The sequence below is a fragment of the Gambusia affinis genome, linkage group LG02 (genome assembly GCF_019740435.1).
Source record: "Gambusia affinis linkage group LG02, SWU_Gaff_1.0, whole genome shotgun sequence".
Classification (NCBI taxonomy): Eukaryota; Metazoa; Chordata; class Actinopteri; order Cyprinodontiformes; family Poeciliidae; genus Gambusia; species Gambusia affinis.
The window spans coordinates 25,660,517-25,804,695 of NC_057869.1; the positions used below are offsets into that span (position 1 = coordinate 25,660,517).

At 39.7% G+C, this 144,179-nt stretch overlaps 3 protein-coding genes across 7 annotated transcripts; 1 reads left to right on the forward strand and 2 right to left on the reverse strand.

The window, feature by feature from the left end:
• Window positions 1-400: 400 nt before the first annotated feature.
• On the reverse strand, window positions 401-4,029 carry psma4 (proteasome 20S subunit alpha 4). Its single transcript, XM_044134012.1, has 9 exons — window positions 3,879-4,029; window positions 3,427-3,452; window positions 3,285-3,327; window positions 2,856-3,018; window positions 2,663-2,740; window positions 2,463-2,551; window positions 2,235-2,365; window positions 793-916; window positions 401-637 (listed from the first exon to the last, which is right to left on the reverse strand). Exons 2-9 carry the CDS (start codon window positions 3,427-3,429, stop codon window positions 483-485), a joined length of 786 nt encoding a protein of 261 aa, XP_043989947.1. The 5' UTR covers window positions 3,430-3,452; window positions 3,879-4,029; the 3' UTR covers window positions 401-482.
• Window positions 4,030-4,890: 861 nt separating this feature from the next.
• Window positions 4,891-105,833, forward strand: cd276 (CD276 molecule). Of its 5 annotated transcripts, none has more exons than XM_044133992.1 (10): window positions 4,891-5,032; window positions 13,539-13,689; window positions 13,769-13,830; window positions 22,931-23,026; window positions 37,548-37,898; window positions 41,565-41,861; window positions 72,282-72,419; window positions 78,521-78,562; window positions 85,471-85,509; window positions 101,081-104,966. In XM_044133992.1, exons 4-9 carry the CDS (start codon window positions 22,981-22,983, stop codon window positions 85,491-85,493), a joined length of 897 nt encoding a protein of 298 aa, XP_043989927.1. In that variant the 5' UTR covers window positions 4,891-5,032; window positions 13,539-13,689; window positions 13,769-13,830; window positions 22,931-22,980; the 3' UTR covers window positions 85,494-85,509; window positions 101,081-104,966. The 5 variants fall into 5 exon arrangements, with proteins under 5 accessions (XP_043989927.1, XP_043989912.1, XP_043989934.1 ...); XM_044133977.1 differs by having other exon boundaries at window positions 13,769-13,834; window positions 101,081-104,963; XM_044133999.1 differs by having other exon boundaries at window positions 13,539-13,834; window positions 37,548-37,832; window positions 101,081-105,833.
• LOC122841029 (ubiquitin-like protein 7) lies at window positions 7,588-12,674 on the reverse strand. Its single transcript, XM_044133954.1, has 11 exons — window positions 12,588-12,674; window positions 12,020-12,211; window positions 11,779-11,898; window positions 10,477-10,562; window positions 9,995-10,079; window positions 9,855-9,912; window positions 9,629-9,762; window positions 8,615-8,664; window positions 8,358-8,534; window positions 8,127-8,240; window positions 7,588-7,988 (listed from the first exon to the last, which is right to left on the reverse strand). The coding sequence occupies exons 2-11, from the start codon at window positions 12,192-12,194 to the stop codon at window positions 7,848-7,850; spliced, it is 1,140 nt and encodes a 379-aa protein (XP_043989889.1). The 5' UTR covers window positions 12,195-12,211; window positions 12,588-12,674; the 3' UTR covers window positions 7,588-7,847.
• Window positions 105,834-144,179: the final 38,346 nt, after the last annotated feature.

Below are 144,179 nucleotides of genomic sequence, written 5' to 3' on the forward strand. Positions count from 1 at the left end.
GACATTCTCCCTAGGTGTGTGTGTGTGTGCATGGTTGTTTGTCCTGTCTCCCAACCAAATGCTCAGAGATGATGTTGATGGTTGGCGTCAAGAACTTTGGAATATTAAGTCATTTTAAAATAAAAATCTGTCAGAAAACTTAAAATTACTCATTTTGCTTCAACAGCTCACAACATATCAGAATAAAAATGCACTCTGAAATGTTGGCTTTTCATAAAATAAAAGAAAAAGAAGAAAAATCAGTGCATGATAATGCTTTTGGTAACATTTCATGTATTACAAGCCCCAATCAGGGGAGCCAGTAAGTGTGATGAGTGTAGTGTATATATTATAGTTTTCCCCACACTTCAACCGTCAGATTTCTGGGTTTCAGCTAACAGCTCAAATATAAACACATCTATTAATTTCCAAGCATTTATTGTAAAAGACAAAAACAATATAGGATGTGATGAGACAATGGAGGAACATTCTTTGCTTTCTTCTTATTTATCTTTCTCTTTCTGCTCCTTCTCCTTTTTGTCCTTTTCGGCTTTGGCCTCTTCTGCCTCGTGCTTTTTGATGAGTACCTCCACTTCCTTTTGTTTCAACACCTTGATTTTTGTTTTGCCATCTTCTCGCGTCAGGGTGGCGATCTCCACTGCAAGAGTCGGGGCGACAAAGAGCTATGTCACGGCGTTCACAGGATTGCCCGCATCATTTCGGTTTTCTATTCATGAATTCCAGTTTATCGGATTCTATTCCAATTTTAAATAAATCTGTTATAAGTAGCGAGTTAGATTCTCTGGATCTCACCTTTCTCTGCTGAGAGCTTGCTGACGTCCATTGTTTTGTTGAGGACTTTGACAGCCAAAGCCAGGGCAGAGGACAGAGTCATCTCTCCTTCTTTGTAGTCCTGCTTCAGCATAGAAACAGCAGCCTGAAACCAAGATAAACACAAGTAAGTAGCATCCAAGGAAAAAATAATCAGATGAAAGGCTTAACCCCTTTTTTAGGGGTGCCAATCAATCAAGCTTATTTGTGTAGCACATTTCAGGAATGAGGCAGCTCAAAGTGCTTCACATCATAAAAACACAAAAATACAAAGTCACAAAAACACCACACAGATAATAATTCAGAATGCCAGCAAACATTTTGATGAGTGCCACCATCGAAATCATCAATACACATCAAATGAATAATGTTCCACTTATTGACTTTATATTGGTTTAATAGATTATAATTAGTTCAGACCTGGACTAACTCATAACATTTGCTTAAACTTTCTTGTAGTAGTTTTGCCGCCATCCAGCAGATGGCACCACCTTAAGCGCAATCCTTAAGCAGAACCAGTTGATACAGAATTAAAGACAAAACAGAAACAGTCCAAATGGAGTCTGGTGTAGGATGGAAAACGCACTTTATGCGGTTCTGTTTCTATAAATATATACACTCTCTGAGCTCCTTAAGTTTCAACAGAGCTTATTCAGCCGAGGTGCTGCATGACAGAGCAGCGTCAGCAGAGTATAAAACATTAAGCCATATATGTTATGGAAAGATGTCGGCCTGCTTGATAAAAACGAAAAAACACGTTTATTTTTTATATAATAGTTCATAATAGTTAGTCGATCAATAAAAATCAAAGTAAGACTAACTCATTAATCGATGACTTGGATCCCTAGCTGAAACCTTGACTTTATAACGGAAATCCGTAGGAATTTAATCAGCAACAATTAAAATACATCTAGTGCACTAACACTGATGGCTATAACTGAGGTTGTGCTGCCTCTCATTGACGTTCAGCAGAAATTTCAGACTTAGAGTAGACTTGTCAATAAATTTTACTGGACAATAAATTGCCCTAGAAGTTATTGCGATAAATACTAACACTGTGGTTTTGTATCCATTTTCAAGTAACGTAATTGTAGTGGAAAAATAATGCAAGTACGCCCTCTCAAAGACAAATAAGCTTTAAATTCTAGTGAAGATTTAACACTGGAACTGGAAGAAATGTTAAATATCCAAAATAAACAAACAAAACAACAGATAAAAGGAATTATGAAGTCTCTGAAAATAAAATTGTACATCAAATAAGGTGTTAGTTGAGACCAATGAACCAGACCGAAGACTTTTGTCATCCAGTTTTTGGTAGAAAGAGAAAAGAAAAAAAAAATCGATAAACTATGCAAGTGGAAATTACTGAGCTTGTTTAAATTTATCATTAGATTAATTGATTTATTGTAACAGGCTTAACTTACAGCACTGTTGTTGCCGATACAGGTCGCCTTCCAGCCTCCGTAGTTACCGCTGGGGTCGCTCTGGTATAACTGGAAGCCGTAGTGTTTGTCCCAGCCCATGTACAGCAAAGAGACGCCAAACGGTCTCTTACCTGTCGAGACACCAAGCGCCGGTGAGCCAATAGTTCACTAAACTCAACTTTATACTGGGTCAGGTCCACATCTCCTTCAGTAACCTGAATATCTCACCTCCAAATTGTGTGTAGGCTTGCTTTATGTCACACAGAGCTGTGACCAGCTGTTCGCAAGGAATCGGCTCCTGGTACTGCAATAAATATCTGGAGAGAATTCAAACAGGTTAGGTATGGTTAAGAAGCAGCTTGTTCAGTATTTAGCTTCGTGAAACAATCACTGGCAGCTTTGCAACATTTTTTATGGCCGATGCTGACCTCTGTGCAATAAGTCGCAGCTCATTTGTGAGTACGTTAGCATCTGATGTGATCCCTGCAACGCTGCAAGCCATATCCCTGAAAGGATAAACACATAATTAGCTTTCCTCCAACAAAACCATTGAAAAAAACAGAGTTAACAGTTTTTTGGGGTTTTTTTTTGTGAGAATGGGAGTCAGTGTGTTTTTCTTACTCGTTGAGCTTGTAGATCTTCTCGGAGAAGAAAACCTCATCAAGCAGTTTGTGGATGTTGCGTCTCTCAGCTGCTAACAGCACTCCGTCATTTGCGAGAATCCCGAGGCACGTTCCGGCGTGACCGATTGCTTCCATGGCATACTCCACCTGGTACAGACGCCCTGCAAATTGTAGGATAAATTACATTAAAATACTGCAATAAAGCTACTCCATAGCTGACTTTCTAGGGCATTTGGCTAACAATAAGGAGTGGACTGATCAGTAGATCAATCAATCGGTAGGAGATTGGGGTTGCCAATTTTTCTCTGATTGGCGATTGATGGAAAAGCCACACTACTAGGTCTAAAACTCATCAACCAACACAATAATTATCAAAAATTGCAATAAATCTAATCTAAACCCTTTACAAAAAAGGAACACAACTTGCCTTCAGGTGAAAAGATGGTTGTCCGGGAGTCATATCTGCGTGACTAAACCCCAACAACCATTAATTAAATAAGTAAAGACTCGTTAAATATGCTTTACATATACATGACATTTTGAATGTAAAAAGCAACGTAGCTACAAACCATTTTCCCTGGTTACTGGAAATATCCTGAAAATAAAACAGGACAGAGAACAGGAGAGGTTTTAAGCAGCAGAGATCAGGGACAAACAATGATGGCGAACGCTAAAACATCCCTCAACATTAATCTAATATTGCAGATATTGCGCATGTAGGAAGTAAAAGCACATAATGTTTTAATATTTTTAAACAAAAACGTGCACTTGTGACTCTTTAGTACGCTAATTACGCTTAAAACTAAACCGTCTTATAACATCCACTGGCAGCTAGCGAGTAGCTAACGAGTGCAACAGAATGAATCTGCATTATCGCAGCATGCTAAGGTCTTAGCCAGCTAACTGGCTGTTTTAAATGTGTAAACGTCTACAGTATAAACCTAATTTACAGAAAAACTATGCTGGCGGTTGTCAAAATTAACATATTGAGACGCAAAGGCAGGCGTCGACTTATTATTACCTTTAGTGAAATCCTCAAAGTTGGCGTACTTTTGGTTAGGCTTGGAAACACTTTCAGTTTGCAGTTTCCTCCTTCTGACACCGGCGTTCTGCGGTAGGGATGTCGCGGCTCTGCAGCGCCACCTGTCAGCAGGAGGACCGATCAATCGCCGGCTCTGCATCATTGCACCGGGAGTGATGCAGAACTCTAGTGGCTGCAATGTCCACTCTAAATAAATAAATAAATAAATAAATAAATAAATAAATAAATAAATAAATAAATAAATAAATAAATAAATAAATAAACAAACAAACTTTTCAGCGTTATGATAACGTTAGGTGATTCCAACATTCCATGATATGGTGACCTGCTCGCTAACGAGGCAACGAAGCCTTCTGCTGTTGTTGTATCAACCTGCCAGACCTCTCAGGTCTTCCGGTTCTGGTCTGCTCGGCATTCCCAGAACCAGAACCAAACGAGGAAAAGCAGCATTCAGCGCACCACAAAGTTGGAACAAGCTTCCAGAAAACTGTAAAACAGCTGAAACACTGACTTCCTTTAAATCTCGACTAAAAACCCACTTGTTTAGGATTGTATTTGAAACGCAATCACTTACAAATTTAATGATGGGACTACTAAAATTATTATTATTATTATTATTATTATTACTACTTAATTTCATGTTTTGATTGTTTATTCTATGCTGCATTGTGTTTCTGTGTTTGATATGATGTAAAGCACTTCAAAATGCCTTGCTGCTGAAATGTGCTATACAAATAAAATTTGATTTGATTTGATTTTGATTTCAAACTGCTTCGCCATGTAGAGACCAAGCACCCTGTGCATGAGCAACACTTCGGGTATTATTGTCTCTCATCACTCCCAGATGGGACCGTCTCGTTGCAGAGAAACAAGCTCAGGCCTTTAGTCGTTATCGTGAGTTAACATTTTCACTAAAGTAAAATGTTCGTTTTTGAGGCGCATCTGTATCTTATTTTGAAGGGGTATGTAAACGTTACCATAGCGACCAGAGTCGGAGAGCGTTAGCAGTGGTCGAGACGAGACGAGAGGAGTAGAGCTTGTGAGTTTTAGGTCAGGTTCACACGGCACGATTTAAGGATTGACGGCTGATTTTCCGAACTTCTGTGACCACGGAGCCGATAAAAGTCCAACAGGTTCGATCGGTTCGTGAGTCCAGCAACATGGCAGGAGCAACACACCACACACAAACTGATTCCACTCACGAACATCCCTATTCCAGAAGAGAATGCAGTAAAATATCCAACATGCCATACGTGAATTTAGAATAATCAAACACAGTTTGTGGACTCATTTTAAGCAATAAAAAAAGAACAGGCGTTTGATAAAAGACGGCGGGAGCAGCCGCTCTATTTGCTGCACTATGATTTGCAGGTGAGTTATGTTTTTTCGTAGTTAATATCTTTAACTGAATAAACATAACCACATATAATAAACAGATATAAAAATGACCCTTACATATAGTAATAAACATTTCCACTTATCACCTCCGATGTCCAGCGGACTCTCAGTTGCGCAATGTCAACTGTTTGGGATTCCCTCCGTTATTACGTCACCGCGCTTTCTGATTGGCTTTCTGACGTTAAATATTCTGGATATTAAGAAGAATTTATCTGCGTACATTGGCAAGGAGTTGGTAATTATTCTATGGCTCTATGTCCGATTGCTATTTAAATTGTCATTATTACTATTTTGTTTCCATAGATTTTTCTTGTCTTATGAGTTAGTTTGTAACCATTTTGTCCATGTAATATAGTTTATTTGTTGGCTCATTAGCACAGTGTATCGAACAGGAACATGAATATTATAACATGGTTTCAGTTACAAATTTTGGATAATTAGGACATTGTAAGTAAGTCATTAAATTGAAATAAGGAATTTAATTAAATAAGTGTTTCTCCTACTCCTTTTCAAACAGGAAAGGGGTGGTAAGCCAAATATTTTGTTTACGTATACATGATTTTTTAAGCGGAAGAAGATGGATGGATGGACGGATGTTTTGCTCACCGAAGGGCTAAGTTATGTATTATTTCCCAACATGACTTATCAGAGTCAATGAATTAGTTTATTGTAATATCACTTCTGATGTTGCTCCTAATTTCGGAGACGAAGACTGACCTGGTTGAGTAGAGCACTATACTGCCATCTAGTGGACATATTGGAGGACAACATGAGCGAATCCATTCAAAGGGCTCAAGTCAAGTTGCGCTCGATATGCCGTAAGTGTAAGACGTTTACAAAAATCTTTTAAACCACAACGAAATGCACATTACATCTTATTATAAAGGCAATGTTAGATAAGCAAGTTGCTCGGATTTATTTACTTCTGTTGAATCACAAAAGAATTTACGATAAATGATCTACTACACAAATATTCAGTTCAGTGTTCCCAGCAGGGGTCCAGAATTTGGTTTAGCTGCCTATTTCTTTTGTAATCTACAGTGAAGTCCGAAATTATTGCAAGATGTGTCTTTTATTAGTGAATTAGACCTCGACACAGATAATACAAGAATGAAAAAAGCAGTGTTTTTGGTTGGTGGGCGCGGGGGAGGAATCAACTTTTATATATTTTTAAAGTTAAATGGCACATTGAACGTTATCTACAAGCATCTGATTAATCAGTATGATTTTTTTTTTTAAATTGTCAATACAGTAATCAAATCCTTATTAGCTAGAGTAACTTCCTAGCTAATAAGGGTGAGCTGGATTGTTATCCAGCAGCTTTTTAGCTGCTGGATGTTAAAATGAAATAATATAATAAAATGAAAAGAAAAAAATACAAACATACTTGCTGCTGCACCAAACATTTTCCATTTAAGAAAACATATGTTTATTATTAAAGCAAGTAACATCTTATAAAAAAAAGTATTCTGTGCTTTGGCCCAGAAACATAACATTACTTGGTTGAATGAAAATAAATCTCAATCTGCCAGGAGTATCTATCATTTTGGCCTTAACTGGACATGAACAGGTCATGTTTTTTTTTTTTTTTTGCTATATGTTGAATAATGAAACATTTTTGTAAAGAAATGCTTTATACTGGCTGTAATTTGCTTTTCAAAACTTTAAGGCCACACAAAGAGAAAGTCTCAAGGATATTTAAAGGGGTGCTTGGTTGTATTATGTGTTTTCCAGGCACACAGTGCAATTTTACAGCACATTCAAATTACCATATTATCTTCAGTTGTTATAAAAATGATGTATGTATTAGAACAGAAGTCATTTGACTGCAGTGTCTCTTTAAGAAGCTCCTACCCTCTCTGACATCATGGCAACGCTCCTCTAATGTGCTGTTTATAACCATTTGTAGGAGTGTTGGATTAAGAAGCAGAAGTGCTGTTCAGCAGATGTGCAGTTCCACCAGGTGTTTGCTCATTGCTGCAGCTGCTAGTCTGGAGGAGCTGAGAGGGGAGGGCTCAGGGGGGAAGGCAGATGTGTGGGGCTGAAGCTTGATTTGGAGACTGCAGCACTAAGAAGGACCTTTGTGGAAATAGTTAGGGCTTTGTGAGAGCTAGCATTTAGGCATCCCTGAATGGTTGCCATGGGAGATTCAAAGATTCTTCAAAAATGCAAGAAAGAACAAATGCAACACTCCAAGTATGTTCTTGATGACAGAATAACATAAAAACACGATACGAAGCTTAAAAAAAATTAATGTACATAAAATCCTTTAAATATGATAAGGCATAGATAGTTTTAAATAGTTTTTTATTATAGCTCACTCACATTTGTAGAAATGATCAATCAAATCAACACGAACATCAGTTTATACAATCTGTGGAGCGTAATTTGAACCGCTAATTAAAACCAAATGGTGCAACAGCAACAACAACCACACAGTGCAAGTTGGAAATGTCCTCATTTGCTGGCAGTCAGGTGAGCCAGATGTTTTCCTGCTCTCTCCTCTACTGTGGGTTCTGTCCATAGGGGGCCCGGGTGGGAGGTAAGGGCTTAGAGTCCAGGGCCTCCAGCAAATATGAGCTCCAGGGCAGCCTGGATATCGCCATCTGTGGCCTGCAGCGCCCTCAGCATCAGCTCCTCGTCCTGGATCCCCATGTCCCTGAGCTGCTGCAGCTGGGACTGCCAACGGCCCTGGCAAAGCAAGAGGAGAAAAAAAAAACAAAAAAAAAAGTGTTCAGAAAGACTAACCTTTTATCCAAACGCCACCTGGTTAACATTTTGTTTCTCATTATCCCCTAGAAGAAATGAGCGCACTGTGGGTTAGCTCACCTGTAGAGCAGACATGTTGGTGGCCTGCAGAGCTTGCTGCAGAGCCTGGCTGAAGAGATCATTACTGACTGGTGTGCCAGCTGGCATCGGGGCTGTGCCACTGGAGGGGTCCATCTTAATCAAAGAAAAGGATAGAACAGAGTCGCAACGCTGCCAGGTTTTTGCAGGAACGAGTATTCTCCTCTTGATAAATACGAGGCAGTAAATCCAGGTCGGTTTTCGCTGTCTAACCTGACTCGCCGATGTCGGGGTAACGGCGCTGCTGTCGGGTGTGCTGGCCAGGGCCAGAGCCGTCGCGAGCTCGCTTTGCGTTATCGGCCGAGGCCCCGTCGCTCCGCTGTGGCCCAGAGAGACGGGGCGCATTCCTGCTGCGAGCCCGGCTCGGCTGGAGGGACCTGCCGAACTCCCCTGTTGAAACACGCTCGAATAATCAGCCCAGACTGCATTACAACATCTTGTCTTTATATGAGGTGTGAGAAATGACTTACCGAGTGGAAATCCTCCTCATCATCTGACATGCCTTCGAACATGAAGCCGCCTGCCAGAAAAGAGGTCCGACTCATTAATCGGATTATTTGTGACGAGTTGATTACTGAAATAATCGTTGACTAATTTAGCAGGACATCTGCGAGTTTCAGAGAGTCCAATTTAAGACCTTTTTAATGCTATCTTGAATGAAATTTAAGAATGAAAAAACTGTAAACATAAGGGAAGGTTGTGGGATCCTGCTTGATCATAATCAAGCAATAATAAATACTGGGAAATTTCTAGTGTTCAGCTAACTGACAGTATATTTGTACTCATCCATAATAACTGGCAGGGTATGTTGGCATACAATTGAAGGTTTGAGTGACAGAACGTAATACTTTTGCTAAAGCGAAAAGTCCCATGAGAAAAACAAACTACAGATACAAAATTAAATTGTCCTGCCATGATCAAATTTAAGACCCTTGAATAATGTTTTTAATATCAACTTAGATTTTGAGACATTTCAAGGCTTAATATAAGTCACATCAATTTAAGACTTTTTAAGGACTTACGGACACCCTGTTTAATAATCGATTAATCATTAACTGGAGAATACCGACACAAAGACACGTCAGAAGTATTTTTTAACTGCAGATGTGTCCCTTGCTAAAAAATTATTAAGTGTACTTGATCACGCTGCGTTATTGGATTTTGGGCAATAAAATGTTTATTTTCTAAATTTAAAAAATGGATTGAATTTTATTTTTATTTTTATTTAAATCTTTCAAAGTAGTTTTAATATTATATGAAGATGAATGAAGTGGTTAAATGAAAAACCAGCAGAATGCGCCAATTTTTCAACCCAAATAATCGATTAATCATTACTAAAATAATCGTTAGCTGCAGCCTTGCCAATTCAAGACTATTTCAACATACACGACAATTACTAGCTTTCAGTGAAAACGTGACTGCATTCATTAAAAAAAACAAACAAGATATATATTTTTTTTACACATATCAATCTCTTGGCTCACCTGGCATATCACTGTAAGAATTGGCAGAAACATTTCGGGAGGAGCTGGCACTGGACTGGGCCGGCATACTGCCGGCCACCGAATGCAGGACCAGGATGATGGCGTTGACCAGGGCCGGATGTGAACTGATTAATCTGCAGGAGAAATAGCACTTCGAGTGTCATATTATTTGTCACATGACACCTGGAAAAAAATAAAATAAAATAAAGCTAAGAGTCATACTCACATGTCCAGCATGTTGGGGTCCGTGAACTGTACAAAGAGATCTTTGTCTTGAAGCACTCCTGAATGTTTAAAGGGGACATGTCACAAGTTGCGATAAGATGCAGAGCTCTTAATGTCTCATGGAGTTCTGCTGAGTCTTACCTAGACCAACCGGGTCCGACCTGAGCCCAGGAGTGGCTACGATGATCTGATCCAGAGACTCTTTGTTTGTCAGCATTTTATAAACCTCAGAGCAGAAGAAAAGAAACAGACATCAATATCAGCTAATATTCAACATTTAATATAAGGATGTTTTGTGATAGATTAGCAAAAAGCATGGGAGTTTTTCCCCATTCTTCTTCACCAAATAGCTTCGTAATTTAGATCAAATTACGAACACGTAACACGCTTAATTAAAGGGTACTGGAGTAAATGGCGCTAAATGCAAAGTTAAACCACAATTGCTTTTTGTTTTGTTTGTGGAATATTTAAAAATATAGCATTGTATTCATGTTTTTCTTTCATTTTGCAATTATGCGCTCCTTTTTGTTACTCCATTACATGAAACCTCAATAGAAAAACCAAAATGAAATATCGGGACAAAAAACATGTAGCTGATGCAGTATTTGTGGAAATCTACTCACCGAGTCTCTATAGGCAGAGTTGAGTGAATGAAGTGCAGCGTGAAACACTCTAAACTCTCTGGCTGCTGTTGCTCTGTTAACAGGCTCTGTAGAAGAGATCACACACACACACACACAGTAACGCGTTAATTTGTAACGCGTTACTGACGTCGGACCACTTTTTTCAGTAACGAGTAATATAACGCGTTGCTGTTTCAAATCGAGTAGTCAGACTACAGTTACTTATCAAAATCACTGTGCGTTACTATCTTCTTTTGTTATTTACCGTAATCGTATTTCCTCTACTCGTCTTGTCGAGTGACCGACGTCTCTATGCGACAGAAATGTAAACAATGGAGGGAGATGCGCATTTTGTTGATGGAAAAACTTGAACTATTTTGAGTTTCTGTCGCCAAGTCCGATTATTATAAACGGCTTTGGGCTTCCTTTTTTTTTTTAAGTCGTTTGCAGATTTAATGAGTGGCGGGTTGCGCCTTTTTTGGCTCGTTTTTGAACGTGAAGTTGCTCATTTGGGTTTGGAAATAAGCAGACTCATAATAAATCCCAGAATTTGTCCGTCATTAAGGGAGTTTTACTCAGTCTCTCCTTGTCCATCATTTCCCGGAAGATCCGTCCCGCTGTGTCTTTGTTAATGTCAAGTTAATGTATTACCTCTGAATGACGTCGAGCTTCGCGTTGCGCTCCAGAAAACTGCAAACATCGAGACCAATATGAACAGCGCAATAAACGTGAAAACAGCCACGAACAAACGTGTCCGTAGTTGCCAATGATTATAATGGCAACTTAACGCCATTCTAATTATTAATATTAAGATAAGTGTCACAAATCTGTGCAGCCATCTGAGCTGTGGAGCTGCAGGAGGAGCTCTGTGCGCTGCTACATCAAACTCAGGGCCGTAACGCAGAACCTGAAGGTGGGGGTTGGGGGGCTTTACAATCCTTCTTAGAGTTTTCCAGACAACAGTGGACCACACAAATCACTCAGGTTTTTTATTTTTTTGTACTGTTTTTTCTACAATCTCCTCTTCAGTTCAACCTTATCAGTGGAGACACATTGTTGATGTTACCATTATAAAATAGCTTACAATTAAGAATTGGCAAAGCTCAATGTGATTTTCACAGGAGGCGGAGCGTTGTTGTTAACAGCTGCTGAAAGTAACTAAAAAGTTACTTTTAGTGTAACTTAGTTACTTTCCAAATCAAGTAGTCAGTAATATTAAAGTTACTTTTTCAAAGTAACTATGCCAACACTGTTTACAATAGGGATTAGGCACTGTTCATTATCAAAGCAACATCCACGGACCTGGATTGCCCTCTGGCTCCGGCCACGTCTTCTTGAGAATGTGTAAGGTGGAACCTGGCTGAACTCCACAGGCATCCAGTGTAAGATCATCCTTCAGTTTCCTCCCACAATGAACCAGCTCTGGACAGACGGGACACTTTAGGTGTAATTTACACATGCGATAGTGTTGTGAACCATACTGGTCAGTGAAGCCCAGAAAACGAAGATATTCACAGTTTATTTATTCATACTACTGACAGACCTATTAGCTCAGGATCTGGGACCGAGTCTGGAAGCTGGGCTGCTACGAGCTGCTTTAACGTGGCCACTCTGTATCCTCCTGGTGGGACGTCCCCGGGCATCATCTCCGGAAAGTGGAAGGTGGATTTGGGCTGATCTACCAGTTTTAACGATAGGTGCCAATCTGAAGATGTCATCTTTTTGAACTGCACAGCTGTAACACAAAATACAACCACAACGCAGATTAGCAGATGACAAGCTCTGAAGACACACCAGATAATCCTATATTTAACCATTCAGGTTGCCAGAGCAACCTGAATGGCTGTCAGAGCAAAGTAATTTCGCATTGCTTTTGACTAAATTGTTCATTTATAAATGACAAGTTGTGCTAGCAAAACAGCTGAACCACTGTTAGCTGATGCACAGGCGTTACATAAAGAAACGATTTTAAGAAGTACAAATGAAGGTTTCGTAAGGTATGATTTGTTTTTTTTGTTGCTTTTTTCTGTTTATAACAGATAAACACAAGTCCTGCACAGCGGCTTTTAAATCTACATCTGTGAGCTACAGTGAAACAAATGCACACTCACCCGTTTTCTTGTTTACAGACACTTACTTCCGGGTTTCTGCCACGTGATCTATGCTACGTTCACTTCGGCCACGTGAACAAAGGAAAGTCTACTTACGTCGTTGTAAACGCAAAAATCTATCTATCTATCTATCTATCTATCTATCTATCTATCTATCTATCTATCTATCTATCTATCTATCTATCTATCTATCTATCTATCTATCTATCTATCTATCTATCTATCTATCTATCTATCTATCTATCTATCTATCTATCTATCTATCTAAAATTATTCTTTTTACGTGGTGTTATAAATCTAATTTTGTTTGTATTATTTTAAAATACAGGAGCACCAATTCACAACAAACCCCGTTTCAAAGTACTTTAGAAGAACAAGTATTTCTTTATTTTCAGTCACACAGAATTGAATTATATTTGTATTATGGTAATTGTATCAAAATTGTATTATTTAAAGTAATATCATAAAGTAATATTACAAAAAGGAATATTGTAAAGATTATTTCAGATGACAACTAAAAAAACACAGACAATGATATTTAACTAAGTGGGTCTTGTAGTTATTATTCAGTAATAAAGTAATATTTTTATTATATCTGAGCTGGTATTGTTATAAAATAAATCAGTGAGAGATTATTTGAACACATGCAATGGGGGAATGGTTACATTAGGACATAAACGTGCATTTTATAATTGCAAATTAATAATTCATTACACTGTACTGTACTTGAGAGAAACATCCTGCCATTTCAATAAAACTGGAATACATATTTATTTATTTATTTTTAAAGTTTACAAATGTTGCTGCATTCCGCATCTCACACATGGTTTGAGATAGCTTATTAGTGAATTTATTAGCGAAGGTTGTGTTTATTATGATGATTTTGCATGGCTTTATCTGTCGGTAATCGTCGTTAATTTTAATGAATGTTTACATGTCTTGTTTCTTTAGACCTATTGCCTTCCAGGCTGTGTTCACTAAACGGTTAAAGAGCTAAGGGGGTCGGTACAGCGGAGCCTCCGCATGACATCACCGCTGGACAAAGCAGCAAGGAGTGGTTTCATCCAAGAGAAGCCCCCAAATCAATGAAACAACCCAACAGGTAAAAATCCCTGTAATTTTATCTGCCGTCTGAATCAAAGTGCGTGGGCTGCGTTTCTAGCGGTGCTTTGTTGTGAAAGGAAAGAACTGCTCTGGAAAATAACATCGTTTGGGCAGAAGAGAGAGCCAGCACCGCTGGACGGTCGGTGAGTTTTAACTTTCGTCTTTCTAAAACACTAGGCATGAAATGTGTGTGAGCTCAATAAAAACAAACGAACAGGGAGCGTATCCCCTGTATGCCTAAGACACATAATAAATAACCGTAAACTTTGGTTATTTTGGAAGTAAACCCAGCACCAGCTGTGGAGCAAACTGTGAAAACTTGAAGAAAGACAGAGCCTCTCATAACCTCAGTAGCTCTATTCACAGCCAGGCTTAGTCCGGGGTTTTCACTGCAAAGAAGTTCAAAGCACAGGATACTGTTTAAAAAGAGCTAATAAGCTAACGTTAAATAGAACACGCTGCGCCCCCGTTCGGCAAAAACTATCCACTACATTTATCAACAAAAAGGTTGTTTAAGGCAACAACAGAAAAAGATTTTCTTAAAAAGCAAGACGCAATAAAAACAAAACGAAAACTGTTTATTCATGAACAAGCAAACACATGAAGAAAGGGATACAAACGATAAAAAGAGACATGAAACCTAGAGGATAAATGAAAAGATAAGGAAGGTAGTTCAAAGAAATGCTGAGCAAAACCATTGATGAAGAGAAATAGTAGTTACTATATCCTCGTGTCTTCAGGCTGAGTCCCATTTTTCTTTACCCTTTAACTCACTCATACGACCAGCATTCTCTTCTCTACCAATTCCTTAATTCCCCATTTAATTCAGGCAGTGGTTAGAACATTCCAGACACTCCCTCAACAAGTATTTTCACTTGTTACTAATATGTATAACAGAAAAACATGTGACTTAAACACCCCCCCCTCTTCACCCCCCCCCCCCATGTGCTGTGTAAGCAATTATCAGTCTTGCAACACCAAATGTTTACATACTTGTTAAGGAAGAACAAAAATGTGTTGTGAGTAGTTCCACAGATCTATCAACCAGACTGTTTTCTTAATAGAACTATTAGAACAAATGTTGATTTTTATTTTGATGTTGTACATAAAAAACGCATATACTGCGTCTTTATGTGTATATAGACAGATACACATGAAAGAGTTAGCAGAGGTCAAGAACTTTCATGCTACCCTCATTTTAAAACAGTGCACTAGCAGGGGTGCACCGATTGTAGTTTTCTGGTCGATCTTTAAAATCCTGACCTGCCGACTCCGATTTAGACTGGTTCTGAAATGTTGCTAAATATATCGACAAAGTCACTGGGTTGACAACATTGAGGTGACTATTGTTAAACAGGCATGCAGTCGTGACCTGGGGGGCAGTTCTGTCATTGGGAAAGATGTATCGACTGGCCGATTTATTGGTGAACTCCTGCTAATTAGTTGCTGCTCTGCTGCCTGTCTCTGCTGGGTCTCCCTTGGGAAATATGTTTTTTTAATTTTAATGAAACATACCTAATAATAGGTCAAATAAAAAGAAAGCAGTAACACCTGCTTATGGTATGATCTCTTTGGTTAATAATCAGCATGCTGTTAAAGTTGAACCCATTTTTTAAATAGTTATTCAAGTATTTATTTTCAATCTTTGCTGTGATTCTATGTAAATTAAGAAGTAAGGCTCTTGGCTACAGTATAACACTACCTCATCCAAAACAGGCACATACACAGCATGTACTTGTGTATATATATTGATCAAAACCAGTGGTTCTTATACTTTTCATAACCTTGCTAATTACTAAATTATTCAGTTTCCTACAGTCAAGAGGATATTCAATAACTTTGATCTCAAAATTCAATATGGGGGCGTGCTGTGGTGGCGTAGGGGATAGCGCGACCCACATATGGAAGCCTTCAGTCCTCGACGTGGCCATCGCAGGCTCGATTCCCAGACCCGGCGACATTTACCGCATGTCTTCCCCCCTGTCCATCCCCCTTTTCTGTCAGCCTACTGTCATATAAGGGACACTAGAGCCCACAAAAAGACCCCCTGGTGGGAAAAAATTAAAATAAAAAATTCAATATGGCTGCCAAGTGTTTAAAACGTTGGGAAAGGAGTGATAACAAGCATTTATTTGAACTTCTGGGAGTTTGTACCTCAGGGGCTCTTTCACACAAATAAATAGATGCAACCTGTGTAATTAGTCTGGTCATTGTGTTAGGTCATCGGGGAATCTTTGTGATTTCTGGCAACTAGGACATGGTTAAAATATTTTTGGTGCTGTTGCCACTTATACTGACCCTTATTCCTGCTTCTAATCGTCTCTTCTTAACATATTCTCCACTGTACTTTATTTGTGTGTGAAGTAAAGATCATTGGGCTTCGATTATTTACCTATTTTCTGTTTCATGGCTTATAAGCTTGAAATTAAATATTTGATACCAAGATATACACTAAAAGTCACCAGTGGTAAGTGTACCTCTGTTTGAGAACCATGTATCTAAACCATTCCTATAGCTTTACATTTAGGTTCATTGTCTCAGGTCTTTTTCCCTTTACTACCTTTGTCCATTATCCATCCAACTTTGACCACTTTCGGTGTCCCCGCTGAAGAAAAACTACCATAGATATAATCTTTTTCATGTTTAACAAGAAGTTAACTTTCCCCTTTCTTTAGATTTTCTCTGTGGCTTGTGGCTTCTGTCTTTCTTTCAATGGCTTGTTGATTGCACAGCTGATATTTCCCACCTGAGCAGTGGATCTGAGCCACTCCTCTAGAGCTTCCAAAGCTGTCTTGTCTGTTTCTTAAAAAAATTCTCATTCTCCTTAGCCTGGCAGTTTAATTAGATGATGATACTCCGCTTTATGAAATGTCAAAGTTTGGGTTGCTGTTTTATGAGCCTATCCTGCTTTGGTTATTGTTAATTTTTCATCCTTGAGCCATCCCTGAAGCTTTTAAGCACCATCTCTTCACTATTTCTGTGATTTCTGAAGGCAGTTCATCTGACTAGATTTCATTTAGGGGTATGACATTAGAAGAGGGTCAATAGATGAATAATTTTTTTACTAGGGTTGCACCAATTGCAGTTTTCTGTCCTCTTGCCAATCACCAATCTTTAAAATGCCTGATCTGTTGATTCCAGATTTGATCAATGCAGGTTTTTTTGTCTAAAATGTTGCTAAATTTGCTGATTTTCATACCTGTGCGGAGGTAGAAAAGACCGGGGCATAAGATTGGTTTCACATGTAAATATTGTAAAATTAAGGAAATTGGTACTTATCGATTTTCACCGATACTACCTACTTTGTTTTGCTCTGTTACATACAGAAGAAGATTTTATCTCTAACTTGACAAATTGTGCACATTTCCAATGATATATTATGTATGTATGATTACTTCTTAAGGCAAAAATAATATATTTATGCACACACATATGAAAATAATGCGTTTTACAGCATGAAACCAACAAAACACAAGAAAGGCCTCAGTCCATGTGCTCTTAAAATCACTGCAGCAATGGCTCTCAAATTGTATTTTGGGGAAAAAAAACACAGTGTGAAAATTACAATGTTTCAGTCTGTGATCAACCAATTAGCTCCGTGATAGACTCGATCAGCAGTAATCCATTTGTGCTAAATATAAACTCCCATCCTTTGTGTAGCTTTATTTAAAGTTTTCTTTGTTACGCAACTCTTCCGATTAGATACTCCTTTCAAATTTATGGAGCTCTTCCTTTCATTTTTATGGCCTAATGTATATTTTGACAAAGTAATATACCAAATGACCTGAGTCATCCTGAGGGCTCATTAAATTTTGGTGCCAGTTTAAAGTGCTCGTTTTGCGGGTTAGAAGTGTCCGTGTCTTCACAGGGTCAATAGTTTTGAACACTTTAAGGAGCTTGGCTGTTGAAGCAACTCATATGCCACTGCTCTGAACGCAAGCCATATTCATTATGTCTGTATTGAGGAAAAAAAAAAGGAGTGGACTAAAGAGAAGCATAGATACCAAACTGTTGGAAGATACCTAGCCCTCAGTGAAATTTCCCTAAAGCCTACTGGGGTGATACAGCATTACTTTAAATCTTAATGATCTGTGTAAACTCCCCCAAAAAAGCGTTTTTCTTTTTTTGACCTCCATGTAAAGTTTAATAGTCCTTTACATTGTGACAAAATGAAGTGCATGGATGATTATGACTCATGCGCTGATAGCCATTCTCGGAAAGGAAGCCACACTTTCAGGATGTCACAGTCTTTCAGCGACGTCTTTCCTCTCAGACGTAATGGGCTTTAAATGGCACCATTATAAGCTACCGCCACTAACATCCCTGCAAGCTGGTCATGGTTTTGACACGTCGGCGTACAGCAGCGATAGCGACTATTTTCCCTGATCCTAAATACTGACCTGATTTTCTTCGAGTTTTCCACTCGTGTGAGTTGATTCAGCTTTTTTTTAATCACTTCCACTGAGGTGAGTGGTGAAATGAAAGGGGGGATAGAGGACGCATGCTGGCAAGGTGGCGGCAAAGTGCTTGACTCATTCAGTGAAAACCCCTTTGTTGGCTTCCTGCTGTCTGGCCAGCCTGAGTCAGACTCTGTAGTCTGCGCTCCTGGCAGATTTCTGCTCAGGATAATTGTGGTATGCATCTGCCCTTTTCTGTCATTGACTGTTTATTCCCTCTTCTGAACCTCAGCTCAATAAACCTTTTTCCGCCCTCTCTCTGTGGTGGAGTTTTTTTTTTTTTTTTTTTTAAATAATCTTACAAACATTTCTACTTGTCCTTTTGTCTGGGCCTTTGTTGCACAAACGGCAAGCAAAGCTGTGATGGAAACTGAATGCAGAGCCCAAATTTCAGCCCACATCCTTTCTGCTGAAGCTATAAAAAGAGACGCATGGAAAATCCTTTGGGTGAACCATGGGGTGGAGCTACAGAGCTGAAATGATTCATAGCACCAAGCCATAATAGCTGATAAGCGGAATATCCACCAGGCAGCGCGTTGGGCACCATCCCAAGCAGACAGTGGTTATAGCAGCTGTTGGGTGGCTCTCATCTTATAAGAAACAAGCCTCTGACGTTGCTGACATGTAAAAAGAAATGTATTTGTGTTATTGATGCAAGTTTTTTTTGGTGCTTTATGTTGCTTTTTATTTTTTGTCTTTCGAGAGATTCCTGTATTTTTTACTTACTCAAAAATAGTCTAGTTAAGCTATGCTGATATTTAATTTTGCCTGGCCTTAATATTGAATACTCAATTTTTTTTTTGTCTTGATCAGAGTTTCTTTTCTGTTTAATAGTCCTCATGTTGTATGATTATACAATAACTAACAAACATCAGGTAGGTGTATAAGTTTTAATGTAATGTGGATTTTCCCCATTACCCAAAATTAAACTTTGTACATACACATGCACAATAATAGTTGGTTCATGGTTGCTAAGCAGGTAAGAAAGCAAACCGAATGCTTTTTGTTCCCACTAACAATGTCCTCGTGTGATTCTGCCCAAGTATTTCATTTGATTTCTTTCCTGACACACTCAGTTTTCAGGTGAAATCCAAAACCTTTTAATAAAGTTGGGGTCTAGAAGTTTAATGTTAGCTCGTTTTATCTATTTCTAAACTTTCTTCTATGACATTTTGTGATCTCTTCTGTGCTGGCACACCCTGTTCTGTCCAAGTTAAAACTTCTTGGAGATAGTGTCAAACGATTTGCATTTAGTCTTCTTTTTTATTAAGCTGTCCTACAGCTGTCTAAGGTGTTCCATTCTCTTTTAGTTTGTAGTAAATTGCCCAACATGTTATCCAGTGAGTTTTACTTTAGAACAGACTTTTGTGGATTCCAGTGTGCTTTTAATTAATTTATTAAACCTGGCTGAATACAGCAAGCATTTTCAAAGAAAGTAAACGAAATCCTGTTCTTATAGCTGAGAATAGACATTTCTTTCACTTCCTTTTTAAATTGAGCCTAAAAGAAAAAACAGACTGGATTGCCCTTATTTTAATTAGGCAAACATGCAAAATTCTTTTTAAGTTTTGGATCTACAATAATTTTCACATCCCCCTTTAAAATGCTTCATTAAAAGTTCAAAATCAATCTTGCATGCATGCCAAGGATGAGTGTATTTACACCGTGTTCCAAATTATTATGCAAATTGGATTAAAGTGTCATAAAGATAAAATTTTTTTGTTGTGCTATTAAATTTATAGATGGTATTGTGTGTCAGGGCTCTTTGAAGCAGTATAATTAATTTCAGAGAGCTGGTTGATTAGTTTGTCTGGTGAGCTCAATTAAAGGAAATCTACTTAAGAAGGATGTTCCACATTATTAAGCATGCCACAGGTTTTAAGAAACATGGGAAAGAGAAAGGATCTCTGCTGTCGAAAATGATCAGATAGTGTAGTGCCGTATGACAATGTATGAACACATTTGATATTTAACTAAAACTGAAGCATTATTGTCGTACTGTGAAGAGATTTGTGGCTGATTCAGAAGAAAGATGGTTTGTACAGATAAAGACAAAATGAGGAAGGTTTCTGTTAGACAAATTCATCGGATTAAGAGAGCAGCTGTTAAAATGCCCTTAAAGCAGCAAACAGTGATTTGAAGCTGCTGGTGCCTCTGGAACCTCAAGGTGGAGGATCCTCCAGAGGCTTGTGGTGCATGAACCTACTATTGGGCCCCTAACCAGAGCTCACAAGCAGAACCGGTCCCAGTGGGTCCAGCCTTACATGGAGATTAATTTTCAAACAGACTTGTTCACTGATGACTGCTGTGCAACCCTGGATGGTCCAGATGGACAGAGTAGTGGATTGGTGGTGGACGGCCACCACGTCCCAACACGGCTGTGACATCAGCAAGGAAGTGGTGGAGTAATGCTTTGGGCTGAAATCATGGGGAGAGAATAATTGGTCGACCCTTCAGAGTCCATGAAGGTGTGAAAATGACCTCAGCAAAATATATAAACTTTCTGACTGATCACTTTCTTTCATGGTGCAAAAAGAAGAGCTGAACCTTCAGTAGCAAAACCATCTTCATGCATCACAATGAATGCTGCAAGGAAAACCACTGTATCATTGGCAGCTATGGGCATATAAGGGGAGAAACTCATGGTGTGGTCACCATTCTCCTCTGACCTCTGACCTCAACCCTATTGAGAACCTCTGGAGTTTCCTCAAGCAGAAGATCTGAGGGTGAAATTCAGTTCATATAAAACAGCAGCTCTGGGAAGATATTCTGACATCCTGCAAAGAAATTCAAGCAGAAACTTTCCACAAACTCACAAGTTCAATGGATCAAGAATTGTGCTGTGATACCAAAGAAGGTTCTATGTTAACATGTAACTCTGTCTGTTAAGATGTTTTTGATTGAAATAGCTTTTGATTTTAGTGCATCTGACCACTTAATGCTGCACATTCAAAGAATGACCGTTTGCAGTTCTTTATAATCTGAGAAAATATCACTTGTAACATATAACATAACAAATATCACAAATAACACGGTGTATATTCTTTCCAATTTTACAAAAGATTAAAAAAAAACATCTATGGTAATTGTAACATGTTGACATTTAGATAAGAAATTTTATTCCTGACCCATTGTCTAAAGGAAGAGGAGCGAGGTCAGGTCACTATCAAAGCAGCTGGGACTTCCTGAACACCTCAGCACAGTCAGGGTGATCTCCTCCTTTGTAATTCATGCAAACCATGCAGGAATTATTTGGCTCAACCAAATACTAAGTACATAAAAATGAAAATACTTTTCAGAAGCCTAAAATGTCCTTTTTATTGATGTTGGGGAAGATTCTAATTTTCTGAGACACTGATTTTTGGGTTTTCATTATCTGAGAGCCATAATCATAAAAATTACAAGAAATAAAGTCTGCAAATATTTCACTCCATGTGTAATGAAGCTATGTAATTTACGAGTTTTAATATCTGCAAGGAGTGACAGAAAAAAATGGAGTTTTTCACAATTTCCCCATTTTATTTTAGATGTATCTGTACAATGTAATGCACTTCAGAAAGAAGGATCAACTGAGATATCCCAAGTGTTTTTGCTCTCTGTTTGTTAAATGATGACTTCTTATCTCAGGGAGAAAAAAAAATCACAGTGAAAATTTTCTCTTAGTAATTTATAGACAAACAGTGACCTCTACCAGTGTAGCAGAGATGGATATCACATAAATATTGAATACATTTGAGGGCGGAGAAGAGGGAAGATAGCCTTTTCTATCTCTGTTTCCTCCTAAAGTAGTGTTTTTTTTTTTTTTACTTGTGAAGCAGAGAGTATGACTTGGCTGTTTCCACTCAACTTTGGAAGTCCCCATTTGTCATTACAGCTTTTTTTTCTACTGAAAGAAAAAGGAAAAGCCTAAAGGAAGCCGGAGAAAAACAAGCTGAGGTAGTCACCTTCAGAGAAACCTTCAGTTCTTTTTCTTTAGAAAAACAATTTCAGTCTTCAAAGATGTTCATACTCGGTGGTACAGCACCACAGGCTTTCCACATCCTCCACGGACTAACGATGCATCCAATTTTTTGTATGACAAAATCTTAGTATATTTTGTGGGAAATAAACAAATTTGATTTTAGGCTTCAGAAGTCGGTGTAGTCTATGTTTCACTATTATGTTTGTGTTATCAGTGCTTGTGTAATTCTGAGGTGGCCCATTTTTGTGTATAAGCAGAGTAAGGTTTTTTAATCTAAATTTCATCTTTAAATACTTAACGTTCAGTTTTGAGCAGTTTTTAGGCTTTTAACTTAAATAATTAATTACAGGTCAGAGTCTTTGAAACAGTGATAAAGCCCCTTTGTTCAGCACCAATGGGAATTTAGCCGCTAGCTTTAGCTCTGTTAGCGGCTAATGATAATCATGTTCTCGCAGTGCTTGCTTGTCTTTTAGAAAGTGCCTAATATGCCACTAGATAAATCATTTCGAAGCAGTATAGAGACTTCTTCATGTAACCAAGTGTTTCAGCAAGATAGGTGATGAGACTATCTGGGAAAAAGCTCAAGGACTTCCCTTTATCCTTCAAAATAAAAGTCTCAAACATAAATACATGTCAAAATTAAAGTTCTCCCTTTCCTTTAAGGGCTTGTTGTCATAGCTCATAGTACCTATAGATGTTTCTTTGCAAAATCTTGCCCTGGATCACACTTTGCACCACACTTCTTACCATATTGCCATGTTACTGTATTGTCCTAATTATTTCAACATATTGAATCTCAGTTTTTTCCCCCCCCTCTGCAGTGCTGTGTCTGAAGACGTGAGCCCGCTGTTTGAATCCATCCTGAAGCACCATGCTAGGCCTCCTGCTGCTTGCAATGCTGGCTGTCCACGCACTGGGTGGGTGTCTCCACTTCTCCTATCCTTTCATTACCATTGAGGGAATTTCTACCGTCTGTCACCAAACTGTAGGCTTGTAATTTTTTTTTCTCAACAAAGGCTTCATTAGGCCAAACAGCAGTTCAAATGAGGGCACTCCTCAATATGACATGCTTGTAGTCTGGGAGTCATAAACCTCCCTGTTTAAACTCTGTCGGTCTACCCAGACAGGTCTACAGAGAATGTTTTTCTAGTCATACAGATGCTCTCGCTGTATAAGCAGTGGCCTAGTTTGAAGTAATTTGAGTTTAGTTTTTACAGTGTTTTAAACCTTTGACATTGAGATGGTTTCTTTTCATGACTTTTATGATTTCATAAAGCAAAGACACTTTGACCTTTTCCGTGAGGTGCAGTGGGGAGAGCTTGATGCCCTCGACGAGAAATGCTGGAAGTGCAGTTTTTCTGCTGCGACTAAGAAAGTGCAATGAGGAAGTTATCTTCTCGTATTTCAAAATACAAAATAGTGGCATGGCTGAAACTTATGTTGCAACTGAGAATTAATTCCTCACGCACTCAAAGATTTTACTCCAGGAAAAGAGCTTGTGTCGTCATAAAAAACAAGAAACAAATGGCCTGGATTGGTTTGATAGCATTGCCTGACATGGTGAATAAAAAGAGAGTGAGTATGTCATCACAGGGACGAAGAAGGCATATTTTTGTAACCGTAAAGTTTTTCCCAGCTGGTCTGTGGCTGACACATCATCAGTCTTTGGCGTACATGCAAAATCTACAAAGAAAGTTTTATCTTCCAAATTCATGTCATTTTTTCCCCCCTTTTTTCTGGTGGAATTGGCACAAGCTCCTATTGGCCATCAGCTGCACATTTCAGTCCTGACTCAGTGGACCTAAGTGTCTTCAGTGGTTCATTAGGGACCTATTCTCTCCCAGCACAAATGGGCTTGCGGCCTACTCATTACTTGCTGTCTGGCATTCAGTGCCTAACTCGTTCTCCACACTGGGGGGGAGATGGGGAGGAGGTGTGGTGGACTGATGGAGCTCTTTAACTCACAGGTAATGGGCTATTGTAGCTCACACAATGATTCACTTTCTCTCTGCTAACTGGAGCACTAAGTGAATTAGTTGAAGTCAGGTTTGATACTATAGACTTCCCTTGTATCACAGTACAATGAAACAAAAGGTACATGCAGAGTGAACCTTGTTTGGGTTATTAGAAGCTGAAAAGATATCCCACCACACATTGTCAAATAACACAGATGAATTCAGATGTTCATGGTTGTGGTATATAAAATAATATTACAATCACTGAAAGAGTGAATAAATGGTGGATAACGCCTATTATCTCTTATTATGGCACCTTTTAGCGGGTGGGGTGTATTGGGGAGCTAGAGAACATTTTGTCTTCAAAGCCAATAGTTAAAAGCACACAAAAGGATTTGAGATGGTTTGACAAAGGCAGGATTGTAATGGCTAGATGACTATGTCAAAACATCTACAAATCTGTAGCTTGTGAGGCTTGTCCTCTGTCTACAGTGGTACTATCTATCAAAAGGGATCTAAGAAAGGATAATTGGCAAAATGACTACAAGTTCATGCGTAGCCTTGGGTGAAGTGAGGTTGATTTTATGAGAAAATATATATTGCACTTTGTTGCATATGGGGCTATATAGCTTCAGACCGGTCAGGGACCCATGTCCACAACCCAAAGCATCAATGATTGGCTCATGATCATCAGAACTAGTCCAGGTTATAAAGGGTTGACCTGGTCTGATAAATCACATTTCATTTTACATCACACAGTGTCTGGGTAAGTGTGGTAGATTAACCACAAGCCTAACCCTACCCTCATGAACACCCGGGTGAGCCATCACAACGTTAGTTTGAACAAAGTTCTACTACGAGTTTTTGAATCCTTCCATTCATGTGGATATCAAATTAACATCCATGATCTAGCTAAGTGTGGTTGTAAACCATGTACATTCTTTCAAGCAATTAATTGATTGATTGATGGCGTTAGCATGTTTCAACACATAATGCACCATGCCACAAAGCAAAAAAGAGTCACAGAGAGGCACAGCAACTTGACTTGACCCAGATCTCTGTCCAATAAAGCATCGGTGGGCCGTGCTGGACAAGCAATTTTCATTCATTGAGATCACACCTTGCAACTTATAGGACTTAACGGCATCTGCTGCAAGTATCTTGGTGCCAGATACCAGAGCACACTTTCAGAGGACTTGTGGAGTCCATATGTAAACAGATAAGGTGTGTCTTGGCACCAAAACAGAGTCTAAAAACAGTTAACGATTGGGTAGGTATTGAATTGCAATGTGAATGTGCATTTCTTTGTTTTTCTGTTTTCAGTCAAACCCAACAGTCATTATCTAGAGGGATAACTAATAAAGGTCAAATTGATTACTTATTTGTTCCTTGCAAGTCAGAAAACTGTGTTCATATTTTTATGTGGGTGACCGTGTCTTGGTTACGGAGATCCCATCAAGGGATTACCAGCTGTAACCTTCTCTGTATTCCACTGTGTCATCATAGCCCAATAACTCCAGCGCGTTCTCATATCACTAGATATGATTTCACTTTGCGGGCTTTGCCAATAGTCACATTGTAAGAACAATACTTGGGGGAGAAGAACACATAGCAACACATGAGTAGGATGTCATACAGTAAGCCTCAATCTTATCTTGCTTTAGAAATCAGCCTATTAAATCTCCCTCAGTAAAACTCTGTCCAGTACTTACCTAGTACTGCACACAGGCATACCAGGGAGGAATTGTTGGTTTTTGTTTAAACTAATGCCAAAAAATAAGGGCTCATTTAGTGTTGCATTGACCTCTGACCCTTCTCAACTTTTAAAAGCCTAAGAGTGTTTTCATCAAACATCTCCCTATTTGTTGTTGTGAGTGTCAGCAAAATGGACAAAATGTCATTGTGTTACAGCAACGAGTGAGCCACAACAAATAGCTGAGTAAAGTGATATCCTTGGCTCACGTCAGCATAACACACGGCGGTGTCAGCCAGTGGCGCGGCTAACAAGAGGCTGTCTGGCTAATTGCTTGTTGTTGTCATAGTGTGTGTTCACTTAGCACAGACGCAAGGCTGCCAGAGCATGCTGTGTTGCGACTCGTGGTACCAAAAACAGTCAAATTCATGCAAATGTAGTAATGGAAGCCTCACACAGAAAAACGAGGGGAGTTCGAAGGTAATTCAAACCAGCTAGCATAATTGGAGAGACTGCATCTGGTGTGGTAGTGGGCAAGCAGACGGGCAGGCCCCGGAGCGTGAAAATAGCCCTCTCATGCCTTCAACTCTGGTGTGCTTTTTAAAGGTCTGCTAACTATGAATACCTTCTCCCTGCCCTCCTTTTCTTTTCACAGCAATTGATTCTGCAAAAGGGGGGACACTTTAGCCTGTGCAGAAATTCAATTTAGAGTTATTACCCTGTATCAGTGATGTTCTTGCTAATTTGATTGCGTCCAGTAAAGTATCCTTTAAAAACAATTGAGGACAGGCTCAACAAAGATTGGTTTTGCTGTAGTGCATACATAATGAGCTGTCTCTGTTGGCTTGCCTCTGTCTCGTTGGTTTTCAGCTATTTTTTATTTTCACACCACTTACTCATTGAAGCAAAGTGCATTACCCAACAAGCATCTCATGATTATTTCAACAAGTTCTAAAAAGGCTGCCTCATGGGATTGTTAAAATATTGATATGGATTATATGCTGTGATTGTTGCTCTGACGGGGGAGTAGGGGCCTACAGCCATATGTTGATCTTTTTGTGTGTAGTGGGCTGTGATGAAAGGTGTTGAATGGATTCTAATCTGTGCTTGGAAAGTATCACAGCTTCCCTCTCGCTGCTGGAGCGTACCAGCTGCATCCACAGGTAGATTCCTACTAGTTGGGTAAAGTGGTGACGCTACCATAATTAGGGTTCTGTGATTGAGACAGAGCCTTGACTACAACTAGATTGTTTATTTTGCATCTCTCAGTGCATGAACAGATCAGTAACAAAAGATTTCTACGTAAAAACAATTATGGGAGCAGACACACATTACTTTCTCAAGCCTATTCAGTTTTAGGAATTTTGAAGCTGTTGAAGCAGGTAATATACAGTTTTCATACGACTCATAAAACAATATGAAATGTTAAGGATTACACATGTAATCAAGTTATATTTAAAAAATAAGGCAATGAAATAAAAGGTCTGCATTGGCATAGCACTTCATCAAGTCCAAGGGCTTCTAAGTAATTTACACAAGTTGTTTTTTCTTTGCATATTGTGAACTCATACTCGCACTTTGGAAAGACACTAGGAGATTCCAAAGTCATTTACACTTTCTAATTAATTACCTTCTATTCTTTGTCATATTTTAGTTCATAAAGTATGATTAAAGAACTTTCACATCATTGTTACCTTATAAACCCTTGGGAAAGCTCTTTGGCTCTTTTTATTAGCCAAATCTTGCGTTGATCTCAACTCAGGCATGTTCATTTTTTGAGAATTATTCTGGTCCATCCTTCACAAACTCAAGCAATGAAATGACAAATTCAAATGCGATTCTGGGTTTGAAGAAAATCAAGACCTAGGCATATTTCAGTTTGCTAAATCAAACTTTTGCACACACCACAGTTAATTTAAATTATGTATGGCATGTCATTGTTAGAAATTAGCCGCCCCCAGCTCTGACTGACTCCATGACTCTGCTACTATATTTGGGTGCTCCAGTGTTCGTCACCCTTCTTTTCTGTCCTCAGCCTGTCCTCATCAAAGGCTCTCCGTCCCTCAGGCTTGTATGCCAGAGGCTTGCCTTTATCTGCCTACTTTTCTTCTGCAGACACTTGTACCTGAATGCTAGAGTCCATTAACAGCTTATTGACGGGATATGAGCTGGCGGGTATCCATGAAGAATGGAAGACGGGAGGGAGCAGCATAAGGGAGCGAGAACTAAAGAAAAAAATACAACAACAAAAAAAAATTGAAAATGGAGAAGTAGCTAGTTCTTTTTATGAGCCATCACCTGTATTTCCCTTTGAGTGGGGAAACTCGCATTTCACAACGGGTTTTTTGGGAGCAAAAATGGAGGAGATTATCTTCTGTTCTTAATGTTGAGTTTCACTTTTCACACTGCAGAGGGCTCCTCATCACTGAGGAGGCATTTCTGCCTAGCATGCAGAAAATATTCACTGTCTAATTTTGATCCACATTATACTAGCTAAGCACACACATTCTTAATGATCTCCAGAAACTGCTTCTCTCTCTCCCTTTCTAGTGTTGGCATTATCTAGAAGTCCGCTTTGTACAACATGAAATCAAAAACCAGCTTTCCCTTTAGACCTATACAGCCATTGGATATATCATAAGAATTATCAGTATGAAAGGACTCGCAGTTCTTTTGAGCACACTCCTTTGAAGTGTAGCTGGTGCAAAATGCCCAGAATGACAGTGCGCTTCCCTGCAGTCCCGCTGCTCTACAGATGGGGGCAGTGTCGTAAAAGCATTTTTCTTTTTGCCCTTGCTCTTCTTCTGGCTTAACTTAAACATACGTCCATTGCAGTCTCAGTGTTTCACCTTACATATCCGTTTGCTCTGCTTTGTCAATATTGCCTCTCTAATTTGCCCTCCAATGCTAATGTTTGATTTCCTTCATGTATAAAATGCTTGTGTTTCCGTCTCTGCTGCTTGCTCTGATGGAGAATGTACATCCATATATGTGTACTCGCTGTAATAGACAAATGGCTTCACTAACTGTCCAAATGGAGCCACTCAGCAATTAAATGGCTCCAATTATTTTATTTATGAAGAAAGACTTGAAGGTAACGTCCTTTGTCTGGTTCAATGTTATTGAACTGATATTGAGGCTGAAGTGGGGTTGCGTCTGAAGCTGGCAGATCTTCGTATTGAATAGCCAACTAAAAGATGAATGGATGCAATGTTTACATATATCGAACATACCTGCTGAAAAAATCTAAGAGCTGTCAAAGTAATTACATGCTCATACGCATTGCTAACTTAAACAGCGTGGCGAGCTTTCCTGTGCTGTGTTTGTTTTTGTTTGTCAAGGACAGTGCAAGGGCCCCAGCACCTGTGCACCTCTGTGTATACGTGTGTGTGTGTGTGTGTGTGTGTGTATGGGGCTGTTGCTCGTTGTGATTATGGAAGCTCCCTGCTCCAGAGCAGCTTTGTAACAGCATCTCCATTGTAGTGTCAGAATACCTCGTGTCCAATTCCTCAGACAGTGTGATGCTGTGGAGCTGTCAGCAGTAATACAAGTGTGGAATATCAATGTGCTCCCTGGCCTTTGGGTGTCTGTTTCTGCATGAAATTGGGTGTCTGTGTGAGTGTGTGCCATTGTGTCCAAAGTGGAATTTTGTTTGCATTTTCTTGATACCAGTGCAATTTCTGCTTTATGAAGATAAATACCTAAAGTTGTATGTGTTTTTTTTCTTTTTTGATAATGACAGTGGTAAAGTGGAGATGTGTCCTGGTGTCCAGGAAGTACTCATTACTTCTTTTGGTATGCAAATTTTTTTTTGTAAATAGAATAACCTTATTTAAACCTAAATTTGTACATTTTATATATATAAATTCACTTTTTTTAAACAGCTTGTTAATCCTTTCTTTGTTTTGTCCCCACATACCAGGTGGACACTTTTTAATATATAACTCTGCTTCCTTTACCTGCTTAAATCTTTACATTTTGCTCATTTACTCCACTATTTATAATAAAAATACAAGCTTTTAAATTGTAAAAATCAATACTATACTATATAATTATACTATATAATTACATATATAATTATACTTATTTTCTTAAATGAGCCAAACATGTTAATAATGTAGTTTTGTTTTAATTTAATTAGTGGGTTTCCCCCAGAAAACCTTCCAAGCTTGGTGGTATTCATCCAGTGGCCCACTGTGTCTTTGAGTTAAAAAGTGTTTAAAGTTGACAGGAAATTTTAAAATGTCACTAGGTAGTTATGTGTTATTGGGATACATTATTAACAATACCTAAACACCAACTATACAGTCTTAAAAAAGGCAAACATGAAAAGTTCCCTCAAATCTCTTAGCCTGGTGGAGATGCAAGTAAAGCCTGGTGACCCGCCAGGCTTATAATACGCCGAGGGAAACCCTGACTTTTCACCAATATTTATTCACTCACCAAACACCAAAGTAGACACAATGTTAAGTTAGATGTTTAAAACATGGGAGAAACGATGGAACAATGTTTCATTCATTAAAATGGTTTGTGTTACACACGAGAATAGGTGTTGGTAAGAGACAAAATGGCAACAAGTTGGAACAAAATTGGTGTATAAATTGCAGAAGTGGAGTCCTTACCCACATTTTGCCTCTTTGTCATTATGTACTTTTGCAATTTTGGCTGGGTTTGAAACGTTGGTATCTACTTCAAGATATTTTGTACTGACCAATCAAGGAGCACACACCAAGGAGAGGTTTTGTTCACACTTTAAAAAAAAATCTGACTAAAAATTATTTTTTTCTGCAGTACTTAAAGGGGGGTGGTTTTATGACTCCAGTGTGGAGACACTTCTCTTAATGGAGATCAAAATTATTAAACTGTAAAATACAAAAATAGAATAAAACAGTATTAAAAAAATAAATTCTTTACATTGTAAATACATTTGTCACTCTAGCTTGTTTTGTGTCATATTTAGTGGAAGTGATCGAATCTCTTTAAAGCCAACTAAAAGCACCTTTTAAGACATTCACACTTTGGCTCAGGTGGGATGTACTTATAATTACTTTCTTGTAAATAAGTTATCTTTTGTAGATTCTTATTAAATATTACTGGTTTTGTTAACATTCCAATGTCCCAGTATGTTATGCAGCTACACCGGTGTCCTTAAACTAGCTCACTAAAAGAGGATGTGGCCATTATTAAACTTACTAATTGCACCTTTACACTGCATGTTATTAAATGTGAAGTGTGCTTGCTGTGAAGCTTTTGAAATGTGTCTTGGTTCATGCAGTGGCGAAAGCTGTTTAGATAATTCAAACATCTGTAATCCTTTGAGAATCCCTCTGTGTGTGTATGCTATGCAAGTATTCAAGGCCCCTTAAGTTATTATTTCTTTACTGTACACATTAGAACCACCAATTTTCATGTTGTTTTTACTTAGGAATCATTAAAAAAAGACATGACATGCCTTCATATTCAGCTGCCCTCTCCAAGACAATGTTTTGTTGAACCATATTTTACCGCAGTTAAAGCTGAACATTTTGTTTACTAACGAACTGCATCATGAGAATGAATTTCTATGAATTAGAAAGGGGAGGGATAAATGTCACCTTCCAAAGGGATCCTGAACATACAGCTATAATGGGGTGGTTTTGAGCATGACATTTGTGTGTTAAAATGGTCCAATCAAAGTCCTGAAACTAAATGCTTTTGAGAATCAAGGACTAGATCGTAAAATATGCTCTTCATCTAATCTGATTGAGATTGAGCTATTTTGCAAAGAACTGCCAACATTTCAGTTTCCAGATCTGCAAAAATGGTGGAAAAATGACCCTAAAGACAGGCTGCTGCCGTCCCAGCAAGGTGGCTCTTAAAAGTATCAATTCAAGGGAGCTGAACTTCCACACCTGCCATAATTTTTATACTGTTTGTACAAAAAAAATAATCTTTGTAATGTGCCAAAATGTAAAAATGTTAAATTGGCACTCTAGTAACTCCAAGTAAATATAAAGGCCTTGACTTCAGAAACAATTTGCTCATCATAAACCACATAGCAATAGGGCTGGATTGATTGTCAACAGAATCTCTAATAAAATAACAACTGAAACGGTCGAACCACTTACAATCCCGCTTCCAGTAATCTGATGTGCGTTCTCATACTGTAAACAGAAATGCACGAGGGAGCACGCGTGTGCACTTGCATGTCTACATCTCCAAGGTTAATGCCAGGTCATTTACTGAGCAAATAGCCTTGTCCATTACCTTGCATGCATTCTTTCTTTAATAGCTCAGATGCACATAAGTGCTGCCTTGCTTGAAACCCCGCTGTCTCTCAATCTTACAGTCAGCCTTCACACTCGTCTCATGGAAAGAGAGCAGAATGGAAAAGTCCCGTGTAGAGGCAGATCCGGCAGCAGCCATGTCTTGCATATCTGAGGCTGTCAGGATGGCAAGAGCAGCTGATATTGACAAGGTGGTGGGTAGCCCTGAAAGTACGAGCGGAGCGCAGTGTGAAGATTACTTGCAGCCTTATTCTAGCCGGGCCCGTGTCTGGCTGGTGAGCGGGGCCCATTGCCAACACTCACAAAGGCTGTAATGAGTTTATTTCATGTCGGCTGTGAAAGTGCTCGTCCCCTTTTCGCAGGCACTCAGACAGAGTTGAGGCCCATAAACACAAAGTGCAGCGTGTAAATCCCCACCACCTGACGTCTCCCAGCCCGCCCTCTATGGCTTCTGAGCATCTCTTTATTGGGGTGAGGGAAAGAGACGTAAGATCCTCACCTGCCCTCCTGAGAAGACTCCACGGGCCTCCCTACAAGCCCCCCGCTAAAGACCACCTGTGTTGTAATCTTTAATCTCTCTGGCTCTCGCTTGTATCCTTGGAGAGAACATGTTTTTTTTTTGTTTTTTTTTCCCCCCTGGCTTACCAGAGCAGAGCTGATCGCTCAGCGTCTGTACACGACGTGCTTGTTGTAAACATTGGCAGATCAAAAACAGCACACTGTGATTTGCTTTGGATCGTGGTGTTTCACCTCTGACGAGTGCATTTTCCATGACGTCTATGATCTCTGCTTGTGCGTCTGTGCTGTCCAGTCTCTTGCCCCTCCATGCAATGCAGTCTGCTCCATTCTGTTCGCTGTAAGACGCCGTTAATGTGGACCTGTCATTTTAATTTAGTGATAGGATTTTGAGAAAATACACTATAGTTTATAGTTGTTGCCATTTTTGTTTTTATCAGTTCTAGTGGTAAGATGTGTTTTTAGCTAAAAGTGGTGGTCTGTTATTTTCCCCATGTGAACAACTAAAACTGTTGTTGAAGGCCATTGGCTAAGCACAATATTATGTGTGTATTTGATTATGCATCTGTAAAAAATATTTTTAATCTTATTCTGGTAACATAGCATTTTCTCTATACCTTAGATATAAAATACCATAAAAATAATCTGCATTTGCATATTTTATCCCATTTGTATGAACAGCATTATTAAAGTCAACACTTAACTTATAATAAATGAGGCCTGGGGTCCATAAAATGTCCCGAACTTTGTTAGAGGAATACTTTTTAAGGCCTCTACCTTTTTAAAGGACAATCAATTCTTTATAGTCTGCTGAGTTATTTAAATTAGGATGGAATAGCAGTAAAGTAAATATACCTTTCTATTATAAAGAGACAGATGTAAATAGATTTCTCAAAAAAAAAAAAAAATCAGATTTGGTTTTTCAATAGAGCAAAAACAAAACATCCAAACCACTGATAATAGTAGACAGTTATAAATCCACTATCTCCATTTATTGTTGTAAAATCTCTTAAATTTGAAATATTTCTGTCTTCCATCCAGGTGTTAATATTTTTCCTCACATCGGTCCAAGTGATTTTGCAGGAGAATCTCCACCACTTACCCTAATTTTCAAATAATATTTTCCATCTTGTTTTGGCTTTCCACTTTATTGAAACAAGGTATGATTACATTTCACCTCCCACCATATTTAATTTTTTTAAATAAAGGTATTTGTCAAGAATAAACAGATAAAAAGCCACGCTCGAGTTTGGGCACATGAAGATATTACATAATGGTTAAAATGTTCATACAAAACTGAGTAAAAGAGCTCTACTATCCATCCATCCATTTTCTGTGCACTCTTGTCCCTAATGGGGTCGGGAGGGTTGCTGGTTCCTCTCCAGTTACGTTCCGGGCGAGAGGCGGTTTCACCCTGGACAGGTCGCCAGTCTGTCACAGGGCAACACAGAGACAAACAGGACAAACAACCATTCACACACACTCACACCTAGGGAGAATTTAGAGAGACCAATTAACCTGACAGTCATGTTTTTGGACTGTGGGAGGAAGCTGGAGAACCCGGAGAGAACCCACCATGCACAGGGAGAACATGCAAACTCCATGCAGAAAGACCCCGGGCCGGGAATCGAACCCAGGACCTTCTTGCTGCAAGGCAACAGCTCTACCAACTGCACCACTGTGCAGCCTTATACTATACTAGCATAGAAAAATAAACTAAATTCAATGAAACTTTCAAAGTTTATAATCAATTACCACAAGATTTAGTTTTCCATAATTTGCCTTTTTTTTTTGCTTAAATCATTATTGATAGACAAAGATCAAGAAAACAAGTTGATAGAGCATTAACCTTTAACATGAGATATGACTTTTCATGCAGCAAAAGGCTCCAATTACACAGACAGATGTACCGTTTTTAAAAGCCACTTATAAAACTGTGTCATCAGCATACATGCGTAGTCTAACTGTATGATCTAGTTTTATTCCAGTTTTGGGTTAAGAAAAACGGGTTGTTCATCCAATAAATTTGCTGCTTTGCCAGTGCAGGCCAGGTTATTTGCTAAAGATCCATTGGTAAAGGTGCTTCCTCTCAGGTCCACATAGTCAAGATGGGGTCACCGGTTCGAGGAGCAGGGAGGAAAACGCAGAGGAGACTGCAATATGTTTGCCAAAAAAGACGCGTTTCTAATGCTGCCTCTCTCTGACTTTGGTCCTAATTGAGGAATTAGACTGTGAGCTTCCATCACACTCTTTGTTGGTTTGTTTCCAGATATTATCTTTAAGTGTGAGCTCAGCGCCAATCTTCTCTTTTCTATTTCCCTCTCCCATCCCCCTCCCACCTCTCCTTTTGTGTATGAAGTCAGTGGTGTGAGTCATCCCAGGCTGCTCGGGGAGTGATTTAATTGCTCTCTCCTCTCCTCCTTTCAACATGCGTGCCTCGAAGAGGGCTGTCACTGACCCTTCCTCTCCTGTTAAAAAAAGAACAAAAAACACAACAAAAAAACACTTGCACAGCAAATGTTGGGCCACCCTGAAAACACATTGGAAATACCAACTCGGCCTGCCCAGGCGATGCCGAAACTAATGCTGCGTCTGCTTTGCTTTGCTGCGATAACTTTTTGGTATTGTGCAGCCCTGCTGAGTGAGTGTGAGCACAATATGGGGAGATAACCCCCACAGCAGCAGAGGAGCTTTTGTAATTGCAGTTTAGAAGTGGGGGGAAGCCTTATGTCGCTTCTACTTTGGAAGTCAAAAGAATTGTTTTTTAAGTTGGCGCTTTGCTCTTATACACACTGTGATTTAAGCTTAAATCAAGTCATTTTAGCCCCTTCAGAGATTTACTTTTTAATTTGTTTTCTTATTTAAACCTTCTGATTTCATGTTTAGATGGAAAGAAATCCTTTTCTCAGACTAAGAGGCTTCCCATGAAATCGTAGCACCCATGCTGCGAGCTTCACACACTTCATCGTACCTAACATCTGTGCGTTTTTTCCATTCTCCTCTCTGCACTTGTGAGGTGAGACATGAGGTGGCACTGTTCTCGCAGACGAACGGGTTGGTGTCAGTGGGGGTGTGATTCAGAGAAAGAGAGAGAGAGCAAGAGAGAGTTGCTTCCTTGTAGGGAATGGCAGAATGTGATTAAATATAGGGGTTTGCCTTGACTTGGCAATACCCATTTGTATGAAACCCTTTCAGATGAAAGAGCTGTTTGTTGTTAATGGCAGAAGTAATTCTCACACCTCTGCTGCAGCTGAATCTCCTTTATGGTGACGTGGTCCACCGCCAACATTGGCGCCAAGATAGACGGAGCTCAAAATGGGATGGGGAGGCTAAAATGCCACCGTGATTATATCAATTAGAGAGGCTGAGCAGGAAGTAGAGCGCGTTGCTCCGAGGGGGCCGCCCCAAGTGGAATTTTTCTCCCCTGTGATGCTGATGAGTGTCTCCAAGTTATATAACAGCAGACAGGGATCAATGGAGAATGCTGACTCTTGAGAATACCATGAATGTACTCTAGCCTCCCTGAGATGGCTACTAATTCAGAATGATTATGCAGTGTGGACTTTGCTCTCGGCCCAGTCTAGACAAACAGTACACACAAGGGCGCAAAAAAAAATCAAGTCAGGAAGCACAACAATCACACATTTAATGCTTTTGCTTCACATATCTCCCTGCACCATCACTACTTTCCCAGATTTTTTTATTTTTTTTTGCTAGATTTAACTAAAGATTAAACCAAAGCCAAACAGATGTTGCCTCCGTTGCTGAGTTTTACAGCACTGAGCCATCACCAGGAGGCAAAGCTTTCAGGAACGCGAGAAAAGTCCTGATGCTTACTTTCAGATCCCCTCGCTCCTTCCCTCTCACGCTCATTTCAGCTTACCCTCTTCATGCTACTGTGCTGCACACCCAGATGGCGCATTTCTGAAGGAGCCACAGCATTAGTCTCCCAATGCTGCTCTGATTGTGTGTTCAAAGGCTTCCAGATATGTGTAGGTGTCAGTCAGTTACATCTGAACAGCGCACACCAAATTAAAGCTGTGATTCAATGAATACTGTATGTTTACACTCTGCCTGGGCCACGAAGTATTTGCTAATGTTATTTATTTTATATTTTTGAATTCTTAAAGCTGCAATATGTTACTTTTATTTTAAAAAAGTATTTGTTAAAGCTGTCGCTATGTCGTGACAGTATAATATGAGACAGATAATCTGCGAAAATATTGAGCTCTTCTTCCTCCTCCCTGAGCTGCTATTGCCATATGAATGAATGCAACCCGAGTCAGGAAGAAAGTCTTAGAAACAACTTACTGTCCCAGGAAAACTGTCACTGCTCTCAGGAAGATGCTGTAGGAAGCAAAGGCGACGAGGGGTATGAATGACGTGTACACAAGCCTGATTGTCAGCACCAAGATCCTCCTTTTGGCTCTGATTGGTTGTTTCTGGTTGGCACCGGGAGGAGGCAGAGGAGATCAATTTCTTTTCACAGGTTATCTGTTTCACATCATACTATCACAACATAGTGACAGTTTCAACAAAAATGTAAGAAAATACTTTTTCTTACATTTTTATGAATATAAATTTTTATATACATTTATATGTATATAAAAGTTACATACTTCAGCTTTAACTTCCAAAAAGATGATCTAAGGTATTAAGTGATAGTAAAGACCTTTAAGCACCAATGAACTTGTAAATGAAAATGCATTGATGATTTTGTACATGAAATGATTGTCTGTGTGATTGATTTTATTTTTTTTACCCCTCCAGGGGTTTTTTTGTGGGCTCTAGTGTCCCTTATATGACAGTAGGCTGACAGGAAAAGGGGTAGGAGAGGGGAGAAGACATGCTGTAAATATCGTCGGGTCCGGGAGTCGAACCCGCAACAGCCGCGTCAAAGACTCAAGGCCTCCAAACATGGGTCACGCTATCCCCTTCGCCACCACGGCACGCCTATGATTGATTTTATTGATTAAATCTCATGTATGTCTCACGTCTTCTCTTGTAGCTAAGCTGGAATTGCAAGTCCCAGACCTACCAGTGGTGGCGTTGCATGGCAAAGATGTCGCCCTCAACTGCTCCTTCAGCCACACAAGTCCCTTCAATCTATCCGACGTGACTGTGTTCTGGCAGCTGACTGACACCAAGCGCAGCGTCCATGGGTTCTCCATGGGGCAGGACCAGCTGACGGAGCAGGCAGAGAGCTATGCCAACCGAACCAGCCTCTTCCCTTCCCAGCTGACCATGGGCAACGCTTCACTCCTACTACAAAGGGTGGCGGTTGCTGACGAAGGTAGCTATACCTGCTTTGTCAGAGTGCAAGAGCACAACAGCGCTGCCTTGCTGCTGCAGGTCGCAGGTGAGTTGAGTTGTGACAGATGGGGTTATGGGTGCTGCATTTCTGGGAGCAGTATGATCATAAATATACTGGTGATCAAAGTTAGGAACAGTTCTTGAACACTTGACAATATAAGAGAAAAAATATGGAAATTGTAGGCCTGGACAATAAATCAATTACAACATATACTGCTATAGATATGTGTTCAATATAAATAGCTAATATATCTGATAGAAAATTCAATAATTTCACTGAACTCCAATCCAAAACTGCACAGCATTCTGGGGAACGTAGGCAGAAGAAAGGCTCAACCTCTCTATGCAAGGTTGGTGGCTCGTTCTTTGGTTACCTAGCAACAACCTGTCGAGTAACTTTTGCAGCAGCAGTTTAAAGTTTTGCCACCATGCTTCAAAACTGCTTAAAAGTAAGAAAGAACAGCATGGAGTGAAAACTGGATAAAACAGAAAAAGCCAGGCCACCAATTTGGCAGTATGTTTAAAGCAAAATAACTAATCAATATTTATTGACATCATCGACCAATATGAAACACTTGTATTGTGATACGTTTTTCATCCATTTTCAACCTAATTAGATTGGCCATCCGGGGTTCGATTCACGAGCCTGGGGTTTTTGCCTCATGTCTTCTGCCCCTCTCTCTCACTGGCCAATTTCTGTCTGATTACTGTGAATAAAGGCTACTAGAGCCTCACAAGGTCTTTATTTCTAAACAGCATCTTCATTTTGCAGCAATGACTGTAGCATGGAGAACAGTTACAACTAAACTTCCTGATGGATACAACAGTCAACAATTAGTTGAAAGTGTATAGGTGCTTACCTAACCTCAGTGCATCTCTAGTCTTGGTTGTCTGTCTTATTATTTAAGTGTTTTCAGTTCCAAGGGACTGCTTCGTCTGTTTTGCTGTGTGACAAACTGTTTTTCTCTGCCATGTAGATAAGAGACCCAATTCCTTTTGCACAAAACATTCTTGAAACAATAACCCTTCTACCTCCACCTTTCATTTATTTCTTTAGACTTTGTGCTCTGTCTTTTTTTGTTCCATAAACAGAATATTACATTTGTGACCCAAAAACCATTACCTTGGATCACTTCTCTTTTCAGCAATAATTTTCAACCATGCTAACAAACCAAGCACCAACATGCTTTCTGTTTCAGCTGAAGTGACTTGGCCAACTCCCCGCCAACAATGCATGATTTATTATTAATTTTCTATAAATGCCAGGGATGTCAGGTGTGCTACTGTGCTTTATTTTAATCAGTTCTCTTTCTTTGATGTTTTTTGTTTTTACATGGTGCCTCAGAGCATGTGCAATTTAACAAATATGTTTTGTTCGTTTCTCATATTTTGATACTTTGGAATATGACTACAAAGTGATCTTGACATTTGGGAAATTCTAGGTTGTTAATTTTGATCTCCAGTGTACGTGGCAGGCATTCACAAAAACCTGCAATATGAACCGGTGTTGTACCTCTGTATAAAATACCCAAATAACTAATTAAATCTCAGGATCCAAGAATAACTCAGGTAATGAACTTTACAAATGCCACTAAGGATGATTGTGTTTACAAAAGCAAAACATATTTTTAATGAATTAAAACTAGAAACATATATTAAATTAAATTAATTTTAACTTTTTAATCAAATATTGGAAGCACCTCGAGATGTTTTCATCCCATAAAGCACAGCCACAGTTTCTAAGACTAAAAAAACAAAATAATACATTTATAAGAGATCACTGCTTACTGTGCCTTCTCAGACACATACACACTTATGGCGCAGTTGATTTAGGATAATTTCTTCCCACACAATGTAAACAGGTAATAAACAACTTCCTCTGGGCTGCCGAGGATTGTTTTTTTTTGTCAATACGTGCTGATTGTGGTCCTTGTCATGGTCAATATGTGCTGACTTTGATTATTAGCTGTTGTCACGGTCAATCAACCATCACTAACATCTTCCGTGCTGTGAGACCACACTGCCCCTCTTCACAGCTGAGAGCCTTTTATTTATTTATAATGATATTGTGTGCCTTCCCTTTCTTCTCGCATTTCTTTATCTGTTGTGAGATTGCTTCAGATTCTCCCAGGAAGGATGTGTATTGGGAGGTGTTGATAGCTAGCATTTTTTGATCTGTCAGTGTGTCCTGCAGTGACAAATTGGTTTGATTTTATGGTGCGCATTATTAGATGTTCTATTTTTGGGCCGCATTTGCGCTTAGTACTGCAAAGTTTCTTCATGCTGTGCTGAAAGAAAATGAAAGCGGGCCTTGATGGAAATCTGTAAGTCAAATGCACAGCTGGAGTCGGTGCTCATTCTGTCTCAGTGTTGAGAGCCCCACTTTTTAAAAAGCAGTAAAGACAAACTTATTTAATCTCAACTTCAGCTACTTCAGCTTTTGGTTTGCTGTGCCATGATTGTCTCTTTCTTTCTTCCATTTTACTTGGGTTTTACCTTTCGGGTTTGTAAAAAGGTGTTACTCTCCAAGTCTGATAAAGGATCTTTCACCTCCTTCCTTTTACATTTGTGGTAGCATGGGCTGTGCAGTCTCAGATTCCAGATGAGCTATCCATTTAGTGTTCTCCCAGGGACTTCCAGCCCTATTTTTTGCTTCTGCTATGTGTCACCTCCTCTAGAGGGCCAAATCCCTCTCAGGGAGTTGGCTTGGTTCTCTAGAGGGAGCATCTTCAAAGTAGAGCAGCATGGCATTACTGCTACCTGTAGAGGACGTCTCTGTCTGTAGGATCTGAGGTTTTCTGATACACTAAGCTCCTTAAATATAATTTGGAACTTAATTGGAATCATGTCAGGCAATTTTGAGAGTGAAACTCGCTGCAGACAACTTGAAAAGAAGAACAATGAGTAGGCATTTCTGCTGTCCTTTTGTCTCAATAGACTGTTTCATAAAACCAATACATTACAGGTCTGCAAAAAGAAACCCTTCTCTAAGCTGCCTCAAGCAATTCTGTTCCACAAACATAAACTTTCACAGTTGAACCACAACAGAAGGAGTTGGGGCGCAGCACTCAGCAGGGTCAACATTGTTTTCCCTACACCTCTAGTAGAATTGTATGCATAATATTCTGTTTTTGGATACATTGTGATGTAAACATGGCTGATAATCATTTTACAACTGTCACGTAAGTGTGGCACCCAGACACATAAAGACACGCAGCACGATTAAGAAGCACATCCAGTACTTGCTAAGGAGAAGATGACCACACTATATGCAGACACGGTACAACTAAAATGAAAATGTCTCATACAGCACACAGGAGAAACTATTTTACATGTTTTTATCTATAGGTGGAAGAAATCAAGCTGGTTGTTCCTTGCCAATGTCAAAGAGAGGACAAGTGCTAGTGAAGTTTAGATGAAGGTACTGATGAAAAAAATCTGGGGTCACATTGCATCAATAATTGATTTCTAATCACAAGAGCGACAACTCTTTCGGTAGTTGTCACCAGTACCAATAGAGCTGTCACATACTGTCTAGGTGCACTTAACTAAGGACAAATTCAGTGGCTGTTTATGGCAAGAAATGATGCTCATGACACACCTCCGGAGTCCTGATATGTTTTCATCTCAGATAAACCTGTCACCAGATCCTACTTACCATATATCATTAGCCGGCTAACTGTTAGCTATTGTTTGTGCTCTCCTCCTTCAGCTCCTTACACAAAGCCTGAGGTCACGTTGGAGCCTGAATCCAACCTGCGGCCTGGGGACGAGGTGGCCCTGACCTGTGTGGCCTATGGCGGGTATCCTAAGGCTGATGTCATATGGCAGGATGGGAGCGGACGCAACCTGACAGACAATATCACAACTTCAGTGGTGGCCAATGAACAAGGGCTGTTCACCATGACTAGTGTGCTAACCGCCGTGCTGGAGCCCAACAGCTCCTTCAGCTGCAGACTGATCAACCCTCTGCTTAGTGAAGAACGCTCAATCTTTGTCACAGTCACAGGTGGGTAAGGGTTTTCTCAGCTACTCTGTACTGGTTGGTGTGCATGTTTGAATTTCGTCACTGCAGAATATAAAGACCAGTCTTGTTACCAGTGGAGCATTTCCAGAGTTTCTCATTAAAATGTTGCATACTGGGCGTGCTGTGGTGGGATAGGAGATAGCGCGACCCACATTTGGAGGCCTTCAGTCCTCGACACGGCCGTCGCGGGTTCGATTCCCGGACCCGACAACATTTGCCGCATGTCTTCCCCCCTCTCCTTCCCCCTTTCCTGTCAGCCTACTGTCATATAAGGGACACTAGAGCCCACAAAAAGACCCCCTGGTGGGGAACAAAAAAAAAAGTCGTATACTTTTAGTGAACCAGTCTGTCTGCTGAGGTTTCCTGCTGTGGAGTTTTAACACTGTGGAGTGTTTTTTGAAGCTCCAATGAAACCACTGGGAAATAAAGAACATTTTTCTTGCACTCCAGTAAGCTTTACCTGTCAGTTCTTTCGCATGGTTAAGTTAGATCAGTGGGGGATATTTTCTCTAAGCGTAGTCAAGTTGCTGTTTATCAAAAACTTCAAAAAGAATTAGCGGTATAATGAACTCATGCAAAAAGGAAGTGACTGGTTCTCTAGATCTTCTCTACATACAGGAAGTACCCCGTCAACTGTAGATTGGTTTCACATGTTTACCTTTCTCAAATCATTTAAACTCTACTTGTGACAGCAGCAATGTGATGATTTTAATGGTCTTTTCAGCCTCACCTCAAGGCACCACCTAGCCGTGTCTCCCTGGCCCTGCTGGTGTATTCTCTGTGCTAAATGTGACGAGAATGCCATGTAAGGGTGGGCTAGGGCTGGGTCTCTAATGGGAGCAGCACTGTGTGAAATGGCTCATATATGAGAAGAGGTGGCCCAAGCTGGCTCTCTGGACTGTCGCTGGTGCTGGTGTTGGTGCTCGGCCTGTTGAGACGAAGGTCAAGGCAGAGGTCAGGGAGTGCTGCTCCACTGGGCTGGGAAATGACTGTGCTGTCTGGAAACAGGACGGCCGATTGGCAGGACTGGACGGCTGAGTGAAGGTGGCCTTTCTAACAGTGTACTTGCCCTCAAAACAGGACAGATAACCAGTCAGAAGGACCAATATGGAGGTGGGGGAGTATGAAGCACACATTGACAATGCAAATATAAGTAGAGAAACTGTTTTGGTAGTGTGTTGCTGTGGCTACCTTTGGTTTCTCCATTTTATTAGATTAATTCTCTTCTGTAGGTGTGGTTGTGATCTATTGTTTAGTACCACTGCCGTGCCTCTCATTCATTTAGATGGCTCATTTGTAAAATTATTGAGTAAGCCACGTAAATAAATTAGTGATGGGACTCCATTTGAAAATTATAATCAACTTAATCTCTGGGTGTGCAACTAATTAATCTCAGTTAATTGAATTTTATTCAAAAACTATATATCGGCAACATTTTCAATTGAAAGGCCAGCTAAATTGTTGCATAAATTGACACCACAAAGATATTTATTGTTTTTAATATGTTATTCACCCATCAGATAGATGCAAAGTGCTATAATACCCATTTCTATTATACCACTGATTATTCATGAAATTTATTAAAAAAATACTTATTTAGAAATGTGAAGTATGGTTCTGAAAATAGCGTTGGGGACGTCTGTGCTTGCTGCAATATAATTGGCACTGAGATGGTATTTCAGGCTAGAATCGCTTCAGTGATAGGTCAACTCCTTTCAGCACATCTTGCACACAACAGTCTTTTCCAGCATCCCCTCAGGTTGCCTTTTCTAAAAAGCAAAAATGAATTCCCTGTGGGCAAGGAGAAGCAGCTTTGTTGTCCATTGTTGTTGTTTGTGGATGTCGTCTGTGCATCAGATTTACAGGCCTACCAAAAATGCACAAATACAAAGGCTCTGTCCAGAACAGAAATGTCAGTAATTGCATTAAAATTCTTAGCTGCCTAATTAATTAATTGAAATGAACGCGTTAAAGTTCCTGCCATAACATAAATGATTTATTTATGTAACTTTGCATTTGTGCTGGTTTTCATTGCAATGGTCAGCACAGAGATGGTAAGCATGTCAAGCTAAACATTTTCCCTGTCCAAGTTTGGTTCCTGGGCATGGATGTAGAAGACACCAGTGGTGAACAGAGATACGATTCAGGGTTTTAAAATACTACAAACAATCATGGCATAAGCATAAAAGAGTCTAAAATGGTCAGCAAGAACGTTGCTCGGTTTTTTGGAATGACAGCCAAGGGACACGCTGGAGTGGCATCAGAGGACAATCAAATAAATTACTGCTGCGGCTCAGGAAATTAATGCCATTACCTTTAGCCTGAGTGTCACGGACCTCTTATTCCTCTGACTGATTTATTCTTGAGATAAAAAAAAAAAATTAAACATCACAAATCATATCCTAAGAGTGATTGGGTTTTACTTATTTCTTAGGATATGGGTAAAACCAATCTTAAGATAGGTTTTACTATCTTAAAACCTAAGATAGGTTTTAAGATATTTTAAAATATTAAGATATTAACACCCACACCAGAAGCAGTAGGTGTTAATATTTTATGTAGTTGTAATTTGACAGACACCGGTTCTTTCAATTTGGCAGACTGATTCCAATTTTGACTGGTTCAGATTTTTTTAATCCAAGGAATATAATAAATACAAGAGAAATATGCTGCATGTTCCTTAATAGAGTTTGTGTTGTTGAATTCAACCCCCCACCCCCAAAAAACCCAAAAAACAAGGATTTAAATTTTATCCCTATTCATGTATAAAAGGATGTGCTCATAATCATTATCTGAGAGTCACTGAGCTACAAACCAGTGCATAAAATATTATGCACGCTGTTGACTGTTGTGTTCATAGAAATCTGTTCACAAAATGGTGCAAATTCTTAGTTGGATGCATTTTTAGAGGGAAAAATCTGATTGCAGTGTTTCTAATCACAAATCAGAGCTGATTGCAAGAAGATTTGCTGAGCCTAATCTTCAGCTGATTGACTGATGCATTACTAGCTGTTGTGTCTGTTTGGTAGCTTAATTTCAGTGTGGTATCACAAAATTTCAGAAAACAATCCAGCAAAAGCCTTATTCACAAAATAAAATATATTATTTTGAAAATAAGTGTTTGATTCCCAAAGAAAACATGTCTTAGAACTGGGCAGACAACTTTTTGTCTGACTGATAAGCAGACGTTTTACAGGCCTTTTGATCAACTCATCTTTTCAGAAACTTTAGGCGTATTGTTGCTTATTGACATGACTTCCACAACCCTAATTTATTTCTTCTTTAGCCATTGCTTTGTTACCTTGTCTTACAATGTTCTTGTAAGGCTGAAAGGACGAAATCATAACCCATCTTTAGTCTTTCATATGAGGGAAGAACATTCTCGACCAAGAGATTTTTAAAACAGTGTGTTGAGTTCACTCTGTCACCTCTAGGGATTGGTGATATAAACTTAAGTGTTCATCATGATATTTTGTGTTATCTATTGCAAAAATGAGAAATAGGGATGATAAAAAATAGTAGATTGTATAGTAATAGATTGTACGTCTATGACCAACTTACAGATGATTATAGCGACTACTTCAGGACAACACAAGCATAGAAAAACTCAAAATTTTATATTTTTACATTAATTAATAGCTATTAATAATTTTATAGCTATTATGTAGGTTCCACTCTGATGGAACCTACATAAAATAAATGAATATATAATAACTAACAATCCCAACGATACATTTAGTTCTTTGGAGGTTTCTGTACGTCATAGTTCTCCTGATAATTCAAGATTCTCATGATGACAAAAATTATTCACTGTAATAATAATTTTGCACCCTTGGTTGTAACCACTTCTGTTTGGTTTCCAGGAAGATGCTGTCTGGGACAAACTCATTATTTCTCCTCCTACAAACGGACGGGTCAGATTGAGCTCAGTATTGGTATCATTCAGCCACATCACATTTCCTCAAGCCTTTGCTGAATCATTGAAAAAGATTGAAAAAGAAAAAAATTTGAAAAGTTTTAGACAGACATGCATGTGTGTTCTATACCCGAAGGATGCAAGGTGGCAACACATTACAGTGCAGTTTCTTACCAGCTGTGTTTTGGTGATTGCCTTCGTGGTAATTACGAAGCTCCTCCAGTTTGGTTTTGGATTTTAAAATCTCGCATGGATTTCCAGGTTTTAATAAGCTACAGCTTTCAAGCCTTTGGCAGATCTACTATCTTGTCCCCGACATCCTTGGCCCATTGTGCTGGAGAGGTTGGAGTGGAAGAAATCGATCCAGTCAAGAGGTGTACTTTAGTCACATAAAGAGTTGGGATCAGGCGTATCTGTAATTGATTTGAATTATTGATCTTTGTGCTACATGACGACATTCTGTCTTGTCGGTAGGGGGTCAAATACTTGTTTCACTTTCATTCATACCACTTTAAGGAATGGCTTTCTTCTGTTTCCTTTGTTGATGTTCTCTCTCTTGCCATTAAAATGAAACTATTGGAAAACATTGAAACTTTTCCTTTGAATGAGAGCAAATTGACAAAAAAAAAAAAAAAAAAACAAACAAACAAAGACACCAAGGAGTTTTCCCTCTCAAGAAATCGGTTCTTATAAAACTGACAGGTCTAGTTGTACATGAAATGATAAATGAAATCAGACTAAATCAACAGACCCCACTGAAGAAAAGAACCAAGACCAAAGTGAAAGTCTGAAGAGAACTGAAGCTGCTTAAATGTTATGCAGCAAAGACTCTTTAAAGGGACGGCAAAGGGAACAAATCCACAAGTAAACCTTGGGAAAACCTGTAATTAAAGCGTCGTTGACTGTGGTTTTCTGCAACTGGGTGCACATGAATAAGAGTCATTTCTCAGCTGGAGTCCTACAGCGCAGCTTGATGATGGCCCAAGCTGTTTGTAAATACACAGAAGATTTATGGTATAGCGCGTGGCAAGATACAAGGGGGGGCTTGTTTGAAATAAACCCACGTTTGCGTTTGTTTACAACAGCTGGTGTGTGCTTAACAGTTTCTGTAATTAATTTTGACCGAGCAAAACTCTTCTGCTGGAATTGCTTGGTTGGTAAAAACAAAATTGTCTGCGGTATGCACTATAAAATGAACACACAAACACACTTCCCCAACCTCTCAGGCAGTGGTGAATCCAAATATGCGCGTTGATGAAATCTGCTTAACATTCTGAAGGGTCCATGAAAGAAGGAGGAAAAACTGAGAGAAACTGGAGAGTTGAAGAAAAATAGAGAGAGTGAGGGTGAGGCTGGGGCTGGTGGAGAGGGAGCAAGCATGTTAAAAATTTCACACTCTTCCCAATCTCTGATTGAAAAATTACAATTCTAATACCAATCTCCCCCAGGCAGAACAGGAGTTTGACAAGGTTAATTCTGAGAAAATGAACCCTTTACCCATACCGAGCAGAGAACTGTGTGGTCTTCGAGTTGAGTCAATGGCAAGTCAACCAAGTTAATGTCACCCTTTTTTTTTTTTTTCCAGAAGTACCACAAGTTAAACTGGTTGGCTCTATAGTCACGGCACATGCACTCAAAAGTTTCCAGACGGATTTGTGAAAACACGCCGCAGAGTGCTGCTCAGGTTTTCATCAGCGGCTTGGAATGGGAAGCGTTTGTGTGTTGGGGATATTGATAGATTTGCAGAAGGAAGCGAGGCTCGGATGCGGGGAGACCCACAGGAACAGCTGATATTAATGAAGAGTCGAGTGATGGAAAGGAGCTGCTTCGGTCTTCAAATGAGCTGCGGCTTGTCTGCATGCATGGACAATGTGTCTGAGCGCCTATTCCCTCCCTTCCCTACACCCTCCGGTCTCGTGCTCCGACCCCGTTCTGAACATTTTCCTCTGCTTTAAAAGAAAGAGAGAGGAAAAAAAGGCCAATGGGAGCCTTTAAAGAGCCAGGTCTGCACTCTATGGGTTGTGGACGGTTTTCTAAATGCGAATTTTTAATGCGTTTCATCTACAGCTGCAATGTGAATGCTGCAGTGAGCTGTCTGATGGCTTGGGTTTCAGGGCCTGTCACTGAATCCCCCCCACCCCATTTCAAACCCCCGCATCAACCCTCTCCACTTCGTCTGCTTCTTCTCTGAATGAGGATGGCGCCATTTCCCCAGCATCGCTCTGCTGGCACAGCATTTACAGTGAAAAGTGTGTGGACGGAGATAGAGTGGGGAAGGGAAGTAGATACAGAGATGAGCCGGGGCGATAGAGAGAGGGAGCTACAGAGTGGGGTTTAGAAGAAGGAGAAGTGGATGACAGAAAGCAAGATGGAGACAACGACATTTGCTGAGCTCAGAGCGGTGATATGATGGCCTGATGGGCTTCAGATAGACTCACTGATGAGCAGCAAGACCACCCTGCCCTCCCTGGAAGAATTGTTACTGAATCCCACTTTGTGGTTTGCTACATTCCCGCTATAAGTTGGCCACATTTGTACAATGCATTTAGCAGCAGAGCAGATGTTTCTATGTTACATTTTTCAAGGATATTAGTCATTCCAGTTTACAACTTGGTGTACTATTTTGGGCGACTGTGGCTCTGTGGGTAGAGTAGTGGTGTTGTGATCAGAAGATTGCAGGTTCGATTTCAGCTTCTTTCCTGTCACAAGTCAATGTCCTCCTGGGCAAGGCACTTAACCCCAAGTTGCCTACTGATCTGCGTATTGGTGTATAAATGTGTGTGCCAATGGGTAAATGTGGCTCTCATGTAAAGCTCTTTGAGTGGTCAAAATGACTGGAAAAGTGCTATATAAATTCAGTCCATTTATCCTGTATTGTGAGATTCCCAAGAATGTGAATGGGTTGAAGCTAATTTGATAGATTTACACAAATATTTTAAATAAAATGTGCAACATGATCTAATCACTTCAGTTAAGAATAAAATAATATATACTGCTGCCAACATATTATAACATTGCTAGATATTATATAGCTGTTCTTAGCTTGATTCACAAATTTGAGCAACAAACTGATTAAATACCAATCATTTTAGTTTTTGAATGCCTTTTACTTTGACTGTTCAATCATTTTTTCCATTCTGCTAACACAAGAAACACCAAGCCGATATTAGCAGGCTAGTTAGTTGGGTTAGCTTCCCAGCTAACTATTTAGCTAAGAAACTAGTACCTGGCTTGTACTAGCAAGCTAGTAATAGCTGCCCAACTAATTAGCTAAGCTAGTAATACCTTGCTGGCTAGGCCAATTAACTATCCTGCTACATTTAGCTAGTGTACCAGAAGCAGGTACCATATATACAAAATCTATTAGTCCTTGACACAGACTGCTGCATGTCTTCCCATCTTTCTCACTGTCCCTGTTTCCTGGCTGATTACTGTGAATAAAAGCTAGTTTTGCCAAAAAGTCTCATAAAAATACAAAACCCCCAACATTAACTTAACAGGAATGAGGGGTGGCATCCCTTTCCACTGCAAAATTATGTTTTTCTCATGACTGCAAATATTTCCAGACAGTGTAATTTGTGTTTCTTATTAGTGCTTTAGCCTTCTTTTTCCCAGCTCGTCAGCAGTAAGCAGCAACTGGTCAGGGTGGGGCAGCTCTGCTTTACTCCTTGCCCCACACAGCCCCAAACAAACTCCTGTCAGTCCAGCACTTTCTCCGGTATCTTATGTTGTTGAAATGTTGTCTTTAAATAAAGATTTTAGTTCATACGGGAAACTGGCCTATGCTTTGCAGTAAGTAAATGTATAGAAAATTGAATTAGGGGCACCTTGTGGCTCACTTGTTCAGTCCTCAACGGAGCTATTCTGAGTTTGATTCCCAGACAAGGCCATTTACCGCACGCCTTCCCTTTCTCTCGCTTCCCCTTTTCCTTCCAGGTATGAATGATTGAATATATACCACTAGTAACACAAGACTCCCTTAAAATGAAAATTAAAGTCTCAAAAATGTTATTGCAACATCAGTGTATATAATAATTAGGTTGCTAAGGTCTGCGTGGAATCCAGTAATTCTAAGTGTATTTTACACGTGTAACATTGTGTAGGAATAATTCTGTGCTAAACAAAATCTCACACTGATGCATTTTTTTTAATTCTTTTAAATTTTTACACATAATATATTTCCCAAAATGCCAAAGGAAATATTTACCAGTATTATCCCCAGATTTTCTAATATCATACAACTCTATTGAAGTCTATAAATATATTTAATAAATCAAGAGTTCAAACACATGGCTATTTTTTTTCCCCAATCTTTGTGGCACTCATTTCTTTTTTCTGTGAAAGTAAATCAAACCTGTCTGTACAAGGAATTGATTGCACTAACTAGTTCAAACTTGCAGAGCCTAAGCTGGATTTTGGATTTTGTAGGAAGTATCAGCTTTTGCTGCAGTTCTATGTGGTTTAATTTAAAAATAAACACCAAGAAGATAGAAAGATCCAAACAGATCCAAAATTAAAGCTAGCCCTAACCCTTAAACATTGTTTTTGCAATATTTTTAGAGCGCGTGTCGAACGCTCTTCATTCCTCTGGTGCAGCAAAAGTATTATACCGATTTAACACTCAAACCCAGTCGGACGCTCCCCGTCCCTTTGTGAGCTCCTACCAATGAGCCAGAATGTGCATATGCTGGTGTAGTCATCCCAGAGTTAATTACTTTATTTTTAGAATTTCACCTTTCAAGCCCCCTTTTTAATAGATATTTCCATACAACACATACATTTTAAACAAGCCTTCACTCGATAAATCAAAGTAAAAATATGCGCTTTAATTGCCGCAGAAACATTGACCTTTGTCTTGCAGATTCATTTCAATGGTGTGTAATAATATTTTTTCTCTCTCTCCAGTATCAGAGGATTTCTAACTTCTTATTATGTTGTCAGAGTTTAAGTCTGATGTGACTTTACTTTCTAAATAGCTGCTGTCATGTTATAAAAACCTTGTATTTATGTGTTAAGCCAGCTGATTCTTCTCCAGGTAGTTTATTCAAAGCAGATGAAGACGTGGGAACATAGTAAGAAGAAGTAGATAAAGAGTAGATACTCTAGCGATGGGTGACATTATCGGCTAAGATTGTGCAGACACTGTCCTGAGAAACGTGTGTCCACCCGTAGAGTGTCCGTACCTCAACAACTGTCTTTGGTTCGTCGGCCGACAAACTCTCCAACCTCAGTCAGACCTCAGTTCCACAAAGTCTTCTAATAACATTTTTAGCACACATTATTCTTTTCTCCTTGACACTGCAGATATTGGAGGAGGGTTTTAAACATTTATATGTCTTAAAAACATTGCTGTAGCAGCACAGTGTTGCCAAAGGGCCAAACAGAACAATGCTGAGCAACTATTTGGCAGAGCTCTCTGCTGTTCTGTTTGCCCACTGAGATTTACACATTCAATATTTTACAAGCATATTTGTGCCTTCTATCAACTCGGAGGCTCTTCAGTTGCACAGCCTTAGATACAAAGTTTATTTATTTATTTTTTTCCCCTTCTCGTTACCGTGCCGGTCCATGTTCTCCCTGAACAAAGACTAATTTAAATGCAATTAACAGAGCCTTCAGAGAAACAGAAAGCAGCAATATAAATGGATCTGTTGTCAGTAGAGCAGCGAGCGGGCAACTTTCTCAACTAAGCACTGTATTAATTAGGGCCTGGTGAACAAATAGGTCTTCTTTCTCTTGCTGAATGCAGCCTCTGTCTTATCAGGAGGCCAGCTAGGAAAACAACCAAATAGGCAGATGAAGTAATGTGGAGCATCTAAAACAAACCCAAGCAGGCAGCGATGGCTGCATTGTAAGCACATTAATTCCCATCAGGATTAATAAGTGAGGGTACTTGTAGGTGTCACTGGTGTTAAAACGTTTTGAGTGGCTTTTCCTGAGCTTCCATTACAATAAAGTTTTATCTTTGTATTACGGCCACAACAATGCCGTTTATCACGTTCCCAGTTTTTTTTTTTTTTTTTTTTTTTCCCCCTGTAATTTTCGCCAGCAGCTCTGAGGGACTGCTGGGTTTGATTCAGTCGTGTTCAGTTTGTGGTCTGCAAGGCTCTTTTAGAGCAGAACAGTCAAAAACATGAAGAGCTTCCTCTCTCTTAGGCCCGGATTTACTCTCTCTGATCTTTCCACAACCATTTGTCCATCTCTACATCGAGTCTAAAAGCCTTTTGGCAATGTCTCCCTGTCAAAGTCATTTCCTTGGCACTGCTCAAAGCTGAGTTAAGATTAAGAATGTTTTTTTTTTGGAGATTTAGGGACATATTTGCAAAGGAATTTGCATTTGTTTCAAACTGAGATCCAAGAGCAGATCTGCTGCAACAAAGACCTCTCTCTGCACTCAAATATTACATGAGGCAATATGTGTTCATGCATTTTGGTCAAACTCTGGCTATTGTTATGTTTAAGCCAAATTAAATTGATTCAGATTCTTAAACATTCAGTCATATGTGACAAATATTGGGACAAAAATATCCTGGACAAAAATATGCTGGATGCGGATGGCGGCCTGTTTTGCAACTTTGCAAAGAACTTGTCCGGGATCTCTCCTTGTGAGGTCTGCCTGATATTTTAAATTTGATTTCATCTCAGTTCAGATAACTTATGTGGCACCAGTTCACAACAATTGTCATCTCAAGGCAGACATTTACAAAGAATAAATGCTGAAATACAAATCTTATGATTTTGGAAAGACGTCAAACATGCTGAAGACAGGGAACTCAAATAACTTCAGAGTCAGAGAAAACGTTTTTATTGTTATGAATGCTATGATATCTTGTTCTTTTTGTGTAGACTGCATCCATCAATCTTGCAACTTGATGCATTTTAACGTCAGACAAAGCTCTTTATCTCCAAATTAGATAAACAGTTTCACCATGTAGGATAACTTTCTGATATAGAAATTCCTTTATGATGCACGTCTCCATTTATGAGATGTTGCTCATAAAGTTTTCAAAAAGACAATGTCAAATTGGTCCCTCCAGTTCTCTTGTAATAAAATTAATATATGCATATGTAATGATCACTTGAGATCAATCATAGCACATTTCAGCAGCAAGGCATTTCAAAGTGCTTTGCATCATTAAAGACACAAAAACACACAGTCATGCAACATAGAATCAACAACCAAAACATTACATTAAGTCAAATATCATCATTAAACTCGTAATTGATTACGTTTCAAACAAACTTAACAGGTGGCTTTTTAGTCGAGATTTAAAGGAAGTCAGTGTGTCAGCTGTTTAACAGTTTTAAATATTCTTACGCTATATTTTTGGTTTCTTTTGCATGGGTTATGTTTTTGGCTGAGGAACTGCAGCCAGAGGGTAAAATAAAAAGTTGGAAATTGCCCCCGTCTGCTGGATTCGATGGGCGTGTTTGTGTTGGCTTGTATTTTGTGCATTCTGCACTGCGGATTCATCTGTACAAGTTCATCTAGGCGTACCTTCTTCTCATTTTGGGTCATCATCTCCTGAGTACAAGGTCTAAAAGAGAATCCATATTCTCGAAGCAGTGAGGTTTCACCCTGCCTGGTTCCTCACACCGCTCTGTGACATCTTTATGTCTGTCCCTGGACTAATGGAAAACTGCCTCTCTTTGTCCTCCCTGGCTTGCCTTTTCAGGAAACTGTATTTATGATGCCAGTAAACACACAAAAGCCTTCTTTTTGTCGCCGATCAGGCTCATTTTTTTTGATCTGGACTCGCAGCAAGGACTATCACTAGGACCAGCAGGGTCCTGCAGCATGCATTTCACATGGCTACCTCTAAATCCTGTAAGAGGGATTGGTTTCAGGAGGCCTGGCATCAGTCTTGGTTTCCCAATATGAAATCATATTAGCTGCAGCTTCCTCCGTTTACGGTGAGGATAGCCTCAAACGAACCTCTAGGCACACCTTCAAAGTTTGGTTGTTTAATTATTCAGCCCATTCATTTGATGTTTAAACTACCCCAGATAGCACTATGAATTATTGTCCTGCGAAGGATGTTTGCACACTCGGTAAATTGCTTTGTTCTGTGCATGCAAACAGTTCAGATTAGAGCTTGGTTCTACAAAGAGACCATTGCTCAATGCTTTAATGTGGTTTTAATTAGGAGGTGTTGAGACATTTACCTCATTCGCAGCATAGGTGACTCTTTTTGTAATAGCCACAGAAACCAGTAATTGATTGCCAAGCGGGAAACAGAGGTCTGGAGTTGAGTTTTTTTTTGTCTTCCTGGGCCGGAGGAGTTTTGAGGAGGTTTAGCGATTAGCTGGCTCTCCTCCTTTTACCTGACAACTTAATACATAAATACCTGCAGAGATGTGACGTAAGAAACTCGCCCACCATAACAGCCCTTAGTTTTAAGCCCTGTTGTCAAATATCACAGTAGCGACTCTGGTTAAGCTGAGCTGCGGTTGTGCTCCTTGTGATACCAGTTTGAATGCATCGCAGCCTGTTTTAATCTTCAGGAGGGATTAATATCTTCCCACTGGTGTGGACTTTATAGCTACGCCTGTCCTCGCTTCTCCCCCGCCCCTTCCCCTGCGACATAGACACACACCTCCAGAGTCTGACAAAGTAGTGCTCATTACAGACAAACTGCTCCACTTACCTTTAATAAAATAGTCACCTGTGTTTAATTTCATCACCAGCCTTTTGCATGAGTGTTGCAGCTGTAAGAGCAATTCCCCTTTCAATGGCAGACAGCTCAGTGACCCACACCACGAGAGTGTGTCATATCCATAATGCGTCTGTCTCGGCGCTTCCACCCACTTACTCCACCAGATGAGGAGCGACACTGGCTGTGGATGTGAGGTTGTTTGTCCGATTGTTATGGTTAAATAGGGGCGTAGTCTTGTGAGTGTCTCAGACTTGCATTGTGTTGGGGGGATTGCTGTCCCTTTGTCTAAGTGTAAGAAATCAACCTGCAGGCAACTCTAAACACCATGCTGTAAAACATCAGGCTAAAAAAGAACAATAGGTGTTAAGGGATGATTTTTATTTTTTATTTTTTTCACCTGCTTTTGTGCCCACTTACAGATATTGTATGTCAATTCTGGCAGACTGACGGCATGATTTGAGTCTTGGCTGCACATCAGAAGGCGCACAAAATGTAGAAGGGGATTTTTTTCCCTTCTTTTTAACTGGCTCCATAAAAACACAGCAATGAGTCATTTTGCTTTTCACATCATTACGTCACTTTCACGGTCAATCAATCCTAATTTCAAAGACTGCTCAAAGAATCTTGTGACACCTTAACATACTATGCAAATGCAGCCGTCTTGTGTGGAAACACATGAAATAAACAAAATACCTATATTCCAGAACAGGAACTAACAATTAATAAAGCAAAAATAAATGTTAAAGATCACAATATTTCTGATGGAATGTAATAAAAACAATACAGGACAAGAATAAAAATCATTTCCAAGTTTCTACACCAAGAAAACGATACAAATAGATAATTACTACCTTGGAAGAATATCTGGGAGCCAGACTGCAGAGATGCTTTTAGTTTGTTTTTAATAACATCAACCCCCATCAGCTGCTCTCGGGTCATTAGGAAGGGTTCAAAGGTCAGTGGTGTAATAAGATAAGCTGTTTTAGCTCTTACTTTAGTTACAATAGACCCCAGGAAACCTGAGGGGTTTAGGAAACTACAAGATTAAATAAAATCTTGGACCAACAATAATAACACAAAAACTCTAAAACATCTTAACATTAATCACAGCAATTTTTGGAATAAATTCTACAGAATCAGATTAAATCTCTGTGTTGGAGTGAGCGAGAAAAGGAAAACTTTAGCAATATTATTGGCCTGAAATTTTGTGATGACTCAGCTTGTCTTGAGTCACGGCAACATAGAGCTGCAAATCAACATAGTTGTTAAAATGAATGGCGTGTCCTCTGACAGACATGTATCTCTATAAATCAAAGTGAGTGGGACCTGAAATTGAACCCTGGGTTGCTCCTTAGCTTAATTTATAATATCCCAATAAACAAATGTGAACTTGACAGAGTTTTTTTCAGTACTTAAGTTTAAATGGGTCCCCTCAAATCAGAAGATGAACAAGTAGATTTTCTGTTTGATTTTTTTAAACTTTTTTTTATTTTTTTTGCAGTAGTTCTCCAAATATCTGATGTTGTAGATAAGAAGCACTTTGTTAAAGTCATGGCCACAGTGGAAGACTCACATTTACTTTGATTTTATTTAGAAAATGCTTACCAAGCTTCAAGGTTGGCTGTGGACTGGCTACACCTGAGATCATCCCACTGCAGTTACTGAACAACGTTCAGGTTTTTTGCCTTGATCAAGGACAGCCAAACTCCACCTGTACTTAATCCACCTTCTGATTTGTTTTATCATGTCAAATCACCCACCCCCCCAAAAAAGGCTTTTTTTTTTTTTTTTTTTTTAAAAATACTTTTTTTGAAAAAGCCTTCACTATTCTTTGTTGCCTTTCGTATCTCTTTTCTATTTGTTGTCATTTCTTCTTGTTGTCTTTTCAAGGTTTATGTGGAAAAAAATAGGCAGTGAAAGCAAATAATTTTAACAGATCTAGGTCTCAGTTTCATCAGCTCTCATTATTAGATAATAAATAGAAGTGTCTTAATCTGTGCATAAACTAATATGTTTGTCATCGCCCTTCTTTTTCTTTTGAGAAATTTGCAACCCATGTGGAACATTGGTGGGAACATGTTGTCTTCGATTCCTTTCCCAGCCCGAGGCTGAGCGTTTTCTCAAGCTAAATAACTTAGCTACACACAAGTTGTAAGTCTGCGATTAGCTTTGTTCCACTAAGGGAGATTTACAGAGCCATTCTCAGTCTGTCCAAGGCATCATATTTTAAAAGTGCTTGAAGGAAACAAAGTATATTTAAGCAAGAACCCACAAACAGCTGTATTTGACAGTGAGTTTCAGAACAGCTTCGAGGCATTGTTAGATTCATACGAAGGAACCGAAATGCAACGACTGCAAGGGGCTTTTTGCTTCTGTCAAATGAGTCCAATAAAAGCAATAATGTAAATGTTCCATAAATGTCCTATGGTAACTTAATCGCTTTGATAGATTGCCATACTGTCACTAAGAGGGAAAAGGACTTCTGGTTAAAACGAGTATTTTTTATTTAATTTCTTTTACAAGAATGGAATTATTAGTCTATTAGAAATATTTGACCAGATCCGTGAAACAGGAATGAAGCCCCTCTTTAACGATTAAACTCAAGGGAAATGTAGCAGATAGAAATCATTCTGGTAATCCCTACTGACCCAACTAAGAATAAAAGTTTAATTTCATCTAACATTAGGCAGTAACAAAAAAGGTTAGTTGTAAAATAACTAAATATCTAGTATTTATTTACAGAGGCAGTAGTATCAGAGACAATTTTTGATAAATGGCTCCTGAAATGTTGAATGTGGGAGTGGCTGGCTAAGGGTGCATTCACACCAGTCCTGTTCAGTCCGCTTTAATTGAACTGTAGTTCGTTTGTCTAGAAAGTCTGGTTTGCTTGGGGAGGTGTGAATGCGTAATCAAACTCTAATATGCACCAAAAAAGAGGGGTCTGGTTTGCTTAAAATCCCAGCTCTCAGTCCATTTGATGTGAACTCTGGTGCGGTTTGAATGAATATGTGGATGCCAGCGGGCCGGAGATCGCTCCAAAAGCAGGAAGCAGACTGTAGCGCAAGGCATTCTGGGTAAATACAACCAAAACAAATGGGCTAGTCTAGTAAACCGCACCAGGTGAAAATGTAACAAATGTTGCAACTTTGGTCTTCAATCGAACACAGTCTATCGCACTATCAGGTGTGATTAAGTTTTGTGAAGCTAATGCTCAGGTGAGCTATAACTGCAGATGTCATGAATGTAAAACAGCTGCACATGGAGATCAATTGGAAGAAAGTTTAAACCATTTCCAGTCTTTGGCATCATAAATGTTTGAAGTACTGCTAAGGGCTATCTATATATATATATCTATATCTATCTATCTATCTATCTATCTATCTATCTATCTATCTATCTATCTATCTATCTATCTATCTATCTATCTATCTATCTATCTATCTATCTATCTATCTATCTATCTATCTATCTATCTATCTATCTATCTATCTATCTATCTATATCTATCTATCTATCTATATATATATATATATATATATATATATCTATATCTATCTATATCTCTATATATATCTCTATATATATATATATATATATATATATATATATATATATATATATATATATATAAATATAGATATAGATATATCTATATCTATATATAGATATAGGGTTAGCAGCAAATATATATATATATATAGATATATATATCTATATATATATATATATAGATATATATATATATATATATATATATTTATATATTTTTTTTTTTACCAAAGAACATATTCCAGACTTCTGCTTCTCTCACTTGTTTTCACACTGAACCGGCAGACAGATCCTGCAGACAGGGCAGTGGTAGGAAAGTAGGCGTACTTGTTAACAAGTGGGTTAACAATAGACATGTTACCCTGGGAGGCCTCTCTGCACTGCAGATATTTAAGAGCTAGCAGCAAGTTTCTGTCCAGGCAAGTGACTCAGATAAGCTAGCTGTGTTACATGCATGTAACATAAGTCAGCTGTTGACACGATGCCCTGACAGAACCACGGTAATCTCTGGATATTTCAACTACTCTTGAGTCCTCACTGTCACTGCTGCAGCCTATGCTTTCCAACAGCGTGTCAGGAAATGATGTCTTTATTTTGTTTTTAGTCAATAATTTATACTGCAAAGCAACAACACGTCTCCCTATAGGAATCATTGAGGTGTGTTTCGGTAAAGTACAACTCCTTTCTGCATTGTTTTGTCATACGCCTGCTAGAGGACACGTATAGGGTTAACTGTGAGACTATTAGAACTGGATTCTATTATAGATAAATCCATGCTCACACCATGTAGTCGTCGGATACCTGGACAAACATTTATTTGTGCTTCGGGAGGCATTATCTCTTCAAAAAAGGAGCATATGGACTTTACTGTGCAAATGTATTGAGCCACATCACATTTGTCTATCTATAAATATGTATGTATGTTTGTTACATTAGAGTATGTATATTGCCATATGCAGGCAATATATTAAGGACTTTATTTTGTTGTTTTTTTCCCCAGAATTTAAATGCTGTACTGACTCTTTGGGTCTTACATTGGATTCATATTCTTTCAGTTGTGTAGAATGACAACAAAGACAGAAGATAGTCAAAATGATAAACATTTTTCACTTTTACAACCCAAGCAATACTATTTGATTAGGTGATTATTTTGTATGGTATTGTAATCCATAGAGAAAGTCTAACTACATAGATCAAATTATTCTTACGCTCAATTTATTGATGTGTTTATAAACACAACTAAACGCAACTTTGGGAGCAAGATTCATCAACACCATACGAGATGGTATTAAAAGACTGAAAGGGTGAAAGAACTGAATCAGAAATTGTGTTTGTGGATTCAGTGAAGCTTAGCCGTGACCTACTGAACTTCTGTGATCGTGATTTCAAAATAAACTTCAGGAAGATAAGACAATCGAATTGTGTTATTCTGGTGCTGACTTGACATCTTATTATTGCTTTAGCACTGAGTTGTTACTGTGTTTTTGTTTGGAAACAAATCAAAACACCATCGTTCCCCATGAACCAATGTTTGTCTCCTTATAAAAGCGATTCTTTCCTCTGGACCTGCAACAGAGCCATGCTAGGTCAGCTCCAGGTTCTTGGGATCAGAGCAAGAGTTTAGGAGATGGAAACACAAAGAACTGCTTTTAAGAAAGCTCTGGTTCCAGTTAGAGGCTGGGTTTGGTTTCTTGGCAAAGACTTTATAGAGAATCTGTGGGGGGAACTAAAGATTAAGGTAATGGCAAGTAGGCTTTCCAGTCTCAGAGAGTTGTAGCTCATCTAAGATACATTGCTAACAATGACAAGGAAAACATGCAAGAAGCTGGTAAAAAAAAAAATTCAATGGAATTTGACTAGTGTAATTGCAGCATAACTGTTATTGCATATTGAGGACGGTGATAATAATTTTCAATGTGACATTGGTCTGAATAAAACAAAAGCAATGTTTTTTTAATCTGTTTCTACTTTTCCAAACGTTGTTAAGATTTGTGAATTAACTAATTCAAGCAAAGTTCTCGATAAAATGCAAGTAATTTGACTAGTCAAAATCTGCACGGGGTATGGACATCTTTGGTCCAAAGTGTAACTTAATCTTAATGTACCACAGATTCCCCATGAATGCACTTAAAATTGCTAGATTTGAACTTCATCCTGCTGGTTTTGTCATTATAAACCGCGCTGCTGGTGGTGAGCCGAACTGGTTTAACTGGTTGACGGTTGTGGCAGACGATGCAGCAGTTTTTGTCGACTTTAGGTGGTGTTCTCATTTACAACTCACAATGCAGCCATGATTGGCAGTGAAACATCAAAGCAAAAAACTATCTGTACGCATTGTGTTAAATAGAGGCTGAATTATATGTGGCATGGATCTGATTGACTGTAAAGCACTGACTGTCATTAAGTTGAAACCTTAACCATGCCTCATTTCAGACAGATTTTGGCTCTGGACTCAAAATTATTCATCTAAATGTATCTGACTGTGTTTTATTCCCATCCGAGCAACACAATAAACAGTGTGCAAGTTTGGTTGTGTTCATAAGATGAACGGCTAACAAGTCTGATTTGACCTGCAACAGAGTCTGAGCGTGGCCTAACTTGAGTGCTTTGAGGATATTCATCTGTCTCTCCTATATCCACCAAAGACTGCAGCTGAGGAAAATGAGAAATGCTGTCTTATAATGAGAGCCTTAGGCAAAGACATGTCTTTTTAAAAAAGCTGTCATTATATATTCTCCCAGTAATACCGCAGTGAGGGAAGCATACTAAGAACTTGGGCTCTTTGAAGAGGATTGTGTGGTTCTTTAATGTTATGTATCGGTAGACCTTATGCTTTGTTTGTGATACAGGGTTTAGCTGACATCCTTGCTATTTTGTATTCCGAGATTTTGTCATGCGGGCACTCCTCCTTTCAGCTACGTCCCTGTTTTATCAGATACAACAATCAGTCCTCAAATGCATCATTTCAAAGTTCGAAATTGGTTTCAAACGTTTTACATAAATTTAGGGAAATTTGGGACAGAAAAATGGCCCAACAGTTGTTATACTGCTGGGTAATTACAGCTTCGTAGCATAATGAAGACAACCCTAATTCAACTACTGGTTGATATTCCAACCTAAACTAACATGGATGCTTCAACAAGTATTATTTTAAAGTTCAAATTCAGGATGATATTTGACAACCTTTTTACACTTCTCTGATGCAACACAGGGGTTGTTTCAGCAATAAGGTGCACACATAACGGCGTCTGCAGAGTAGAAAGGACCATTTTAATACGCTCAGTGGAGTTGTGGCTCATTCACAGTCTGAGTGACGTTTTAGTTGCTTAACTCTGAATAATTAAAAAAAGTCAATTTCTAATATTTTATTATTGGACGTGTAGTGTATGAGAGTGTTGTATATATAGGTGAGGCAGGCTGGTGTTTATAGCACTATTTATACACGTTGTAATTCAAGGGTCTTAATCAATAAAAAAATAAAACAGCGGAAAAGAAATTTTCATTTAAGAAAATAAAGTATATTGAAAAACGTAAAGTAAAATTTACTTATCATGTTTGGGGGTGGGGGGGGTAAAATGCATTGAAAAAATAGCTTATAAAATGAGTTTTGTAGAAAAGCTGCAACAGATAAAAATTGTGTCCATCCGAGCTTGAAGGAGTCAGATTTCTGCAGATCTCAGGTTTCCACATCAAGGAAATAGAGGGAGGGAGAAAATAGACATACTGCAGCTGATTTCATCATTGCAATATTTACCGATGCTATCACCATCAGAGGACTTTCTGACATTGGGCAGCCATAGATATGATCTCATTTCCTGGTGTTGGTCAGAACTGGAGCTCCCCGATTCACTTTTCAACCACCAACACAATAATGTGACTTACTAAAATTAAAATAATTTTAGTGGGTTTTGGCAGGAAACACATTTCTCTAGCAACTTTTTCAAAAATAATGGTGGTACCTTTATAGAGTCTAATCAAGTGCTTTTTGGTACCAAAAACAATGATTTCTCTCTTTTTTGTAAGAGCAGCTTCTCAGAGTGCTGAGCTGATCCTACTGAAAAATATATATTTTTTAAAAAATCTATACAGCCGAAGAGTTTTCACACATTTCAAAATGTGCCAATTTAGATAAGCACAACAATAAACTATCAGCACAAAACCACTATAGGATCATGCTGTATCACAATTAACCATCTCTTCTAAAGTGGTTGTATGATGCTTCTGTAAGAGGAACTAAATGGGTCTCGGGTGTTGCTTCAATCCTTTTATACCTTTTTGTCTTTGACACTTCAGTGTCGGATCCTCTAATTGGCAGCATCAACCAGCCAGATAGGCTGTTTTGGCTCAGAAAGCTGTCACTAATTGTCTCCTCCTCGTCGTCCGCAGCACCCCTTACGGGCATCTCTTATTTTCAAAATTTTTTACAACACTACATTGTAAAGAGATTATTACACCAATGTCTGACCTGCCTTGCAAATCTGGCTCGGTAATAGAAATTGAGCAACCCAAAAAAGGAAGAAGAAGAAGAAGAAGGAGGAGAAAAAAAAGGATCAATAGTCCACTCTGCCTCCAACATCTTAATGCCACTCTCGGCGGAGAAGGATGTGCAAAAGTGATGGACTCTCTGTCAGTTACTTGACATCAGAAGAGTTTTTAATTGAGGCCCCAGCGGGGCACAATGTGACGAGAGGGAGGCTGGGAGACAGTTAGCTTGGCTGGTGTTTGATGAGGTGGGCGGGGGTGTTTGCGAGAGTATAAAGTCATCCACCGACAGCTCAGTACAAAATTCATACAGAAGAGTATTTTCCAAACTGATGGTAACGGCATATGTCACGTTGTGTTTTTCTCATTTCAGTTGCTTGCGCGTGTTAAAAGGCGAAACAAACTCTGCCGCAAGACTAATTGTATAATTACCTAAAGTTATAATCGCTTATGATCTGCCGTTGCAGTTTACAACAAATGTAGAGGAGCGATAGCTCGCCTGAAAGCTTATCACACTGTGCAGCTGACACAGTATGGGTGTCGTTTGCTGCTTTTTCTCACCCTTAGTTCGCTACACATGTGGAATTTCTTTTTTGGGTTAAATGCTTGAAAGTCTTTTTCAAGTACCACAAATCAATATTTTTATTTATTTATTTTTTTTGCCATACTGCCTTCGACAGCTGACTTGTCCTATCATTTGGACGGGTCCGCCTGCTTTCTGCTGCTTGTGGCACATTTTCAAATATTCTTTTCACTTCCTGACAGGTTTCCTCATGGCTTGTTTCTCTCAATTGAGCCGTCTGACTCAATTTCTTCACTTGGCCTTTTTTGTTTTTTGTTATTTTTAGCAGGCAAATCCTTGTTTGTTTTAGAAGGAAACCGAGCCTTATGCTTATTGGGTAACTCCCAGGGAGTTGATGCTCATGGTGCTCTTTTACGTGACATTTAAAATCCATTCCGCATCAAAACAAACGGTGTTTTCATATCCAGATCAGGGCCTGCATCTGAACCAGTGTGAGGTTTATTTTGGTCCTTCTGCCCACTTCCACCTCAGGCTAATGTTTAGATACTCCACAGCAGAGCCATTACACATTTTCACAACCCTTTCCCTGTAATGCACTCTCTGCCCCGCTAACACAACAGCCCTGTAGTTGTCTTGGAGCGTTATGTTCAGGTAATTATCTAGTCTTATTTGGTTTGTGCTTCACTTCAGCCGTTGAGAAAATTGACCTCAGCCATGAATATGACACATCTCTCTTACCTTCACATTATTTGTACCTGTCTCCCAGCTGCTGGCACAATTTCAATTAGACGTATCGGTCATTCTTTTGGTGTTTGTATTTACTTAAGTAATAGAGATCTCCAGCATAGGTCGAAAAATCTCTCCACAGAACAACTACCCATTCCAAATCTGACCTTTACAGAAAAGTAACAAGTGTTTTTTTTTTTTTTTTTTTAACCCTCAAGTGGTCTTAGTGCGATGCTCACGAGGAGTATGGAAAATTTCAAGGTCGTACAGGGCTAATGGGATTTGTCCCATCAGACCGTCAATTTCCATAACCACACACACACACACGCACACGCACACACACACACACACACCAAAATACTCATAAAAGTGCACACGGGGTCAGTGTGCGGGTCAGTGTGCAGTTAATTAAAGATTTTACATAAGCATTGTAGGAGATACAGCAAACATGTAGAAAAGGCGAAAGAAACATGACATAATCTTTCTTTACCACCATCAAATTTGTTCCATTGATCGGGTTGGATCAATCTGACCGATGAACCAGAGCAAATTTCTCTGCAGATGTGACCAGGAGGAATTTGTGAGACTGTGCGTTGATCATAACCCAGCGGGTGAAGTGCTGGTAATTAAAGTGGAGTCATTTAATTTAATTTATTCTAAGTTATTGGAGCCACAGTGATTTTTGTCAGTACACATAAAAAAGTTAGATGCATTAATCTGCTTTATGTGTGACGGGATCTGGTTTCGGTTCAACTAGGTGAATATTAACTAAACCGCATAAAAATGCGGCTAAGTATAGCCTATGTTAGTATGATTAGAATTTGACGGGTGAAAATAGAACATGACCGATATCTTTTTAATACTGTCGGTCAAAAACGTCTAGCGCGACCTCTGACCCTGGCGTACCTTTTGTACCATGTTACTGTCCGACAAAACTTCTTAAGTCTGTTTAAAGACACCAGTTACCTTCATTTGTATGTTTGTTGAAATGTGGGGGGGAGACGCCTGACCTTAAACACTCAAACTCAACACAACCTGAAAATCTGCCAGGCGACAGTACTCACTTCGCCACCTCTTAATTTCCCGCCGCCACATTGTCTTGTTTTGGATGCACACACTGCAGTCCTCTAATTCACGTCTGGGCGAACTTGCCAATCGGACCTCAAGTTCATTCGATCTCCAGGTGTCCATTTAGGCATCTGTCAGTGCCACGGCACCCTTGAATAGCAGAAAATATTCACCTGTTGATCAGCCAGATTAAAGGCTGCCTCTCTTTATTGCTGCGGCAGCCTTCCCACATCCACTCATCATTCTAAATCTATAACCCTGCACTTAAAAAGCGCACTGCTTTTGGAGTGCGAGCCAGACTTCTTGCAGAGAAAGATCAGCTAAATGAGCCTCAGACACAGCCTCCAAGTTTAGAGTCACACCAAAAATGACTTTCTTCATCGAGACACATTCCAGCATCCAGGCAGTCAGTCGCCTTGCTAAGTGCCACGCGGAAACACAGTTCTACTTTTGTTTTCATCTGCTGGGGTCACTCGGTCATTCACCCCCTTATCCTGTCCCTTCAACCTTCATGGAATCACTAACTCATCCTCCTTACTCCCTGGTGTACCCTCCATCACTTGCCCCACCACCAGCAGATGGCTTTTATAGTTCTCCCGCTGAGAAAAAAGTGGGCTGTTAGGAACTTTATTCCTATAAATGCAGAGCCATTACTCTGTTTTAATGTGCAAGTCGGCACATCACACACTCTTGTTTGCCTCAAGCCCAAAGCTTCAAGGGAAGGGCAATAATGTCAAACAAATTGTGTAAGTAAATGGGCGGTGGGTTGTCCTAGAGATGAGCACATTACCTCTTCGCATGCCAATAAGACACCGAGGTAGCATTTCGCTGAAAAGCTATTTACTGAAATGCAAAAAAAGAGCGAAGGCTCGAAGCAAAGATGCTGACAGGACAGAAACCTGTCGTCATTAATCTTAGTTTGCCAAGTTTTCCCCTGTACAAGTCACTTCCTTGTCCTCTCCGCACAAGGAGAGGTGTTCCAGACATTACGTGAACAGCTGGTGTGCGTGGCCACAAGGTTTCCACATTGCGCCTCAGTGGGGAGGATTCCAGGGTTTTGACGGACACTTCTGAGGTTGATAATACAAGTTCATGACTAAAACTGAAGCTATTCAATGTCTGTTGACACTAAGGTTATTTTTTCTAAACCTTCTGAATGTTTGTGACCATATTTCCTGTTACTATTACACAGAAATATCTGAGAAACTGCCATTTGACTGATGCCAATTTACAGCACTAGTCTTCCAGGAAGCATGAGCCCTTTAATGGGATAATGGCCTTGTTTAACTTCTGGACTAGCCCCTGGTAGAGCTTGCTTTTCTCTGATCAGCTTATCTCCATTTTGGATCCACCTTTTCTTTTCCTCAACTTTAAAACAGAGAAAGGCTAAGATCAGGTTGTTCATCCTGGCAGTGAAAGAAAAACCTAATTGACTCTTCTTTCCTCCTTCCTCATCTTTTCAGCTTGTCTGCAATGAGCCCTGAGGCCTTTCTCAGCCTGAAGCCATCCTTCTGTCAAGGGACATTATTCTCCTTTGGTCCCAGCTTTAGAGGCGAGGTTTCTTGTAGGCAGGTAAAACTGGGGTGACAGAGCGAAAACAGCTTTGATCTCGCCCGTCTTCACATCGCCGAACCAAGATGACAGGCAAGGGAGTCTTAGAAACACTTTATTCCACCAAAAGTGCTGGAGAGAAAACACTCAGGCTTGTAAAAATGCCTGCAAACTTTGGCTCTTACATTCACCGAAGCCCAAACAATACCTGAGCTGGTCCCTCCTCTGTCCCCTGTAGTGTCTTCCAGAGACTAAGGGAGCTTCATATCGGGCTTTGTTTCCTGTGTTAGAGGCTCCATAAGGAAGTGGCGTTTTATCATTCTCATGCTTGGCCCCCCCAGTAAATATCTTTTTTTTTTTTTTACCATCTCAGTCTTTTGTGGGCTGCTATAGAACACAAAAACTACCCTGCCTTGTATAAGACATAATCGTCAAGGACATGCTCCAGGTGGTTAATACAGCACATAAAGGAGGCTCCAAGTATTGACTTGTAATAATAACCCATTAAATCTTTTTGCTATTTTTAAAACAAAATTGACAGTGCTCGATAAAAAGCGTCAAGGGATGGACACGACGCTTCACATTTTATGCCGAGTGGAGGAAAAAATAAATAAATAAATAACACAGCCACGCCATTACGTATGTTTGGAAACTGCTGCCCCCTCTCTGTTTCAGACACAGTTCTTGTAAAACTGAAGTGCGCCGCAAAACCTCAGAGCCTTCGAAATCCAAGGAATCTGGATTACTTCCATGAGCATTAAACGCCCAGTCTTCTGTTTTTGTTTTCCGAGGAAAGCTGAACTTCATCTCTAGGTTCTCCGGCTTGTATCTCGTCCTTTTAGTCACACGAACATAAAACTCTAAGCAGAATATTGTGATGGGGTGAACAACATTATATATTCTTTGATTAGACACACAATTATGACCAGCTGCATAACAACGCTTCGGTCCTGTAAGTCAATGTGTAAGACATGTGGGAAATCCCCAAATGACCTAGTTTATGTTAATCCAACACATCTAGGCCTCACACAGTAAATTGTCCCTGAAGTTATTGTGGGAAATGACAAGTATTGTTGTTTTGAGACCATTTTCAAGTAATATAATGGGAATGGCATTAATGATAATATGGCAAAAACACATTCTCAAGGATCAATAAACTTTAAATAAGAATGAAAATTTGACACTGAATCTGGAAGACAGTTTAAATATCCAAAATAAATAAGCAAAACAACAGAGATAAGAAATGAAAAAAAAAAATTCAAAGTGTTTGTAAACAAATTTGCCCTTCAAAAAAAAGAAAAAAAAGAAAAAAAAAAGGCTAGTTGAGACCAAAGCAAAAAAGCTGAAGACTTTTTATCCTCCACTTTTGGTAGAAAAATAGAGAAAAGAGAAAAATCAGAAAACATGCAAAAGGAAATTATCGAGTTAATTTTATTTTCTCATGCGATTAATTGATGTATTGCTTATTGCGACAGGCCTAAACACATCATTGTCCAATGAAAAGCTTTAGGGAAAACTAAATCTCTGAATGGAAAGCTGTGGTTCTACAGAGGTAAAGATAGTGCGACTAACTGGGGGTACTGGACTGTGAGGTCCAAATGTCTCACTGACATGGATGTGGAGCGGTACGTCCAGGCATTAACGCATCAACTTAGAGGACTCAATGTTCACTTGGTGTTTAGTATATCGCACGCACTAATAAATACAACGATGAAGTAACCCTTCATCAGTGTCACTCGCTTCACCTGTCAGTCATAATGTTATGCCTGATTGGTGTGTAATGTAATTAATATCAGTGCAGCTCCTACTGGTTTAACATTTAGTCATATTTGTGTATTTTGTACAGACACAGTGAGAACTTGCACACAGCCACGTACCGTTGACAGGCATGTAGACGGTGTGATGTTAGCAAAAACCTTCAGGAGCGCGCTGCTGCACAAGCTAAGCAGTTACCGCTCTGTGTTTTTCTTTCTCTTTAATTTGCAGTTTCTTTTTCAGGCGGTGCTATGACATCTTCGAGCTTTTTCTCTCCTCTCCCGGTGACAGAGTAATTTCCCCTCAATCACACAAATATCTGTTGCAGTTGTTGTACTCGTATGCTTCGCCTGATCTTACTGCCCGCTTGTCTTGGACCGTAGCTAATATTGACTGTATTTTATTTGATTCGCCCTGTCTGCTTTGTTAGCAAATATAAAAATAGGGGACACTTTTTTGGGACTGTTTTATTTCCACTGTATATACAGCAGATCCTTGGTATCTGCAGAGGTTCAGAACCACATCTGTCTGTAAAGAACTAAAATTCGTGGATACCTGAGGCCTCCTAAAAAAAAAATGCTTATAAGTACCTAAAGCAGTACAAACAGCAAATATACCTTAATATGGATTTATACTCACAGTGGAAACAGTCTTAGAGCTGTGAAATAAGTTAACATCTATAGTCTTCATTATCTCCATTTTTAGGTTCAGGTAATCAGCGCCAAAGCAAACGGATGTTGCTCTTAGATCGGCTTGAAACGCCAGCCAATGCCATGTCAAGTAGCATTTTCTCTTGAATATTTCCGAAAATATCCACAAGTAGTCACGGTTTTTAGTGAATAATGAAAAAACCACAAATAATGAGTACACAGTTGGTGGATATTGTGAGTTTTGGTTATACTTTTTGTTGTCCATTACATATGGACCCTTTGGAACGATTTGCCCGTCGGCATGTTGCCCATGTGGTTCATACGGTACATCTGGACTAAAACTAACCACAAGTCCTGTCGCTGAACACAAGTTTTATGACAGAATACATAATGCTTCAATTAACATCCAAACCTACAGACAAGTGTAGAAATGTGTCAATTGCGACACTTTGCCCAGTCATCACCGTGTCGTTTGAATCTTTTCATTAGGTGTCTCTGATCGATGAATGAAAAAAGTGAAGTTATATCTGTTTGGAGCAGCTCCTTAAGTCTGAAGTCTGGATAATGTCACGTTAGAGCCCAAAGGACTCCATTCTTCTCCTGGCATAGAGGGAATAGGAAAAAGAAGGGAGAAAAGGATAGGTAAACAGAGCCATTAGAGACAAATCTATTTCTGAAGAAAACAAAATCACATCATCAAACAAGAGAGAAAGAAAAATATGACCCTGCAGCCCTTCGGGCCTAGGCATTGCAATGATAGCGGACTATGGCATTTGTCTTTATCAGTCTGCCTTGAGGGAGGGAGAGGGCGGTGGGAAGGTGTGAGAGAGAAGAACAGAGGATGAGAGAGACTGTGAAAACAAGAAGCTCTGCACCTTCTTTACTCATCACAAAGTCGCAGACACATCTGTTACATTTTCGACTTCCAGTGACATGATCAGCGTGGGTATGACGATTGCTCTTTCATACATGTTTTGTGGCTTCGCTGCTTGTGGGGCTTTCAGATGGTCATTCTTTAAATATAGCATAGTGAAGCACTCACTGGACAGAGAGCCACAGCCTCATCAGTCATGGCTCGCCTCGGGAGTCTTGCACAGTTTCATCAAAATGACAGGATTGACTTTCCAGATTTTCTCTTCCCTCTCTGACATTTGGTTGTTTATCCTGGTTTGCAAGAGCAGCACCACAAAACACTTCATTGGATCATGTACGCACCTTAAAGGAACTCTGACTCAGCTGACACAGGCCAGAAAGACCTTAAAATACATAAGGTGGTGTATATATTGTTTTTTCCACCTGTGAGCTAATAATTTTTAAGCTGTCATTATTCTGTCTCTGCAAATACTCCTATTTACAGACATACTGACTAGCAGTATGTCAGACATACTGACAGACCGACATGTCTGACATACTGTTAGACGATTTTGGCTCCTTTTGGTTCCCAAATTGCTAAAAGTTGATTTGTTTTACTTCTTTTAAATTCATGTGGACTTAAGTGTGAGTGCGACCTCTCTGCTTACTTTTTCTTTTAGAGTTAATTTCTATCATTTGCTCCTTTTACATTGAAATACATCTGCCTCTGGATAGATTGGGAACATTGTATCCAATTTTTTTTTTAAATTAAGAAACATGAGAGATTCCAAATGAATCTTTTCTCCTCCCCTCTTCTCTGTTATCTTAAAAAGCTTTCATCAAATAATCAGAGCGCTTCTTTGTCACGTTTTTGTGGCATCCCACGAGAATAACAGGACTTTCAATGGAATATTAATAACTGCTATTTTTATTTTTTTATTTTTAACCCCTTTACCACCAGAAATCAAGCAACAGATATACCTAATAAACTGGGTACAAATTACAAACAATGAAATACATTTTCACAGTGAATATCCTGTTCTTAAGGAGTAATAATAACGACTATATTCTCCCATTATAAAGCTAACAGTTGCAGTTTTGCAAGTATGTATGAAACCCACCACAGTTGCACAAGTTGAAAATTTGATCCAATGTTGGCATTTGAGGGAAAGTTAAAAGGAATTAATACGGTGAATTTCATAGCCTTCCACTCAATAGGTTCCGAGAAAAGTCAGGGGCAATCCACCGACTCCCCAAAGTCATTAGGATTCATAGCAGGGAATCAGAAATGTCAGGGCAGTCCATCTAATAGTTTCTGAAAAGAAGACCAAAGGGCTGAACAAATGATATTGCCATCCCCAAAAGGTATTTGCATCTTTCCTTTTATTTCGCATCAGGTACGTTTACGTTATAACAAAATGCACTGTGGAGATTTATTATTATTATTATTATTATTATTATTATTATTATTATTATTATTATTATTATTATTATTATTATTATTATGCATGTTGCATTGAAGTCTGTCCCAAATCAGAGCTGATTCCATGGTCTGGCAAACGCCTCATCATTATGTCTCTCCAATGTCATTCATTTTTTAGACTTTTTTCCCCCCTTTCTGCCTGGAGCGGAGTAACTCAGAGAGACTGTATGCATCGCATCCCGACCCACAGCTATTTAGTTGCTCTGCTGTTTTCTGCCTTTCTTCTCCCTCTGTTCGGTTTGAATACCCCTGGGAAATTGGGGTTGAAAATTGGGGTCTGAAATCTTTTTAGTCTTGCTGACCGGGTTTTATTTCCCCTCACCAGTTTGCAGTTTGCCAGGGCGCTCCAACTAACTTGGACAGCTAATTGTCTGCAAAAGGAATGCTAGCATAACTCCATATTGCTGAGTATTATCTTAATGTTGTATGGTTGAAAACACACGTGTGAAGATGTTTTGCATTGTTTTGATTTGTTTGGTTTTTTTGTTAGTAATTTGAGGTGCCTCCTTGAAATAATCTACTACACATAAACGAACTAGACAACATTTTAGTCAACCTATTTGGAGGGCTGGGGGAAGAGAATGCAATTACAAGCACCTTTGCTTTTTCACAAAATGGCCAGGTTGTGCTTTCCACAACTGTCATGGGGCTATTAAGAAACGGGAGGATATTAAAGCAGCAACATCAGAACTTACATCTGACATCTGAGCAATGTGTAGCAGAAGGCAGGGGGTATGATAGTGCCAACATCATCTGAAAGCTCTGCCAGTGCTTTTTGAGTGAAAGGACAACACAGCCTTGTGCGACTGGTGAGCTATGTGCCATCTGGACACAGTTGCACGACTCAGAAATCTTAATTAGAAACTCTTTCTCTGTTCACATTAAACAAAGGTACCCATGGCTTTGTACTTTTTGTCGTTTCTTGCCTCTCGGGTGTTCTCAAAAATGAATGCAACACGGATGTGGACGCGTTCACCAAAAGCCATAAGTCATATCCTAAAGGCCCTGCAAGCTTTGCAGGATGGATTATTTATACATTTCTCACAATTTCAGCTTTGAAAAACTGCCAAGTAGCGGACTAATGGTGATGGATGTTGTCATAGGTCCACTCTTATTTTAGCTCTGCAAGACTGAATAGAAAGGTTGTAATTTCTCTGCCTATTTCTCACCCTCTGCCCTCTTTGCTTCAGGTCAGAACATTGCTTTCCCTCCGGTGGCTCTGTGGGTTACTGTAGGCCTGGCCGTGTGTCTGCTGGGCCTGCTCATCGCTCTGGCTGCCGTCTGCCGAAGGAAGATCAAGGAAAGCTGTGAGGAGGCCAGAAGAGAAGGTAGGAGAAAAAAAAGAGCAGGTGCAGGTTTAAGCCCTTCATATTTTTTTTTCTGTTTACTGTCGATGATACAGTTGAGCTTTAGTATTGAAATCATTATCTGGGGGGCCGGCTTGCTACGTTCACACAGCAGGCGAATGCAACCTAAATCAAATGTTTTTCATAGCAGCCTAAACGGCACCATTCCCACCATTTCACCACTCCCCTCACCCCCCAAAAAAATCTGAATTGTGGTACTAAGTCGGAAATGTATCTGATAGTTTTCAAAACGTCTAGACCACAGGTCTCAAACTCCAGTCCTCAAGAGTCACTGTCCTGCAGTTTTTTAGATGTGCCACAGATACAAAACACTGGAATGAAATGTCTTAATTTCCTCCTCCTTGTGCAGATCAGTTCTCCAGAGCCTTAATGACCTAATTATTCTATTCAGGTGTGCTGCAGCAGAGGCTCATCTAGAAGTTGCAGGAAACCGGCCCTTGAGGACTGGAGTTTGACACCTGTGGTCTAGAGTCTGAATAGCCATCTTGCATTTTATCCGACTTTGATGACGTTGACCGGAGACGTGTCTCAATCTTGTGCGAGCAGGTAGTTGCAGTAAATTTAGACGTAAACAATGGCTGAAAATAATAATTAGGACACCAGCCTGTGTCAGTGAAGCGCATCGCACACCATTCAAAAAACTCCTGATCTAAAACTGCGGATCCAAACAGACTTCTCATCAGAGGTTGCAGTCAGTTTTCCACAAAACACCATTGCCTTTAGTTGTGCTTTCTCTTTATTAGCTTCCTTCGTCTTGTCATGATCTTGTGACGACACTTTTGGCTCTTTTGCTGAGTAATTTTAAAATCTATCCACAGATGGCGACGTCCATCAACACCGCAACATTACACTGCAGCGTGACATTAGTGTTCTTCTTCTGCACCTTGGAGTCATAAACCGTTCACACAGAAGTTCAATTATGTTCACAACATTCGGTAGAATTAACAAACAAAGAAAAATAAAACAGATTTCAGCACAAAGTCAAAATTGAACATCAAGACATGCTGTGATAACGTAGCCTTAGGTTAAAGTCGTACTTAAGTTGGAACAATTACAATAAGTCAAGTTTCAACTTGAACTATTAGAGTTGATTATTAGATTAATGTTGAAGATGTTCCATTAAAAACGTCTATGTCATTTAGTTGAGTGAAAGTGTCCCAGTAAGTGAGCAGTAGACAGCAACCCAGCCAGGAGACAGAAATGCCCTTTCAACTCTTCTAGAGCCATCGATTAAGTTGAACATTCTGCGGCGGAAACGATTTATCGGCTTAATTATGATGAACCCATCACTGAAATAATCGTCAATTAATTTAGTAATCGATTACTGGCTAACTGGAGTATAGAGACTCAAAAAATTTAACATATTCAGATCTGTAATTAAGTCCAAACTGTACAAAAAAAATATATGCATTTTGCATTTGAAAAACATTTGTCTGTAAATACATTCTACCTCAAGTCACATAGTTTTATGTTCACCTGGTTCAAATTCTGTCAAATAAGTTGCTCAATTGTTGATCAATTGTTCACTAAAGTAATGCTATCTTACTGCATTTTAGGCAATAAAATCCTTATTTTTTATTTTAAAGAGAAAGTGAATTGTTTATTTACAACTTTTAAAGTATTTCTAATATTGTAAAAAGAAAAAAGAGGCTTAAATAAAAAAATCAGCAGAATGGGATTTAAAACACTAATTCCGATTAGCAGATAAATCCATAGATTAATCAATAACTAAAAAAGAAAAAACAGAATCGTGTGTTGAAGCCATTCAACATTTGTTCAAGCCCTCCAGTAATGTGTCAACAGTGCTTACACGTGTTGTGGCGTCGGGCGAGGGGAGGCACAAGAGGAGCAGTAAGCAGTGATGAGATGTTAGCCGCTCAAGGAACTTTGAGAATCCAGAGGGAGTTTTGCTTAATGCACATAGCAGGATTTCGAATGGCGGGACACGTATCTGTGACAGGGAGGAACATCATTACTCGGGCCCAGTAATTAGCATCGCAGAATAGCCGAGTGTCCCCGCAAGTGCAGAAGGAAAAAGTTGTGAAATGAGATAGATACTGCAAAGCCACCAGCTCTGCCGTAATGAGTTCTGCTCAGAGTGCAGGAGACATTTAAATAAAGGTCAGCCAGAGTCTGCACCAGGGCCCAGAGGTTTAAAAATAAATATGGAAGTGACACAGACTCAGAGGAAAGAGTAAATAGCTGCACGGAACATATGAAATCAAATGAAATGGAAAGAGGGAAATATAATGCAGTTCCTCCCACTGGCGAGGCCCTCTGAGGGTTGTGGGGCCCCCTTTTCTTCAGCTGGACTGGATGAGGTGCTGATTCCCTCGCCTGCAGCTCGGACACTGAAGGCGGGATTCATTTTGTGGTCACCCACTGTCTGCCTTATTGAAATGTTAAATCTTTTCTTTTTTGTGTGTGTTCCCTGCCAGCCGTGCATCTGGAGCCTTATGGGTTTTTCCAGTCACAGACCTGAACACGTTCTTTACAATCGTGCAGACTATTATAATCCTGATGGGAGGAATTGCGTATGACTATGGAAGGGAAGAATGGGCTCAAAAACACACATCTAGCGCTGCGGCGGCGCAGCAAAACGCAGACGTGCAAACTAATTGTGGTTGTCTCATCTTTTAATGGTATTCTCTGGCCTAACCAGATTGAAGTTGACTCTCTCTTCACTGTGACTGGATAGGGAGGGCGGGAAAGGTCAGTAAACGTAGAGAAGCGGGTAAGTCATTTTTCTTCCCTGTCATAATCAATGTGGCGCACCAGAATGGGTATCATAACAGAGCAGAGCAGCTTGTGGTATTGCAGTTTTTCCCCGAGTCAGTGTCAGTGTGTGTCTGAGCGCCAGCGTGGCTCTGCTCTCTTAGATATTCTATTACCTCCTTGGACATCTTTATATAATGACTGTGTAAAGGAGGCTGCGCATGCCTCCGCTGGCCCTAACCGAAGTCAGTCATCCATCACTCTTAAGCTCTTTTTACATTCAGACAAGCATGTGATCTAATCAAACCTTCTCTTGGGATCATGCAGAATTGACATGGGACAGATCCTCCCGCCCCGTGTGAGAAAAATAGCTCAAATCGTGGGCTGTGTTTCCTCCCCTCCCCGCTCCCTGCTGTGGGCTTTTAACAATGGGACACACATATTTCACAGAGGTTAACCTTTTGGTAAATAAGCTTTGCTTCGGGCCAAATGCGATCATTGATCAGCTGCGTGTGCATGTGACTCAACTGGAATAACTTTTGTGTCATTTCCAACCAAAGCACTGGCTAGTAAAAGCTTTTTAGGAAAGAAACACATGATTATGTCTTTGTTTACGGAGAGCTGGTTTTGAAACGTATATAATTATTCAGACCTGCTGCTCAATTGCAGGATTCATAAAGCTTTGTGTCCTAATGCGCATTTATGTGTGTCTGTGGTGCAAGAAATAATTAACCGAACCTCAAATTGGTGTACGAGGCCTTGTAAAAGCATTCCTGCTCATTTTTCATCGTTTCTACGTCTTCCATGTTTTTTCCACCTTTGTTATTGTGTTAAGATTTATTTATAAATTACAATCTGAAATTTATATCTAGGCCTGTCACTGTAAGCAATAAATCAATAATATTTGCGTGATAGATTAAAATTAGCTCAATAATTTTTATTTTCATGATTTTGTTGTTTGTTTCTTTTCTCTCTCTTTCTATCATAAACTGGATGATAAAAGTCTTCAGCCTGGTGTTTTGGTCTAAATTGGCCCTCTTTGTTTACAGAGAGTTCATAAATTCATTGTATTTGTTGTTTCTGTTGTTTTGTTTGGACATCTAAAATACCTTCCAGTTCATATTGATCAGAATTTAAAGTTTAATGATATTTGAGAATATATTCTTGCACTAATATGCCATTACCATCATAGTACTTGGGAATGATGTCAAAACAACAACATTGTCATTTATCGCAATGTCTTCTGGAACAATTTATCGACTAACGCAGTTTGTTATTGTGACAGGCCTCTCCGTGTCTGTACTTCATAGAACCATATGTTGCTGCAATTACAGCTCAAAGTCTTTGGGAGTATCTCTCTTCCAGCTTTCCCATGTGTAGAGAGTGACATTTCTGCCTAATTTGCTCTGTGAAGTAGTTCAAACTCAGTTAGACTTGAAGGAGAGCATCTGTAGACGACTTTTAAAGTCTTGTCCCAAACGATCAATTTGATCCAGGTCTGGATTTTGATGTATTTAAACTACAGATCAGCAACCTTCACCTTTAAGAGCCATTTCTGCCTTGTCTTACCAAATACATCATGTTCAGCACCACAAATTCACAGCACAATTTGTTCTACTTACCAAAGAAAAATGTATTGTTCTATGACTAAATCAAGGAAGAGCAGTTTCACTTCTATTTTTAGATATTAGATTTCATTTATTTATTTTTTTTACAAAAGGAGAAGAAATGCATTATCTTGAGTTCTATAATCATGATAAATAAAAGAGTAGTTTGTGACTTAAACCAATGTTAAATGGCCACTAGTTTAAACCATTGATATAGTGTGTTTAGAAATGCATTATTCTACCGGAACTTGGATCTCAAACCTTTTCAACATCTAACAAGTTTTATTTTACGATTACCTCGTATTCGCTCCATTCCATATCCCCATTAAATCTGAGCTGCTCCCGTGTCTCTGATGAAGAAAAGCAGTCCCACAGCATGATGAGACCACCGCCATGTTTAACTGTTGAGACGATGTGTTCAGGGCGCGGTGTGTTTCCCACCATATTTAGTATCTCCGAGTGTTGAACTTGAACTCCGATTTAGAAAGCTGCATTTATTAACTAGTGTCAATATTTAATCAAATAAAAATCATATGCAGAACGAAGGACGACACAAAACATTTACATTCTTCTGGCTTTGGCTAGCTGCTGTTTTCCTTCCTTCTGACTCTCTGTTCGTTTATGCATTTCGTCCGTCTTTCCCACTCGAGCAGTCGCTGCCCTCTACCTCGCCGCCACATGCTGTAAATGCAGCCAGCTGAGGTTTGAAGTTGTTTCACTCCGTGTACGACGGAGGCAGCTCTCAGTCACTTCTCTCTGGCTGCCCTCATATTCACCCTGACCTTAAGGTGCCTTTAAATGAGCGTCACTCTCCTGTCGAAGCGTCTTCCCCTGAGGTACTTCTGCCACTGTCACACTGCTAAGATGGTCGGTGGAGCGGAAACGGCTTCATGCATCTTGCGGTAATTTTACACTGCAATTCCGAGTTTGTGAAGCAGTGCGTGCGGGGGCACTTTTGCATTTATTTTTTCTTTTTGCTTCCTTTTTGCATTGAAGTTGCAAACACAATATTGTTGATATTTTTCCAGAGAGCTGCACAGCTCCACATTAGAATCCATACACCTGTAATATTAACATTGCGAGGTATCGATTTCATACGGAGCACACAGTGGAAGGCGCTTTAAATATATACATGCGCAGGCTGTTTGAATCTCGAAATGCAACACTTTGTGTGCTGCCGCTTCCATAACAAGATTTCTTTGATTAATTTCCCAAGAGGACGCCAGTCTCGGCAGTCGAAGTTCGAGGAAAATTGCGCTAAAATGCGTCGATGTTGAAACACATAAGTTTTGTTGCTCTGGCCTTTAGTTTTGCTCTGTAAAGAGTTAATTCTGAAGCTACAGAGAATGCAGATCCATGTCTCGAACACACGCAGGCGGATATTTTTAGCCCGTATCCACATGCATGTCCTGTGACAGCCATCGCTTACCCCCTCTCCCCCCGCCTTACTGTGTTGACAGTGGGTTTTCTGAAAGCCAGCAGCTAAAGTCTAATGTGATTAGAGTCTTTGTGAAAGTGCATGATAGGAGGTTAGAGGCTGGACGTGACTCAGCGTGTGTGTATGATGTGATGGGGAAGCATTGTGTGGCAGCATCATGGTCGTATAGCTCTTTTTATCACGGCTTGTCCTTCGAGCTGTGAAGGATCCGCTCGCTGTTGACTTGCAATGAAATGACGCCAGGGTGCGCCCGGCTTTGTGCTGTGGCTCCCGCTGATAATGGAACCTCTGTCTCCCCACAGCCGAAGAGGCCAAGGAGCTGGAAGAAGAGGACTCAAAGACAGGTCAGTCCACCCCTACCTGGCCAAGTCTTATTTTCTCTTTTGTCCACTTATTCACGCACCTACATTTACGCAACTCACACTCTGCGTGGTGTGAGATGGGGCAAACAGAAACAAACAAAAGCATTTAAGATTCATATTTATTGTCGGCCACTTTGCTCGACTTCTTTCCATCGTAAGAACCAATGAAGCACTTATCTTCTGGTTCTGGTCCACACTGAGTTCCTTTAAATCAAGACTAAAAAACTCACTTTTTTGAACCATAGTTAATGGAACAATGATCAACATATATGATTTTTACTGAAGTTTTTGATCATGGAACAAAATGTAATATTTGTTCTCAGATTGGTGACTGTATGATGTTTTTGTCACTTCTTGTTTGTGTTTTTATGATGTAAAGCACTTTGAACTGATTGATGTTGAAATGTACTTTACAAACAAGCTCGATTGATTGATTATCCAGATTATATGGTTGATTTAGTGAAAAAATGATTCAGAGGATAAAAACACAACAAGGTAAGTGATTCGATCTACTGTTTCCAGCCCTGTCATCTGGAAAGGCTGAGCTTGGAAAAACAAATTAATAGACGCGGAAAAACATCCCATGTAATATGTGAAATCATGCGAGTAGAGAAGAAAAAAAAAAACAGACTGTTGACTCTTTCAATTTGTACATGTGAATTCTATTTAAATTAACATTTCCAAGAAACTAGTTAATGAACAATAAAGAATCAGAGAGAATAAAACTCTGCCTTTTCTGTATAGTTAATGGTAATAACTTGAACGTTTGAGATGCAGTTCACAAATCAAATATTTTGTCATTCTGGCTGCAGTGTGCGGGCTGCACAGTGGTAGAGCTGTTGCCTTGCAGCAAGAAGGTCCTGGGTTCGATTTCCGGCCCGGTGTCTTTCTGCATGGAGTTTGCATGTTCTCCCTGTGCATGGTGGGTTCTCTCCGGGTTCTCCGGCTTCCTCCCACAGTCCAAAAACATGACTGTCAGGTTAATTGGTCTCTCTAAATTCTCCCTAGGTGTGAGTGTGTTTGAATGGTTGTGTGTCTTGTATGTCTCTGTGTTGCCCTGCGACAGACTGGCAACCTGTCCAGGGTGAACCCGCCTCTCACCCGGGACGTTAGCTGGGGAGGAACCAGCAACCCTCCTGACCCCATTAGGGACAAAGGGTGTAAAGAAAATGGATGGATGGATGGCTGCAATGTTTCCAACATGTTTTAGCTGTTTTTGTCTTTTATTATGACTGACTGACCTGATTGAACATACAAAGATGGCTCCTGCAAAGCTTCTGACTGCTGCTTTACTTTAATATTCAGTACACAAAGCGTTGGAGGAAGACCTTTATGGACAGTTCAATAATCTGTTGCTTGGTTAAATAAATTAACAGCTTTATGAAAGAAATGATTAGACACTAAATATTACTTTGGCAAAGTTAAGTAAATGGTGACAATAGCATTTCATCATCTTATGTAAGATAAGAAAGCTAGTGCTAATTGTCTTGTTGAAGTATTAGGTATTGTAGATACATGTTGGAAACGGGTGTGGTGATGTACGGAGGTCACCATGGAAACAGGGACACACAAAACTATTCAGACTCACACTTCCTTTGATTAAGCACTTAGTTTGCAAAATCTCTGGGGTGAACTGACGACCCCACGACACAGCTGGGCTACTTCAGTACTGATAATCACAGCACAATTGCACCCAAATAAATTACAAATAGTTTATTTTATTTTTGAAAATGCTACACAAACACTTAATTAACCCCCAATCACAAACCAAAGATGAGTTTCCAGTGTTTAAGGCTAGGTAAGCTGACTATTAATTCGATTAGGTAGATCTGTCTTGTGACCATTTAAATACAATAAAATACTTGCAAAACGATTCCAAAAAGATGTAGATTAAACACTAAAAGGCCAAAACATTAAGACTGGACATGCATATAATACAACGAATAAATGAAGGTAAGTACTTCCAGAACCGAAGAACAAATGAGAAAATGCAATGCAAATGAATATGTGCTGTTGGGGGGGGGAATAAAAAATAAAAAATTCAACAATGTGATTCAAGGAAACAGGCTGCTGTAAAAGGTAACCAGTTTTACCCACAATTGATGCTCAGTTCAAACAGAATCCATCTGTCTTTTTGGATTAATCTGTCGATAGAAAAGCCAAATCAGACGGGGAAAAGCCAAACCACTGACCAGAAAGCCCAACCAGGGGCTGAGGAGCTCAAGCAGGGATTTATCTGCAAATTAGCCAGTGGCTAGAAGAGTTGTGTATTTTAACACTGACTGTGTGCTGCCCCTGACCACATAAACATGGCTGGAAGAATAACCCATAATCGTGTTGCCTTAAGATAGCCGCCTTTGTTCTAGTGGGTTTTTTTTAAAGCTAAGTGAATAAAACAACACCTAAAAAAAATAACATTTCCACTTGCATACAACTTACTTGACCCAGACATTTCCTCCAGCAGTAGCATCTCCCGAGAAAAGCAGAGGCTGAGAACAGAGTTCATCCTTTCTGAAAAACGACCAACAAAATCCCAAGTCAATGAACTTTTTTAACAGCACATATCTTCTAATAGGACAGCTGTCTTTAAAGTAAAAAGTAAAGTTCATGACAATTTGACATCCTTCTCATGATATCGTTTGCACCTCTTAGTATCTGTTAGCAACTCCTCCAAAAATCGCCACTTCACCAGTTAGGACTGATTGGACCAGTGGCGCAACAACCCACCGACTGAAAATGAAAATATGATTGACTGACCAAACCATTGTCACGTTATTTAGTTTGGAAGTTATTTTAGATTAAGGCTGAACGTTTTCAGACAAGTATAGTATTTATCTGAAATCCTACCTATATAGAGAATAACTGTAAAGTGCACCTTTCCAGCAGAAAACCCAATTCAAGCTCATTTCATATCATTATATGGGGCTTTCTTTGAGTTTTTTGAACGTCCTGCTAATTTGCCACTGATCAATATTGACACAAATATTTTCACAATACTATACTTAAGATCTATTTGCCCAGTATGGCTAATTGTGACAATTTCTACACCAGGTGTCCCACGTTATTGGATTGTTCTTTAAATTCAATTTTATGACCAGGGTTAGAAGAGCTGTAGCCTTACAGATGCAGATTTTACAGAAATGCAGCAGCTTCTTCAAATGAAAATAAAAAGGCAGCAGGAAAATGAAGGTGAACTCTTTTTTTTGTCTTCATCTGGTAGTGATTTTGTGTGAGCCTCCAAAAGTTTTGGCATATGATTACTTGTTTTTTTGTTTTGTTTTTTTTTTGCTTGAAAAGAGCTTTAATATGTCCAATGTGACACATAAAAAAATTCAGGGAGATGACTTCCAGCCTCTAAAATATTTTCCCAGTTCTTTCATTAGAGCTGTGCAAAGTAACAAAAAAGTCCAGTAAAAATTTTAATATGGGATTAGTGGATAATTTTGATGTCAACATTGTCATGAAAAACAAATCTTAACCAGCTGTCTGACAATTTCCCTGAAAGGAGAAAAGTTTACTGTACTTCACTAAAGGTAACTCAATAATTGCGTCTTCTTTCACTCTTTTTGACTCTCCATCCCAGAATCCGACTCCCTTTTTCTTTTTTCTCCCTTGTGGGATTTTGCCTCTGCCAGCAGTTTACCTTGTAGCCAAAAGAAGAAGAACATCTAATTTAAACTCTCATCATGAAAACAGAATCCTCCTTTCAAATCTCTGATTTGCTGAGTATTTACATTTGGTCTCTTAGGAGCGCTGCTGGACCGAGACAGGAAACTGCTTTGTGTGCTTCTTTTTGCATGATTAGGGTGATTGTGATATTTTGCTTGGCAGAAATATGACCTTATGAGTCTTGAATTAATTTTTCCATTAGCACTCAGGGCGAGCCTCTTCTGCATTACTAGCTTCAGTGACCAACCCTCGCGGTCTTGGAACAGTCCTCCCTCAAGTATTAATGTCATTAGAGTTATTCATTTGACTTTCTTTCTTTTTTTAAAAATTCTGATTGAATTATTTAGCCTTTTGGTGAACGCCAAAGTTAATACCATGTGATTTTAATAAGCCGATAGGTGAAGGAGAGTCTGTGAGTGAAGGGGGACAATGGCTTTTATTCTCTGCTCTCTCTCTCTCTCTCTCTCTCTCGTGAATGTTTCAGAGGGGAAATCTGTGCAGCCAGGAGCAGGGTCAGCCATCCCACAACTAGTAAGACTTAATATAGTTCAGCTGCAGCTAAAGGCGTCCGCACGCCGCTGACGGGACGCAACGCCGTTGCCACGCTTGACCCCCCCACCCCCAAACCCTTCCCCGCGCTCCTTCTCGTCGCCGCGCACGCACCTGCTGGAACCAGGTGGACACTGTGGGCGGTGAGCTTGTGAAGTCAAGCTAATGGCTCTGTCTTCTGAGATCACTCTCTAAGCGATTCGGACAGGCAGCTTTGTTTCGCCATCTGGCTTCAATTGCGCTGACAAAGCCAGAGGTTCCTGCGCGAGACAAAGGAGCTAAAATGAGCCTCACTTTAATAAACCCTGGATGATGGGGAGCCACGTTTGTGTGTTATCTTAATGAGCTGTCCAAAGGAGAGTGCGCTTTCCCCTTTCAAAGCCGGCCTGATTGGAACAATAACCAGTGATAACTAGGGACCTGTGCTCATCCATTTGCCACGGGATGAGATCCCTTTGTTGCATTTACAGCAGAGGCAAGTAATGTTTACCAAACACTGTAGCTCACATTCCCATCTATATTTTCAGGCAGAGTGCTTCACAATCCCACAACCGCACAGTTGATTGTAGGAAGGGCGCTCAGGACGTGCGGCCAGAAAGAGACTCCTATTGCTCATTTTCATGCAGATGAAAAGACATGCGCCAAACGCCTCTCGTTTCCAACACTCCCCCAACCCGCAACTTCATCCAGACATGCGTCCAACAACCTGAGCGTGTCACGCTGTTGGGGAAACGGCTGCAGTCGTTGCGAGCGAGGCTCCTATCAGAATCTGAATTCAGTTTGTGTGCACTTCCCCGTGGAAGGGAGCGCGAGTGACCCAGTTCTTTCACAGACGCAGAATCATCGGTAAAAGAGCAATTTAACATGCCCTCTGAAAAGGAGAGCAGAGCGGTAAAACCCGTTTTATTAACCCTTCTTAACTGAGGCAAGGCCCCGAGTAGGTGGAAGGTTATGGACTATCAAGCCTCACACAGCTTATAGCATTAGCAGTCCCGGCCGGCGCTCGTTTCTGACTCCTTAACGCCAAGGCCACCGCTGGAAGGCAGACAGCAAAGGCTCAAATAAAGCCCGAGGTCTGGCAGGCAATCAGGACAAATGTTGTAGATTTTTAGATAACAAAAGAAACAAACAAGAAATAATAACTGAGGGGAAGAACAGCTGTGCCTAAGTTACATCTGGGCTCATTTGTTTCACCTGTTTGATGTATTCTTTCAGAGAGACGGAAACAAAAGTACCGCCTGAAAACACACCTGAATAATGTATGGCCAAACCGTTGAAACGAGAAGCGTAAAGTATGACTTAACAGCACGCAACCCTAAAAAAAAATAAAAATGAAAAAATAATAATTTTTTTTTGTTGTTGTCTCTGTTCAGGCTGCAAACGTACCAATTAAAGCTATAAAGCCACAGTTGAGTTCGAGAAGTCTTTGGAAAGCGTCTCAGGTAGCTCAGCTCAACTTTCTTTTCTCTTTTCATTGACACTACACATCGAACAAGCGTGCTCTCCCAGTGGTCGCACATTACCGACTAAAGATATGTAAATAGAACATTTGTGTTCCCTTCATTATTAGATGTGGGTCACTGGATATCTTCAAGAGTGCTAATTAACAGAGCTCCCTGAACACCACTGCTTAGCGGTTTGCACATATAATAAGCTCACCGTTCACAATCCTGGCTGGTTCAGCACCACACCGAGAGGCGCATGTTTTATTTGCGTGCCAGACTGCCGATCTTCCTTGCGCCATCGATTGGATAACAACAAGCACAGAAACTTATATTTACATGCCTCAGACGATTTTTAATCTACACCGCATGAGCTGATTGCATACTAATAGATTCTCCCCACGCATGACGTCTCTTGATGTTTCCGTCGTGTTTGATGGAGCCGGTTGTTGGAGAAATGCTTCTCCTCTCTTGGACTCTCGTCAGGCATCTGCCGCGCATTGAGCTACTCCTGCGCCCCTTGCAGGGGTTGTCTTCTGGTCCGCGAGGAAAAGGCCAACGGACCAGCTTGAGACGAGACGGGAGGGAAAAAAATAAAAATACATAGCAGCCTCTAAATCATTTGGAATAATGAGAATTGTCACAGTTAATAAAAGCAGTCGATGGCAGCTTGTTGGCGTATTAAACAAAACCATCGGCGAGTGCTTTTGAGGGAGGGCTTGGATATTTGTGGAGTTAAAGGCAATCCGTTTTCTGGGATGAATCCCCCCCCTCCTCCCTCCTTCACCCTGTACAAGCTCCATTTTCATCTTCTTGCCAAACAACACCCACCACCGCAGCCATCGCCCTCCCCCAGCCCGCTCCCTGTCATGTAATCTGTGCTCCTCTGACAACCCAGCCAAGGCCCGGTGGGAGTGTGCCTATCCATCTCGCTACCCCAATCTACCTCTCCTGTTTGGTTCCACATGAGCACTCAGCTGCTGCGACTAATTAAATAAAACGTCGTGCCCTCTGCTTCCTGTTAGCCACGGCGATGTTGGTGAGCAGAGAGGGAAGGGTTGTGAAACAGAATTAGGTCCACATCACGGTGTGCACCACGGATGCCCTTCGTTGCGTCTTTCCATTTCATTTTCAATGTAAATATTTACAGTTTGTTATGCGTTGATGTGGTGTTTTGAAATCATGTCTTAATGTGTTTTTTTTTTCCTTCTCTTTTCTTGCTTTCCCCAGCGATGACGCCACTGAAGAGCTAAGAACAACAGAGGGAAGGTGCGTGTCCTTTTTCAGTCTCTTTCTTCAAATACATTCACATGTATGTGTTGCTCTGGTGACAGCTTTTTTTTTTTTTTTTTTTTTTTTGTCCTCCGTTGTCATTACCGTCTTGTACACTTTGTGTGAATTCTTTGAAGGACACAGTGTCTCACACACACACACACTGGAGGTTATTGGTAAGTGCTGCTGTAATGAAGATAGGCTGCATTAATTTGGGAAAGTATGGAATATTAGAAGTCTTGACATTATCATTTCAGAAATCAGAAGGTCACTGTCTGATATGAAAAATCTGCTTAATTGTATCTGTTAGGCGTTTCCTAGTCCCCTCAAAGCCAGGGTCAGGGTCTTTTTAATGGTAAATAGGTTGGGTTTGAAATGCATAGGCTGTCGGACTTTCTCTCTAAAACATTTTTTAAAAATTTGGAAAATTGCTAATTTGCAAGGATTTCCTGGTAAACATGAGATCATCATGTAAATATAACCAATGGTTTCATTGTTATGGTTTTTACTTTAAAACAATCCCATAATATAACTTCTTCCCTCAAAAAAGTCAATAACCATCCATTAATTATGTATACTGCTGCTTAAACACTCATAATTATGAGTTACCTTTAAAAGAGAGAGATGGGTTTTGCACCAAGGTTCTGTGATTTGAAACCCTGAAAGAAAAATGACACGTTTCTGTTTCTGGGCACCACTGAAGAAAAAGTGTAACCGTTCCTCTCACTTCCTTTTTTTTTCTCAACCCTGAGGAAAGCACCTTAAAGCCTGACCTGTCTACAACAAGCCCACGATTAGAGGCCTAGTACATTTGGCACATCTAATGCCGCCTTTCTTGGTTTTTCCAGAGTGCAGCACACCATCGGATCTTTTGACTACTTTCTGACCGTTTCAACTGATTAACAGTTTTGCCTTTTTTTTTTTTTTTTTTTTTTTGCAACCTCTTCAGTGTTGCTGGGATTTGTTTGTTGAAAACAACAGAAATTGGGATTGTGATCTGGGCGTTTTTATTTTCTCATGAAACCGAAACGTCAGTGTTTTGATTCCTGCGCCACTTAATCGCCTGTCTTGTTTTGTTTTTTTTCTTCTCTACATGAGAAGAAAAAAAGGTAAGGAAACGTCATATTTGCGTTTCCTTACCTTGTCCTGACAGTCCCTTTTCCCAGTCGTCTGACGGACAGTTCATTGGGACCTCCATTACCACAGTCCAATCCTCCTACGTCCTGCAGAATATCAGTCTGTTTTTGAGGTTTCTCTTGGAGAGAGGTTGCCTCTTAAATGCCCTTCTAGGCGCCATGAAAGCACCCTGCTGCCTACTGCCATTGCAGCTCAACCATTAACCCTTTAGGCTCCCTGAACCTTTCTTCAGGAGTTAAACATTTCTCTATGTAGTTCTTGGTGATTTGATAAACGGTCGATTTAGGTGCAGATTTAATATAAGCAACTTATTGACTGTGATGCAATTTTTTTGATTCAACGCAATGATGACAGCATGTGTTTCTTTGCAAGTAACCAGTATCAAAATAGAAGGACGCTTTCAAGTAATATGACGTTTTAAAGACGCAAAATAAATAAATAAATTACTGACCAACTTTTTTTCTTGTCTCCTAACAATAAACCTTCATCGCTGCCGTCTCTTCGTCCCGGTTCCTCGTCATCGTCAGCAGATTGGAAACACATTCTAAGAAAAGTCCAAGCTAGAAACAAATCTCACACACTTTTGGCTTCATTTTCGTATAAATATATTTTAATATTTTTGCTGCTTAACAAAGCTGTGTCGCTCGGTGTGGTGGCATGAGGTCTGCAGTTATTAAAGTGTGCAGGTTGTTCATGACATTAATTTGTATCTCTGAGCTGCGCTGACTGTTAGGACTTACTCCATTCAAGTTCTTTATTGTTACCTAAAATCAGCATTTCTGTTCATCCACGCTTGCAGAATTGGTGCAGATGTATCGAGAGGAAAAACAGAACTGCAGTTTTATCAGTACAAAAGTGGTACATTTAACTCTCAAGATCTTCCTCAGACCTGCCACACACAGACAGACGTTTTGGAACGTCACTTGTGCCGGCATTGTGTAGTATTCGCCGAGCTTCTGATTCTTACTTTAATAGCCAGCAGTTTGACGTCAGTTGAGTGAATGTTTTTTTATGACAAGTCGGGACAGTTACAGCTTGTTTTTATGACACCCTGATTGGTCATTGCCGTAAAGCTGCAGCTTACACAGAGAGTGGAACAAGATGAAAGGTGTGGAAAGTAATTTCCTGTTACCAGCCAAAATAAAGTCTGACCAGCAGGAGTCAAAGAGAGGACATTTGTCATTACTGGAGTATCCACTGACCTTCACCAAGATTATTACGTCGAGCTAATATCCTGCAAGCCCCCGGACCTCCTGGCTGCTGAATCACCCCGGATCAATTATTCTAATATTTCTGTGGCAGTTTTGCTATTGATTTATGCATTTATGCAGAGTGCAGCATATCTTATTTAATAAAGTAAGGCCCTGCATTTAATTAAGTTCTTTCAGAGTCAGGAAGCACTTTGGTTATAAAAACCTCTTCCTTATCGATGTTCACATGTGAGCATGTGAGTGATGTTTAGGAATTAAAACAATCTGTTTTATTACGTTCAGCACATGCAGACACATTTTAAAGTGGTCACTTAATATTTGATGCACAGAAGTCTCAACCATGTTTTCTGTTATTAGTATTACTCACTAATAGTATTGGATTTTTACAGTATATTAACTTTAGGTAAAAATGTCACAGCGTCACATTAGATGCATCAAAACAAATATGCTAACAAGATCTAGTTTAGTTAGAACAGCAGCGTTTATTCCTACTGCTGCTAAATGATATATTATACAAAGTTGCATCACTTTCTTAATCCCTAAGGTTTTATTGTCTGCCCCCCCCCTAAGACCTTCAACTCTTCTGAGACAGCTTTTCACAAGGTTTAGTGATGTGTGTATTAATTTGTTGACCACTCTAACATAAGTCTATTTACAAGGTGATGTTGGACAAGAAGGCCCGAGTCGCAGTCTCTGGTCCAAGTCATTCCAAAACCGTTCTTTCGGGTTAAGGTCAGGACTTAAGATACACACTTCGCTACGACAAACGGGTCAAGCCATCCCAACACATAACTAGGTTTGCACCAACAGAATCATGTGCTAAAACTTCTTAAATGCCAGATAAACGTTCTTCAACACCAAATTCAACACATTCTATCATCTGAAGTGAAAATATATCCTGCGGGTAACATGGTGCAGAGAAACCTCACTGCTATATTTTTATGAAGTGGATGGAAATCCCTGTGATGGACTGGCGACCTGTCCAGGGTGAACCCCGCCTCTCGCCCGAAACGTCTCGCTGGAGATAGGCGCCGGCATCCCCCCGACCCTCACTGGGGACGAGGGTGTAAGAACAAGGATGGATGGAAATCCCTGGGTTCATATTTTCTCTTTAATCTAATTATATATTAAGGGAATATGGAATCGTATTGAGCCTTGGCATGGCCAGAGATCGCTGCAAATGAGTGGAGAAGAAATACTGAAAACGTCGGCATAAAGGGAATAAAGAAAACTCTGTGAAATAAGGAGCAGCATGGGTGATCCCGGATGTCTACCAGAAGAGTTTCGGTGAATTCCAATGAGAGTGCTGATTGCATTACAAAATGTCCCCTATAGGTACAATTAGTGCTACATAACGGCCCCCTAGAAGGTTCTTTGGCAAATATGGGAAGTATCGATTCATTTTGCTCTTATATATTCACTTAATCGCTGGCCTGTCATGTTGAGAATACATCTCACTGTACTATACATCTCATTATACATCCCATTGTATTATACTCCCCCGCCCCCTGTCACAGCTCAGGCTTTGCTCTGTCACAGTTTTCTCAGTACATTCAGCATTGTGCATCAGTGCGCTATTCTCCAGGGACAAGAGAGATACAAAAATGGTAGAATGCAAGGAAAGCTAACCTAAGTGTATTTTCTAAGTGTATTTTAAGAAGCAGCAGCTGCCAGATGTACAGTAATCAATGGGACGGGAGTTTTTTTTTTAGTGCTACAATAACAGTGAAAGGTGCTGAAAGCCCCTTTCAGACCAGACTTTTGTTTCATTGTCTTTGCGCCCACAGAATGAGGGTTGGGGGTGAAGTTAACCTGCAGATCGCAGGACATTTTGATGGACATAGTCACATAGGGTGATGATATGTAGGACAGGGGTGTCAATCTTTGGTCCTCAAGGCAGTGCATGTCCCAAAACTTTTGTTTGTTTTGGAAGTCCAGCACACCTGAATCAAATTCTTGAATTACCTCCTCATGCACCCAAATTCTACAGAATCCTGCTGATGACCTAATTCAGGTACGTTGAAACCTGCATTATGTCATCAGCATAATGTTTGGAATAAGTGCAACTGTAAAGTGAAAAACAGCTGAACTTGAATTGAGCCGCGAGTCCGATCACTGGATTAACTTCAAGTTTATCAATTGCCAGTGGAAGAGAACAACTCAAAGTGAAACGGATGCAAATGCCCAGGACTGAATCCAGCTCCGATGCCAGCATGTCTCATATTACTCATAGCCTCTTTAGATTAAGGAGTTTAAGAATGGGACATTTGAGGAGGACAAGGTTTCCTGAGGGGTGACACCATGCTGCTGATTAAACACCACAATCCGGGAGTCAAAACATTTCTGAAACATTAAGCATTATGTTCAAACTAGATTAATTAAGTTAGATGAAATGTACCTTAACATTAGGGTTGTGTACACAGGCTTGAACTAAAAATGTATTCAACATAACCTTCTTTAGGTACCTTTCTTTCACCTTTTTCTCTCCCTCTACTTTGGACTGTTGTCTCTAATTTTCCTTCACTGTTGCAAGCAGCGCAGCGCACAGTAGCCAGCTTCGTAACCGGACTGGAAGGTGTTGGCTTTTCACAAATAAAGTAACTTTTATAAATGCATATATATATATATAATTGTGCTACAATTGATTGCATGTAGAGGAAAACCTGGAGTTTGTGGTGACGATGAAAGATTCGCAGATAAAAACGTGTAATGACCAAAATCACAATGAAAACTTAAGAGGAATATTCAATTCGATGTTGAATAATATTTCTACTAAAGTGTGCACCATGAAGTTTTTTAGGGAGACATTTTTTCAAATTTTTCTGCTTCTCAAATGGATAAAATGCCCTTCAACTATTCTAAAGGTTATAAAGAACCAGAGTTTTACTCACCATAAACCAATATGTTGGATCATATCAAATTCGTGTTCTTTGTCAAAAACTTGCTGAAGAGTTCCCCTCCTGTGAGGTTACACAAGGATAGGCTTTCAGTGGAGCTAATAACCAAATGTAGTAGCTCATATTTAATTAAAAAAACTGCGATGGACAGTTGTGCTGTGTTGCAATTTCTGGTGTCGTTGAAAACCTTGGCAAACATCTACATCAAATAGTCCAGTCAAAAATAAATAAAGAAATAAAACTTGTCATGCCTGATCTATTTGTCTTGCCTTTGTAGTATTTTTTTTTCAAGGGGATGAAACTTGGTAATATGGGAGCTTTGATAGGAGTTGCACAGTGACTGGATCCCTGATCAATGACAGCTAATGAACGCGGCGAGAGTTCTGCTCCGCTTGCCTCTCGACAGAGAGCCGACTTCTCTAGAGAGGTCTTGTTTTTTTCCAGGACGGCACAGGAGCCTTCACTGAAACCAGCTGCCTGTGGGCTCAATTAACCACTATAGATTACTCATGTTGCAGATGATAGGGGAGATACAAAAATCAGCGGTGTGTTGATGCTGAAATACATGAGTTGCTTGAGTACTGGAAAGTGGACATGAGACTGGACTGCAAGCGGTAGCCGCATATAAATGATTAAACAACCCTGCAAACTCAAAAGAATCCTTTATCCTCAGAGGATAAAGGATTCCTAGATTTATATAGCATATTGACCTTTGCTTGTTTTAGCCTCCATATTTCAAATTCAAGGTAATTTATAGAAGAATGGCATACTACCGTGTTTGCCCCAGTGTTTTGGATTGGGAACAGGAGAGTGTGTTTTGAACCATCAAGGCATCACATTTCCCGCCTTGCAGAGAAAGAGTACTTACTAGGTGTTGGAAAGGAGGCTCTGACTCTCGTTGTCGAGGCTTAGATTCAGGAAGAGTTGTGTGATTTTCCTCATGGCCTTGGAGAACGGGCCCAGGGTGTTTGAAGACTTGGTGAGGGTGTCATGGGACTTTGTCGGTCCACTCCAATATCGAAAGTCTTTTGACCACGTTTGAGTGGTGTTGCAAGGCTACAAAATACAGTTGATCTTCATAACCCTCCTGTAGACTTAAGAGACGGGATCTATTGAATCCCACAAGCTTTATACCCTGTGCACTTTTTCAAATTTTTGGGTGTGTGCGTGTGGTTTTGGGAACTGATGGTCTGACGGGACACCCTGGGCACTTCCCCGAGCGTCGCACTAAGACTGCGGGAGGCTTAAGTGCGATGTGACTTCTGTACAGTCAAATGTGTCCACAAATGTTTTCCTTGCATGAACACGAGACATGGATCATGACCCATGACCTAAAGTACAAGATCCCAGATCCTGATCCCGAGTACAATCGGATGAAATGAGTGTCCCCTGTATGGATGGACGGAACACATACAGAAGGTAAATAGTTGTATTAAATCTGCAGTTTTAATGATAATGTATACTGTTATTATGTTATATGAAGTTGCATTACTTAACAATGCTCTCACAAGCAGTTTACTCTGTTCCTCTGGATGAAAAGGACATTTCATGAAAACTTGTCAAATCCATGTGTGATTGTTGCTTTGTCAACATAAAAAAAAAGTGAGTTTTCTCTTGGGTGTTAAAAACTTTTCACATCAAGCACCATACGCCTGGCAGACAAGTTCTAAATCTAAACCGAATGAAGTCTTATTAGTTAGAAGCTAATATCAGCATATTGTTTACAAAGCTGTGGCCTATCAAAGAGGATTTGTTCCACACAGGAGAATTTAAAGATGGCAAAAAAAAACAAAAAACCCTAACTGCTGAGCAGCCCCCCCACTGTGATGGGAATATGCAGAACATATTGCCCAGAACTTTCATGGTTAGCTTTCTGAAGTCTGCAAACATCGTAGTGTGGTCACAGAACCTTGGAGAGAAATTTGCACACATGCAGATGGAGCAAGCTGCAATGGACATATTTCTACATGTATGCTATGCGCCTCAGAGCTTCTTCATTAACTTAAGAAGAAGAAGCATCATGATAAAAAAATACAACATGGCACTATTTCTTTAAAAATCTGGTGCTCAGAGAGGCTGATTATTTGAAATGAATTAGGACAGAAAGTTTTTTTTTTATGCTGCAAGAAACTGAGTACCGGTATGTAGTAAATTAATCTATTTTTATGCGACACTTTTCATACAGACAAGTGTAATAAAGAGTCCTTTGCTAAAATTGCTAATTAACAAAATTCAGTAACACTTTAAAAATTCAAATCAAGCGGTCAGCAGAATCTAAAGCTACCCTTCGGTCTAGTAAAACCAGTCGTGAAGGTTCGTTCTTATCCATATTATACCTAAGTTTATTAAAGATTCTAAACCTTGATTTAAAGGAACTCAGTGTTTCTCAATTCCAGTCCTCACGCCCCCCTGCCCTGCATGTTTTAGGCGTTTCCCTTCTGCCACACACCTGGATTGAATATGTGGGTGATTAACAGGATTCTGCAGCACTTGATGGTCATGCAGTCATTTGAATCAGCTGCTCTGGAATAGAGGTACATCTAAAACATGCAGAGTAGGGGGGCCTGAGGACTGGAATTGAGAAGCGCTGATATAAAGGAACTCGGTGTTTCAGCATCTTCGCAGTTTCCTCTAAGTTTGCTCCAGATTTATGGTGCATAGAATCTGATCGGTGCTTCTCCATGTTTGGTTCTGCTTCTGGGATTGCAGAGTAGACTGTAACTATTAGGTCAGAAAGGTTAATAAATCAACAACTACAGATCTCTAATGTATTTTAGAGTTTATCTGAGGTTTTAATAGATTAAGAACATGCTATCCTAAAAGCTTTCTGATACTCAACTGGTTCATTAGTTAAAAAGAACTCATTTTATTCTCATTTGCTAAAATGACCTGTCCATTCACTTGAACACACTCCATTTAGTCTATGCAGTCTGCTAATATGAGCGTAGCGAGGCAGTGGCTGTAATCTAATAACACAGAAGTATTTTTACTTGAACAACAGTTTTAATGCCTGACTTTGTGTAAATCACAAAAGGTGCTCTCAGAAACCCCAAACACTGCAAATCGTGTGTTGGCGTCGGGCTGAACTACGCCTCTAGCTGAACGTTAACTCTTTGACTGAACTCCTCAAAGTCACTTGCTCTCGCTCACTTCATCTTAAAAGGTGACACTCACCTTCACGCCGCATCTGGGAGCAAATCCATCACAACACAGGTGGGAGACGTCTGCTGCGCCGTCCTGTGTGACTCTAAATATTCATCCAGATTAACACGCTGACAAAAATAAGGCCCATAAGGTAAATGATTGACTTGCCTGAAGAGGTGGACAGCATCCCAATATGTGCGCTGAACAAACAGGGGAGTCTTTCTTCTCTCATCCCGCTATCTTCCTTCAGGTACCGAGTCACCTCGCCTTTGGGGTTTACCACAGGAGTCTCTTCAAATGATCCTCTAGTCTAAAGTGAAAAATCAAGATTAATGCACCTCCACGTCCCACCCAGCCTCACAGGGCGGTGGGGGGGATCTCATAATTAACACCAGGGGGGCTGCAGAGTGTTTTTTAGAGAGAGGCTGGGCCATACCATGTAGGGCACCGGTGTCAAACTCCAGTGCTGGAGGGCCGCTGCCCTGCAACTTTTAGATGTGCCTCTGCTGCACCACACCTGAATGGAGTAATGAGGTCATTAGCAGGCCTCTACACAAGGAGGAGGCAATTAAGCCATTTCATTCCAGTGTTTTGTACATGTGGCACATCTAATAACTGCAGGACAGCGACTCTTGAGGACTGGAGTTTGACACCCCTGATGTAGGGGGGAGAAGAAAAAAAAAACAGATCAAGGGGTATGATTTTTTTCTTTTGTGTGTGCGTGATACATGCCGCTGCTTTCGAATAACACTGTGGCAACAAAATGAACTGTCAGACGCCTCACTCTGGCTCAGTGTTATTGGAATAAAGTGGAAAGGCCTGTAGCGGGAGCTGCTGCATTACTCCATCATTCAAGTAGTGATCATTGTTATGTGTTGTGACCTATGTGAATTATCACTGCTCAGGACTCTTCCTTCTGTTTCTTTTTCTTTTTCTCCCGCAGAGACCTGCTCCTGCAGAGTCTACATATTTCAACAGTGTTTCCTGTTTCCAGTAACTGTCTGCCACATCCTCTCATGTTCCTGTAAAATATCAACCCAAGGCACAAAACATGCATGAGCGGCTATATTATAGGCTCCAGTAAACAAAGAGGCATATAAAATCCTTGCCAAAACACAAACTTCGATGTGTTTTGTAGGGATTTTAGGACCAACACAAAACAGGGATGGACATGTGGGTGGGGAAAAGAATGCATACATTCTCTGCAAATAAAAATGTAAGTACAGTGTATCACTGTACTTACAGCTGCAACCCTTTTTATGTATCTACTGTATCTATGCATTTCACACACAGAGACCGAAGCCTTTTTGCCCATTCTGCTTTGTAAATTTCTCAAACTTATTCAAATTGGATGGAGAGATTATCAAGGTGATCACAGTTAACTAACAATGTCTCATCTGACAGGTGAGTCTTTTTTTTTGTTTTGTTGCATTCTTCCATAAAAGCAGAATTTGCTAGCTTACATCAAGGAGCTGTTTTCTCAACAGATTTTCCCACCTGAGCTGTGAATCCTTGTAGCTCCTCTCGAGTTATCATGAGAATCTGTCATTATAGCATGACAAACCGTGAGACGACTTTGCAAGGTACTCTGTGTCTACTTTCTTAAGGCCAAAAATCCCTAGTCATCCCTGTTCCTGTTATATTTTCCTTCTAATGAGCGAGACTTTCGCCGCCATTTAAAGCGGTCTTTGATCCATAGTTTCTCCGGCTTCCAAAACATCTTTTAAAGTTTTTTTTTTTTTTGGACTTCTGCTGTATATTTTCTCATTATCAGTCCTGTATTCGACCAATACTCAAGGAACGAACCAATTATATCGCTGCAAGCCGGCCCCAAATTCTAACAGGCATTTTGTTGTGGATTCTTTTAATAAATGGATGAAAAATAATGCTGTTTGCAACACAGTAGTAGTATTTATAAGGGCTTTGCTGAAAACTTGTCTTACAGTAGATGATCAACTGAAAGTTTATGCATCTCTTCTGCCCTGTGCCAGGTCGTTATTAAATGTTATCTCCCTATTTGTTAAAAATAAAACTCTTAGAAACTGTTCAATAAAGGAACTCTGAGTCCTTAGAAGCAAATTATGAAACCGTTAGCTTAACAATTTTCTGCAGTGTTGTAAGCCATGGAGATTTGATAAAACGCAACATTTTACAGTCATGCATTTTTTCGTATATTTACAATTGATTTGTCCATTAGGGCTGCACAGTGGTACAGTTGGTAGAGCTGTTGCCTTGCAGCAAGAAGGTCCTGGGTTCGATTCCCGGCCCGGGGTCTTTCCGCATGGAGTTTGCATGTTCTCCCTGTGCGTGGTGGGTTCTCACCGGGTTCTCCGACTTCCTCCCACAGTCCAAAAACATGACTGTCAGGTTAATTGGTCTCTCTAAATTCTCCCTAGGTGTGAGTGTGTGTGTGAATGGTTGTGTGTCCTGTATGTCTCTGTGTTGCCCTGTGACAGACTGGCGACCTGTCAAGGGTGAACCCGCCTCTCGCCCAGAACGCAGCTGGAGATAGGCACCAGCAACCCTCCTGACCCCATTAGGGACAAGGGTGAACAGAAAATGGATGGATGGATGAATTTGTCCATTAAAGAAAAAGATACAAACTACAATTTTATATGATTTTCCTTTGGTTGGTCCTGATTCCACCTGGCATCGCCTCGTAAACCTGGCATCAGACTGGACTCCCTGCTGTTGGGATCGTACATACCGTGCATTTCTGTTTTTGACTGGAGAAAGAGAGCTGGAGCGGTTGCAGCTTTTCTTGTGCCAGGACCTTATAAAAGCGTCATCATCATACAGTTTAGTGTCAGTCTTGAGTGAAGACCACCCTCTAATGTGAGTGACTGCATCTCCTTTGGGGCTTCGCTGCCTCTACAGTTCATCTGGAGTTCATAGCCACTGCCACTCAGGACACATACATGGATTTAGAAATAGATTTCTGGAGCCTTTCCAGAAGTTTCCCATCAGACTTTTAAGATGGAGAATTTGAAAATATTCCCGTTTGGAAATTTTTTATTGACATCTTTATAATTAATGGAACTTATAGCAAGTTATGGGAATTTTATCGGGCAGAAACATCGATATAAACATTTTTGTTTTACCAAATGCAGACATCCATGTGCTAATTTCAAAGTAAAATAATGAATTAGCATATGAAAAGATATATTAGTTATAGATTGAACATAACTGCCAAATAAAATAATACAAAGTAACTTTTTTTGTTGTACTCCATGGGCACAAATGTGTGGCTTTAGTAAACTTGTCTACTGAGTCACGAAATACAACTCAATAGTTCATGTTTGTAGGATCTTGGTTTAGCATAGATGTAGCAAACAAATGAGGTGCTACAAATGTTTAGGTATTCTGATTAATGAGAATCTAGCTTTTGAACCTCATATGAACAAACTGGTTTCTAAGCTGAAACTTAAATTGGGATTGCTTTTTAGAAACAAAAAGTGCTTCTCACATCAACTCAGGCTTCGTACGCTACAAATTGTCCGTCTTTGACTGACTGTAGACCTTTTCACTTGCTGGTTTTTGACTATAAATGTATCTATGGGCATCTTCCTACATATTTATGCCCACGTTTGTCTACAGAACAATTTAAAGTTATCATCTCTTGTTAGCTGGGTGTAATTTCGATCAATTCTAAAGGACAGAGAAATCCAATCACTTGGCCCTAATGTGCGATTATGATTTCTCTTGCTTATGCATGTTGTGTATTTGGTCTTGAATCTTGCATCAGGTATTTGTTGTACGTTTTTTGCTGCCATCTTGGCCAGGTCACGCTTGGAAAAGATATCTTTTAATCTCAATGAATAGTTTCTTCCCCACTAAATAAAGGATATATACAACTAAAAATAGCACCCCCTAGCAACACAAAATCAGTTATTGCTAAAATTCTGAGAACTTTACCAACTTTACCAAATCACTTGATTGTACCATGAAGTAATATACTTCTTGTCATTCAAGCCTCTCTCCCAACACCTTAGTTAGCAAATCTGGAAGATCGGTCGAAACATTTCTTTCTTCATTAAGGAAATCAGACTCCCTAATGGGAGGTTTCAAAACAACTATGATGGCATTGTTTATATTCGAGGTGTCACTTATGAATAGTAATGTCTAACATTGGTGATATGTAAACATCTCCCCTGCTAGTTTAATGCCAATGGGACTGTGGAGCACCACAATTTGCTTGGAATAGTGCATTTCCATGCGTGGTTAAGTCTAATAACAATTGCCTATTATATTTCTTCCCACGCTGATGAGTCTAACCACTGTCTAAATATATTCCACACCTCTCTATTCGTATCCTACCGGACCCTTGGGATCCTATTTTCACTGCAGGCTTGTAAAGGTATCTGCTTAAATGTAAATGTATCCTTAAAGACAGAGGTTGTATATCCTCTGTGAGCGGTGTGCATTATACTTTGTAATTATCCATTGTGTGCAGAGAAACTGCCATGATGTGTTTTTCATCATCAGGTAATCCTCTCCTAAGTATCAGTAAAGTTTAGCTGCTTCCTCATTATGCTGACTTCGTCTTCAAGGTTATTCCCAGTCATTTGCTTTCTCAGAGCGACGCCTGCTTTGATAGTTGCTCCGATTGTTGTTGTTGTTTCTGTCAAAGTCAAAAACTATGGCTGCAGAGGTGTTTTTTGTTTTTTTTTACAAGTTAACTTTGCTTTAAGCTAAGCTAGGCTACTGGTGGAGGTAAAAAAAAAAATCATTTTCATTTTGATGTAACTGAGGACAGACTGTGGTTTTCAACGCTTTGTTAGATTAAACCCATTGCACCGTTCTTGTAACCAGCCTCCTATGTCCTTAGTAAATTAGCCCGCGATCCGGTTTACCTGCACTAAATGGATCCGTCCATCAGCTTGTCTCCGAGTTGTTAGGGCTGAGGTTTCATTGTTTCTGCCGTGACTGCTTTGGATCCCCGACTCAGAGAAGCTGATTGTTGGAAACGTTGGAAGGGATTTTATTCTTTGAGTCTTTTCGCCTGGAAGAGTTATTTTAGAAGACTCCAAATAGCTCTGCACCTCTGTGAAAGTACAGGTTTTTCTTATTTCCTTTTTTCACCTCTGACCCTCTCACTCAACCAATCCACTCTGAAACACTCTTGCGTAGTGATCTCTCGAGGGACGTTGAGGGATTTGAATGTGATGAACGATGCATGTGTGAGAATTGCGCTGTATTCATTTGGGTGATGGATAAGATGGCAGATCGAATTGCATCTTGACAGGGAGCAAATGGAAGCCCGAGTGTGTGTTTTTTTTTGTTAAGAATCTCTGTTTAACAGATATTTTTCCCGGCAATTTTTAATTTGCTGAGTTTTCCATCGTTTGCAACGCCAGACTCTCTAACTGCGTCAGTTTTTGTTTTGACATTTTCACGCAGTTAGCGGGGCCTGTAGGGTTTTCATTCAGAATTAAAGCGCATCGCATCGGCTCTCATGTGTAAAATATAATAAAGGGATGATAATTAGTGTCAGTCATGTGCTACGAACAGCTTCCTGACCGAACTATAACTGGAATGGATTATGAAGCGAGTTCTTAAAAGATGAGACGAGACAAGAACAAGACAAAAGAATGAGGAGAAGTGTTGACAGCTGACAACTGAACAGAACACAAACAGATATTCCCTCCATCCCAAGTCAGAGATTATTACTTCCTCTCAGATTACATACAGTATGTGCAATATCTGGAAACTGAAACGAATCCTCTCCCTGATGACCGGTTGGACTGTAATCATTTAAAACTGCTTTCAATAAAGCTAAACTTCCGAGCCTATAGCTATAGCTAAGCTATGTTGCCTTTAAAAGCTTCAAGTAGGGGGACGTCATGTGTGACAATTAAATTCCACCCGAGTTAATTCAAACTGTTTAATGATGCAAGGAGAACAATTTCTTTCTCAGTGGGGTGGTCCGCATGGGCTACGAGGAAGAAACAGTTCAGAGACGCGCAGAGAGGATGTCTTGATTTAAGAGATGTGTTGGTTGTTGTAGCTGGTAATTTTATGATGTTAAATCTGTGTGGAGTGTATTTGCTCCAATTATTTCACACACCAATCAGGCATAGCATTATAACATGCCTAAGAGTGTGTCGCTCCCTCTTTTGCTATGCTGGATCCCTGAGTGTGTGCTGTGATTTGTGGTGCCGACGTGCTAGCAGCAGATGTTTTAACTCCTGTAAAGCTGTGGTGTGGCTCCTCTATGGATTGGATTTGTTTTTTGTTTTTTTTTTCCTGTGCGGATGCTGGATTGGGTTGAGATCTGGGGGAATCTGGAGGCCAAGTGCACATCTTAAGCTTACTATCAAGCACTTCAAACCGTTCCTCAACCAGTTTTAGCGTGGGACAGGGCTCAACACCCTGTTGAGAAAGCTCACAGTCATCAGAGAATACTGTCTGAATGAGGCAGGTGGTCCATGTCAAAGTCACAGAATGACATAGCTATAGATAACAAGTCCTAAGGGTGTCCAGGACATCGTCCAATGCATCACACTACCTCTGTCAGCTTGCCTTTTTTTGGCAATGCATCCTCATATTCTCCAGATCAAGAAACACTTGCACTATTTTTGTATTTTTCCAGGTTGCGTTATCCTGCTGAAAGAAGTCTCTGCATTCAGGGAGTCACCTTTCTTATCATCCCAACATTAACTTCTTAAACATCATCTCGAGCCATTCTGTAAGGTCGCACCATATGGGGCAGCCTTTGCTCATCATGTGACTCTTGGGGCTTCTGGGGTTTACGGAGACATCGTCGCTGTTTTACCGTCATTCCCTCCTTGAACCACTTGAGATGCAGTTTTCTCTGACTTAGCCGTCTTGCCATGACAATTGCCCTAGTCATACTTGCCTTTCTTACCTTTAAGACATCAACTTTGAGGATAAAATGTCTACTTGCTGCTTAATATATGCCACCTATTAACAGGTAGCATGACTCAAAGATAATCAGTGTTATTCACTGCAGACCGACCTCACCACAGGGGTGAGTGGTTGTAATCTGATGCTTAATCAGTGCATGTGGTTGCAGTTTCTACTGCAGACATGTTTTTTTCCCTTCATAATAGGTTAGATTTTTATTTTTTTTTTACTCAGGTTTCTTTCTTCATGTCCTCTGCTATAAAGAACCCAAAGTTATCTGTGTGCTGTTTTTTTGTGTGTGTCTCTTTTCAGAAGTCGAGGCCAGACAGTCGGGGTGGGAGAAGGAGGAGATGAGTCTGGCGGGTAATCCCAGTCCACCTATCCATCAACCTAGAGACTGTTTCCAGCATCCCCTGCAGAATGTCAAAGCCTCGCTGAGCAGAAGATGAGTCCATCATCTCCTTTCTTAGACTTTCCCTCGAGTTCCCATCCAAACACATAAACACATCATGTGCCATTAGTTTCTATTGCCTTCCTTTCATTCTCTCGACGGAGACACGCAACGGCGGGTAAACGCAGTTGAATGAGTCGTGTTGTCTGCGACACGAGGAGCGGCGGGCGCTTTTGAAAACGACAGGATGTGACAGGATCCTTTGTCTGTCACTGACATCACTCTGCATGCGTTGCGATGGGGCGTGTGCCAGAGATCTGCTGTCTAATAGGAAGTGAGACACTTAAAGAGATGACCCTGCTTCAGTTGCCAGAGAGAGAGAGAGCAAGAGAGCGAGCGAGCCCGGCTCTCCTATTACTCCGCGACTTGCTAATTAGTGTCTGTCGCTGGAGTAACTTGTACCTGTCAGTGTGCGCCGCTCTCCTATATTCAGTAAGTCGAGGCAATTGAAAGTGAACGCCAGCGAAGCTCCAACAAACTGCAAATGGCGGATGTGAAACACTCTGATCCCTCTCCCTGACCTGACAGCTTTTACATGTAAGAAATTGTTTTTAATGAAGAAAGACAATCTCGGCTAGTTTCTACAGCTGACGTAGAATGTTTTATCTCCTCCAGCCTGCGGGGGGGGGGTGGACATTTTGTTTTACTGCATCCTTTTGAACTACTTAAGCGAGTCCAAGTGCCATAATGTATGAATACCAAAATCATTTGTTTGAAATAAAAAAATAACAATAAATTAAATAAAAAAAAACCCAGTGCCTATTTACATTAAAGAGACATGGTGAAACTGTCGGCTCATTGGTAGGTATTGGTTTTGTTCTTGGGTGGGGACACTCTGTCTTCATTCAGGCGGAACGAGGTCGAGTTTATTACAAACGTTTCTTCCCTTCTACCGCAGGATTAGCCAGGCTGTTCAAATTCACCCTTCCACATTCCATTAGGTGATTTATCCGCCAACTACACTCCATAATGAGCAAAGCGTGAATTACGGTCAAAGTAATACAAATATTTCATTTACATGCAGATCAACTCTGACATGCTGAATTGTTCCCAGTTAGACGCAGTCCTATTTTAGGGCTAATCTCTCTCTGTTTGCAGATGCTCAGTCATTGCAAACATTTTACTCGTTTTGAATAATGGATTTTCTCTGCGAATGTTTGTTGCTGTCATATGCTGAATAGCTACCTTGCATGAAGTCTGATTTCAGTAAACCATTACTGAAATACCTCTCAGCCTCTACACACACACACCCATTCACACATAGCACGTCTTCCTATCTTCACAAGGACTTTACATTGACTTCCAGTCATTTTTCATTCATTTCTATAGCCTTATACTGACCTTAACCATAAACTTACCCAATACCAGAACATGCATAAGCCTAAACATGAACTCAACTCACACAAACAGTAGTTCTTCCTATAGGGCCCAGGATTTGGCCCCCATAAGCAGGAGTGGATCCTCATAATGTAGCATTTCTTGAAGATAGGGGCCTTGCAAGGTGAGGAATGCCAAAACACACACACGCCCACAAAACACTCACTGTCCTCGGTTTAAGCTGTGTGAGAGTGTTGATCAAACCCCAGGTTGTGCCCAAACATCCACATCTCTCTGTACAGTCGTCCTTGACCTTGGTCTGCGTCCTCACGCCCCAGACGCCTGCGTGAAATTAAATTACAGATTAGTGGCTCCAGGCCCAAAGAGGGCTTTATTTGGTTGGCTCTTCTCAGAGAAGCGCTCATTTTCTCATTCAGGAATTGGGAAGGGGTGAAATGCAGTGGGAATTAAGGAAGAAAGTGCCAGTCTCGGAAGATATTTTTGTATTCTGCGAGCAAGTGATGCCCAAATACTGAAATCTCTGCAAAGACTTCTAAATCTCATAGGAAGAGGGGACAGATGCCCAGTGGAAATAGGTTTTTCAGTTGTATAAACTGGTGCTTGGAAGCAAAAATAACACTTGTCTGTATTTGTATAGAGATATTTTTTCTCCCTCGTCAAGAAGGACAAGACTGAAAAGAAGAATAGTTTTGTTTTGTTTTTTCCCAGCCTCTGGATGTGCAGTCTGGAAATTAAAAAAATCATTCTTGTGAGACAAAAGAAGAAAACGACAGGCTCTCTTTAATTTAGAAGTCTGTCAAGCTTTTCACAATCCCTAATTCCAAATTGCGTTCACCTTGCATAGCATTCAAATACAAGTGACCCACTCAGTTGGCAGTGAAAAAGGGTCTGGTGGTTGCTACTGCGTCACAAACAGTGACTTAGGCTTTAGATTTTCTTTCCTAAAAAAGTGTATTTTCTTAAAAAAAAAAAAAAAAAAAAGACAAACAAAAAACTTCCAGAAACAAAATGTAAGAGTTTTAATAACCGTTTACCTTTCATTGTGTTCAAGCTTGTGGCTCGCAAAATTTAGATTTATTTTCATGTCAAGAATCAAGAACAATGTGGGCGTGCTGTGGTGGCGTAGAGGATAGCGCAACCCACGTTTGGAGGCCTTGAGTCCTCGACGCAGCCGCCGCGGGTTCGATTCCCGGACCTGACTGACATTTGCCGCATGTCTTTCCCCCTTTCCTGTCCGTCTACAGTCATATAAGGGACTCTAGAGCCCACAAAAAGACCCCCTGGTGGAAAAAAAAAAGAATCAAGGACAATGTGGACAAATCATACATAAAAAAAGTTGCAGCTCAAGAAGCAGCCAAAAACAATAATGCCAGTTTGTTTGAGGCACCCATGGTGTCAGGTTTGTTTTTTGTTGTTCAAAACACTAAAAATCTGACATCATTTAAATGTTGAAACGTTTGTCCCAGTTTTGTTCTTCTCTGATGTTCACTAGCATATCCCAACACTTTTATTTTCTTTTGTTATGACCTGTCCAGGGGTGGCCAGACTCTAACATTTATGCAGATCCCACTTTTTTTTGCACATAATCAGCCTTATAAGTCTGAAACTAAACTACAGTATATGAGCTTTTGAGGACAACTCCACAACTTTATTCACAGAATAACAACATCACCAGTTCGTGATGTTGTTTAAACTGACTTTTTTTGTTGGTGTCAAAACTGGTTTTATGAATTATATGAACAGTGAAAAGTTTACAGTCACACAATTTATTTTTCCAAATGTTTTCCTTTTTTTTTTATATATACATATATTTATAATTTACCACAATCTGCCTCACACTGCAGTCCAAAGACACAGGATATCAATCATAGCACACGCACTGCCATGCTGCATTTAACTTGATCCAAACAGAAGCCCTCATTAAAGTTGTCGGTCAAATTAGGACAGCTTTGCTCTTCAAATTTTAGTATGGGATGATGCCCTGATGAAATTTGTTTTTTTCACTTGAACTTTATTTAGTGCACACTCAACAATGTGACAGCCTTTTACTGCTTCATAAACAATATCTGATCAAACGGGAGGAGACAAATGCCAAGTTCTTCTCCGTGCGGATTTGCACCTGGCCTGCATTCAGCTCGCAATGGACCACCTGAGGTCAGTGGCTTTCTGGCCAGCTAGTCTGGAAAAAGAGATTTGTTTGTTCCAGTTTAATAAAAAGACTGATCCACATCAGAGACAGCGAGCGAATGCAATTAAGCACATGGTAGTAAAGAAAACCAGCCAGATTCAGGGGCTGTGCAAGTGGTTAACAAGAGGAAATGCAGAGCTACTCCATCACAACTTATCAAGATGCATGTAAATAAAGAGCTGTGGCTGCTGTAGCTGGTGGGTCAGCTACTTGGAGAATAGGTGCAGCAAACACAATCGGCTCAGCTTTCTATATGTATTGTTATTTTGTTTTGAAAAAGGAAAATCTGTATTTTTTCTGTCAGAGGTTTATGACTTTGTTCTTAATGCTGTGTAGACAAAAAGACCAAGGAGTGGGAGTGGATTTGCACGAAATGCATTTTTTCAAGCCAATATTACTCATCCAAATCTCTGCTGCAACGCTAACAATAAGCTCTTAATTGAAGTGCTCACCAAAGCTTTTCTTTTCAATATTTTAGATAAAAATCCCCAAATGGGCGAACCTTCTGAGAATAATTTGTAGTTCCGGTCCACACAAAAGTCTACGAACAGGTGAATACGCGGATACCGAACCGCAAATAGGGTGGGATCCACTGTTGGTGGGTTTCGCAGCACGTTTTGGCCGGACCAATCGTCTGTCACCTGGAGAGAAAAAAATCATCGGAGTTACGGTGCGGTTATATGCACACAAAAGTCAATACAATACTGTTGTGATTAAGAGAGAGAACATTCACGCCAGACATTGAACTGCTGACAATATCTCTCTGTTTTATTCGCCTCACAAATTCCAGCAGCTGTTCCACACAGTGGTCTACATGCACCTCAGAGCCAATGGGAGAGCAGCTGCTCGTCTGATTGCTTTTGTCATTCATAGACTGGACTTGATTTCCTCAGAGGCTCCCAAAATTGTCCATTGAAATCTCGGCAGCTGTATTTTAAGAACAAATGTCACAGGAGCCACAACTCTAGAAGACACTGTCGCCGATGATGCATACAGATCACTACCAATACCTCTGCTTTGTGCTTGTACAGGTTTGTACACAGCTATGACAACACACAAATCTGCCGTGGGACGCGGGACAAGTGAAAGCCATCAGAATACTGCCAGGCAGCATCTCACTCCAAGCGTACTTTGAATGTAAAGACTTACAAAGTTCTTTTGATGAGCGCAAAGACGTTAATTCAACTAGATTTTTTCTGTAGGATCAGTAATTACAATCGAACAGAAAAACATCTAACCAAATAGTGAACCATTGGCAAACAAGAAACTGAAATGTGATCAAGAAAAAGAGACTTTTTACTCAGGTGAGTTTCAAGAGAGTCCAATTGTTGACACTAGCTGCGTTTCCGATACAAATGCGTGTGAAACTTTGTCAATATTTCGCCAATGTTGGGGAAAAAAAGACACAATTTTGTAATTGCTGATTTCCATTAAATAAGATAGCTAGATAAATAAATTGCATGAATGCAGTTTGTTCACGCAATTAGTCATTAAAAAAGCAAAAATGTAATTAGAAAAGCAAAACTTCCTTACAAGAAAACCTTCAAAATCAACATTTCAGCAACGTTAGCCTGGAGAAATAACCAAACTAATAACATGGTTTAACCAGTGTACTTAGGAGTCTAGGTGACTCATTAGAGTGGCGGGTGTAAATAACCTCTTTTTTTGAATTGTTAGGACATATTTCTTCAATAAGACATTTTCTTAACCTCTAAATGAGACTAAAATATCTGAAGCAAAGGTCTAGAACCCCATCCTGCAACTTTTCGAGGCATTCATCCCTTGTCCAACAACCCTAGATCAGATGAACACCTCGTCATCTGTGGAACTGAATGGCTGAATGCGGATGAGGGTATTCAGTCATTTGATTCAGGTCATTTTATCTAAACCAGGGGTTTTCAAAGTATGAAAGGGTGAGCCCCCCTTCAAGGAGCTTAAGGCCTGCTGCCTCCCGTGGAGGGCGGAGGGGGGGGGGGGTAACTAAGTTACTTTCCAAGTCAAGTAGTAACTAACTGCAGGAAAGTAACTAACTGCAGGATTAAGTAACTTTTTAGTTACTTTCAGCAGCTGCTAACAACAACGCTCTGCCTCCTGTGAAAATCACATTGAGCTTTGCCAATACTTAATTGTAAGTTATTTTATAATGGTAACATCAACAATGTGTCTCCACTGATAAGGTTGAACTGAAGAGGAGATTGTACAAAAAATAAAAAACATGAGTAATTTGTGTGGTCCACTGTTGTCTGGAAAACTCTAAGAAGAATTTTAAAGCCCCCCTCCCCCCAGCCTCCAGATTCTGCGTTACGCCCCTGAGTTTGATGTCGCAGCACAGAGATACTCCTGCAGCTCCTCTGCTCATATGGCTGATTCAATTAACGTTATATTAATAATTATAACGGTGCTAACTTGCCATTATAACTATTGCCAACTACGGACACGTTTATTCGTGGCTGTTTTCACGTTTATTGCGCTGTTTATATTGGTCTCGATGTTTGCAGTTTTCTGGAGCGCAACGCGAAGCTCGACGTCATTCAGAGGTAATACATTAACTTGACATTAACAAAGACACAGCGGGACGGATCATCGGGGAAATGATGGACAGGGAGAGACGAAGTAAAACTACCTTAATGACGGACAAATTCTGGGATTTATTGTGAGTCTCTGCTTATTTCCAAGCCCAAATGAGCAACTTCACGTTCAAAAACGAGCCCAAAAAGGCGCAACCCGCCGCTCATTAAATCTGCAAGCGACTTTAAAAAATGAAGCCCAAAGCCGCTTATAATAATCGGACTTGGCGACAGAAACTCAAAATAGTTCCAGTTTTTCCACCAACAAAACGCGCATCTCCCTCCATTGTTTACATTTCTGTCGCATAGAGACGTCGGTCACTCGACAAGACACGTAGAGGAAATACGATTAAATAACAAAAGAAGATAGTAACGCAAAAATGATTTTGATAAGTAACTGTAGTCTGACTACTGGATTTGAAATAGCAACGCGTTAGATTACTCGTTACTGAAAAAAGTGGTCCGACGTCAGTAACGTTACTGACATCACTGGCCAAAACATCCTCTAAGGGGGGAAACATTTCCACTGATTCCCGCTCCACACGCGCACCCCACAGTACCAACTTTTTCCTAAATCCACAGAGTTGATCGTAATGCGTAAAGACGTTTCTCTCACATCAGTAGACAGCAAGCAGATAGCTTTTCCGGTTTATTTTTTTCCCTCGCACCGCGCCTCCCCTAAAGTGCTCTGGCGCCCCCCCGGGGAGGCGCGCCTCACACTTTGAAAACCGCCGATCTAAACCGAGTGCAAAGTTAGGGAAAACTGGTGGGCTTTAAATGATTGGTTGACATGCATTGCATTATTGTACCGTACAATAAGCTAGGTGGGGTGTTGTTTAATTATGTGTTGAGTGTGTGCAGAGACTCTGGGAAGTATCTACTATTTCACTAATACTAAAAAAATTATAATTCATTAACGACTTTAGACATTTTGCAATTATTTCTCTTGACTTTTGCCTCACTTCTGGGTATCGCTTTTTAATTGGTGGTTAACTAGAAACCACATTTTGCATATAAAACTAAGGAAAGAAGTAGACTAAACTAGTTATTCTAAGCACCTAATCAGCCTGCAGCACACAATAGTTTAGATAAGTTAATACTTTTTACAAAATCTTCCTAATTGACTCCTCATGGCACATTTAACTAACATAACAGGTAACATCTTGTTACATGTTTGACTTATCGAGGCGTGAGACCTGATGCTGATCTGTACTTAATGTCACTGCTCTATCTTCTTCCTCCCTCTTCTCCCCACTGTGTGCTCTGCTTGCTCACAAAAACATTTTCATCTAATGGTCCCATGAACAGCCAGTTATCGCTTGTTATCTGCCCCTGTACTGCAACACTTTGATCCTTCTGCTCTCTAATACTGTTTTTTTGGGTAATGATGACCCATAAAAATAGTTTGTTGAGCAATAATTCATCCACACTCCTTTGGCAGCAGTGTTGAGGCTCACGTGGATTTTTTTTTTTGTCTACATGCTATTAGTTTTTGTGGTTATTATGTATGAGATTTAATGTAACATGAGTGTTGGTGGCCGTCGTACCATCTGATAACTGGGCAGAACTGCATCTAATGCACCACTTTTTTTTCGTCATTTCATAACACCACAGTCTTAATCAATGCTCATAAAGTTATAATCTTAAACCAATGCTGCATTATTTTCTATGGGTTTGATGAAATATTAAAACCTGACAAAGACTCCACGGACAAAACATCAACACCTTCTTGATCAATAGCAGGTAGGGAATATGCATCAGTTGTTCCTCTGAGTAAAAGGAAAAACACAAAAAATATATTTTAAAAGCAGTAAAATTCATATTATGTGCCTAAATATGTAAGTTGTTGGAACTGAGCTGAAAAAAATCAATCATGAAGGTCAATTAAATTATAAAACATGAGGAAAAGCTCTCCTTTTTCACATTAATTGATGCATTTTAAATCTGTTGGTTAATTTACTGGACCATTTATATAGTTTTGCTTTTTATTTAGAATTAAAGTTTTGGTCCTCCATACAAAAGCACTATCATATATCTTACAATAAATGAATAGAAACAACTGTCCACTAAATGCCATAAAGTCATTTTGGCCAAAAATAAAAAAAGAAATTACTTTTTTTTTTAATCAAAAGTTGTCTTAGGCCATTTTTTAAGTGACAACTGATTTAACTCCCTGAATGTGACTAGTAAAATAGCATCTGATAAATCACATTGCTCATTTCGAGGTTATTTTTATGTGGAAATTCTAGTATACGACTTGACTTGAACGCACCGTGGACCTAAAGCACGTCGGTAAAAAGTTGTGCAGCTGGTGGCGAAGCACATTTAGGCCAGCGAAGCGCTGCTGGACACAACGTTTGCACTGGCCACTGATCTGATGACTTCAGGAAACAGGCAGATGGCTGTGAGCTCCAACTCCAGTGGCATCTGGGATTCACGTGCCATCGGAGTTCGTTTTTAAACACTGACCATTAACCCAGCACAATGCAACCTTAATAATTAGAAGGAAAAAAAAAAGAGAGAGAGAAATTAATCCAAACGCTTTCATCGCCTTCTTTGAATTGCAAGCGGCTTTACCGGGTACGAGACGTTGGCGTGGGGGGATTTATCAGCGTCGGAAAATGAATGTTTCAGTTGCGGGGGCAGACATGCGGGGCCGCAATAAGGAGAAAAAGACAATTGAGATGCTAAGCATGTAAGCCTCCGACGAAATTTTCAAGAATATCGGCTCTGACTATGTACAAAGAAATACTTTGTTGGGGTTTTTAACACAGCTGCAGCCGTCAAATCTGAGATTAAAAAGACAACAAGTTCTTAGGCAAGGGATGGAGGATAGGATAGGATCAAGGGCTGAATCAGCATTCTACCAAGCTTTCATCAAGAAGGAGATAAGCCTGAGGGAAGAGTTCTTAATGTATTTTGGATGTGCTTGACACTATTAAGCCTACACAAGTTACGCAGGAGAGTCCAAGGATTTCTGAAAACAGTTGCGCTGCTGCTCTTTCAGAGCCCCTAGCAACGAGATTAAGGCCGCCCTTCGCTCTCTGTTTGAACGACGCAGGACGACAGCAGATTTGGAAGACCTGATTTCAGTCAGGTTAGCGCTATTAGCACTCAGTGACAGTGCAGGATGCACCTGCACTGTCATGTCACAGCGCAGGTCCATCCTATGACATGACACAGGAATCCCATCTGAACTTTAATGTTTCTGAGGAACGTACGTGAGTGCCTTATATACCTAAGAGGCTTGTTATTTATGTCAAACCACTTAAAGCTGCACAATTCTCCAAGATCGCATGTGCAAGAGTGTAATAAGAATGAGCTATGCAGACATTGTTGTTGGTCACTCTGAGCTAAATGTAATTTGTTTTTTTGAGTCGTCCAGCATTTACAGCAAGATTCACAATGAATCCTCGTCATCTTCATCACTTAACACAATACGAAGGTTCTGTTCGAGAGCATCACACATTAAAAGCACAATCCCCAACTTCCCTCATCTGCACAATTTGGATATGTGTGTTGCCACATATATATATATATATACACACACACACAGATATAAGCTGCTGTCTTGAGGTGTAGAAACAATCCTCATTCTATTTTTTATTGTTGACCTCAGTCCACTTTAAATTTTATGTTATAAACAGAACCAAAAGTTATACAACATATATATAAGAAAACAGATTGATAGCTACAATATTATATGAAATTGTATTATCTATGCAAATTTTATTTATTTTTTTTTTTCCAAAATTTTTTTCTCCTGTTTTCAAAGACAATTTTGGCTTCAAAATAAAATACATATTCATTTATGAAAATGAATCTGAATATTTTGTCGTATGGGAACAAGCATGCAATAGGAAAACCTATTTCCTGCTTAGCTTGTTGAGACAATAACTCCCTTTGTTTCAGCTCACTTTTAGCGTGTGTCTGACAAAGACATCGATGCAATTAAATATTTACCTTCATACCATTAATTTTCATTAAATCATTTTTTGTTGTTGAATAAGGTTTACTTCCAGGAATCACTGCCGCTTATTTCCCAAGAGCTTCAGCATTCTAGGTATATACAAAAAACCCTGCCTACTAAACATAACAGGGCATGTCATCAAAACTCAGTGATTTGCCAAATAAATGAGTCACAGCAACATGGCCTTGACACCAACATGCAATTTCGTCTTGCTATTGCCCGTGCTGATCAGTAAAATTGCACCATACCTGCAGCGATGCATCTGGCTCTCGGTGGTAGCTGTGAAGGAAAGGTCAGCAGCTTGTGGTTTATTTTCCAGCTGCAACATCAAAGATTTGCAGCTGTGATTGATACGAGTGTGGGAGCTACACCTTGTGAACACGGAGAGCGAAGGCCCTTGATTTGGAATCATATGTGCTCTAACAGACTGGGAGATCCTTGATGATAACAATCAAAGTCGATCGAGGCAGAGGACCAACGACAAAGAAGAGACCTCGCGCTGTCATATGAAAAGAGATTTATCGGCGTGCATTTGTTATTTGATGACTAAATGAAACCCGACGGCAAGTTGGGGGATTCACTTTACTGCAGGTTATGTCTCACTTCAGAGACATTTGTTTTGTCTATAAAGCACATTTAAAAACCTAACAACGTCGCTTTGGCAGTAACTTGCTATCACGGAGAATATGTTGTTCTTAAACCTGCTTTGAACAAAAGTTATATCTCTTGTTGAAAGGTTTTGTAGCATACAGTTAAATCCAGGTATTTGTATAAACTATACCACCAAATGTCTTTGCTCATCTGCCTTTGTGTATAGATTAATAAGTTAACGCCAGCAGTCTTAGCCTTTGAAATTTGTTCTGATGTTGGCCAAGCCTTTGCAGTTCGTAGAGTTAAACTGCAGTACAGGCAAGTTCGTACACATGGTACTCAATCATCCATGTTTTTATCAATCAAACGCAACATTACACTGTTCCCAGAAAGTTGGGAGCGTGAAATTGTCCAAAGGCAACATTTACTGTTTGAGAGTTGGAGCAAAGAGTAGCATGCCGGAGTAAGCAAGTCTCCATTACGATCGTCACCAACATGCCAGCTGGTTGTTTGGAAGTGCTTCGAATGCTAAAACATCCTCCCTCCTACCAAGAAAAACATAAACATGTAAAGCTGACTGCACTGTTCTGGTACTTGATCTGAAATTGTGTGCTTTGGTCAGATGAGAAAAAAATACTGGTCAAACATGAAACAACTGATAAACACATGGAAAATTGCCTCTTGTCTGCTGTGAAGCATAAACTTTTCCAAATGCCCTGGGAGCCTTCTTCTTGTGTGGGACGTCATAAACTCTGTCAAATACCTGGGGATTTTTAAATACGAATCTGCAGCAACTGAAAAATGAGCCAAATCATGTGGCCAATCCCACTGACCTGGCCTGACATAAACACAACCATCTTCCACAGCCATCACATCCTAAGTCCCAAGATTTAAATGATCCACAGTGATTAGGCAAAGAGGAATATTAAGGATTCTTTTTTATATTTCAAATTAGTTAATTAATACAGGAGAGGACTTACTGCTGGCATGCTGGTGAAAGGAGTTTGAACAAAGCATTGAAACTAGAATTACCTAAAACTGTGAAATAATGTTATTTACCAACAAAACAATAAAAATAAAAGTTGGAATTTAGTGAGATTGTGAGACTACAATCTATTTTATTTATTTACTTTTTAACCACTAATGCTAGCAAAAAAACAAAACAAAAAAACATTTCTTGACACTATGCTGGGGGGGAAAAAAAAGTTCCTTTCAATCCAAATTGGCTCTTCCAACTCGGTAAAGTAAAACAAATTGTGCAATATATGAAAAAAAAAAAATAAAATCACATTAGTTATAGCTCTAGATAGTTGTGGATGCATTGCAAAAGGCTGTTTAGAAATGTGGTTCTCTTCCCCTGACAAAAAGCGAACTGCGTTCCGCCGCAAAGGAATCCGCGATGCAAATGGCTGTTCTCTCGGTGCAGAGGTAGCAGCAGGAGGCATTCTGCCGCCACAAAAACCCTCTGAGCGTAGGTTGGGGGGGGCACAGCTGTGTTTCATCCATTGTACTGTTAGCATGATCATGGAAAATGTATGCGTGTTAACTTTTTGTTAGCCGAACGAGTAAGATTTGGTAGAAAAAGATTTTGTTTTTTTCTCAATCTGTGCTATCAAACAACTGATACCAATTTTACATTACAGTCAAATCTGACTCTACAGCAATCACTCCGGGGTAGAACAATACTGGTGAGAGGCATTGTCTCCTTGTGCCAGAAGGATGTTGCACTTAGTCGCTTAAGGCTTTCAAAACAATGATTCTGGTAATGAATTAAGTTGAGAAATAGTTCTTTCAAAAGTAATAGTTTAAATATCTTCAAAAACTGCTGCTGTAAAAAAAAAAAAAGAAATAAAAAAAGCATTGATGTCATTCCTCCTCCTTTCGCCTTAAGAGCAAAACCTTTGATGCAAAAGCTAGAAGATCAAAATGTCATCACTGCATCAGCAGCTTCTTGCGTGAACGTTTAAGGTCAGAGATTGATTGCACACCTGACCTGGATTTTAGGATTGGACCTGAAAGATTTTGTTCAAGTTCAGCACTGGAAAAAAAGAAAAAAAAGAAGAAGAAATAGTTTGCCAAAGACCTTTAAGAAATGAGTCGGGTCTAATGAAATTATTTTCTGAGAGAGAAGGAGCGAGCTCTTTGTCACAGGAGAAGAGAAAAATAGTTGCTGCAGAACAAAGACCGAGGAAAACCTGATTGGAGGCTGTTTCACAAAGTCAAAGCTTGGCAATTCGAAACCACAGATTCAATAAGAGGTGCTGCGTTGCGTCTGGAGAGTGCAGAAGGAAAATGTTGGATCCTATGTCGAAAACATGGGAGTTTAGCCAGAAAAAAAGCTGTCAAGAAACAAAGCTGTGAATGGAGATAATTTTTCTCACAGGGAGATAACAAACTTGTGAAGGTTTCATCACAGAGGAATATTTCTGATTCAGAGAGAACCCACTGTTTTCTGGTTGAAAAACGTTAGAAATCCACAACTGGTGAGCGATTTTACCTCAGTAACTTTCACAAATCCAGAAGCTACTTTCTTAAAACTGAGAGATCATTTTCCAGGTAAGACTACTTGCACCTAAAGGAAATATGTTTAAGCATAACTGGTACTGTTTCCCTGAAAATGTTTAGGAACGTCCTTAAGTTTCAGTAAAGACTCAGAAATGTACCTGGAAATTCACTTAAAATATATATTGGGCTTTTCCTGAAATGAGGTAACTGAAGTCTGTAAAAATTAATAGTAAGTTCTAGGAAAGCTTTGTGTTAGCTAAATGAAAGAATGTTCACTTTAGCTCCCATACAGCAGCTGATAAGTTCTGAAAAAGTTTCAAAGGTAATATCAGTTGAAGTAAAGTTTATAAGTAGTGCCACTGGGTCAACTATGAAGAGGAGGCTCAATGCAATGCAAATATGTTCCTCCTCCTACCTCTGAATAAACTACACAGTGTTTATGATTTCTTGTCAGCTTCTTTACTCTGTAACTAAGGTCAATGCTTAACAACAACCGTAAACACTTCTATTCCCCACGTGTGTGTTCATGTATAGCATATTGAATATTCACAAGACTCAAATTATATTTGCCTCCAAGTTATTCTGCTTTATGTCCCCTTTGGACACGAGCGTTAAAATAAAACTCATATATCGAGCACACTGAGGACTGAACACATAATGACACACTCACGGTGGCGTATTTGATTTTCCTCGGAGATTTGATTTAATATCTCATTAGGTGTAATAAGGATGAAGTGATATCATGCTATGTTTAACTCCCTTCCCGAAACAAGTCCCTCAAAGGTGCTGAAGAGGGGAAGTCTTGGGAAAACAAAAAAGACCGCGCGGCGTCGGCGGAGGCTTATTTTAGCAACAGGAAACACGTGCGCTTTTGTCAGGCTCATTCGGTTGTGCCGGGCAAGGCCGTGGCTAATTAAAGTGTTCTGCTCTGCGGAGCCCCATGCCGGTCCTGAGCGTGCAGACGCTCCCGTATTCTTTCCATCCATCACAGCTACTGTAATTACTTTTGTTTACAGTGGAGGAAACGGCAGCTGTCTGATTAGAAGTTATTGAGGAGATAACTCACAGGTAATTTTGAAACGGCGCTCAGCTTCTTTCTCTCCAGGATGCAGATGAATCATTTTCCTGTGTGTGGCGTGGGGTGAGGGGGACGACGGCGTGGAGGACGCTCCCGGAGAATGACCCACACAAATAACCGTGGGGCTGTCGGATCTCTGAGCCGCGTTCCCCCCCGCGTTTTCTTCTTCTTCTTCTTTTTTCTCCCCCCTCAGAGCTTTTCTCCGTGGCGTTTGTAAGAGTTTGTAAAAAAAAAAAAAAAAAGTGCAATTAACTGGACTTTTCATTGAAGTCTGAAGAATTATTACGATTTATTTTATTCCAAAGAGCAATTTGTGTTTCCAGTTATTTTTCTGGAATTGAGATATTCCAGAAAAATTTAGCCTGATTAATGTTTTTCTTTTTCTTTCTTTCTTTTTTTTTTTACAATGTGCACCTCATGTCCATATAGTACAATAGAGTTATTGGAAGAAATGGCTTTGTCACTACTGATGAAGAAAATGAATGCGCGCAATATCAAATGTGTGATCAATACAGCCGTATCCACCTCCAGTAAAAAGAATCAATAATGTAACAACAATATGACAACTGTTTTTAAAACCCACAGCACATCCAGGAAACTCTAAATAGAATACGGCAAGTGCTTTTATACATTTTTACAGTTGGGTTTTTTTTTTACGTTCAATAAATGTAATAGGTTATTTCTCATTTCAGCTAATGCTCCCTTACAAAGGGAAAATAGAAAAATCAAAGGCTTTAAAAACAAACTCTTGTACTTTATTCACATTTCAAATCTATTTCGGAAGAATAAAATATTAGAAGGTTTTGTTTATTTTACTAATTAAATAAACATAAATAGAATGCAAATTCATTTTACACAGAATCATATGTTTTAAAGGGGCAGTATCATGTTCAATCAACTTTTTTGAGCTTTACATCATGTTATTCCCTCATCAAAAACATATCTGGAGTGTTGCCTTGATTCTGTTAAATATGTTTGAGAAATCCTTTAATCTCCCATGGCAACCATCCAATTATGCAAAATGCCTGGTTGGACCTAGCCCCGCCTTCAAAGCGCAGCTCCTCTTCTGTGCGGCAGTTTCCAAGCTTCTGCATTACAGAGTACTCCTCCCCTTCTCAGCTCCTTCAGACTAGCCAGCACCAATTAGCAAACACCTGATGGAACTGTGCATTTGCTGAGCTCATTATACTAGCTACCTCTCAGTGCAATGCTGTTAAAAACAAACAAAAAAAGTTGTTAAAAGGTTAATAGAGGAGTCATGTAGTGATGACTTCCTGAAGGCAGAGCTTCTGAAAGAGCAGGAGTTTTAAATTTTCAAGCCATTAAATCGGTGGGTAAAATTTTAGTTTGAAGCCATATTTCATATATATATAGTGAAGGTAACACTTGATCATGCTATCAAATGGCACTATGTGTCCGGAAAACACATAATACTGCCCCTGTAATCGTCTATTTCTGATCATTATGCACCCAACGCTCAGTGAAGGGACCGGTGAAATGAGTTACTGCATTAATGCATCCTGGCATTAAGGAGACCAAACTTCCAGGTGGTAAGGAAGCCCTGGTTGCTTTAAAGGTGACCTTCAACTTTAGCCCTTTGTCTCTCATCTTCCTCTTGACAACACTCCACAGCTCCTCTATGGGGTTTACATCAGGCTGGTTTGCTGGCCAGCCGAACACGGACAGTGACACCATGACAATTAAAGCAGGTGTTTCTGGCAGAGTGAGCCTGTGTGACAAGTCCTGCTCTGGAAAATGAAGTCGGTGTATCCATGAAGCTTGTCAACAGAGGGAAGGAAGACGTGCCTCCTAATAGTCTGACTTGATGAGACACAGTGGAGCAACAACAGGTGATGACATGGCTGCTCATAACAGAACTGGCTGGGGAACTTTCAGGCTGGACCTCAAGCTATCCTTTCCACTGAGCGCCTCTGCACTCTTCCACCAGGCTCTGAATGAGGTAATTTTGAAGTTTGCTACTTTTTCTCCAGAATGCAGATGAATCATTTTCTGTATGTGGAAATGCAAAATCTGTTTTCATCTGAGCAACAAATCCCATTTTATTTTCTCCTTAGTGCAGCGGAGAAGTTGTTAAAAAAAATCTTTCTGGTTCAGGCTGTACTTATTTATCCCTGTTGTCTTTTCATCGTTTTCTAATTAACTTTTTCCATCCACTTAACTTTCTACCAAAATGCTCAGATACACTCATCTGAACAGCCAACATCTTTAGAAAATATTTTTTTGCGCCTTAAGCCTCCTCTGTTTGAAGGACAACATAAATTGGGTGTATTAAAACTTATTTTACTTTTAGTTTTATGTCAAATTCTTCTTTATCTGAAAAAAAAAACCTGGCATTTGTCTTATCTGTAAGACATAATCTCTGTAATTAACAGAAATAAACGCTTGAATTGTATCGGCGTGTGCAACGGCTTCCAATGACGCCCTACGTGAGTTTCGAGCTGAATTACAGAAACAAATGAACTTTCAATGATACTCTAATCTATGAAGACGCACCTGTAGCAGCGAGTCGGCTGTACTGTTCGAAATCGACTGGACCGCTGTTTTGCTAATTGATCAAGGGCAGTGAAATGAGCTCTTTGTGCTCTACAGTAGCCTCTGTCCTTGAGGACTGATTGGGTTCGCTCATTTAATGCCTCTAATTGGACTGTTTGGAATGTCAGCATAGCTGGTGTTACTTTGACAGTGATTTAATTTGACATGTTAATCAATCATCAACATGGCTGGTGCACACGCAGACCAAGATGTTAACAAGGGGTATAAACGGGAGCGATATTGCAAGGAGACCAAGGTGTTGGGATTCGTCTGCACTTCATTTATTGATTTATTTTCCTGTTTCATCTCTGGACGTGTTGCCAGGCGTCTCGGCGGTGGAACAAGGAAATGAAAGCTAATGTGGAAAGATATCTCGCTAATAAATTATTGTGTGCTTAACATGAGGCTTGCAGTTCTTTGAATTGCTTCACTTTAGGCCCCGTGTGCACCATTCGTTTTTGTTTTTTTGTTTTTTTTCCCCATGTTCAAATATTAAAACTGTGAAAACTACTTTAGTGGACTTGCTGTTAGCATAGCAGATCTCCCTCCTTTGCCAAGGTGTTAGATTAATTACTTTGCTTTAATGGGCCCCACTACTGGGCACTAGTAATTAAAAGATAATGATTGGTCTCTTTGAATGTTACAAATAAAGATGCGCAGACTCATTTGTGTATTTCAGGTTGTTCAATAAAAGATTAGGCCCGGTGTGAGGACGTTTGGGTGCTTTCGTTTGCAGTGTGTCTCAGGAATCCACACAGGAACAACCCTGGACACGGATAATGAATAGACACATCTGTTCAGAGGTATCCACCTCTGTATCTGATGGCGAGGTGGCCAAGGTCTTAGTGTTTATCTTCCCACCTTTCTTTCTTCGTTCGTTTATAGGTCCTTTTCAGACTTTTTAAAAACTCCTACTTCACATGCCTTTAAACTTAAAAAAAATCAGTGATAACATACTACTTTACCTTATATTTGAGAGGTCAAAGGTTAAATCGCAGAAGCCACTGAAATGCTAAGTGAAATGACAATCAAGCAGAACAGCGAAAGTGCATGAGGGGTCTCGTCCACTGAAACGGCGCCTTGTTTTACCAGACGCTCCAGTACAAATGTGGGCAAAACTTTGTCCATATTTCGCTGATGTCGGAAAAAAACCAAATTTGCAATTGGGTTATTTTTGTTAAAAACTGCAAAAAAAAACTTGCAGAAGGTTATTAAGTTTTGTTCAAGTAAAAAGTCTAAAAAACATGATGCTATGATCCTCCAACAACTTCCTGTTGTCTTCTTTGTGGTTTGCGGCAGTGGCGGCATCCGGTTGTTGATCGCATGACTAGAGTGACGCGAATGAAAATGTAACCCCTATGTTAAGGTCACGGCTTTTCATTTAGCCATAGTGTAGAAACCAATGACATTACAATTGCCCACGATGTAATACATGCGATTAATACAAAAGTGTTTGTCGCTTAAAATGCAAAAAAAAGTCAATAGTGATTTGATTTGGGTACCTGGTTTATTCTGATATTATCATGCTGCTTTGCCACTTTCACAACTGCACTGTGGCTGTGAACTGACCTCGTAACCCGGCGTTCACTCTTATGTCCACAGGAATAGGCAGCAAGATTCAATATGGTCAATATGAACCGACTTTTCTGAGGTATGTTTCACATGCCTTGTTGAATCGATGCCATTAAGAATTAAAGGAGATGTGAAGGTAAAATGAGGATCAACCCAACCCACTTTCTGACCAGAGTTCAGGTCAGAAAGTAAGCGTAGACTGCAACTTTCGTGTACAAACGCCTCAGCTGGGAACTGGCCTGACTTGCCGAGGCATCCTCTAAACACCAGTCTTCTCTGATATATGGCTTTGAGAAAGCATGTTCTCTTAACTGTCTTATGATCAGTATTTTATGTAGGACGCCTGGTTTTATTTCCTTTACATGGATGTATAGAGACAGTTATCACAATCACAAGGAATAAATTTTATGACACAGGGCTTTAGGTAAGACTGTTTCCCTTCTGCCCAATGATTGGAGTCATTTTATATTTGTGTTGATTCTATGCTCTTTTAATAAAATTAAAAATATGCTTTTCTTAACACACCTCTCCCAGTCTGAGTAGTGCACTCTAATGGAAAAAAAACAAAAACAAAACAAAGTAAAAATTAGGAAACTTTTTAGATAGAACCTGCTGGCATGCTGACACTAATGGTGTTATGATATACTGAAATGGTGTTTGCAGCTGTATCCTCTTACTCTGTCTCCACCTTTCTACAAGAACTGGGACTGACGTCTAAAGCGATCAGCAGAGCAGAAACAACACGAAAGTCAGAGGATCTTGGAAATCCCTTGAGTCACTTGTCCAGCCGTCATAATTTATCCATTATCAAACTTGATTTACACGTTGGTGCACGTAAAGCACAGAAAGGAGAGATAAATTAACATATTCAGACAGTTTTGTACAAACCTTTTAAGCTATGTTTTTTTGTTGTTTTTTTTCCCCCAAAAAAACTTCCAAGGAGACTAAATAATATTTCTGCAGAATCCCTCAAGGTTTTTTTTTAGCATAGTTTTCTTGAGAGCCTGGTTGTTTTCGCAGCTTTTTCTCTTTATTTTCTTTCCACTCAGTATTCCACGGCGACAAATTTTGATTTGAGCTTAAAGAAAAAGAAAAAAAAACAGGTGGAGAGGTGAAGGAGAAATTAAAAAGTGTCAAAAAACAATGAATCTATAAACAATAAGTAATAAATTAATTAAGCTCTTTTGAATGTATCGTGTTGATGCTTTATTTTTGTGGCAACCTGCTAATTCCAAAGTCCCTGAAGATCCAATTTAACTCTCTAATGACCGGGCAACGTGTGGGTCATCAAAAATCAACATTTCCTGTCATTTTGTGTCGGTTTCTTCGTGATTGAACATTTCCGCCTGATAAAATGCAATGTGGTAGCCCAACCCTCTAACAACAGCTGAACGCAACACGAGAGACAACAATTCTTTTCAGTATTATCGGAAAGTATTTTTTTGTCCTTCGTTTTCGCATGTGTCTGTTTGTCACTTTGACCGGCAGAGGCTCAGCGTTTAAAACCATGTTGAGGTGGATTTATTTGAGATCTGCATGTTCAACACTGCTACAGTGGCTTTAGCTGGCTTTTAGTCCTGAGCAAGAATGTCCAACTAAATGTCAAAAATACAACCGAAGCAAAGAACTGAAAAGAGAAACATTTGGTCTGCAAAGCTTAATGTCAATAATCCTATTTCTTTAGTGATGGAACCCCTGTTCTCCATCACGCTGCTAAATTCTACATGCATTTCACTACTTTTGGTAAGGTATTCGTTTAGGCAAAATTTATACATTTGGCAAAAAAACAAACAAACCAAAGCTTATAATAATTTACCAACCATTTATCCACTTTTTTTTTAATCCATTTGCTCTAGTTTAGAAACTATCCCGTGAGCGTGTACGGCGGAGCATTCTTATAAATTGGCATTGTGGTTAACATTAATACTTTAACATTATGTTAAGAAGGTAAATGTCCAAATAGTTGACTAAAAATATATAGTCTAAAGGAAAAACCTAAAGCAATCAAAACTGGTTTATTGCTGTAATTTCAGTACAAATGTATGTTTTTATTGCCTACTGATATGATTAATTCTCAGAAAGTGAACTGATAAATTAATTCTTGGTGCTCTGTAATCCATACACCTATCCTTTCCAAGTCTAGTCTGCAGTTGTTTCCACACCACAGACCCAATATTACCATAAAATCCTTTTCTTTCCCCCCCTTTTTCTTATTTTTAGCCCATCACTCCTGGACGAATACCACAACAGTGTTTAAACCATAGGGGGCATTTGTTTTTCTCAATGACTCTTATTGATGTGAAAGTTGCACATTAAGTGTTCTCTTCTGATTGCTCCTCTGTTTGCCACTATGAGCTGGCCCGCCGCCGTTTTCGCTGCAGCTCTTTGAAGTCTCACAATCGCCTTTGCCTTGGTTTGGCTCTTGTGCAGCTTCTACCTGGCTGTTTTAACGTGGCTCCAGATCTCATGTCGCCTGCCACATTCCCATTTACACTCGCGTTCTTTGCGTAACGTTTCAGACAGCGGAGATTGCCAGTCGGAGACGCGTGATATATTTTGATAGACACCCTCGACTTTGCAGGCGCCAATTAGCTTCAATTGCGGATCTCGTTCAGCGGCTCGCAGTCGTCCAGGTTCAGGGACATTTATCAGCCTTTCAGTTGATCTTCTAATATTTCTTCACCTGCATAAATATTCTCAGTGAATTTGGAGTAAAACATGTCTAATGATATTAGAATAATATTTGGAAGTGCCCTTTTTTTTTTTTTACTGCTGGTGAAATTATGGTAATCATCAAGCAAATCTATTTTTAGGCTTTATAAACAACTTTAACTATCATTCCTTGGTATTTTGCCAGCACAACTGCATTGCTCAACCCTCTGCTTTGATAAAAAAAAAAAAAAAGAAATAGACAAAAAGTAGAACTGTAAGCGTCCTCCCAGCACACCTCTAACCCTGCTCTCTCAACAAAGTTTGTTTCTTCTCTAGTTAATCTTCTTGGGCAAGAATACAGAAAAAAATAATCCCTTCTGATTTTCTTCAACCATATAAACCACTCAGACCTTTAAGATCATCACAATAAAATTTTCTAGCTATTCCGAGAGTCAGAACCAAACATGGTGAAGCAGCTTTTAGTTTTTATGCTCCAACACTATGGAATAAACTTCCTGCTCACTGTAAGACTGCCCCTACCTTGAGTTTATTTAAAACAAGGTTAAAAACCTTCTTATTTGACATTGCATATTCTTAAATGTGTTGTTTTTAACTATATTCAAAACTGTAATGTTTATTTTGTACATTTTTAATCTGGTCTTTTGGTCTTTAATTTTACTTTCTTTCTATTATCTTCTTGTTGTTTTTAACTTGTTTTGTACAAGCACTTTGAATTGTCCTTGGCTGAAAGGTGCTATATAAATAAAGTTGCCTTGCCTTGCCTTACAGATACATCTGTCAAAACTGTCCAGTGAGCTTCTTGGAGTCATCACACCATCAATTTAAAGACATCTGAACACTGAAGAATGTAGTTAAAATAAACATCTGGAAAACAGTTGCTTCCTAACATAGAAGTTTTTCTTTTATTGCTTTAACTCACAGTTCTTGAGATCTATTAGAGTTTTGATTTTTAAACTTGAAAGGTCAGATTTCTCTTTTTTTTTCATGAGCAACACCTGTGCCTCCCATTTATAGTTGACTTTGAGCATTACCCTTTATGTACAAAACTTTGAGAAAATCAGTTCATATGTCTCTCTTCTTTGACACATTTTGACACCCATCGTGATGAATGCTTGTAAAGTTTGGATCCACTACTTCAGGATCATGTCCCCGGTTTTGCTGAAATGTCCAGTACTATTTGTGAGATTTGCCCACCTAGCCTTCTTGCTAGCGTGTAATGAATCTTCAATAAAATCTTAACAAAGTTAATCTCTAAAAAAATATGTGCCAACTTTTAGGCTAACTCTGGCGAGATCTTTTAGGAAAGTTTGAGCGTTTTGATAATTCACCAAAAACAACATAAAACCCCCAAAACTGACACTTTCTCCTTCGCCCCAACAAAATACAAGTTAGAAGTTGGTGTAAATTAGCTTTAGGCTCCTGATGCAGAAATATTCAACGTTTTAAGCCAGTGTGAGCTTTAGCCACGACGCTTCCTCTTTTGCATCTGAGATGAGACGCTAGTGCTGTACAAACGTCCTGGACCGTTTGTTTTCTCTGGTTTAGGCTGTAGTAGTTATATTTAATATCTAATTGGGGTTTCCTACATTTTTTTCCCCCTTGTGGTTGTAAGGGAATTAAAGAAAAGATTGCTGAAGGTTTACCACACATTAGTTGCACATGATTAAAATTTCTGTATCCAAACTTGTAAAAACCTACGAGCAAAAAGAAACAAAAAAGAAAAAAACACCTACTCCCATTCCCCGCAGAAAACTCACCCAGCTTTATAAACCAGGCAGAGGTTTTTGGAGGCCCCTGGAGCTTGTGCACAGTATATTTTAGATATTCAATTGCTTCAGGCGTAAAAGCGCTCTCGTTGGGTTTTGGGTTTTTAGCACAGCCCCAGTTGGATTTTTCTCACCGCGCAGCAGTTTGAACATGCAAAACCATGTGGGTATAATATCTGTAAGCTCTTTGAAAGGGTTATGATGAAAACTGTGTGATGTGTGCAGCGCTGGTCAGACAGGTATGCAGTAAATCCCCTCGTTGGCGGCATGGGTTGCTTTATAATTTAGGGCTTTTAAGGATCGGCTTAACTTCCACACATTTCCAAACCAAGAACTGCATGGGCTTGAACTTATTGTGAAGGGTCAAAATAATTCATACGGGGTCAATATCGACCTGCTATTGAGATAAACATCTCTTAGCAAGATGCTGAGGGATATTAAATGGTTGTTCTTGTGAGAGATGGCAGAGATAATAAAAAGCATACCATTTTCAACTCTTGCCACGGATTCCCTACTGAGGTCTGGCCTTTGACTAGGCCGCTCTAAACATGAATATCCTTTGATCTAAGACATTTCACTGCATCTCGGGCTAAAACGTTCTGGGCTGTTATTCTGTCTTAAGGTGAAACTTATTGTCACGTTGATACATTATTCATACCAAATGATAAATCCCAACTACACCTAGCCGAATTTTTCAAACAAATGCTGCGCTAAACCAAACACTCAGATTATATGTGCCTGAGCAATGGAGCAAGATCAGTGGCTTCCCTACTTTGAAAAAAAAAATGGTGGAGGAAAATTCTGATTTGGATGCCCCCATTTTTTTGGATCCTAACAAATCGAATCCTTCCTTGAATTTCCAAAGCACCAGTTACTTCTGGTTGTGGAATGTTAAGTAGCAAGCACAAATTAAATATTAGAAATAATTTCTAAATTTGTTGTTCTTGCCATCATAATCTCCTCAGTGGAAAAAACCAATGGAGCTATGAAAAAGAAAGGTTAAGAAAAAAAAATCACCCAATCTCAGCCAACTTTTAAGTGTTTTAATAGATCTAAGAAAATGCAGGACAGTAAAAAAGAAAACAAAATAAAAAAAAAAAACCCAAAGCTTTTCACTGCTTTGTAGATTACTAGCAATATTTAATTATGTGTGTTGCACCCAAGCACTCATAGAAACAGAATCCCAAGGATGGTTTTCCTACTAAATCTAGCTGCAAACTTGGTAAATGGGCTTATTAATCACCATATAACTGACACCGGCGCTCTTCACTGTACGCCAGGGGTCTTCTTTAATATTTTGACACCACCATTTAATGAGCTGCTGATATTGTTGGTATATGTTTATGCTTTATATTTTTCCAAATACTCTCCCCCTCCCACCCCCACTTTTACAACATAATAAAGCGCCCAAGCTTAGGGGCATTTCATAATGACCGAAACAATATGTTTTTCGTTTTCTTAATAATGGATTTTACATTACAAACATTAAACCAAACGATATTAGCTGGTTAATTAGTTGGGCTATACCCAGGTTGACATGCAGCTTGCTAGCTGTTTTGTTTTTTTTTTTTAATCAAAGAAACTTTAATAATAGGGTGGCACACTTTTAGTTCCCACGTCATGACTGTCTCTCTCTGTTTTTTTTTCTTTTTTTAATCGCAAGTATTCTCAAGCAACAAAATTTGTCTAGTTAGTAAGTAAAAGAAAATTACAATGTATAGCCCTCTTTCAGCCAGGTGACTGGCATGCAGCAACATGTGGGGTAGGGGCTAAATATACAGCTATAAAATATTCCAGTCACTCAGGCAATTTACTCGTGATGTCTTGAAAAATATTTTGAATTTTGTGAATGTTGTGGCAACAATCAAATGTTCATCATGCAGTTTAGTCTTTTGACGCTTATTTAATAGAAACTTAACAATGTTTATATTGACAACGTTTTGTCCTTTAGTGATTTAGTTATTTATTTATTTCACGTTCGCACGGACGTTGTAGGTTTCCGTGTTTCTGCTCCACCGAGGTTGGCCGCGTTTCAGCCATTTCTGCAGATGCTCTGCTTGAAGAGGGGATTGATTTTTCTGACGCTGCCGCGCAGATTTTAAGGTAAATGCACATTTTACATTCGCCGTGTGAATAATGTGCAACCATAACAGACCGGCCTTTTATTTCTCGAACCAAGACGGTGTTCTTGGTGTCCCCAGGACATTATGATTGCACTTTTAATTTCAGACCTTGTGTCGAGAAAAAAAAACATGGTTAAAGAAAGTCAATTTGAAAACACGGCTCGTGTACTGGTAATTTGTGGACAGCACTCCCCAAGTGCAACCATAAAAGCCTTTTGATTTTAACACCAGGCAAATGAACAGAAGCTTTCCATTAACAGAAATTGACAAATCAACATCTTGAGGTAATTATAAACATGTTTCCAAGAGAAAGTGCCGTGGGGTGGCTAGACAGTGTGTGCTGATAATTACAGAGTGGATAATGGACAGAGGATTGTGGCACATTGGAGGAGGTGCTGGACCCAATGGGCCATGATAATTAACCAAAAACTTAATGACACTGTTGAGCAAAATGATCATACCCCCCGCCGGCGTGCGTATGATAAATATTTAAATGTTTTCTTACATTGACGGCAGCAGTGCAAAAATGCCAAAACTGTCAAACTTTCGCCGATGTGGTGTAATTAGAGAAAACTCGGCTCCTAAAGCAGCGTCTGTCAGAGCGTAGTCCTCTTGCTGCTGACAGGAAAGGGAATTGTGGGTAGCGCAAAAGCGAGAACCCACCCCAAGCAAATCAGTGCTTTATGTCTTTCTATGAATGTTAATCATGTTTAAATTTAGAGTAATTTAACTCTAAAGGTACTCGTAAGAACTGTCAAGGAAATACTTCTGCTATTTCTACCCAGGGACGTGAACTGTGAACTTACTCCCCTTTTCTGGAACAGCAGATGTCATTGACCTCGACCGAACTGAAGCATCTTGACTTTAAATTAAACCCTTTCACATTTCCAGCAAAAAGCCATCAATGCAAGAGTCTTGAGACAACGATTCACTGCAGCGATTGGGAAAAAGAAACCAAACCAAAGCAAAAAAAAAAAGAAAAAAAAAAAAGCTGATAACTTTGCTTGAGAATGTTGTCGTTCTTCAAGCCTTCAAAGAATTATACTTAAATAAGTAACAAGGCAGAGAAAGCGAGGCCTTGTAGTAAACAGCCTCCTGAATCCGTGTGTAACTTTGAATTCAATGCTGCGGAAATGTAGCATTTATCAGCATTTACAATTGAAGCAAATACTGAGGCATAGGCAAAACGTTTGATCAAATGTTTTCATTTAGATGCAATGGATCAAAGAAGAAGCAGATTTCAATTATATTTTAAAGTATAAAATATAATCCATGGAGATGAGACACAATTTTAGACATATTTTACATGCGTTCAGGCTATTAAAGTAAACGTTTTGTTTAGCAGCCTTGATAATCAGAATCCTGATTTAAAACAACAATACTCTCCTATTATGTCATGTTATTAGAAAAGACTGCACAACAGAAATGTGACGAAGAGGAAACAACTGAGGAAGGCTCCAGAACTTGCTTTCTTGGGTTTTCATCCCCAAAACATTTGGTTTCTTTTCAGTATTTGTGGTCAGAAGGAAAAAGACAACAACAACAAAAAAAAGTTGCGCATCCTGTTGAGAAGACAAAGTAAACCAAAGTGGCGATATACAAACACATTAGTCACGTTATCCTGACCACCTCGCCTCTGTTCAGGCTTGCTCTACAAAGTCACGAAATCCCAGTTCAATTTCCATCCTGCCTGTTTTCACCCACACAGGCACCAGAGGGAGTGGTGATCAATACACTGTACTTGACTATCATTATCAAGACTTATATCCCCTTCAGTTCAGGGCCCGTTAAATCAGAGGACCACATTTTTTTCCCACCCAGTGTCTCACCAAGGCTCTTGAGCCACATTAAGGTCTGATTTACGCATTTTTAATGACGGGGCACCCTTAATTAGCTGATGGGGCAAAAACGCAGCCACTTGTGAAAAGGATGACCATCTAAAGCTCGGGAAGATGCTCGCTTCAGGCCACTCTTAATCTGTCATCAGTATTAGGCCACACTCACATTATGGAAACGGCTTCCTCTGATGGCTGTGGCCATAGCTCATGTGTTGAGAGATGCCAGAGGCGGTAATGAATTCCCGCTGAGATGCTTGCTTTCCCTACATCCGTTCAGGGAAGCGGGGATGTGCGAGGGTTTCGGTCTGCAGCGAGTTCTGCCATATCTCTTTCCGAAAGTGTCCGCTGTCAGACAGATCTCGGTTTCTTCCCTGCTTGCTTTTGGTCACGTCCCATTGGTTCAAAGCCTGTGAAGCTGCCTGTACCATTAGTAAAAATATAATTTAGTTGGTTTAATGAAGTGACTTAGACTAACAAGTTGTTGCAACAAGAGTACCCTGAAGTGACTTCAGATGTATTACCACAGTAGTAGCGGTTGCTCATTAGCTCCTCGCAGTGTTATTGCAGTTGGGCTCTTATGAAACCTGCATAATATCCACACACGGCTGTAAAATACAGGCGGTTGATAAATTGCATAATAACCAGATTAGCAATTTGTCACTCTAAGCCCCTGGCAAACAGCAAGGGAATTGGGAAGATTTTGCCCTCCCTGTGAGATGAGAAAGATATAAATAGGAACTTAGGAGCCCAATTTGTCAAGTAACACGAGCAGAAACGTCCCCTTTCCACATCTCCCAAAATACGCTCGGGTCCTCTGAAGCATATTTCACGGACTCATTATAATAATGTCGAGGCTTTTGTGAAAACAGTGACAAATCTGTGGTCCAGATCTGACTTTCTTTTAATTCTGTGATCTTTCAGGAGTTAGACCCCCCTCCCCAAGATTAAACCAACATTGGCCACTGAAATGTGATAATATGTTCTATTAGGATACATTATGTGTGATTATTCAAAATGGTAATTTGGTCTCAGCGCTCAGAATTGGATTTGAGTCACAAAGTCTTCCCAAAACAGATTACTTGTATTAAAATAAGACATTTGCTTTTGATTTATATCTTTAGAAACTCTACACGTGGTAGAGTTCATTATTTCAATTGACCATTTATTTATCATGCTCTTCATTCTTTGAAGTCCTAATAAAGTGGTGGTGGAATGATTGGAAGCAGAGTTCAGATGAAGTTTTTGTAACCAAAATAAAACACTAAAAACGTTGTTACATTTCCAGCATAAGAAATACTTACAGACAAAAAACTATACATCAGGCTCAGCACTGTGTCAGAGTAACAGCAAGAGGATGGAGTTTGTATAGTCTCCCTTGAGAATGTATATATATATATATATATATATATATATATATATATATATATATATATATATATAATTAGATATTATTAATTTCATGCTATGCTCCACAGCAAAGGGAAAACTCATTGAAGTACAACTCAAAACCACGTCTTTCTCGCTCTCTGCATTGGCCAGGCTACACACATAGAGACTCGTTGCCACAGCAACTGACAACGTCTTCCATGTTCTATCAGCAAACAGTGGAGACAGAGTCGTTTTTGGTGTCACCACTATTTACCTGCCATTGAAAGTATTCTCAAAGGTTTGTCTGCTAGTCTGTAGCTCATGTGATCAAACCAGCCGAGGAGACGAAAAGCTAAAACACTCAACATGGTCTTGTACTCAACCTCTAGTTGGGTAACCTCTGTATCAATGTTATGGAGACTTTCTCGCTGGTTCACATCTTGTTACAATACAGCCCAAGAATCTATTGGTTTTTTAATTGTAAGTAATCGTTATATCATATAGATTTTATCTTTTTTTTTTTTTAGAATTACTAATCCACCACTGTATTTAATATTTAGGGTTCTTTTTTTAAAGGCTATGTTTGTTGGTTTTTAGTTTTTACTTATCACATAACTGAACTGCCCCTGGGTTCACAACTCTAAATTACAAGATATGATTAAATTGAAGTTTTACATTTACAGAGTGCTGGTATGACATTAAACAGGAAGGTATGCAAGTTTTTTGTTTTGAAAAAAAACAACATTAAAGTAGATTGATTGCTCTTTGCTCCCCTTTGCCCGCTTTGTTTCCTTGCAACGAAGAGCACTGCAGGTTGGTTGGCACGCTTTCTCTTCTCCGAGGAAGCCCTTCATTCCTTTTTCACCAGGTTTAATGACAGACCATAACATTTTTGGGGGTTTGTATTTATGAGTGACTGTCCTCTGGTGCGCCCTCAGGAGTCTGTATTGTACCTGTTTATACTCTATCATACAGTAGTGCTGATTATAGCTCAATCCTCTCCCTGCTCTCAGTGGACGTGCACCATCTTTGTTTTCTGTGGGGCAACAAATGGAAAATGTGTGTGCTCCAGTGACGTCGCAAACAAGCCGAGCCGTGAATTTAGAACGGGATATTGGCTGGAGGGGAGCTGTTTGGAAAGTAATTACATCAAAGACTGTTGTGGGAATATTTGCAACACAAAAAATGCTGCTCATGATAAGCAAGGACCCACAAGGCACTAGTTAGGAGCTCCCGCCTTATGCCATTGTGAGCTGTTCTCATGCAAGATTTAGATTTATGAACCTACCTATCCTGAAGAACCATGCACAGCACCAAAAATATGTGTGGTTTGCTTGCGGGGGGGAAACAGAACACTATTAACTAGAAAAAATTGCCAAAGTGTTACAGAAAGCGTAATATTGCTGTGGGGTTTAAATTCAGAAACTTCCATGTCGCAGATGGAGCTCATTTCATTTTGACGTCAATGGGAAATCAGAACTGCATGAGGTTGAATATAAGCTGGGTATTATGCCACAGTATTAGGATTTTTTTTTCCTGTTCTGCTTTTTGTTGAGTAATATAAAAAACCACAAAAACCAACCAGATATTCGCTGGTTAATTAGGCAGCCTCTCCGCTCTGGCAGTCAGCTAGCTTTCAGCTGCTAACTCCCTGTAGTTTAAAAGCACTGTTAACTTAGATTGTGAAGATGAACTGGTTGTTTTTAATGATGACCTTTTGTATAAGTGTCATCTTGCTAGCAATAACGTTTTAAATTTAAATTGTTATCAAAACAGAAGGTTTCAAACTCAAGTTGCCATGCTGTCTCTGGGTACCTCGGTTGTTGTGAGGAGGAGAATCTTTCTCGTTTAAAAAATGATCCCTTCAGTGTGTATGTGGGTCAGGATCGTACACAGCCAAACACTACACCTAGTGCAGTCATCATTATCTCTCTTTTTCTAGTAGCTACGCCTACTTTGACCCTGTGCTTTTTTCCTTTTTGAGAAAGACAGTTGTTTGTCTTCCTTCTTTGTAGTAGCACATAGCGCAGTAGCGATAAACCCAGTGGACCTCAGAAGTTTTGAGAGAAATTGCCCTTGATCAACAGTGAATTTAGCAATGTCATTTCTCTTCTTAATTGTCTTAGAGGAGTTCTGCTATTAAAGGTAATCCATCATTATCTTTTTTTAACTGTTTTTTTTTTTTCATAAGGCATCATTTCTCTACTTTGTGACTCGGTTGTCTTTAAGGATGACAAAGCAGTCTGTGTCAAAGCCGTAGACCCGTCACTCCTAATCTGAAGAGAGAAAATGTCCTTTGAAAACAGCATCTCTCCGCTTTTACTGCTGGTAGAGTCAGTAGTTGTGATAAACCACATCCACACATTTTATATTTCCCTGCCTTAGGATTAACCTCTGTTTTCATTTGTTCTGTGTTTAATGTTTGGAGAAAACCCCCATCTTGATTAAACTTTGGAGTCACTGCATTCATAATCAGGTTGCTAAACATAAAAACTGTCTATAGGAATTATTAAAATAGCTTTACTCACCATGTTTTGTGTCGAGTTTTTTCTGAAACCTAAGAAATTGATAGTTTACCTTAAATGACAATACTTGCTACCGTATGTTTGTTGAAAAAAAGTGTGTTTGATGCAAAACTACAAATAAAAAAATCATCTGTTCATGTCATCACTTAGCCATTCCTCATCCAAGGTAGTCGTCCGCCATTGGAGGTTTCCCAATGTGAATTTATTTTCAAACAGAGTAGTTGATTGGTGGGGAAAATATGGTCGATACCATAATGGGACTTTTAGAAAGTTAAATAATGTTAGCTTACACCATCTGCAATGTGTTTTTTCTTCGCTGTAGCACACAGGCACTTCCCCAACCTTCTTAAAACATTCTCAAACATCAGAGCCTCAGTGTTTAAGATGCTTTTGCCAGGGTTCTAACTATCGGCTTTGTAGCTGCAGCTCTGTAGCATCCAGCATCAGAGCATATTGCCATCCTTTGGGTTTTCCTATTAGGCTGGCGTTTTTTGTTTTTTTTTAACTGAAGTTAGTCACAAAGGCTCTTCTCCGGTTTAACTTGGCATTTTACCAAAGTTTGAAACATCCAAAAGAAGCTCACTGTTTTGTTGCTCAGCCATTTGAGGGAATGGTGAGATGAAAATGTCACAATTTGTAACGCGTAACATTAAAGAACGAAAGTTTTTAGTATCTGTACTTTTTTCTTTTTCCCATCTGTCATTAAGCCGAAGTTAGCTTAAAATGTGTAGCTTGACTGAAGGGCTTTCACTGCTTTAAAAAAATCTGGATACCTCAAAATATAAAATAAAGCTAAAATTGTCACAACTGAACTGAATTATTCTAGCTAAAAACAGATACTTTAAGACCAGTTTAGATTGAGGAAACCGTTTATTGTTTTGCAGAAACAAAACAACAAAATAGTTATGAAAAAGACCTTCACATACAGAATACAGTTCAGATCAAATGTGAATTTGAATGAGGTTATCCTTTTCTTTCTGATGCAGCCCATGCAACATTCGATTCCCAATCTTGGGACCATTAATGGATTTATTAATCCTTTCTCTCTACCCATTTCATTTTCTGTCTGATCTCTGTGAACAAAGGCCTCTAGGGCTGCAAAAAATAAAAATAAAAAAACTTCAATGAATCAGTCTCAGTCAGCATGGAGAACTGTGGGGTGAAGGTTTGTGGCAAAGGTAGGTGATTAGAACAAGAAGGCAAGGCAACATAAGATTCATAAACAAGCATAACCTCCAACCCATGAACGCTGTCTGGTTTAAATATGTTGGGCTGCAGATATTTTCAGATCAGGCCCAGATCTCATGACCAAATGTAAACAGAAGAAAAATTCAAGCATTAAACCTTTGAGGTAGGCTGTAAGGGCAATATATATATATATATTTTTTTTGCAAAAACACATGAATAGGTCAGGTTGTGTCTCTGTCTTGCAAGGAGGATCTGCTTCACAACACCCTGCTTTGTGCATAATATGCACGCCGCGGTTAGCAACGCGCAGTGGGTGCATTAGTGTCACATTGTGCCATTCTACAGAGGTGAGGATATAATTTTAAATTTAGCTTTTAAATTTCAGGATAAAAAAGGTCTGAAGTACATAAGTCAAAGTATTAAAAAAAAAGAAAAAACAAATTGCTTGAGTTCCGTGAAGCAGCTTTATTGGGAAAATCTGATCGGATGGTTACTTGGTTTTGTAGTTCTTGTTTGCTGTTTCATTTCACAATGTTTCCTTCTCTTGCTCGAAAAACAGGATAATGACCTGAATGAATAGTGCACCTTTTTCATGTTTTTTTTGTTTTTGTTACTGTTGTCGCATGCAATGAAAACGGCTGAAATGGAAATCGACATTGTTTTGCCGAATACTTTTGTTTCCTCATCTGGTATAATGTGGTTATTGTTTCAGTCTTTACATAATCATGACCTCTCCCTGTACCTGTCCTATGTTTAGCCCTAATTTTGTTGAGCTGTGTGTGTATTTGTTCCTCACTCAGTGTGTCAGGGAACAAGCTGCCTCTGCAGTACGCAGCAACACCTTCCAAGCACATAGCGGCTGTCAGAGATTGCTGACCTACATAGTCACTGTTGAGTCATAAATGCTGAGGTTGGCTTTGACAACCTCGTACAGTTTCTGTCGTCAAGAAATGCTCTCTCGTTCTGGTGGCCAAAGGGAGCGAGCATGGGGGGGTCTTTACATGTGATTAGAGCTGCAGCGCATAAAATAACATAACTAATAGAGAGGTAGAGTAAAATGCCATCCGCCCTATTTGCACCTTACGCTATTTGCCCACACACACACACACACGCGCGCACACATAACCTTGTTAGATAAGACAGCCCACAGCTGTGTGGTGTGCCTGATAACAGCCAAAGCATTTACAGTTGTAGGGAAGACAAGTAACTAAATATTCAACATGACATGCTGGAGACAGACCGTAGATTGCAGCTAGAAATATGTATAAAGGTGTCACCCTTCAAATGTATATGTTGGTGAGTGACCTGAGAAAAGGTGAGCTCATTCCATGTTGCCGAAGCTGCAGTAAGTTAAAGGATAACGATACTTACAATGAGCTCATCGAAACAAACAACTCTGAAGGCTTCGAATGGGAGCTTGTATTGACTTGGTCGTACTAGTTCATCTTTCTTTCTCTTTTTCTGCAAAATTAATCCAGCCATAACTCTTAAAAAATCGGAAGATTAAGAACATGCAATGGTTTTCATTTATCTGTAATAATTTTCTATGTCTGAGATGGTTTAAGTAATGAGAATAGTGAACCTAAAAGTAATGTGTCTGCAGGGATGAGTTGTAATAAAAAAAACCCAAACAAAACAGACACGTCAAAGAACAGATTGCAGGCAGAGGCTCCATGGACATCTTGTCCAAGATGGGCGAAAGTTTTCAAACCCAAGACATGATCACCTCTGAGGATATGAAAGCTAAGAGGGATTTTGCAATATATATTGACCAATCCATGATGTTGCAGTAAAAACAGACTGATCAGCACACATCAGTGGGTGATGGGATGGGCAGAAGGGCCGACAGAAAGCTGGTCAGTGAGAAGCAATCTATCCACTCATAGGAAAACGCAGGCTGGACTGCAGCCGGTTTCCATCCAAGACACTTTCAAGTCTTTTTCCCCAGAAGATCCATTCTGACTGGGATACAAAAACCATTTTGCCTCCCAAATTCTCCACCTGTCCACTTTTAGCATTTGGGAAATACAGGTTAGATTTAAGTTAAGTAATTTTTTTTAATCATGTGAATATTCTGGGCTGCTGAATTTAGCTGTACTGATGTTTGCAAAACATTAAGCAAAGAGATGTATTAGGTCTCAGATAAAAGGAGCAGAGACATGGAAGCAGGAGAGGAACACTGGTCTGAAAGTGATGCACACACTTCCCTCAAGTACACTAGCTACACTTAAATTAATGTTAGAATTGAACAAATTGAAAATACGAAAAAAAAATTCTCTCAACGGAAACATGCCATTTAAAAAAATTAACTCACATTTAACACGTTTTTGCGCTACGATGGGTTGCACAAAAACATTTTTCAGTTGTTTAAAAAATAATGTATTTCACATAATTGCAATGGAAACACTTCTTTTTTCCCCCGCATCATAGGAGTCACATGATCGACAGCCTGATGTTACTACTGGTAAAAACGCAAAAGAAGATGACAGGAAGTAGTAGGAGATTGACGTTTTTTTTTCCTCTTACGGCTTTGCACAATTCATAAAAAGTTCTCATTTGAATTTACTGAATACATAGATCTTCTGTAAAATCGCAAACCACATATTCCCTCAAACGCTGCATATACAGCCGCTCCTAAGTGTAAGGTGCTTGTCTGAGTAAGACAACATCTCCTCTGACTGACGGTTGAACACTAGTACCAGGAGTAAATTATGAATATATCTCATGTAGTGGTTTTCATCCGTTACTTATCCCGTGAACAAGCTTATTCACTCTGGGTTTTAATTTCATTTCTTATGTAACGGAAACACTGGAATTGTGTTGTCTTTCCCCCCCAGCATTAGCAGAATATGGACAAAGATTTGCGTACATTTTTAATGGAAAGGCAGCTTCTGAGAACAGTGGCTACATTGGCTACTCATAGCCAATACTGTTGGCCATAAAGTATAAGTTTCTTATACAGGGTGGAGCAAACAAGTCAGAAATCCAAAGAACAGACTCTGCACAAAGTTGAAACTAACTTTTCTTGGAAGGGGGAAGTGTAACAAAACACGGCTTAAAAAACCCCCCCAACAAATCAAGGAATCGTCCTCTCCAGTCACCAGAAGACGATTCTACAGCGACGGTCTTCTACAGGGAAGGAGTCGTCTTTTGGAACCTCTTGGTTCTTCACTGCCAGTTCCGTCTCAGGAAGCACTCCTTCGTCCATGGCGTACTCCTCCCTCGTTTGCTGGCTGGCACACAGCTGGTCTCCCCCCGACCCTCCGGAACGGTCCCGCTCCACGGACGTGTCACGCCTCCCTCGGCTCAAGACACAAGCGCAACCAGAGGTGCCCCCATCTTGCCCTTATCATCTGTGCTGGGTTGTCTTACCATCGCCAGTGGGTCCGCTCCTGGCACATGTGGGTTCCAATGGGCTCGCCGTTCTAGAGGGGAATGTGTACATCTGTGCTGGCTGCGTCGCTGTCATGCCAGTGTTCCTCTCTCTGGCTTCCCTGTCTGAGCTCCTTTCAGATGCGGCCTGCTCTCTGCGCTACACCTGGGCATTGGCAGCCGATTGCTGACAGTCCACCTCCAGACACTACAGCCAAGGCAAGTCAGTTGAGAACAGTCTGCTTTTAAGAGTGCAACAAAACTAAAGAAATGCAAAAACAGAATAAAAGCAAACAAACAGAGCAGAAATAAATGCAAAGATCAAATTGAAGTATTTCACACTGTGCAACATATTAACAGAAGTTGTCTTAACACAAATACAAGAAACCGGTTTCATTCTGCCTAGAGCTAATTGCACTTTAGGACAATAGCTTAAAACAATAATATTAAACTTTTAACGTATAAACCAGTTTACTCTGAATCCTGCAAACCACTTGAGTTGTAACTCGAAGCTTTTACTTCAAGAAAAAGATGAACTTGAATTCAACTGCTTCTAGGCTCCAAATATTTCAGAAACAATGCTTCTTATAATATTGTTTTTTGTTCTGAGCTCCGTTGCCTAATTACATACTCAGTCACGGTTCCGGTGTTCTGTAGAGACGTTCTGTTGATTATAGTCCATCTCAGTGTCCTGTAGACATCACATATTTCAACTGCAGATTAAATTAAAAAGCATGTGGGGATCATTAAAATGAAAATGATTATTTAATAAACCTTCTTCTGGAAGTGATTTTGAGGTTCTGATTGATAAAATAGAAATTCTACATTATAATTCTGGTGTGAAAGAAGGGGGAAAAAAGAAACTGTGTCCTCAAAACATGTTAAAAAGTGTCATCTTTCATTTGCGTGAGCACTTTGCCTGCCTGCTTGATTGCATGCGTGTGTCAGCTCTTGTGCTTCAGAATAACGTGTGCATAAACATGGGACTGGAACTGGGATGTGTCTACAGAGGCAGATGTTTTCTCAGGGGGTGCATGGTGTGTTCATCAGTGTTTGGAAAAGGATGCATGCTGTGCTCACTGTAATTGGTGCATATGTTAAAGCCAACCCATGGTAAGGTCCCCTGTGTCGTTTGCTACCCTACATCCTCACAGTCTTCCCAGTGGATCTGAATCCAGGTCATTGCGCTGCAGACGCTGAAACGTAAATACAGTGGCTAAAGAGGAAACGAGAAAATTCCTCAAGTGTTTATTTTAGTATTTACTATTTTTTGTTCAGGTTGTTATCTATGTGTTGATCACTTTTCTGTGGAATTCTTCAGCAGGTGAGCTGACGGTTTCATGGACGCTTTGCGAACGATTGTTTTTGAATCGTAGTCTGCCTGTGGTTGTAGTTTGGCAATGGCAGCAGAGGAAGTGAATGAAGCCATTCGTTCGGAGCTGGATGCGCTTCCGAACATCGGGCGAGTAAAGTTCTCTCTTCAGAGTGGGAGATGGTTGTCTACAGCGCTTCATAGCGTGCCTTCTTTCATGATCGAAAATACCCTCGGACAGATTGAAATGTTTTCGACCGCACCGTGGTCATTACGGTTCCGCAAAAATGCGACATTCACTAACAGGAGTTTTTGGAGCTCTATTCATTTTGTTTGTTTCAATTAATACTAATTTTTGAGACGCACCTCAACTGTTGCTATGATGTACGACAATTAAAATGGTACTACAGCTGAAACTACTAAATTGTTTGTAATTCATATAATCCAAAACAGCGAGCTAGTGTTTTTTTTTCCTGCTGTTCACTTTTGTTGTATAATGTTGTAAAAGACTAATTGCATACCTGGATGCATATTGTGCATCGATATCCTGCTTGCATCCTGCTTTTACTCTTGACTTCAGCTTTGTATGGCAAAGAAACTGTGACAAATATAGTTTTCCTAGTTTGAAAGTCACTCTAATTCTGTTTTGAAAAACAAAAGCATGCAGTATTATGAGACAAAAATGTCTCCATCTCATTCTCTATGCAACAGTTTTCTTGCGACTTTAACCATATGGAAACCTGATCAGTTACAATCTGCTAGGATATCTCCTTAGACATGAAGAAAGTGTCACATAGCAACTTCTTTGTTTATATCCTGCAAAATTGTTTTACTTAATCCGTTACTTCAATAGACTTTGTGTTCTAACAGGAAGACAGATTTTCTTCTGTTTTCAGAAAAATACAGAGGCTCAAACATATTTGACATTTTAGATATTACATGCATATATGTATATATTTATGTTTATATATGTAATTTTCCTTGGTGTATACAAGACCAATTTACCAGTTGCTATTAAACTGTCTATAAATGACAGAGGCCTGGACAGTTGGGCCAAGGTTTGTGTGTTTAGATGTGTGTTTGTGCAATATGCATAGACATAAGAAACCAGTTGTATTAGGATGATCATAATCCTGCAGCTGGTGTATGCGTTTGTCATCTCTGTTTTCGCACAACTTTTGCATGTGATTCTTCCTCAATAGCTTTTAACAGAAACAGTTTTGACATAGACGGCAAATTCACGTTGAAAGATCAGAACCAAATTTGTGCCTTCGGGATTTTGAAGTGTGGGAATCGTTTCATGTCTCAAAACTGAATCAGATTTCTTCAGCCAATAAACAACTGAGGACAGAAATAGAAAAAAAAACCCAGCAAAGAAATAGAAGAAATACATAAAGATATATAATATTTCTTACAACGGCACACAACAAAAGAAGAATGCAGGGGTGTATAATTATTGCACTTGTTTGAACAATTTGTCTGCATCTAACAAACACTGAAACATGCAACATTTCCCAATATGAATCTTTTAAGTATATATGTCCACACGAAGGAGAATGACCGACAAATTATAACAAGTGAACAAAATTTCACTGATTAAATCTGTGTTGACTCTGACACAGACTCACATGTTCTTTTTTTATTTGATTATTTTCCGTGTCTCTTTTTTTTATTAGTGTGTGTTTGTTGTACTCATTGTTCCAATTCAGGCGTGCATAAATTCATCTCCAAAAACACTCTTGATAGGACAGTGGAACATAGTGGACTAACTAGTTCATTACAGCACCTAAAACCACTACAAGGAAAATGTCCTGAAAGGCAGAGCTTGGGAAAAGGATTATATACTGTAGTCCTGCTTTGTTTTGACTGAAGGAAATCACTGAAAAGGACATAACAAGGGCTTTTTGCATTCATTTGGGTCAGTGACATATCCACACATGTGCTGTAGTCTTGCAATAGAAGGGTGATTTATGGATATTACCCACAAAACCCTCCTATAAGATGTTAATAATGAGAATATGCTGTGAGACAAATAAAGGATTGCATTATGAAGACATAAATGAACATGGACAAAACGGAGATAAAGACAGACATTTGAAATAAAAGTGGGACCATGCTGCGAATCTAAATGAAGTAAACCCAAAGGCAATATGAGCAGTAAAGCCATTTCTGCAGCCGTTGCACAGCAATGTGAGCCCATAGAATACTGGCTGAATGTGTCACACTAAAGGGCAAATTATTGAAGATTCCTTTAAAAAATGAAATAATTAGATACAGTAACATAATGTCAAACAGTACAGAAGGAATGTTTGTTGATTTTATATTCACCTGAGCCAATAGAAATCTTCGTGAAGGTTACATGGCAATACCTCTGTAATGCTCCTATAGGAATTGCAATATTACTGTTTAGAGTCTGTAATATATCCATATGTCTTCTGATTTTATTAAGCTTGTTGCAGCTTCCTGATCAAGATGTTCCTTCTGTGCTTGACAGATTGTCAGCCTTTCTCTAATAAGTAGAGATTGACCAATCAGATATTTCCTGGCCAATAACAAATTTCAGTTTTTTTCCCTGAAATTCAAAAAGTGTATCAAAAGTGCATGGAATTGGGCGTGTTGTGGTGGTGTAGTGGATAGCGCGACCCACATTTGGAGGCCTCCAGTTCTCGACGCGGCCGTCGCGGGTTCGATTCCCGGACCCGGCGACATTTGCCGCATGTCTTCCCTCCTCTCCTTCCCCCTTTCCTGTCAGCCTACTGTCATATAAGGGGCACTAGAGCCTACAAAAAGACCCCCTGGTGGGGGAAAAACAAAAAAGTGCATGGAATTGATGATCGCATTCTGAAACCAGACAGAGCAGTAATTGAGAATAATACTTTTGAAAGAAGCACTTCTACAAGAAAGTAACAGTGACATGACAATGTGTGTTACATCTTCCAATGTATCTCTGATCTCTTATAAATCTGGGACATATAAAACAATGTACCCATATAGGTGCTATATAGTAAACACATGCCATCTTTCTGGAAATGACATTTTTGGATATAACAGCAATTGCTTTCTCGCGCTATGCTAAGAAGATGCCTAGCATCTTCTATGGGGTATTTGTGTGTCGAATTTTGAGGAAAATATAAATATAGTACAACTTTGGATAAGGCTGTAGTGTGAAAACTTTGTGGATGCACTGAATTAAAATGTCCTTCCCAGCTGGGTAGTTCCACCTCCAAAAATGAGGAGAAATTTTAAAAAAACATAACACTAGAAGACATCCTAGTGTAATTTTGCATCAAACACAACACAACTTTATTCTGATGTCTGACCGCTTGATTGGTGGACATGCAATAATAAAAAAGAATCAGTCAAGGCAACATTTTTAGCATCAAGCTTCGCTCGTGAATAAAAGAGGCAGAAAGTGGTAAAAATAAGAAGAGTAATTTTTAAGTGTGACATTAAAAACAAGAGGGGAAAAAAAAAGACAACAAACACGTTTTTTTTTTACGTTTCAAAGGGAGACATTGTCCCATTTGAGCTACAGCAAGTGTAAGTGCTGTTTGTATCCGATAAATATTTCAGTCTTCTACATGATAACCCCCTCAAACTCCACGCTGTTTCTGCAAGGCAGGTCTTTACTCCATGCTCAGAGATGTCATGATCTGTCTCTCTCTAAAGCACTATCCACATTCACAATGCGTCCATACCGTGTGGCCGACTGCCATATATAGCTCAATAAAATCACATCTGAATCATGCAATATTTATCACAATATTCACTCAGGGGCTTCTGTAGACAAAACTGCTGCAAACCATAGTTCTGCTTTCATCAGATACCCAGGAATTGTACAACATGTTTCTGTGGACAAATAAGTGTAGTTGCTGCTTCAAAGAGGGTGTTGGAAAATGGCAAAATTTCTTCAATGAAAATTTATTTGCTTTTTTATCGTAATTTACTTGGTAATGCACATTAACATTGGCCAAGCTATCGTTTTCCCAGATGCAAAAAGAAATTTACAATGTGGGGACAGCGTATGAACTTTATCTCAATTTTTAAAGTTGTTGCTCTTATAAACCTTAAGAAACACCTAAAAGTTGACACTTTTAGGCTGGCGGTAATAACGCCATGCCTGATTGGCTGGAATACCTATGCATCGTTCACAGCCACCTGTCCTTGCAGGCTTCCTTTGGGGGAAGCACGTTTCTCCAGCGGTCATTAGGCCAGAGGCAGGTTGCATCCTGGACAAGTAACTTGTCAATTACAGGACAAAGAAAAACATAAATATTCTGTTTGTGCTCTCTTTATTGTCTTCTTTATTTTGAAGGGTTGCATCAAAGACTATGTGCATGACCTTAGAGGCACACCATTTAAAACAGATCTTAACAGTACACTTTGACAAATGTTCCGATACAATTTACCTAATTGTGATGGTTGCGTTCAACAGCTCCTCCAGCCCATGTCTGTTTCCCCTGCAGCTTGGAACAAGGACCCGACAAACTCGGGGTGTATGGGTGAATGCCCTATGGGCTAACTCTTAAGTCGTGCATCTGACTGCTGAGCACTTCTAGGAAGCCAACTTCTTTCCCTTGAGGGGAAAAAAGCAAAAAATGTTGCCAACAGTGCAAGATGTTGTGTAGTATATGCTATCCTATAGCACTGCTGAGCCACTTAAAGTTACCACTGGGTAATTTCGAACATTACAGCCCCTACTAGCAACTGAGAGCAGTGGGGAAACCTAATGAGGCAGTCACACACAAGAATCTGAGCTACTGTCAGTAGTAACTCTTACTTTCCCCACTTATTTTACCTCTTTTCCAGCCTTTTCAGACCATTAAGTTAAATCTGGAGGAGCTCATTTGTGACATCTGTCTTAAAGGTAAATACAGACAAAATGCAAATAGTGCCACTGATGTAGAGTCATGCCTCTCCAAAAGCTAATTAATAACGTTTTTATTTGTTTCTCCAACATTTCCACTGTTACACTTCTAATGGTAATCCCCACTGCTGAGGGTTAGATTGAATATTTGCTGTGGCTCATAAATAGTGGATCTAGAAAGTGCAAAGCCTAGCAAACGAAGGTGGCACCATCTGTAAAGTATAGCTACAGTTCACTGGGCTAATTTTGTAATGAGACATGCCTTAAATTTATTACAACCGGGCTGTTGTGAAATATTTTTATGCTCCATCCTGCTTTATTTTGCAGTAGATAAAATGTTCACATTTTGCCGCCACCTGGCTTTTATGTTGTCCAGCATTAGTAGGACCGCTAGCTGTTAAGCTTGAAAGGAGCTGAGATATGGAAAAAAAACGTGTGTAAGGGTTTCTGATTTAAGGAGCAGTTGCCATAGTGATGTAGTAGCGCATGAGCCAAGGGAGCTGGGTGTTGGTTTCTATGGGCTATACGATGGAGACTTGGGTAGCAGCAACATGAGGAATGTTGATGAACCTGCTCATAGGCCTGTGTTGCACAAGCGGCCTCCTGTGATAAACTTGTATTGATTTTTATCTTCTGTAATTTCCCTCCAAACTGCAACCCCCCCCCCAAAAAAAAACAAAAAACAAACAAACAAACTAAAAAAAACAAATCCATGAGCCAAGATGGCAATGATTTGAGGTTGTAGATGAAGGTCTTTAACTGTTGTTGCTCCCAAGATCTATATGTCTTCAAATATTAAATATGTACGCTATCCGATGAAATATTGAGTCAACTAGGGGTTTCTGCAACACTAAGTGAACCTGGTTTTAAGAATGAAGCCAAGCTACTTTACTTATTGGACTATAAGACACTCTCTCGAGACTTTACTCAGTGTTATTTTATAGCACAATCAAGCAACTATGTTACCTCCAGTTGTGAAAATGCTGTGCATCAAACAACCTAAAATAAATTTGTCTTTGTATCTGATGCCTTGAAATTTGCCTCTGTGTCTTTAAGAACCTCCTATCAGTCTGCCATTATGACAATGCTTCTCCATGTCATCCATTGATTCCATCCCCAACCATTTTTATGAGCGGTGTAGTTCAAACAAGCTCAGTAGATACACAGTCCCACCAGATAGTTCCTAATTGCTGCTACGGCTAGTCTGGAGGAGTTGAGAGGTGAAGGCAGAAGCTTGACAGAGGATTGAAAATCCAGGGCAGACCTTTGGGTAAATAGGCGGCTCATTGAATGAGGAGAGCAGCTGATAAGGCTACAGGAGATTAAAAGATTTCTCCAACATGCACGAATGAGTCAAAGCTACTCTCCAGATATATTTTTCGATGAGAGCATAATGTCAAGTTAGGAAAATGTCGTAATAAGCCCCTTTAAACTTCCTGTTTTTTTGTTGGCCTTTATTTCTTGTCAACTTTTGACGGTCGCTGGTAAAACATGACCAAGCATTCCAGGTTGGGCAATGAGACACTTGCAATGCCATACAGTTTTCATTTCCTTCTTCAGTTAGCT

Coding starts and splice junctions, on each gene's coding strand:
- psma4 (XM_044134012.1), bottom strand. Junction 3,019..3,284: donor AACCATCTTTTCACCTGAAG/GCAAGTTGTGTT, acceptor TACAATTTGCAG/GGCGTCTGTACCAGGTGGAG. Junction 917..2,234: donor GTATCGGCAACAACAGTGCT/GTAAGTTAAGCC, acceptor TCTTGGTTTCAG/GCTGCTGTTTCTATGCTGAA.
- LOC122841029 (XM_044133954.1), bottom strand. CDS start 12,194: ATGACATCTTCAGATTGGCACCTATCGTTAAAACTGGTAGATCAGCCC. Junction 10,563..11,778: donor GGAGCCAGAGGGCAATCCAG/GTCCGTGGATGT, acceptor TCTCTTCTACAG/AGCCTGTTAACAGAGCAACA. Junction 10,080..10,476: donor ACTCTGCCTATAGAGACTCG/GTGAGTAGATTT, acceptor TTCTGCTCTGAG/GTTTATAAAATGCTGACAAA.
- cd276 (XM_044133992.1), top strand. CDS start 22,981: ATGCTAGGCCTCCTGCTGCTTGCAATGCTGGCTGTCCACGCACTGG. Junction 23,027..37,547: donor GCTGGCTGTCCACGCACTGG/GTGGGTGTCTCC, acceptor CTTCTCTTGTAG/CTAAGCTGGAATTGCAAGTC. Junction 37,899..41,564: donor CTTGCTGCTGCAGGTCGCAG/GTGAGTTGAGTT, acceptor CTCCTCCTTCAG/CTCCTTACACAAAGCCTGAG.